Genomic DNA, 144179 nt, shown 5'->3' with positions numbered 1-144179 from the left:
TTTTTAAAAAAACCTCTATCACATCCCCCCTTACTCAGCTTTTCTCCGAGCTATACAACCCCAGTTGTTGCAATTTCCCATCATCGTTGCTCCAGCCCCTTCATCATTTCCTGCACTTTTTCCAACTCTACCCTTCTTTAGGTGTGGTGTTCAACTGATACCTGCCTTCCTGTAACTTAAGCCTGCTATTTTGTGGCCCACAGAGAACAGGTTTCAGCCCTCTTCTGTGTGACGGCCCTTCAGGTACTTGAAATGCTCTATCATCGCCCCCCTCAGTCTTCTCTTCTCAAGGCTAAGAACTCAGGCAATGGGCTTTTCATATCATTACCTCCCTGGTCATTTTGACTGCATGTGCTGGAGGCTGAACCTAACACCTATAGGCAAAGCAGGTGTGCCACCACGGAGCTATGACCTCTCCCATTAGAGCTTGGGGCATCAGAGCTTGGAGGAGGTGATACCCTGCAGCAGAGGGGATTAGGTGGACCGAAGCGGTGTGTGCGTGTGTGAAAAAAGAAGAGATGTCAATTTTGGGCCATGGAGGTACCTTGGGTAGCTTCGTTAGAGTTTTGACTGGTTCTGACTGAAACCTGGAGCAGATTCACCACCTGACTCACATTGGAGCCACCAGTCTCCACTGGTTTTGAAAGAGTGAGACAGATGGAGAGAGAGAGAGAGAGAGAGAGAGAGAGAGAGAGAGAAGAGGGCTTCAGCATTGAAGAGCCTCTGTAGGGATCAGTTCTGCAGCTTTGTATGAATATTTATTTATTTATTTATTTAGCACCATCAGTGTTGGTAGTTTGCCTCCACTTAGGCCCTGCTAGTATATTTGTTCAAAGAGCAAATGTTACAAAATGCCTTAATTCTTCACAACAGATCTACTCCAAAAGACACAATAGTGCTGCCCCAGAACATCTCACTGATCATGGAAGTAGGGAGAATAGCAGCATAATATAATACAATGTCCCTAGGTCCTGACTGTGCACGGCACCAGTCCCTTCGCTAAAAACAAGAGTGACAGGAGGATTGTTGGACCTTAAACCTCGCTGAGGATTTTGTCCTTCCAGCAGTGTTGAAATCTGAAATGTTTCTTGGACACGCAGTGCTACGGGCCCTCAAGGTCTTCTTGCAAAAAACTTTGGGAACCGGTTCTGAGGGGTCCTTGGCAGGGTGGAAGGGCAAAGATAAACGAAATAAATCACACACAAATGTGTAGATCAGTCTTCCCCAAACTGGCACCCTCTAGAAGTGTGGGACCACAACTCCCAAAATCCCCTAGCCATCATAGATGAATGGGAGTTGTAGTCCCACACATATGGCCTTTCAAAATTATTTATTTATTGACATGGTTTATATATCGCTCTTCATCCAACAGTAGGGTGACCATATTTTGGAAACCAAAAAGAAGGATTTCGCCATGTTAAAATTATTTTTAAAAAATAATTTTAAAACCTCAAACTTTAAAAAAAAAATCCTAAAACTCAGTGGATGGACAGTGTTTAAAACTTGGCATAGCTAAAGTCCTTGTTAAGAGCAATCATGGTGCCAAGTTTCATCTTTTTTTAAAAAAAATAACATTTTTTTAAAAAAAATTAAATCCTCAAATTTTAAAAAATTCCTAAAAATCAATGGATGAACAGATCTGTTTCAATTTTGGTATGGCTGAAGCTCTACCTATCATGGTGCCAACTTTCATCTCTTTATCTTTAAAAATGACAATTTAAAAAATAATAATTTTAAAACCTCAATTTTTAAAAAAATCCCTTAAAAATCAATGGATGAATGGATCTGTTTCAAATTTGGTATGACTAAAGCCCTTCCTAAGAGCCACCATTGTATCAAGTTTCATGTCTATATCTTAAAAAATGACAGACTTATAAGCATTTTTGTTAATTCCCATTAGAGCTGCTCTTTGGAAAAATCCGGATTTCCCCTCCCCCTCCCGGATTTGTCATCAAAAACCTGGGCAAATCTGGGCAAATCTGGTCATATGGTCACCCTATCCAAGAGGGTTCCTGAGCAGTAAACAGTAAGAGAAGAAAAAAGAATCAAAATACAAAATGCACATATTTAAAATCAGATTATAACAATAATAATAATAATAATCTGTGGCTGGTCAAGGAGGGAAGGCTTGTTTAAATAAAAATGGCACCGAGGGCAAAGCAATGTCAGTGTCTGCCTGAAATCAACAGGCAGGGTGTTCCACAGGGAGGGAGCCAGGCCACTGAAAGCTTGAGTCTGAGTGGACTCCAAATGGACCGTCAATGACACTTGAAGATGTAGCTTCTTCGAACGTTGTTGAAGGCCACATCTGGCCTACAATAATACATGAACATGGGAGTCTGTGTTCATTCCCATGTGTAGGAGAGGGAATAAATAATAAATAAGTAGGAGAGAAGGAAGGCAGCAGGAGGAGAGAGAATAACCCAGAGTTACGACGACTGGAGCAAAGTTTTGAATGACTTCAGCTTGGCTTAGTCAGAACGTCAAACCATTTTTGCAAAGTATGGGAACATTGCAGGAGTCAATTCACACAGACTGTGGGACAATGCCACTTAGTTGAATTATACCTCTTGCTTACCTCAGTTGTCCTCACTGGAGCCTCTAATATGCCAAAGTTGAAGGCCAGAAAGTCTGGTTATGCATGTGCTTATCATCATTTCTGGAGCCTGGGGAATAATAAATACTGCTGGAGGCTGAGGCAGGGGCAAGGAGGTTCCTCCCTGCTGCCTTGGTGTTCTGACTTACTCAAGAGTTTTTTGTCCCATCCCCCTGGCCTCCATTTCTCTCATCAAGAGGAGGGCCAGGATGTGGCACAGAGAAAGCAGAAGAAGAGAGTGGTCCATTTTATTCTCTGGAGAGAATGGAAGCCATTTTTCAATTTTCCATGGGGTAGTAATAAGAGCAGAACATCTTTTACCTGAAGAACTGACAGAGGACAATTTGAAGATGTCCCCTGGTTGAAGGGCTGCACAGTACATGTCTGGTTTAAAGGTACAGAGCCATAAGTAGCAAGCACCTTAAATTTGCCCATCTACAATTAGCACCTAGCAGAATGAACAGATAAGGCATCACCCTGAACAAGGAGATATATTGCATTTTCTATTTAAATGGTAGTAATTTTATAATTTTCAAATAAAGGACAGTCCTCTGACAGCCCTTTAAGTAGAGCAGGAATAGAGCAGAAGGCGTTTTGGACTTTTATTCCAGATGTTTTGGACTTCAACTCCCAGAAGCTCCTGCTAGCATGGTTAATGGTCAGGAACACGGTGCGTTCAAGTCCAAAACATCTAGAGAACTACATTTTGCCCAGCCCTGCTCTACTTGAAAGCTGCCTATTTGAAGGTGAAGTCTTCTGTTTGAAGTTGCTGTTCAGTCTAAGTCTGGTTTAAAGCCAAAGGCCCATAAGGAGTGAAAGGCAGGGGTCTTGGATGTGCCCATCTATAGTTAGTACCCAGACAGGAGGTTCAACCTGACACATGGGTCCAGTAGTGAGATATATTGTATTTCTATTGAAATCATAGTTACTTCTAAATTTGCACCTATACATATATTTTGTCATATGCAAATGTTATGCAAATTTGTGTCCTCCTTTAGGGTGATTTGTAAGTTAATCCTACTAAGTTACTCCTTCTAAGTGAAGGCGTTTTATTTTCCCATGTCATCTCATTAGCTTGTTGACAAGTTATTGCAATTGCTGGTTTTCATTGCATGTCTCATTTTTTAAAAAAATATTTCTGCAGTTTTTATATTCTTTGTTAGTGTAGGCCTTTTAAGATTACGCATGCGACCCCAGTTGTTTTCAAACTGAAGGAGGGCTCTATAAATATTTTAAATTACTTAAAATAAATATCAGGGAGAACCCTAGAGTAAAACTCTTCTTCCTGAAAAGCTAGGTGTCTACATGCAGAGAGATTATTTTTTATATCTGCAAGATCATTCAATCCTGTGATCACCCACTCCTGCACGCCAAAGTGATACAGTCCAGACACAATTTTACTACCTCACCTCCTGTCAATGTGAACTAGGCCTATTGCTTTTCATTGTTCTTGAACCCGGTGGTAGTTTTCATTGTGTCTATATCCACTCATGTATTTCATGCCATCAGTATGCATGAAATATCATTTTAAAGAATACAATAGAACAGATCCATGCCCCAAGGAACTTACAGTCTAAAATTCGAGATGGGGGGGAAAGCAGGAGAAGGGAAATCACAGGCAGAGATAAACAAGGAAAGAATATTCAGTTCTTTCATATCGGTTGGGTTGTAATCATAGGTCGTAGCTAGACCTAAGGTTTATCCCAGGATCATCCCGGGTTCGTCCCTGCCTGAGCGCTGGATGCCCTATGTGGCATTTAGATGAACAGGAGCAGATCTACACGTCGTACTGAAGGTGCTTGCGTGCGCTTCCAGTGCGCCCCCAAAATGATTGTGTAGATCCTGCAGAAGAGACGGAGGAAGAGGCAGAGGAGGAGGAGGAGGAGGAGGCCCCGCATCGCCCCTCGCGAGGAAGAACGGCTCCGAGTGATTGACATTGTTGGGGCCTAGAGCGCCCTTGCCGCCACCGCCCACCTCCCCGCCGGCCTCCTGCTGCCGACGAAAGAGCCACCCGGGGTGGAGAGCTCGGCGGAAGAAGCTGCCGCCCCGCCTTCTTCCGCCCCGGGTGGCTCTTTCGTCAGCAGCAGGAGGCCGGCGGGGAGGTGGGCGGCGGCGGCAAGGACGCTCTAGGCCCCAACGATGTCAATCACTCGGAGCCATTCCTCCTCGCGAGGGGCGATGCGGGGCCTCCTCCTCCTCCTCCTCCTCCTCCTCCTCCGCCTCTTCTTCCTTCCCTTCTGCAGGATCTACACAATCGTTTTGGGGGCGCACTGGAGGCGCACGCAAGCACCTTCAGGACGACATGTAGATGCCCTCCAGGTTTGACCCCAGGACAATCCTGGGATAAACCTTAGGTCCAGCTACGGCCTTAGTCACTGGGGGATGGGAGCCATTGTAGAGGAAAGGGTTAACACCGGAAGGCGCAAAAGAATACATATCATCACATAAAAAATGTGACCAGCCATGACTGCCAGTGTCTGAGTCCTTCCTTTTAACAAGCACTCCCCGTACTTCCATTAATCCAGGCCGCCTTGAATAGCAGACTGTCTCTCTGAGTTCAGAGTGGTTTTGTAAACCCTGTCCTCGAAGAGGGAGGGGTGAGTGGGAACTATATCAAAAAAGCAAAACAAAAACAATTCCGGGCCACCTACCACGAGCTTCTCTTTCTCTCTGGGACTTGTTTCTTCAGCAGTGCTCAAGCATAAATAAACTTGTTTACCACCATCCGAATGTTAATGATAATGAAGCCTTATTTGTTTTGCCACAATGACAAGTAATTTGTGTCCTGTTGAACGAGAGGAAGGGGGGGGGAGAAAAGAGGGGATGTATTTATGGTTTATAGTTTCCCATAGATGCCCTGTGCCAAGCCTCATGCTTTCACTGGACTCCTTTGCTTTTGCTTTGCTTTCCGTGGAATTTGAGGTTCATCAGACGAGCGTTTTATGGCACGCTCTTTACTGCCCACTTATGGATGTGCGCGTATCCCATATCCTTTAGACGACCACGTCCACCTCCCGCATGCCTCCTGCTCCTTCCGCTCATTTTTCCATTGCAAAATAGACCCCCCCCCCAAAATCCGACTTTTTTTTTTAAACACGGAATGTGCTGCGATCTCCTGCTGTGTGCAGGAAAAGTGGCGCGATAGAAACAGGCCCTGAATGGGCCACGTGGTCTTTGTTTACTTCCTCTTTCCCGTTGGGGAAGAAGAAGAAGTAATGAGGGACAGAAGCAGGGGCGGAGAAGCAACAGTAAGGAAACGTGATTTTCCCCTTGTCTGGTGACGCTCTAAATGTTGCAGCCTCACTCAATCCAGTGATCCAGGAAGAGACGTTGATTAGTATTTTACCACTGGTTCACATGTGCTTGTTCATTGCTTGATGGCTGCTGTAGCATCAGCTCTTGTGTGTGCGGATGGGCCACTGCAGGTATCAATTTACTGAAGGGCCTTAACTGTACCAGCACTGCTATGACAGTAATAATAATGCCACCCCTAAGGTTGTCGCTATGCCTCACACCACTGTTACCATGGAGTGGGTTTGTGGGTTCAGTTGGCAATCATCAAGGGCGGGTTCACACATGAATGTTCGTCTCATCAGTGTGTGAAGAAGCTAGGGAAGTATAGATTTTGTTCAATCCACTCCATCTGCGTTTGGGGGATTGTCAGGCGTCTTTCGTTCCATCTTCTGCTCATGGACAGAATCAGGGTTTTTGTGTGTGTAGGGATGTATGAGGATTTTGTTCCACTTGTGCTCATGCACATTAGTACAAGTGCAAATTGGGGCAAGTCCCCCCTCCCAAAGTAAAAACCTGTCCGTAAGTTCGCGGAATCCACGCGGCTTGGAAAAAGCCGGTCCACTGTACAATCCGCAGTTCAGATGAATAGAAACCTGGACCCATTTGAATCCATTGAGGATTTCTCTAACATGCTTAGAAATGGGATGCTACTCATACAAGAGGTGTAGAACCCCAAGCCTAGGGGACAAAGCTGGCTCTCCAGGGGTCCCGAGATGGTCATGCCCCCTTCCCCAGCCTCACCTCCTTTCTCCTAGCCACCGATGGTTGGTGGTTTCCCACTGTTTATGCAAGTTTTCTCCCCATTCTAAAAGGCCAAAATGCTCAGTTACTGCCAGTGAGAGCTTTAAGCTAAAACACACTGGTATTTTTGTCCCCATTCCTTTTGCCTTTTTTGGCCTCACCCACCACTGGAATGTGGCCTCCAAAAGATTCTTCATAATGGTATTCGGCCCCTAGGCAGAAGAAGTCCTTCTGCACCCCTGTCAAACCATTGGTCCATTGGGCGTAGGCAACCTGGTGCCCTCCAGATGTTTTGAATCAATTCCTATAATCCCTATCCATTGCCCATGTTGGCTGTGGCGGATGGGAGTTGTAATCCAAATATCTGGAGGGCCCTAAGTTGCCTATCCCTTGGCAGTAGATTTCAGAGTAGCAGTGGAATTCTTTTCCATCCCTACCTGGAGATGCCAGGGATTGAACCTGTGACCTTCTGCATGCATAGTTTGTGGTCTACCACCAAGCTGTGGCTCTTCCTAGGTGCAGTATTGCAGGCAAAAGAATTCATATGACCTCAAACACAGTGCTAGTCAATGGCATTCCGATTGCACATTTGGTTGCCATTCATCAAGTATAGAAGTGGCATGCGTGCATGTGTCCACCAGGCCTTAAGTATTGGTAGACATCAAAAGCCTCTCTCACCAAGGCTCAGTCATATCAAAACTCCTCCTTCCTTTGAAATTCCTCAATGACTCCGTTCGAACAACACAATAACCCACAGTCACTGGTTGAGTATGGGTTGAATGTGGTTTGGCGTTGAACCATGGGTTGTTGCTGAAATACGGATTATCATATATGAACCCAACCATGCTAATGAACCATGGCTTGCTAACCACAAACAACCCACAGTTTACAGTTCCCTTCATGGGTTGTTTGAGGATGAACGTATTTAAAAAGCCATTGGATCATTTTTTAAAAAATTGGAAATAGAACACAATCCATTTTTAGAAGGACTTTTTAAAATGGTTTGAGAGCTCTTTAATCCTGCTTCCATGAAGAAGCCTTAAGGAACTAGGAAACATTCCTGTTTACCTGGGCATTTAAAAAAAATTGAAGGAGGGGGGAAATTTCATCCCCCCCCATATTTTAAATTTTAAAATGGTAAATTTAAATTCTGTCTAAATTGATTTTAGACTGGCTTATTGTTTGTCCTTTGCTTGCCAGCTGTATGGTTTTTATGCCTCTTGTTTAATTCTACTGTTGTTCTATAATATTGTTTTGATAATTGCCCTGGGGCACCTTGGTGATAAAGGTGCGGTCTAGAAATTCTTAAAATAAATAAGCGGGCATTTTGCTTGCCGTTTCCCATCATTCTGAAAGGGAACATTTGCAAAATCAACGGGAGAAGGAAAGAAATACCTGCAGTCCAGAACCAAGACACAACGCCTGGAGATTGAAAGAGGAAACCAAGAGGGTCCTGCAACTTGGGGGTCTCCGTGGGGAGAAAAATATGCTGAGTTACCCATTTCTCAGCATTACAGAGGCAAAACAAGGGAAGCCCACAACAGAGGAACACTTCTTCCGCACTGCAGCAATGCGAAGCAATGGGCCAGCTGGCTCCAACAGTGTTTTGAGTGGTTAGCCCAAGACGTTCCAGAAGTGTGCAAGAACATGTACCTTGTAATATTGTAGAGACTTGTCAGACTGTGGTGTTTTTCAGGGAAAGGAACAAAGATTTATCCACTTAAGAATGCAGTGGGCACATCGGGGCAGTAATTTGCATGGAATGCCTTGGATGAAAACAAGCTTTCTCCAGCTAAAAGCAACTGATCAAGATGGTTTCTGGCTAGAAATATTAAATCTGGGCATAAAAAGAAGTGCCCATCTCTTCTGGGTTTAAAAAGAAGTGTTGGAGTGGGACTAACACGACCATCAACCTACAGATGTACCCCTAGTACAACTAATACAGGTATCATGCAGGTATGCTGGTCAGGGAGCCAATACCGATTGAGGCTCCCAGATGAGAGCATACCTGGTGGCAAACCCAGGGTTTCCTTTGGATAATATGTATTCCATAACCTGGACTAGACAGAGACGCTTCTGGTCAGGACATCTGCTGATCTGGGGATTCGGATGTCAGCCTGTTCTGAATAGGGTTGTGCTGCTCTTGAAAGATCAGGTTCGTTGCTTGGGAGGGCTCCTGGACCCATCCTTGTTCCTTGATGCTCATGTAGCAGCTGTGGCCAGATGTATTCTTGTCACATGCATTAGTTACATGTAGGTTAGATTACTGCAATGTGCTCTATGCGGGACTGCCCTTGAAGACCATTTACACATTTCACTTCGTACAGAATGCTGCTGCTAGAATTTTAACTAGGACTATAGCCAGGGGTCATTTTACTCGCTTGATATATCCACAGCACAGGTCTGCAGTTTATTTCCAAGCACTATTCAAGATTCTGGTCATTACTTTCCAAGTCCTAAATGGCCTAGGAGGAAGCACCTCCCTTATTGATCTGCTCACTTTCTGAGATCACCTGTTGGGGCTGTTTTGCACATGCCTCTCCCTTCTGAGGTGTGGCTGGGGATAATGGTTGAGAGAGCCTTTTCTGGAGTGGCATACAACATATGGAACTCTTGGGTTTTTCTATTCTTTGCCATTTGTTCCCTCTGCAAAATCTTTAATTATTTTGCTGTCTTGTTTTTATGTTTTTGTCTGGCTGTCTGTTATTATTTCCCCCCCCCTCCCAATTTTACTGTTGCTTTGATTCTATAGGGATGGGCAAACTCCCCCAAGTCCTGTTCACGCTCTGCCCGCCACACTTCTGCCAGTTGCCCGACCCCAACGTGCATGCGGGGTGAGCCACCAGGCAGTCCACGGGTACCTGGTGAGAGCTTACACCTTTTTTTGTCCATGAACTGTGATTTACGCAAATTCGCACCTGGGAATATTTATGGAAATCATGATTAGCGCGAAATTGGGATCATAAATAGTGCAATAGGACCATTTGCACCTGCAATTTTGTATAAATGATGTTATTTACAGCCATGGTTTTGCACAAGTCGTGAGTTCCGTAATTGGGATTTGCACAAAAAGGAAAAAGCAGGAAATTGCAAATTTCCCCAAATCAGTGCATGTCAAGTTGAGCAAAAATTCAGCAAGCTCCACCCCCAAAATGAATTCCTCCAACATCCTTATGTACACACACACACACACACACACACACACACACACACACACTTATTAGGACGCCTTCTGTCTGTCCCAACAACATCTGAAGTACATCTGGCAAGAATTCAGGAGAGGGCCTTCTCCATGGCTGCTCCCTTACCAAATGAAGCATAGCTAGTTTTGCCTCTAATGTAATTCCACCAACAGGCAAAGGTGCTTTTATTCAGACAAGCTTTTGGCCCATCAGCCGATTTGAATATATAGCATTTGGCTTTAACTGGTTTATCAATGTTACCACCTTTGATTTTATGTTTTCTATTTTATTACTGTTTTAATGCATTTCATTATGTTGTATCTTTTTATTCTTGTCGTTAGTTGCCTTGGGCAGTCTTTGATGGGTTAGCGTTACGTGTGAACCCAGCCAATGCATGGCAATTTGGGGACATAGATAGGCTTAGGATCTCTACAGCCTACAGTGGCTTCTTGCTCTCCCCCCCCCCCTCTCTCTCTGATCTTCCTCCATTGCTGTGAGCACATGGCTGGCTTCTTGCTCCTGCCCGTGTAAAGGAATGCAAAACGGACTGGGCAAAGTCCCTTGAAACCCTATGCAAAATATATGTGAGTGAAGCTGTTTTTTCCCTTCACTAAAGGAAAAATGTGGTCTTCCTTTTTACTAAGATAGCCTTGCGCGCATGTAGGACTGATCAATACTCGTTCTGTTTTGCCTTTTGTTTTGTTTCTCTCTCTCTGCTAACTGCGCTTTTAACATGAGGCAGCAATGCCAAATAATCCCATCATAGGCAACCAGCTCAAGGTTACCCCAAGGAACTTCCTGACTCAGCAGGATTTGAATTCAAATCTGTCAGGGCTAAATGCAATACTCCAACCACTATACCAGACCACACTGTGCTGCTTACGGTGGCATGGGGACAGAGCTCCAGGGATTTAACCACAGTCAATCCTCAAAGCAATGTCAGTAGGCATTGCCAAGGTTGAAACACAGGGTGGTCCGGAGAAGAGCACAGTTATCAGGGGGGAAACAATGCAGGGGCCTCGGAGCTAGTGCATAGTTGAGGTTCCAGAGTTCTGAGCCTGGAAATGAAGGCTTTTAATCCTGAGTCTTCTCAGCCCCACCCAGAGCACAGCTTCAGAACATCAATGCTACCAAGGACTCCTGCTCATCCTCTGAATAGAAGCCCTCAAGAAGAAGCATGGCAACCCCATTTCTTTTCTTTTTTTTTATAATAATTTTATTTTTCTACAATACTTAAACATACACATTACATCCTCTCATAAAGAAAAACAACAATAACATACTACATAATATTGAAACGTTGAATACATAATATCTTATCTAAATACATAATCAAAATTAACATAGAAGTGCACCCCCCACCTTGGGATCTCATTCCTGATTCCAGAATCTCATACTTTCTTCTGCTGGTGGTTCCCCACTTCCTTTAGAAAACACAAATATTAGGAACTGTTTCCAAATTCCTTCAAAATCATTTGATTTAGCTATACCTCTTCTCCATTTAATATTACTTGTCAATTTATCATTGATAGCTATATCCCATACTTCTTTATACCATTCTTCAATAGAATATTCCCCTTGAATCTTCCAGTTCCTAGCTACAATCAATCTTGCTGCAGTCAGCAAATTCGTTATCAGTTCCTTAATTTCCTTTTTACATTTAAAATCTTCTTCAAATAGTGACAGCAATGCAACTTTTGGTGTTCGTTCTATCTTCATTTCCACAATTTTTTCAATCTCCAAAAACACCATCTTCCACAATTTTTGAACATAGTTACATTCCCACCACATATGCAAATACGTTCCTTTAACCCCACAACCTCTCCAACAATTTTCTGATTGCTGATTGTTTATCTTATTCAATCTAACCGGAGTTAGGTACCACCTCCATACAATTTAAAAATAATTCTCTTTTATTCTTACTGACATATTTCTCAACGCTCTTTGTTTCCATAATCCCTCCCAACCCTGTTGTCCTATTTGTACCTTCAAATCTGTCTCCCAAACCATTTTACCCGAATTATCCACCATCCCTTTCTCCACCGGCAACCCCATTTCTAGTGAAGCAACAACTTCAAAACACGCAGAAAAGTAGGTCTTTGGAGCATTAATTTGGGCATTGATTTTGTTTGTTTGTGAAGTTGTTACTTCAAGCCGAAGCTCAGAGCAGAAGCCCCCAAACAGACTCTTTGAACAGTCACTTAACATGACTGGTTATGATGGCCATTGGCTTTAAACAATAAAATCTTGAGTGAGACTTAACATGGCTGGAAGGAAGGGAAATAAAATTTTGAAATGATAAACCCAGCCTTGCATCATAATGAAGGGCTGCCTTTCAATTATGGGACTAGGGCTGGATATTAAGTGCATGAGCAAGGAGATAAACAGAACAGATACATTACTAGCGATGAAGATAAACCACATGTCATGGGCCCTGAATGAAATCGATAGAAACAGCAGCATCATATAATTTAATTGGGGAGGAGGCTTTTGTATAGATTAAGTTATTGGAACTCTGGAATCAGCTGCACTTAATAAAATGAAGACTAAAAGGTAACTGGACTATTTGGGAGACAATCTAGCTGCTGATGGTTTTCTGCTTGATGCTCTGAGCTCACTCATGTCATGTTTCCAAGGCTTCCCGCCAAAGTGCTAGACAATAAAGTGGTCTGCCAAGAAATCCACGAAACTTTATTCAGCAAATAAACATCTCTTTGCACCTAGGCTAACACTTGGCTAAACTAAGTGAGACAATTGTCCTTTCAACAAAAGGGAAAGACTTTTCCCTAAGCCCCCTTTAACTTCAAGGAGGATTCCTCTGGAGAAGCCTTTGGTGAGAAGCTAGTCAAGACGATCGCATCTTGCCTTCTTTTAGCTCTGCCTATTTGAGTCTGTGACAGACTCTAGGATCAGCCCACTCTGATGCTCCTTCCCCCCTCTGAAGATTGCTGTTTTCCCACAGACTGTGAGTTGTTAACATTTTCACTGATAAGATCCAGCGAAGGTTCATCTCAAGATGCTGAAGAGCCTGGGAGAATCATCTCCCCCACTTCCCATGTAGGCTGGAACAGTTCTGGCCTTTCTAACGGAGGACTGGGTAAGGGCCTTGCCAAGGATAGAAAGGTATTAAATAAATAAAATGGCTGAAGGTATCAGATGTTGGTCCATTTAGGCCAGGGTTCTCTACTCTGGACCTATTCACACATCGCAACAAGCCACCATGGATTAATTCATCCATGCAGCTCAGTGACACACGCCAGCTGCCATTTTGCATATGCAAGCAAGGGTGGGTTGTTGGTGCAGTTAACAAACTACCCATAGGCCTAAAACAGCCCATAGGTTGTGAGTGGTTTGTTAATTTTGCATATGCAAGCCCCCACATCTGCTGTGGGTTGCATATGCAAAATGGCACCTGACGCATTGTACAGACCCAATGGGGGAATTAATCTATGTCATGCAAACCAGGTCTCCGACTGGCAGGGACTGTCCGAGGTTTCAGGTGGGGTCTTTGCTCATCCTCCTACCATTTTTAACTGGAGATGACGGAGACCCAATCCACCACCTGCTAAATCCCATGGCGCCTCCTCAAAATATCTAGCAATTTTTATTTTATTTGGATGGACCTATTAATCTGGGACCGAGGATGAGATATGGGTTGGGTGGACAGCCATCATCCGTTGGGTACCACTGGGGTTCTCTTCCACTTTGCATCCTGCCTCGGCAACATTTATACAGGCGCACGATAAGCGTGAGTGTCTGAGAGAAGCTGAAAGATGCTCTTAAGGTCATGTTTGAAAAGTTACTCATCAGTGTCAAGTGCGTGACTAGCAAGAAATCAGGCGTGTTTCTTAGGATTTAAAAATAATTTGGAGGCCTCTTTTCTCCCTCTTTTAGGAAAGAGCAGCAGCTGCTGTGTTTACTGAGCTCTTAACAACTAGTGCCACCTCTTGGTTAAAAACGGAATGGCTCAGACATAAACATAACCTTCTTTTCCTAATTAAAATTTTGCGGGTAAACAGTTCCACTCCTTATGCTTGCACATGGGCAATTTTCTCTGGAATTAACTCCATTTTTACAGACAACCTAGTTGTTACCAAACTGTTGGACTCCAGCATTTTCTCTGACGTCCTCCTGTCTAAAAATGTTTCTGCCATTTTACATGTGAATTGGCAAAGTTTTACTGATACATCTGGTAAGGGGAGTGGTCCGTGGTTGTGACCGGTTGATGAAGCCCTGCTTTTCTGCAGTTCCTGCTATCGTTGCCACCATGGCCTGTTGGATATCCGTGGGGCTCTTTCAATGAAGGCTCAAATTTTGTAGATCAGCTGTGATGTAGAGGGAGCTGGGGACTAAACAGCTCATCCTTGTGATTTTAACTTGTACCACTTGGTTCCTCACGAATACAGTTCATGGAGAAAAATAAAATCTAATGAAAGGTTTAACTTAGCTAAACGTGTACAGAGGCTTTTAAATGTTATTTTGTTAAAATTAACAGCTGGAGACTTCCTTTCTGAGGGACAACTAAACTTTGACTGGGTTACTTTCAACGGTAGGTGTCTCTTAATCCATTCATTTGAATGATAATACCAGCACTTTGAATCAGACCCAGACCTGGACCGGCAGCCAATGAAGCTGGAAAAGGACTGGTGTGATGTGGTCTCGTCGGCCAGTCTGTTTTGTACCAGCTGAAGTTTCTGGACTGTTTTCAAAGGCAGGCCCGCATATACTGCATTGCAGTAATTGTATATATTAGGGCTGTGCACGGACCCCCGATCCATTCTGGATCCCAATCCACAACTTCCTGATTGGGTCCGCTCTGCCCCACATTGATCCACCTATGCTCTACTCCGATCCACTGCAGGGCTCCGGCTCCGGATCAGAGCTCCATGTTCCCCCCCCCCAATAGACTTGCATTGAAAATCAAACGCCTATAACTTTTTTTACTTTTAACGTTAGAAACCTCAAAATCGGCACCATGAGAGCTTATACATGTATCCACATTCATGCCCAGTTTGAAGCAAATCTGAGCATCCAGAGCCAGGTAAAGCCCCCCTCCCCCCATACCTCTTAACTGCCTCCGTCGTGGTCCAGCGATGGCTTCAACTGAAGCCAGCCTGGGCCTCAGTTGAAGCTGCCGCTGGACTGCGATGGAGGCAGCTAAACCCCCCTCCTCTCCTGCTCCTTTACCTGGCTCTGCCGCCGTCACTGCACAAACTGCGGCGGCGCCAGGAAAATCCCCCTCCCGCCACACTTACCTTTTTTTTGGAGCTCCGGATCGAGGCGAAGGATCCGCTTGGTTTCGATCCACAGCTCCCCCGACCTGATCTGTCTCCGCCTTTGTCAGAGGCGAATCAGGCCGCTCCGCTATCAGTTCTAAGAAGCTAAGCGGAGCTTAGCCCTAGTATATATTGTGTTTTGTAAACTGCTGACCTATGTGACTTCATGTACAGTGCTTTGTAACAAAGCACCATATAAATAATAATAATAATAATAATAATAATAATAATAATAATAATAATAAATTCTAATAGGGATGAGGAACCTCTGGCCCACATACCTAAGCCCACCAATAGGAATTGACCATCTGGTCCACAAAGCCTCCTTGAGTTCCTCCAGGGGGAGGGGCTTAACTCCCAGCCCCACAAATTAAGGAATTTGCCCATGAGGAATTCCCAGTCTCATATGTTGGACTAGCGCTCCCATAATCCATGGGAGTTGGATTATTGGAGTTGTAGTCCAACACAAATCTATTCCTACTACTAATAAAACGTGATCATGAAACACTAACAAGGATGTTATGCTGAATAGCCACTGCTGAATTTACCGCTGCGAAAAAGTGGAAGAACTCTGCAAGACGTACAAGAAACAAATGGTTCCAAAAAGAAACAAACGCAAACAAACATTGGAAGTGATTAGTTTAACAAATCTATCATAGTGTATCAAAGGTAATACTAAGATCCTTCCTATCTCTCCTCTCTCATCTCACACTATTGCCCCGCTCATGCTCTTCGCTCCTCTGATGCCATGTTTCTCGCCTGCCCAAGGGGCTCTACTTCCCTTGCTCGGCTTTGTCCATTTTCTTCTGCTGCCCCTTACGCCTGGAACGCTCTTCCAGAACATTTGAGAACTACAAGTTCAATCGCAGCTTTTAAAGCTCAACTAAAAACTTTTCTTTTTCTTTTTCCTAAAGCTTTTAAAACTTGATGTTGTGCAGACTTTATACTGTTAGTTTTACCCTACCCTGTGCCTGCTTACCCTACCCTGTGCCTGTTTGCATTCTCTTCCCCTCCTTATTGTTTTACTATGATTTTATTAGATTGTAAGCCTATGCGGCAGAGTCTTGCTATTTACTGTTTTACTCTGTACAGCACCATGTACATTGATGGTGCTATATAAATAAATAAATAAATAAATAATAATAATAATAATAATAATAATAATAATAATAATAATAAATGGGGGACTATAGAAAAACAGGAGAATGCTGTGAATCAAGTATATAAATAATTTTATTAGGGCTGTTATTAATGATCATGAATATTTATATTCATATAGTATTCACGCTCTCAAACACTCACACATCAGCTTGAATATATTTTCCACACACAAACGAGGGGCGTGTTTCTGATCAGATGTAACTTTTTCCTTATTAAATGGATTTTTTAAAAAAAACAAACGTATTTTGAAACTACACCCTGACTTGTCCCATGTATAAATCTGCCGCTGGGAACATTCCTATGGCCTTTTAAATGCACCTTGATCTTTATGGCTCCCCAGAATTCAAAATCAGCGGTGGGTAGGGGAATACGAGAAAGCTATTTAAAAGCTTTTTGCGACACCTTGAGAAAGCCCACATGAAAGCCTGAGCAGCTGCGTAAGCCTTTCTGTCACGAACCTGGTACAGGAATGTGAAATTTTACACACCGCAGCGAAACATTCCACATGGCACCTGATAGACTTTATTAAGCCGCTCTGTTCAAACAAGCAAGATATTTCAGTTCTACGTAACATGGCTATTTATACCTGGAAGCATTCTATACACCTGGGATTTAAAGACTCCTATCTTTAAATCCCGTCTTGCAAGTGCCTTTTAGTGGAAATTGCCTTCCTTTTTGCAAACGGCTCCTTCTGACTGATGGCTTGGAAGGAAATTGTAAGGGGTTACCCAGTGCTCCAAGAAGACTAAATTGGTTGCACATTTAAAGTCTAGATTTTAAACAGAAAGCATTTGGGTTAGATGTGTAGCCTAGCACATCTGGACGGCACCAGACCGGGGGAGGCTGATTTGGGTTAAACTCCACTGATTTGGGAGCATAGCAAGCACATGACTAACCTGCCCAATTAATTCGGTACTCTCTAGGTCACTTTTCTTGTAATTTTAAATGTTCTGGTTTTATATTGATTGAAGCAAGGATGGATATGAGCCGATAGTGTGATATGGCTGGAAAAAAAGCAAATGCTATTTTGGGCTGTGTTAATAGAAGTATAGCTTCCAAATTGTGTGAGGTACTGGTTCCCCTCTATTTGGCCCTGGTTAGGCCTCGTGTATTGCATCCAGTTCTGAGCACCACAATTCAAGAAGGATGCAGACAAGCTGGAGGGGGTTCAGAGTGGGGCAACCAGGATGATCAGGGGTCTGGAAACAAAGCCCTATGAAGAGAGACTGAAAGAACTGGGCATGTTTAGCCTGGAGAACAGAAGATTGAGGGGAGACATGATAGCACTCTTCGGATACTTGAAAGGCTGTCACACAGATGAAGGCCGTGGTTTTCTTCTCCATCGTCCCAGAGTGCAGGACATAGACTAATGGACTCAAGTTACAGGAAGCCAGATTCCGCCTGGACATCAGGAAAAACTTCCTGACTGTTAGAGCAGTACGACAATGGAACTAGTTACCTAGGGAGGTCGTGGGCTCTCCCACCCTAGAGGCATTCAAGAGACAGCTGGACAACCATATGTCAGGTATGTTTTAAGGTGGATTCCTGCACTGAGCAGGGGGTTGGACTCAATGACCTTATAGGCCCCTTCCAACTCTACTATTCTATGATTCTATGATCTTTTTACTATTATTATTATTATTATTATTATTATTATTATTATTTGCATGATATTAACATTAAGGCCATAGCTAGACCTAAGGTTTATCCCTGGATCGTCCAGGGGTCAAACCTCTTCATCTAGGTGACACACAGGGGATCCAGTGCTCAGGCAGGGGCGAACCCTGGATGATCCCAGGAGAAACCTTAGGTCTAGCAGTGGCCCAAGTCTTTTTTTTGAAAGGTTTTCAAAACTCTGTTTTGGTCACTCCTTACAGCCTCGCTGCCACTTCCAGGCTGCTTCTAGTGCTGTTTAACCTTTCGAAAGGTTATGTAATATAACTCCGTATTGCAAAACTAAGATGAATAAAACACACCATCTAGAGGTGGGCACCGAATATGCAGGCAACTTAAACAAGCAAACAGGGAAAGTTGTGGTGGCACACATGGAAAAAGCCAGGATCAGCAGCTCCAGAACCATCTTGTATTGGAGGGAAGATATGTTTTATTTATTTATTTTATTTATTACATCTATATCCCACTATTTTTCCTCCAAGGAACCCAAGGCAGCATACATAATCCTCATCCTCCTCTCCATTTTACCCTCACAACAACAACCCTGTGAGGTAGGCTGGGCTGAGAGTCTGTGACTGGCCCAAAGTCACCCAGTGGGTTTCCATGGCTGAGTGGGGACTAGAACTCGGATCTCCCAATTCCCAGTCCAACACCTTAGCCACTACACCACACTGGCTCTCGAAAGGCCAACCCATTGGAGTTGGGGAAAAAGGAACACAGATATTAGCTGCCTCTCCTACCTCTGACCATCCACCAACATTTAGGGTGAACACTTTGGCACCATTAAAAAAAAAAAAGAGGAAACGCACCACCCGAAAAAGAGGGCACAAATTTGCATCAAATTTGCTTGTGCTAATTTACGCATATAAACACAAATTTAGAAATAACTAAAATGTAAACATAAATACAATACATCTCCCCATCGTGAGAAACGCAATGGGTGAAATTCAACGGAAATCCTATTTAAACTAGACCCATTGAAAGGAGTGAGATTTACTTAGTCATGACTAACTGAAGTCCCATTTGTTTCAACCAGTCGACCTATGTGCCTGGCTCAGCCTGCTGTCCAGGTGGTCACTGTTGATGGTCACTCTCCCTTTTTAGAGTGTTTTTATCTTTAAACTGGAGTTGTAGTGGACAGCTCTTCAAATAGGCCAGGGGTGGGCAACGTGTAGCCTACCCAATACTGTCAGATTGCAGCTTCTATCATCCCTCACTATTAGCCATGCTGACTTAGGCTGATGGGAACTGGAGTCCAACAACATCTGGGGAACCACATATTGAGCACCCCTAAAACGGAGGATGTCTTCAAAGGAAGGGCTGTCCCTCTTTGAAGGACTGATCTCCAGGGATTTTTAAGCCAATTTTCCAACTGCACAAATGCCTTGTCACACACACACACCACCCCTGCCCAAGCCAAACACATTATTTCTCTTTCACGACTGGACAGATGATCACCAACATTAGCAGCACCTTCAACTTAAAGACAGATTGACAGGGCCATACGGATACCCAGGAAGGACGACAGACCAAGAGAAGTACACCCCTGGTTGTCACCTACGGCCCCCAATTGAAACTACTGCAACGGATCACCAGTGAACTCCAACCCATGATCAGCACAGACACTTCTCTCTCACGAGACTTGGGAGGCAGAGCAGTCCTGGCCTACAGACCACCTCCCAACCTGAAGCGGATGCTAACCAGCAACAGTACACAGGACAGAGGGACCAGACCATGCAATAGACCCAAGTGCCAACTCTGCCCCCACATCTATTCAGGCAACACTGTCACAGGACCCAACAACATCAGTCAAGGGCTCTTTCGCCTGCATCCTTATATAGTTTGTGTAACATGCCATCCCTGACTTTGTCTATTGTTAAGTTCTTAATAAACACGCACACATAACACATAACATGTGTCTTATTTTTTCACCACTTTTTTTCAACTGCACATTATCAGATTTCCCAACTGCACATTTTGTGTCCAACTGCACGCTAAAAACAAACAAACCCTGCTGATCTCTGTAAAATAGGACACATGGCCATCTTATCAAGATGGCAGTCAGAATGAAGAGGATTGGCACAACTTTCTTAGCCTAATAGGGGCTTTTCTACATGAGGCTTTTGACCCATGCCTTTACCGAGCCTTCTGCTTTTGGATTCTTTGCGGAATTAAAATCGGCTTCTTTACATGTTTTTTTTTCTGGGCGGTTTCTTTCTCTGCCTTTCTATATGTTCCATTACACAGCCACTAGGTGGTGCTGTGGCACATGATAAAAGCCTTGTGTAGAAAGACTCTAGATGGCTTCCTTGATAAGAGATAGGTAAACCCATCGTCGGAGGGGCACAACCCAGTGCCAAGAGGCCCAATCCAGGGGCCAATTGGATGATCCTAAGAAATTTGATCATGAGAAGCGTCCACCTCATTGCCTTTCTCCTGCATAAACCCAAACCAACAGAAAGAGCTTTTTTAATCTCATCCCTAAGTTAACAGCAGCAGAGGTGTAGGACACAGGGAAAGCCCTGATGTGTATTCTCTGCACACTTGGTCAGGTGTACCATGCACTTACCGTGTGAATTGGCCAGTGCTCATGGTAATCACATACCGGCAGCACAGCCAACTGCACACCTGAGCATCAATTGCTGGCATGTGGACTTGAACATGCGAAGGAATCGGAGCACGTGGTAAGTGCATTTGAACATGACTGGGGATGCATAGGAAGTTTATATGGGTAAGGTCTTTCCCAGTGATCCTCAGTCTACAAGGAGAGATGCCAGTTTTGAATGCTCCCCCATGTAAAAAGAAATAACCCCCACCCAAAGACTAGTACATCTGTGAAATGTTAATGCAGGTATCCTAAAATATTATTATTATTATTATTATTATTATTATTATTGATTTCTTACCCACCTCCCCGATTGGATTGAGGTGGGGAACAACAGCAAGCATAAAATACATAAAATACTGATTAAAAACATAGTACATACTGTTAAAAACATCCTAAAAACTTCCTAAAAGCATACTAAAAGTATCCTAAAATTACACTGGATAGGCCTGCTGGAAGGGATCAGTCTTGACAGCCTTCTTGAATGCTAAAAGACTGTCACCTCACCTAAACTCTAAGGGGACATAGATGTGCGTAAGGGGTGTGCCGGGTGTGCCCAGGCACACCCTAATGTCTCAAGCAATAAGTGCCAAATAGAGGAGGGGATTGAGTAGGAATCCACAGGGGGGTCCAGACAGAGCAGGAATGGTCCTCCAGCTGCTCTATGGCTGCTCCATTTCCGCCACCCCTGAAAGCACTCCATGCTTCGAAGAGGCAAGGATGAGGGCCCCTGAAAGCTAATATTGCCCTGTAAGCCCCTCCTTCAGCCAGTGTCACCACAAAGCCTGTCTCTTCCGCCAAGACTCTTGTTCATGCACTGGTTATCTCTCGGTTGGACTACTGCAACCTTCTTCTCTCTGGCCTTCCTTCTTCTCACATCAGTCCGTTGGTTTCTGTCCACCACTCTGCCGCAAAGATCATCTTCTTGGCTCGCCGCTCTGACCATGTTACTCCGCTTCTGAAATCTCTTCATTGGCTTCCAATTCACTTCAGAATCCAATATAAACTTCTCCTGTTAACCTTCAAAGCTTTTCACGGTCTAGCTCCTTCCTATCTTTCCTCTCTCATCTCACACTATTGCCCCGCTCGTGCTCTTCGCTCCTCTGATGCCATGTTTCTCGCCTGCCCAAGGGCCTCTACTTCCCTTGCTCGGCTCCGTCCATTTTCTTCTGCTGCCCCTTACGCCTGGAACGCTCTTCCAGAACATTTGAGAACTACAAGTTCAATCGCAGCTTTTAAAGCTCAACTAAAAACTTTTCTTTTTCCTAAAGCTTTTAAAACTTGATGTTGTGCGGACTTTATACTGTTAGTTTTACCCTACCCTGTGCCTGCTTACCCTACCCTGTGCCTGTTTGCATTCTCTTCCCCTCCTTATTGTTTTACTATGATTTTATTAGATTGTAAGCCTATGCAGCAGAGTCTTGCTATTTACTGTTTTACTCTGTACAGCACCATGTACATTGATGGTGCTATATAAAATAATAATAATAATAATAATAATAATAATAATAATAATAATAATAAAGCCGCACCAATGCTGGGGGTTGAGGACAGTCTCCTCATTCCCCCCTTCCCTGCAATGGCCCCCCTGCAACCAAGCAAGCCAAATGTGGAGAAGGGCATCAGTGTCTGCAGTGTTTAATAAATAAATAAACAAATAAAAATAAAGTCCTTTATGATTGAGTATTCAATAAATGATCACCTTTAAAGAAAATATCCCTGGGTGCACACACCTATGCAAAGGGATGCAACTCATATTCTACACACTCAGAACATTGACATTCTGCAGGATATGTAGAGACGTCACAAACGTTCAAGGAGACAAGTAAAGCTGCAACAAAATGTTGCAGTATGCAATGCTTCTCTTCAGTTTTCCACCTGAGCCTCCTTTTAGGGCAGTCTGAGTCCCAACACATTCCTTTGAACACATTTTTCAGCACCAACAGAAACCTACTTCACTGAAAGCAAACTCTGTATGCATGCATGCCTACACTTTGCTTTGAAATAATGCCAGCTGCCAGAAAGAAAATGTGTCTCTGCTGATTCCTACAGGTTGCTCTCAAATCCCATTCTGAAGCCATGGTTTTGGACAGAATGGGTTTTTCTACATGAGGTTTTAACCTGCCACATTATTGCGACTTCTGCTTTTGGATTCTTTGTGGGATTGCGACCAGCTCCTTTAAGAGCTCAATCACATGAGCGTTTTATTCCACACTCATTGCTGGGCACTCATGGATTTTCGCGAGTCCCTTTACAACGTCATCTGTCTCCCGCGTGTCTCCCGCCCCTTCTAGCCTTCTTCGAACCACAGAAAAACTCCATTAAGTCCAACTTATTTTTAAAGATGGAATTTACCTCTGTCTCCTGCAGTGTGCAGGAGAAGCACTGGGATCAAAGCGGCCCACTGAATGGGCTACGTGCAAGTTGTTTACTTACGCTTTCAAAAGAGGAAGTAATGAGGGACAAACACACAGGCGGAGAAGCAACGGTAAGTAGGGTGACCATATGAAAAGGAGGACAGGGTTCCTGTATCTTTAACAGTTGCATAGAAAAGGGAATTTCAGCAGGTGTCATTTGTATATATGGGGAACCTGGTGAAATTCCATCTTCATCACCACAGTTAAAGCTGCAGGAGCTATACTAGAGTGGCCAGATTTAAAAGAGGGCAGGGCTCCTGCAGCTTTAACTGTGGTGATGAAGAGGAAATTTCACCAGGTTCTTCATATATACAAATGACACCTGCTGAAATTTCCTTTTCAATTCTCCTTTTCATATGGCCACCCTATGTAAGCAAACGTGATTTCCCCTATGTGATGATGTTCAATATGTTTCCCCACCCCACCCCACCCCTGGGGATTTTTCTTTCTCTGCCTTTCTATATGTTCCATTACACAACCACTAGGTGGCACTATGGCATAGAGGAATTGTGCAAATACAGTGCCTTATTTTATTTATTTATTATGACATTTGTATCACACCCTGTATCACAAGGATCTCAGGGTCTTGCATAAGTATTCACTCCCCTTTGACTTGTCTACATTTTGTTGTGTTACAACCTGGAATTAAAAGGGAGTTAATTAGGATTCCTTCTCACTGATCTACACAAAATAGTCCATATTGTTGAAGGGGGCAGGGAAAGAATCAGCATATTTTACAAAATGTTTTATAAATACAAAGCTGAGAGGCCTTGACTGCATAAGTATTCGCCCCCTGTGCCGTGACTCCCTTAAATAAGCTCTGGAGCAACCAATTGCCTTCAGAAGTCACGTAATTAGTTGAATGAAGTCCACCTGTGTGCAATTCAAGTGTCACATGATCTCAGAAGAAATACACCTGTTTCTGAAAGGCCCCAGAATTTGTTGGATAGCATATTTAAACAAACAGCATCATGACAACCAAGTTGGATGACCATATGAAAAGGAGGACAGGGCTCCTGACTCTTTAACAGTTGTATTGAATAGGGAATTTCAGCAGGTGTCATTTGTATATATGGAGAACCTGGTGAAATTCCCTCTTCATCACAACAGTTAAAGCTGCAGGTGCCCTGCCCTCTTTTAAATCTGGTCACAGTATAGCTCCTGGAGCTTTAACAGTTGTGATGAAGAGGAAATTTCACCAGGTGTGACATGCATACAAATGACACCTGCTGAAATTCCCTTTTCTATGCAACTGTTAAAGATACAGGAGCTCTGTCCTCCTTTTCATACGGTCACCCTACAACCAAGGAACTGTCAAAATAAGTCCAGTATAAAGTTCTAGAGATGCACCAACCAGAGTTGGGTCATAAAAAAAAATACCCCAAACTATGAACATCTCCTGGAGTGCCGTTAAATCCATTATTGCAAAATGGAAAGAATATGGCACAACCACGACTCTGCCTAGAGAAGGCCATCCACCAAAACTCAGGTAAAGGAGGGTATTAGTCAGAGAAGCAACCAAGAGACCAATGGCATTATTAACTCCATTTTAATTCCAGGTTGTAACACAACAAAATGTGGACAAGTCTTTGTGTGTGAATGCTTACACAAGGCACTCTACACCCGGATTTCAAGCCACCATTCACAGAAATACCAGTCTTTCCTCGTTGTTGGGTGAGGGGAGCTATAAGTTGCAAAGCACAGGAGAGGCCGTGGAGGAGGAGGAGGTTGTGTCAAGGATCCGCAAACTTTCACGAGCACAATAATGCCTCGTGTAGAAAGGTTCAGTTTCTAAGCAGACTTTTGCTGCCTGAAGCAAAAAACAAGACAGCTCCCATCCTCCATTCCGCTCAGAAACCAAAAGAAACTGCAGTTGCATGTTCAACAAAGATAGGGTGACCTTTTGGAAAGGAGGACCAGGCTCCTGTATCTTTAACAGTTGAATTGAAAAGGGAATTTCAGCAGGTGTCATTTGTATGTATACAGCACCTGCTGAAATGCCCTTTAAGGATATAAGAGCCCTGTCCTCCTTTCCATACGGTCACCCTATTTAAAGTACGTTTCATTTTCAGTTTGTCATTCACTATAATCAAATTCAGCAGAACATGGCTTTACTTGGAGGTGACACTATCAGGCACTCTGTATGCTTTCACTACAAATGCTTGTAAATACTATTATTATTATTTATTATTATTTATTTATATAGCACCATCAATGTACATGGTACTATAATGCCAGCTTTTCCCAGTCTGGCGGGGCACAGCCATTGCTGGCTGGGGTTGATGGGAATTGTAGTCTAACTCATCTGGACCTTACCAGGTCGGGAAAGGCTGATATAAGCACTATACATTTCAAATTTATGTGGCTACAATTCGTTTTTCGTTTTCCTTTTGTTGAAATTTCGCAATAACATTTTTTTTTTAAAAAAAAAGCACTATAATTTATTTGAAGAAAAACAAAGCTATAAACAGACGGGACGAGGAGCCCTGGATGTTATTTGGATGTTTTTGCTCCAGCTCCAAAGGCTTCGGGAGAGTAGCGTGGTTCCCCACCCCACCCCTCTTTTCCGTCCTGTTCCAAATAAGTTGAGACTGGAGGCGAAGGCGGCCAGGTGGGGGCGCTGTTTCGCCCCCTCTGGGTCCCCACCCTCCTCCGCGCCCTGCCTCCGCGCCCCGGGCCAAAAAAGCCAAACAGCTGCAGCCGCGCAGAGCCGGCGCGTCTTGGAGAGGCAGAGCACCCCGCGGCCGGGCTGGGAAGAGAAGGGAGCCAGCCAGCCAGCCAGCCAGCCAGCCAGCGTCGACCCGAGGCGGCCATGCAGCAGGCGGAGTGGGACGAGCAGAGCGAGCTGCGTGAGCTCAACTGCCGCCTGTGGCACTACGTGTCGCGGGTGCGGGACTTGGAGCAGGAGAACCGGCGCTTGGCGCAGGAGCTGGCGGCGTTGCGCGGGCAGGAGCGGCGCGTCTGCCGCCTGCAAGAGCAAGAGGACGAGGCGGCCGAGCTGCGCCTGGCGGTGGCCGAGCTGAGCCGGGCCAAAGGCGAGGCGGAGCTGGAGCGCGACGCGCTGCGCCAGGAGCTGGCGCGCTTGGAGAGGCTGGGCGCGCAGTCCGTGGAGCTGCGCCGCCGCCGCCTGGAGCCCGAGCTGGCGCAGCAGCGGCAGCAACTGGAGCGCCTGCGGGCCGACTGCGCCGCCCTGGAGGCGCTGCTGGAGCGGCTGCTGGGGGAGCACGGGCGGCTGCAGGAGGCGCGGCGGCGGCAGCGGCGGCCCGCAAAGCTCCCGGCCTTGCCCGCGCCGCCGCCGCCGCGCGCCAAGACTGCGCGCGTCAACCGGCGGGACCTGGAGGAGAGTTACGCGCTGGTGCTGAGCTGGAGCTGCGACCAGAGCCTGGAGCGCTACGACGCCGAGCTGCGCGCCCTGCAGGAGCTCGAAGGGCGCCTGGGCCGGGAGAACCTGCAGAAGCTGCGCGCCCACAACGAGCACAGCCGGCGGCAACTGGGCGAGCTGCACCGCCGCTGCCGGGAGCTGAGCGCGCTGGCCGAGCGCCTGGAGCGGGAGCGCCTGGCGCAGCAAGAGCACCAGGGCGCCGAGCTGGGCGAGTACCAGGTGGGGCCAAAGGAGGGCGAAGGCATGCCGGGGGGTGGGGTGGGGGGTGCGCTCGCGCGGGTTGTTGGCGCCCACCAGCCCAGGGAGTGGAATGGAACCTCCGCGTGCCGTGGCAGTCTACCTCGCCCCCACGCTGGAGAGGAGCAAAACGGGATACCCTGCCCGCCAGCATGGTGTGGAGAATGTGGACAGAGAGACTTCTCTCTCTCTCTCCCTCAATACTACTCCCAAAATACAGGGTCGTCCGATGAAGCTGATGGGTGGGAGATTCAGGTCAGATAAAAGGAAGTGCAAAGTTAAACTATGGAATTTGTCACCAGTTTGGATGGTTTTAAAAGCTGGGTGGGGATAAATTCCTGGAGGAGAAGGCTATCAATGTCTGCTAGCTCTGACGGCTATGTGCTACCTCCAGTATCCGAGGCAGTAAGCCTATGTGCACCAGTTGCTGGGGAACATGGGTGGGAGAGTGCTGTTGCACCGGTATCCTAGTTGACAGCTGGTTGGCTACTGTGTGAGCTGAGTGCTGGACTAGATGTCTCCTTGGTCTGATCCAGCAGGGCTCCTCAGAAGTAGGATGATGGACTAAGCAGACCTTAGGCCTGATCCGGTGGGGCTCAGCCTCTTCTTATCCTGGTCTGAAGGGGAGAGTTGAATTCCTGCTTCCCGTCTGCTCCAGGAGGGTTGCCAACTCTCTCCTCCCCAACTTGGCAGAGAGCTCCTACGCCTTGAATTGACGTGAGACCATTAGGTACTAAGTCAGAATTCATCTGCTGCTTCAAATGGTCCAAAGCACAAACATTTATATTTGTACTTTTGTAAACCGCCCAGAGAGCTTCGGCTATGTATTATCCTCTGTCAGGTAGATTAATGGCATCCCCAAATGGCACACAGGGAGGCTGAGAGAGAATGCCATGAGTTTTTTTTTTTAATCCCAAAGCCACCTGCTAAGTGAATGTGAATATCAGCATGCCGGGTGTGGCTTTTCTCAGCATCAGGGCTGTGTGATGGGGGAGAATGACACTGGCTGCCCTTTTGCTTGTCGCACAGCTATTAAAGGCGACCAGAGCGCCCGTGCCAAGTTCAGAGATGGCAACTCCCGCTGGGCAGAGTGAAGGAGATGCATTCAGCTGGCCATTCATGCAGGGTGCTGTCGGGCGCTTCCAGAGCGAAGACTCCTCCAGTTATGCGGTCTAAACAGCGTTGCACAGCTATTTGGTCCTTTCCCTCCTTTAACCGATTCTTAATGTGTTAAGGAAAAAGCTGGAAGAAGCAGTGGGAAAATAGGGGAGGGTTACAAATTGAAGACGGCGTTGTCTGCACCCTCTGTAAAATGCCACAGATGAGGCATTTGCTGCCTACATGGCAAAAGCCTCATTTGGAAGCACCCACTGTCTCAAAACTTGACAGTAGCTTAGGGGTGGATAGTCAGCTAAGGCTGTGACCGTGTGCCCACTTACTTGGGAGTAAGGCACACCGCACACTGTCGGACTTTGTTCTCAATAAACACGCGCAGGATCGCACTGCTACGTTTCCAGTAAATTAAATGTTTAGTTAGCACATAAGGGGTTTGGTTTGGTTTGGTTTTTGGAATTCGAGCCACATTATGCATCTTATTTTATTTATTTATTTATTTATTACATTTTTTATACTGCCCAATAGCTGAAGCTCTCTGGGTGGTTCACAAAAGTTAAAACCATAATAAAACAACCAACAGGTTAAAAGCACAATTACAAAATACAGTATAAAAAACACAACCAGGATAAGAACCACGCAGCAAAATTGATATAAGATTAAAATACAGAATTAGAACAGTAAAATTTAAATTTAAGTTAAAATTAAGGGTTAAAATAAAATACCATCTGTTGGTATTCACTTAATTAGTGGCTTCCGTGGTACACTGGTACAGGTCTTACTTTGTCTTCAGCAGGAGGAATTGGGCAAGAAGGTTTTAAAATTATCTTACTCGAATTATCCTCCTCCTCCAATTACATGGCACTCCCTGTGTTGCTGTGTTTATTATTAAGGAGTTGATGGGCTGGGCTGGGCTGGACGTCCCATGAGGCAGGGTGTCCCCTTGCCTCAGTTGGCAGGACATCTTGCACCATGGTCAGGCCTCCACCTCCTTTGCTCCATCAGTGCTGCCATTTCAGATGCCCCCAGACCATTTTCGATGGGAGTCCTGGGTGGGTAGGGAGCGAGGGCAGTTGTAAGGGGACGTTTCCCGCAGGCACTAATTTCACAACTGCAATTTTGGTCTTTCTCGGACTTTGCCACATCCTGGGTGCTTTTGCCTGATGCTCTCTTCTCGCCACGGCACATGCATTCAGATAGTGGTGGGGAAATGGTGCCTCCTTATTCTGTAGAACAGTGTCCCCCAAATCCTGAAGTTTTGGTTTAAAACTCCTATCATTCCCAGGCAGCACCGGGTTGGGGAAAGTTGCTGTAAAACGAAAGGAACTGAGGGTGCAAAGAGGTTCACATTTGGCTTCCAGCGTCCAAGCCTAGGACATGATGTTCCCTCCAGGATGGGAATAAGATGGGCCAAGAGCCACTCCTTTTCACACTCCTCCGCAAGGGTGCTTAGAATAGCGTAGCCAGGTCTAAATTTCACTTAGCGGCAGCCTGCCATGGTGCTCCTGTGGGGCTTTTGGCTCCAATGCAAGTATGGGCAGTGGTGCGCTGCCCCTGCAACGTGGCAAGATGGATACTGCAACATCTCTGCTACTGATCAGGAATGTGGGGTGGCACAGCATGGCAAGAACATCAGAAGAGCCCTGCTGGATCAGACCAGGGATCCATCTAGCCCAGCATTCTGCGCACACGGTGGCCAACTAGAACCAGTGTGGTGTAGCGGCTAAGGTGTTGGACTGGGAGTCGGGAGATCCGGGTTCTAGTCCCCACTCAGCCATGGAAACCCACTGGGTGACTTTGAGCCAGTCTCATAATCTCAGCCCAACCTACCTCACAGGGTTGTTGTTGTGAGAATAACATGGAGAGGAGGAGGATTATGTATGCTGCCTTGGGTTCTTGGAGGAAAAAAGTCGGGATATAAATGTAATAAATAAATAAATAAACTAGCTGGAACCCACAAGCAGAACAGGGGTGCAACAGGGACATGGGAGAGGGCTGGTGGCACCCAGGTTGTGGAACCCTCCCCTTGGAGGCCTGACTGGCTTCATTTGGTGGCTTCATTTTGGTGCCAAGTTAAAACACATGTTTTTATTAAAGCCTTTGAAGGCTAAATTTCTCAAGGTTGCACATCGTTTTAATTGTTTTTATTGCTTTTAAACTTTTCTACTGTTTTTAGTTTGTTAATGACGTAACACATTTTTAGCTGCGTATATTTATTGTTTTACATTGTTCTGATTTCATCTGTACGCCCCCTGAGATCACAGTGATATAGGGCGGGATACAAATGTTTTAATAAATAAATAAACAAACCCCTAACCATGTTCCCCAGCAACTGGTGTACACAGGCTTACTGCCTCAGATACGGGAGGAAGTGTATAGCCATCGGGACTAGTAGCCATCGATAGCTTTCTCCTCCAGGAATTTATCTAATCCCTTTTTAAAGCCGTTCAGATTGATGGCAAAGATGCTCCCGTGATGTTATGGGCAAATGGCTCTCTGCAAAGTACCAATTAAGCTACCTTGTAAGAAACTTATATGCGGTTGCTGCTGCACCTCAGAGGGTCATTCTGATTCATATATGCATTGCTTGATTTCTCTGTGCATGAAGACTGCTAGCCAGTGGTGCAGCTAGGTAATTTTAGACCCTGGGTGTAGTGATCTCATAGGACAGTGGTTCTCAACCTTCCTAATGCCACGACCCTTTAATACAGTTCCTCATGTTGTGGTGACCCCCAACCATAAAATTATTTTCGTTGCTACTTCATAACTGTAATTTTGCTACTGTTATGAATCGTAATGTAACTATCTGATATGCAGCATGTATTTTCATTGTTACAAATTGAAATGTGTGTTTTCCGATGGTCTTAGGCGGCCCCTGTGAAAGGGTCGTTCGACCCCCAAAGGGGTCGCGACCTACAGGTTGAGAACCACTGTCATCGGGGGACCTTTAGACAGCCATGTATCTTCAGTTCTGTGCTTCAGTTGTGACATTTCTCTACCCTCCTTACTGCTTTACAGCTGCTTCTACATTCCTGATAGGCATGGGCAATTTCGCATTTTAAACTCACTGAAACCATAGCACCGTCAATGGCTACTCGTCCTGATAGCTGTGTGCTGCCTCTAGTAGCAGAAGCAGTAAGCCTATATACGCCTGTTGCTGGGGAACATGGGCAGGAGGGTGCTGTGGCACCCGTGTCCTGCTTGTGGGCTTCCCGTGGGCAGCTGGTTGGCCGCTGTGTGAACGGAGTGCTGGACTGGATGGACCCTTGGCTAGAGCCCACCCACTATGTGCAAAAGTACTTCTTTTTATGTGTCCAGAATCTCCTGCCGGCCAACTTCATTGGAGGACTCTGAGTTTTAATATTAGAAAGGGAGGGGGGGAAACCCTCTCTCTATCCACTTTTTCCACATCATGCATAATCTTATAAACCTTTGCCAAATCTTACCTGAGTTGCCTTAGTCCACGGCCTTCCAGGGTTCCACATTGGACACCTCTCCCCTTACACTGGCCTGACCACTTTTCCCTGACCACAGGTCATTTGTTTCCACGCTGGTTGTGCTGTTCCCCCAACCCCAACCTAAGGCTTAGTTACTGGCAGTAAAGAGCTTTCAGCTAAAATTGGGTGGTCTTTTGGCCCCACCCCCTTTTGCCCCGCCCACCACTGGCACGGAGCCTCCAAAAGAGGTTCAACCACCCCTCCCTTAATCACATCATTTATGGTAGCTCATCTTTCCGTGCAAGTTAGAACATCAGAAGGCTCCATCTAGTCTAGCGTTCTGTTCACACAGTGGCCAACCAGCTGTCTAGGGAGGGGCGAAATCGTCGGCGTTGGGCTTGGTGGGCGCCTGCCCTGCTGCTGCTGCTCGGCCCCGTGAGCCCAACCCTGTGAGCTCTGCTGAGTGCTTGGCGGCTGCCTGCTGCTGAAATTGCTCACTGCCACCTTCTGCATCAATGGTGGCCATCATTGGCCGAAAGGGGGAAATGTGCAGGATGAAAAGCGGTCCGTATTCGCTGGCTTGGGGCGCCCGACTGGGTCTGGGCAGAGATGCCAGGGTGGTGGTGGTGGTCCGCTGGTCTCACAGACTTAGTCGGACACTCGCGACAACCCTACAGCTGATGACCAAGAACCCACTGCAGGACACGGGTGCTGCAGCACCTTCCCGCCCATGTTCCCCAGCAACTGGTATACATAGGCTTACTGCCTCTGCTACTGGTTCTTCCCTGTGAATGAAGTGGGGCACATAGCCATCAGGATAAGTGGCCATTGATTAAGTGATGAATGCCATTATATGACTCCAGCTGAAGGACTTCTGAAGCAGGGATGCCTTCACCTTGACCATCCCTGCAGTGACGGGAAGAGAAAGCTACATCTTACAGAATGTTTCCCCGCCACCGCCCTTGAATGTCTTAAAAGAGCAAGGCCCTGCATCCCTTTGGAATACAGCCACCTTTCTCTAGCCCTTTCCTTGGGGATGTTGGAGAAATCCGCAATGGAGTCAAATGAGTTTGGGTTGAAGCCCACCCGCGGATCCTGCAGCAGGCCGGCTTTTTCCAAGTTTTGCGGATTCTGCGGTCTTGCGGAATGGTTTTTCACTTCTGCGGGAGATTAGCGCTAATTTGCACTAGCGCTGAGGCGGGCGCACTTGCGCCACGGTGCGCATCAGCGAATCAACATGAGCGGATTTCGCAAGTGCGCATCGGCGCAACTGCGAATTAGCGCAAGTAGAAGAAAATTCTGGTAAAAACGTTCTGATGCCGTCAATGAACAGGCGGTGGAACCGAGGAGGCCTGACGATCTGTGATGCACAGATGAGATGGGTTTAACAACTTCCGTACATCCCTAATGTCCCTTAGCATGAATATGTTGCTTTTTCTGAATGCTTGTGCAAGGCCAGCTCAGCCGTGCAGGCAGTCTGAGTAGCTGCTTTGGCCAGCATTTCCCAAAGGGGCCTTTGCCATCCCAGGAACAGCCTGTGAGCCTCTATTCTGGTGCTGCTGGAACTCAGCTAAGCTGGCAAATGTGTCCAAAAGTGCTTTGCAGTGTTCAGGTGAGCCACCTTTCCTAGGGTGGCGAAACGCTTTGAGTCAAGCGGTGTCATTGTATTGTGGATATTCTAGAATTGTGGAGTTGGAAGGGACCACAAGGATCATCTAATCCAACCCTCTGCAGTGTGCAGGAAAACCATATTATTTATTTTATTATTTATTTATTTAGAATATTTATATACCGCTCCCCATTGAAAAATTTCGGAGCGGTGTACAAGATAAAATGAAAAAAACAGAATAAAACACTTAAAACAAAATTTAAAAGAAGCCAATGCAGAGATTCAAGGCTGCATATTAAGGAAAGGCTTCCTGGAATAAAGATGTTTTCAGGAGGCGCCGAAAGGAGTACAAGGTTGGCGCCTGCCTGACCTCCAGAGGCAGGGAATTCCACAGGAGGGGAGCCACCACGCTGAAGGCTCTTCCCCTGGTGGATTCCAATCGGAGGATGGATCTGTGTGGAACCACCAGGAGCAGGCCCTCGGATGACCTCAGTGACCGGGCAGGTTAGTAAGGGAGAACACTCTCTCTCAGGTATCCTGGTCCCAAGTTGTTTAGGGCTTTGTACACAAGTACAAGAACCTTCAACCTGGCCCGGTAGTGAATAGGCAGCCAGTGCAGTTCCCTCAGCAGAGGAGTTACGTGCTGGAAAGGGGCAGCTCCAGACCACAGCCGAGCTGCAGCATTCTGCACTAGCTCCAGCTTCCGGAGCAGCTTCAAGGGCAGCCCCACATAGAGCGCGTTGCAGTAATCCAATCTTGAGGTTACCAATGCCTGTACCACCATGGCCAAGCTATCCCTGTCCAGGAGAGGCCGTAGTTGGCGAACCAACCGAAGATGGTAAAAGGCACAATTAAACCATCCATGAGATGTGGCTGTCCAGCCTCTTCTTAAAAACCTCCAGAGATGGAAAACCCCTAACTATGCTTGTGTGTAGCTAGATCCGTATAGGTAGGCATAGTATAAACTGCGAAAGCGATTGAAATTCATTGATCCGGTGTGCGTCTGCCCTCCCCACGCCCCCGTTTCCTGCGGGCAACATTTCTTTTGTTCCTATTGATCCTTTTATTCACACACCGATAGACCTCTTGTCTGGGCTCATCTCGTTAATGCATTGCGTGCAAAGGCCGTTTGGAGATTACGGGGGATGCGACGTGTTGGGATTTTGTGTTCCTGGATTTTCAAAATGCCATTTGTGTGACTGGTCTGCTGAGGTTGTAAACTGTTACAGAACCAGCTGTGAACTTTTTAGAGGTGAAAACCATGGCAGTCTGCCAGATTAATAAATTGCCCAGTAGTTAAGCATAGTGGTTAACCACGGTTAGCATTAACAAGGCTTCTTTGCCGTAACTTTATGAAGTTACAGAGGAACTGTGATTTTGTTTGCTAAATTCTGTATCGCTTGCAGGGGGGAGTGTGTCAGCACGACCTCCTTGTTACCCTGGAAGCATCGGCTGGAGAGGGAGGTAGACCGTGCATATAGACAGCATTAAGTGGTCTGTTTCACAGTTTATTTTTTATTTATTTATTATTATTATTATTATTATTATTATTATTTATTTATATAGCACCATCAATGTACATGGTGCTGTACAGATTACACAGTAAATAGCAAGACCCTGCCGCATAGGCTTACAATCTAATAAAGTTGCAGTAAACAATAAGGAGGGAAAGAGAATGCAAACAGGCACAGGGAAGTGTAAACAGGCACCGGGTAGGGTGATGCTAACAGTATAGAGTTAGAACAAACTCAATATTTAAAAGCTATAGGGAACAGAAAAGTTTTTAGCCGAGTTTTAAAAGCTGTGATTGAGTTTGTAGTTCTCAAGTGTTCTGGAAGAGCGTTCCAGGCGTAAGGGGCAGCAGAAGAAAAAGGACGAAGCCGAGTAAGGGAAGTGGAGGTCCTGGGGCAGGCGAGAAGCATGGCATCAGAGGAGCGGAGAGCACGAGCGGGGCGATAGTGTGAGATGAGAGAGGAGAGATAGGCAGGAGCTAGACCGTGAAGAGCTTTGAAGATCAGCAGGAGAAGTTTTTATTGGATTCTGGAGTGAATTGGAAGCCAATGAAGAGATTTTAGAAGTGGGGTGACATGCTCAGAGCGGCGGGCCAGGAAGATGATCTTAGCGGCAGAGTGGTGGACAGAGACCAGCGGACTGATGTGAGACGAAGGAAGGCCAGAGAGAAGAAGGTTGCAGTAGTCCAACCGAGAGATAACCAGTGCGTGAATGAGAGTCTTGGCAGAAGAGACAGACAAAAATGGTCGAATCCTGGCAATATTATACAGGAAGAAGCGACAGGATTTGGCTACTGCCTCGATATGAGGAGTAAAGGAGAGCGAGGAATCAAATATAAAGCCAAGACTACGAGCTTCCTTGACCGGAGTAAGTGTGACATCGTTGACAGTAAGAGAGAATGAGAGGTGAGGAGAAGGTTTAGGAGGAAAAACAAGCGGTTCAGTTTTTGCCATATTAAGTGTACCATTTATGGTATCATAAGGAACCAGTTGGCTGTAAATGGTGTTTATTGGGAAACTGCGGCGGCTTAGTTCAAAAATACATATTTTTCTGGAAGTTCAAGGAAGCCTGTCTGGCTTTTATTTTTTAGCTGTTCTCCCTTGCATCGGATTTAAGAGTTGTCCTGTGTTGTGTGTGTGTCAGTTTATTATTTTGCCCCCGCTTCCTTACAAAAAGTGTTCTGTGCGGCTTACAAATGGAAAATGAAATGCGTCTCAAAGGTAAATAAAATGTGAATAACTCCCAGGAAAAATTTGTGGTGTCCATATTCCTCCCCCGCTTCCCCTGCCCCTGTGCTTGCGACTGAGGATTGCCATCAATGAAGGTAGATTGAGGGTGAAGTCCTAGCAATTGCAGTTCCAGACCTGCGGGCTTCCAAGCCTCCTATGCCCTGCTAGACTGGAGCCAGCAGGGCAGGAGCAGCAGCAGAGACAATCTTCACCTCCCTGTCTTCAAAGGGGGAAGGGAAGGCGACTGGAGGAGGCTCAGGACAACCCGTATCCTAGCCTCTCCGGTCTCCTCCCCCGCTCCCCATGGGAATGCCCTGTGTCCTCCTCTGAGGTCCATTTTCCAACCTCAGAGGGCAGCCAGTGTGGTTCTTTCCATGCTGGCTGCAAGGGGGAGAGAGATCATCTGAGGTTGGAGTTACATCTCAATTTTGGAAGGGTTCTTCTGAATGTTTCTATGGTCCCTATAGGATTGCTCTCTTATAGTCCCCCTGAATTAGTCGTAAGTACACATGCTGGAGAGAGGGGAAGTAACTTTTATGCTCCCCTGATGTTAGTTATAGAATTAGAAAGTATCTTGGAGGTCATCTAGTCCAACCGCCTTCTCAATGCAGGATCTGTAGTGCTGGATGCAACTTCAGCATTCCTAAGAGGCGGCCGGCCAGCCTCTGCTTAAAGCCCTCCAGTGAAGGAGAGCCCAACACCCTCAAGGCAGTCTGCCCCACTGTCAAAAAGCTCATCCCGTTAGGAAGATTCCTAATGTTTTAGCCCAAATCTGCTTCTTGTAATTTCCACCCATTGATACTACTTCTGCCTTCTGGAGCATGAGAGAAAACAAGGATGCTTCATATTCTGTGTGGCAGTCCTTCGGGTATTTGAAGAGAGTTGTTTTCTTCTCCCAGGCTAAACATACCCAGCTCTTTCAACCATTCTGCATAGGACTTGGTCTCCAGATCCTTCACCATCCTGGTCACCCTACTCTGGACGTACTCCAGTTTGTCAATGTCCTCCTTAAAATGTCAAGCTCAGACCTGGACCCAGGCCAGTGCAGAATGGAGTGAAAGTATTACTTCCTGTATTCTGGACACACGTCTTGTTAATTCCATCAACTTTTTTAGTAGCTGCGTCACACTGCTGGCTCGTGTTCATCTTGTGCTCCACTAAGAGGAAGTCCTTCTTCACACAGCGCATAGTTAAATGATGGAACTCATTAACAGAAGATGTAGTGATGGCCACCAATTTGGATAGCTTTAAAAGGGGGTTGGATAAATTCTTGGAGGCAAAGGCTATCAATGGCTACTAGCCCTGATGGTTGTGTGCTATCACCACTATTCGAGGCAGTAAGCCTGTGTGCACCAGTAGCTGGGGAACATGGGTGGGAGGGTGCTGTTGCATCATGTCCTGCTTGTTCATCCAATCCACCCCTTGGATGCTTTAGGGTGGATTGGATGCTTTAGGGTGGATTCCTGCATTGAGCAGGGGGTTGGACTTGATGGCCTTGTAGGCCCCTTCCAACTCTGCTATTCTATGATTCTATCATCCCTGGCCAACGACTGGTTGGCCACTGTATGAGTGCTGACTAGATGGACCCTTGGTCTGATCCAGCAGGGCACTTTTTATGTTCTTAAGAGAGCTAGATTTGCCAAGCAAAATCTCATCCATCTTGTGCTTGTCCCTTTAGTTAATTTTGTACTTAAATGCAGGACTTTACATTGTTCAAAGATGGATGAACAATGTTTATGATGCTACTGGCATGTCACAGGGGCAACATAAGGAAAAGTTAAGAAGAGCCATACTGGATAAGATCAAGGGTCCATCTAGTCCAGCATTCTGTTCACACAGTGGCCAACATTTCTATGGCTAGAAACAAGCAAGAGTTTTAGGACCGCTGACTGTGGTTGGAGAGAGGTGTTACTTCCTAATTCCATGTTCCATGGCATTTCTTTTGTCCTAATGTTGTCTCTAGTTAAATAGGGATTACAGAGATTTTGAAATAACAATATCTGTTTACCAGAGATAAAAGTGGGATGAATGTATCCACCGTAAGTGGTGATCCAACTTTCAAACTATTTTCAGCTCTGCGTGGGGGTGGGGTGGGGGAAGCGGGAATAGAGGCTTGGTTCAAACAACACGCTAAACCATGCTGCAGCATGGTTTAGCGTGTTGTCTGAACCAGGCCAGTGTCTCCAGCCTACAGTTCAGATTCAGTGATAGCTTCATACACAGAAAGACCTGTAAGAAGGGTGTCTTGGATTATTTGGATATAAAAACAAATACCCCAAGCTGCTGTACTTTGAACATTAGTATATTTTCTCCCCTGGAGTCAACTGGGGACTTACTTTTTCTTCTTCTGTGAGCTTAGATCTGATTCCCACATCTATTCAGTAGTGTTCCGTAGGAGGTGTGTACAACATCTTGTAAAATTTGCATTTTAACACATACCTATCACAGTGAATTACAGCGTGGATTCCCATCAAGCCAGCCAGCAGGAGACAAGCATTTTCCTCTCACTAAGCGTTGTGTGGGTTTTACTTCTGAGCGACTGCAGAATTAATTAAGTGAACTAGCGGGAGATCTCTGAAGTCTGAAGGCCTTTGTAAAGAGCAGAGGAAGATAATGTGAGGAGTAGACATGGCTCCTGATACAGTTGTATGTCCTAGAACATAGAATAGTAGAGTTGGAAGGGGCCTACAAGGCCATCAAGTCCAGCCCCCTGCTCATTGCAGGAATCTACCTTAAAGCATACCTGACAGATGGCTGTCTAGCGGCCTCTTGAATGCCTCTAGGGTGGGAGAGCCCACGACCTCCCTAGGTCATTGGTTCCATTGTCGTACTGCTCTAACAGTCAGGAAGTTTTTCCTGATGTCCAGCCGTAATCTGGCTTCCTGTCACTTGAGCCCGTTATTCCGTGTCCTGCACTCTGGGAGGATCGAGAAGAGATCCTGGCCCTCATCTGTGTGATAACCTTTCAAGTATTTGTCCTGCATGTGTCTGCCTTGTTCAGGATGCACATATTGCTGTAATTGGTGTGAGGTACCATAGATCAATGGGTGGAGAGCATTTATTGCTGTTGCGTGTACAAAGCGTATGGTACTAATCTGTCAGTTTCACTTTCTCTTGCTTTCAAAATATTTAAATGTTTCTTCTGTCCATTTTCTGAAGAAATTTCTGAATGTTGGTAAATTCTTACCAAAACAGAATGAAAATGACATTCTCGTCCATCTGCACTGGCCAAATTCTATAGGTACAGCTATTCCTAGCATGGAGGGGACCATATAGGATCTGTGTACCATGTAGCTCTTAAAGATAAGGAGTCTGTTGGAGAAAAAGAGGTGGCAACCTGAATTCAGCACCACAAACCCAGACTTTTAAGAGCTAAACACTCAAAGATCTAGATGGACAAAAAAAGAAGACAGAATAAAGTTGCATCTAATAGAGTATTCTGTCCAAAGTGCTAGACATACCTAGAACCCAGATAAAAGCTGGGTTCCTGATTGGGAATTGTGGGGACAAGGATTTTGGGAGCAGGGCTTGCCTGGATCTCCACATTCCTTCCCCACTTTTAACCCTCATGCAGTCAGGCTGAACTCGTGGATAGGTGGCTACCAGGAGGAGGGCCTTCTCTGCTGTGGCACCCCAGCTGTGGAATGAGCTCCCTAGAGAAGTTCGCCTGGCATCTATGTTATACTCCTTTCAATGCATTTTTATTTTCTCAGTGTTTTTAACAGTTTACCTTCTTAGTCATTTAACTTTGCTGTTTTAAATCTGTATAAATCTCTGCATTGCTGATCAGTTTTATCTCGGTTGTGTTTATATATTGTGGTTGTTTTATACCTTAAATTGTACTTGATGGTTTTAATTTTTGTGAACTGTCCAGAGAGCTTTGGCTGTTGGGTGGCATAGTAATGTAATAAATAAATTGTTCCTAATGGTACTACTCAAGAGATGGGGAGTCTCCTTCCCTGGAGATCTGAAACGGGACCAAATACCCAATCATCTTTTAGGATCAGTCTTTGAGCCGTAAAAGTCTGGCCATTGCAAGAGATTTAGCTAGCCGGCCCACGAGCTCACCTGTCTTACAGTTTATATGACAGTCTTTGTGTTTTGGTTTAGATGATAATCGAAGCCCTTGAAGAAGAAAAGCGATACCTAACTATGTCCATCGCAGAGTACCTAAAGGACTACCATGAACTCCTGCAGGTGAAAGCGAGTCTCAGCCTAGAAATCGAAACTTACAGGTAAGGATTATAAATGGGGCAGGCAGTACCCTTAAGAAGGACTTCTCACTGTTTTTATTTTATTTTATTTTACTTTAAAATGACTTTTAGGCCACATTTAAGGGTAGAACTTTCTCAAGGCGGAATACAAGATAAAGGACAGTATCCAACTGTATCATTATGCAAGTGCAAATGATGTTGTACTAGCGGGGGCTGGGTTCCGAATGATGTGCAAGAGAGGAATCCAACTAAAATTAGATTCATAGAATCATAGAATAGTATGGCCTGGGCCATACAACTTCGTTGCAAGAGTAGAATAATAGAATAATAGAATTGGAAGGGGGCCTATAAGGCCATCAAGTCCAACCCCCCGCTCATTGGAGGAATCCACCCTAAAGCATACTTGCCCAGCTGCCTCCTGAATGCCTCCAGTGTGGGAGAGCCCACAACCTCCCTAGGTAACTGGTTCCATTGTCATACTGCTCTAAGAGTCAGGAGGTTTTTCCTGGTGTCCAGCCAGAATCTAGCTTCCTGTAACTTGAGCCCGTTATTCCGTGCCTAGATTCTGGGATGATCGAGAAGAGATCCTGGCCCTCCTCTGTGTGACAACCTTTTAAGTATTTGAAGAGTGCGATCATTTCTCCCCTCAATCTTACCTTCTCCAGGCCAAACATGCCCAGTTCTTTCAGTCTCTCCTCCTAAGGCTTTGTTTCCAGACCCCTGATCATCCTGGTTGCCCTCCTCTGAACATGCTCCAGCTTATCTGCATCCTTCTTGAAGTGTGGTGCCCAGAACTGGACAGATTTGTGCAGGCATGGTTGTGCAAGGGGTTGTGCATTACGCTTGTGCAATCTATTGTGTGACCAGTTGCGCATTTGATTGTTCAACTGGTTACACAAATCAGTTGCCTAAGTGTAATGCGCAGCTGCTTCCACAATGGAAAGATTTGGCTGAGCTCCTTCAGCACTATTTGAATTTGCGGAATGACTCCATTGGATACTACCCAATAATACCAGAATAGACAAACTGAGATGGAAAGCGATAAATATTCGCTACAGTGCTATTAAAACAGTATGAAAACAGATAACACCAATAAAGCCTTCAGCTCACAGATTATGCAAAGGACGGGGGAAGGTCTCTAGAGCCTTCCTGAAGATCTGCAAAGAAGGGGCCTGACAACCTCCTGATGGACACCAATTCCAGAAGTGTGGGGCCACTACTGAGAAGGCACTATTCTTTGTACTTACCAGCCTAACTGCCCTTAGAGGCAGGCAGGTGAGAAGGGCTCTGTGGACGACTTCAAAATGCAGACAGACTGTTATGGGAGAAGGCGGTCCTTGGGCCCAAACCATTTAAGGCATTAAAAGTTAAAACTGGCACTTTAAAACAGGCTCATGAAGGCACTGATGACCAACGGAGCTCTTACGCTGCAGGGGATGCGTAAGGAGAGTTTCAGCCTAATTTCGCATAAAGCAGAAATTCAGGGCAAGTTTGGAGGTTTTTACTTGGGGGAAAGAGCTTAGAAATTTAGAAGAAAACAGATTTTAAAAACGTCAAGGAGGAGGAGCAAAATGACTTACCTTGGGTTTGTGTGTGTGTCAGCAGTTTCTTAAGTTGGAGGTGGCAAACTGATGCTTGAAATCAGTTCAGGAAAAGATGGGTGTGTGTGAACAAACTGAAACTTAATAAGGTGGGAGGGACGGTTGTGCAGAGACTCCGGGAAATTGGGCGAGGATATTCAATCTGTTTGGGGCATAGTTGCGCTCCCACTGAAACAGCAGGTGTGCAGGTTGGGGGTATTCTTGGACCTGTCACTTTCCATGGATGTGTGATTGGAGTGGCAAGGAAGGCCCATTGCCAGCTTCACCCTTTCCCGAAGAGAAGAACCTGGTGTCAGTTATTATTATTATTATTATTATTATTATTTATTTATATAGCACCATCAATGTACATGGTGCTGTACAGATTACACAGTAAATAGCAAGACCCTGCCGCATAGGCTTACAATCTAATAAAGTTGTACTAAACAATAAGGAGGGAAAGAGAATGCAAACAGGCACAGGGAAGTGTAAACAGGCACCGGGTAGGGTGAAGCTAAACAGTATAGAGTCAGAACAAACTCAATATTTAAAAGCTATAGGGAAAAGAAAAGTTTTTAGCTGAGTTTTGCATCCAGATTGGATTGCTGCACTGCTCCCTGCATGGGGCTGCCTTTGAAAACAGCCCGGAAACTTGAATGCTATTGTCCAATTGTTATTTGGTGCTCAAAGACTGGAGCATATGACTCTGAACATATTCCATCTGGTATCAACTTTTAAAGCCCTAAATAGCTTAGTACTGGGTTCTCTTAGGAACCTTGTGTTCCCATATAAACCCTTAAGATAAAATGTGGAGGCCCTAGACCCTGTGCCATTTGTCCATGAGATCAGGCAAGTGTGTATAAGAGACAGGGTCTTCTCAGTGGTGGTGTCATGATTTTGGAAATCCCTCCTGGTTGAGATTTGCTGGGTGCCCTCTCCAGCCATCTTTTGATGGTTGATAAAGAGCCTTTTATTCTAACTGGCCTTTACCCCATGATCCACTGCTTTCTCATTTTAAATTCGTTAAGTGTTGGAAGTTTAAGCACTGTTGCCTTTTTGATATTGAAATGCACTGGTTTTAGTGTTTTAAGGGAGAGGGCCTTTTCTGTTGTGCCCCCCCCCCCAATTATGGAACAATCTCCCCAAAGAGGCTCGCCTGGTGCAACGTTGTTATCTTTTTGGCACCGGGTCAAGACTTGTCTCCCAGGCAGTTAACAGCACATGTTGAGTTTTAACTGACCCAGAATAGTTGTTTTAAATGGATGCTATCTAATATTTTATGCTTTTTATGGTTTTGAATTATATATATTGGCTTTAATGTTCCATGTTTTAATCTTTGTACGCCCAGAGAGCTCCAGCTATGGGGCGGTATATAAATGTAAATAATAATAATAATAATAATAATAATAATAATAATAATAATGATGTCTTGTTTTTGAATGGTTGTGTTCGATTTTGCTTCTTTTTTTTACCTTTATTGTTAGCTGCTTTGAGTGTTGTGTTTAATCGAAAAGTGGAATATAACTAAACTAAACTGAACAAATTAAACTGAAGTGCCTGCCGAGGTGTGCCTATGTTAAAAATCTCAAACGTGGAGGTCCCTACTCACAGGAAACTTCAGTAAGTCTAGTGAAATTTCAGTAAGTCTAGTGAAATTTCTTGGACAGGTTCTGCACATCTGCAGTCATGAGTGACTTTTCCTCTGCTCCAGCACAGCAGGACAAGAGGGCAAAGTTTCCAGCAAGGGAACATTTTCCATCCCTGATGTGATATATATGGAAGTATAAAATTAGTTCATTAAGCACTTTTGCGTCTGACCTAATAGGTTATTTCATTTGGTTGAATAAATAATTGCAATTAGATACCTAGCAAAGTTGCACGGTAACAAAGGTTGTATCAGGAAGAATGCTTGAAGCAATTTACAGATTTGCTGATATTCAACAAAGTAATCTCATTGATTGGAAATAACAAACCTCTTCTATGATGTGGGTTCCATGTCAAGTTGACTGAGTGGGTTCAGATAACACAATAACCCATCGTGGTTTAAATAGTCGACGGTTGGTTATTTAACACATCATGAGTTATCGTGTTGTGTGGAGTGAGTTTTTTAACCAATGGTTGGTTATTTGGCCGTAATACCCAATGCAAATAACCAACACTGTGCAGAGATGGCTATTTGAACCATCATTGGTTATCATGTTGTATGGAAGGCACCGTTGGTTATTTTGTCAGTCACAGAGTTGCAAGGCAAGAGTGGTCAAAGCAGTGGCTGCCGCTCTAGTCCAGCCGGCAGGATAGATTTTCTGCAGCAATGGCTGATGGGATACTAGTGGGAAGACTGAGGGCAGAGAGGAAGTGGGGGATGTGTGTGTCAACTTAGCGTGGACTAATAGTCATCTCCGCACTGATCCTAATCCATACCACGGTTGATTATTAAGTTGTATGGGGAGTACCTCCTAGATAAACAACTGTCAAGTTGATTATTACCCCACTGTTGACTATTGTGTTGTCTGAATGCAGCCATGAACTTCGTTTTTGGACAAGACACTCTGCCTGAGACGGAAAAATTAATCTGTACAAAAACAACAACAATAATAATATATTTATTTGTTACCCGCCTCTCCCTCTGGATCGAGGCAGGGTACAACACAAATAAAAACACCACAAAATACATAAAACTAATTCAAATGTTAAACATGGATATTAAACCATGGTTTGATGTTGGTTTAATATCCTGGCTTGTTCCACAGCTGGAAATCAGTTTCCCACAATTCAAATGGAATGGAAACTATGGATAATTGAAGACTTCCTGGGTTTAATCGGGGCTTGGGCAAAAGGAGACGCATACAAGGGGAAAGGCATATCTTGGCTTAATAAGTAAAATTGACCAAATTGGGCCTCTGTCTCCATGCCAAAAGCAGACCCTCAGAAGGGAGGAGTTGCAGTCCTAAATTTTGACACGTAAAGCTTGCGCCCCAGCAAAGCGGGCGGCCCCAATGTCTCCTTCTCAGAGAATAGTTTGCTATTTATTCCTCTTTCTGATCAGGGTAGTTTAAGGGGCTGCCCACATTTCGGCCTGTTTTATATATTATGGGTAATGGAGCAACAGGACCTGCTGTAACTTGATTTTTTTATGAACGCCAGAAGAATTTTCAAACAACGAGGTTTCCAATCAGGGTTGAAGTTGCCAGTTTGGAACGGCTGTTTGTGTGTGAAGTTTTTCTGCTTTCCCTAATGAGGAAGACGGAGAGAGAAGTTTCCAGAGGTTCTTTCATCATCTAGTTAGGATGCCATCCGCCTCCGTAAATTTTTCAGAGTTATAATTGATTGCAATTTTATCCCTTATCCCCCCCCCCGCCCCCCTGTGCTGGCATCCGCCATGATCTCTATGAACACGGATGAAAATAGAAAGTTCTAGCAGAGAGGCCTCCAGTCTCTTTGAATAAGAAAATCCTTCCGTGACTTAATACAGTGTGTTTGCCGATGTTTTGTTTTTCAGCAATCATGAGGACTAGAGAGTTGGTTCGTTTTAGCAGTAAAATATCCTGCTGCACTAAAAAGACCGTGCAGCTGTCTGTTTTCATCCAAAGGCCCTATTCACACAGTCTTACACAATTTCTTTCTCCACGTGGGTTTGCGGGGCCTCCCTTGTGTGAATCTACAACACGCAGGTGCACTTTGCAGCAATTTCCGCACCTCCGCAAAGTTCTGCCACGGTTAAGGAAATTTCTTCAAAACCTGCTCGAGTACAGCTGGTTTATCTGGCACTGGATGGTGGGCAGGCGAGTTAGCAGTGAAGGCTGTGAGAAGGAAAAACTGGTGGCAAAAATGACACCTCAATTAGAAACAATGAGCCACTGTCCCTTCCTTTTTCCTTCCTTTTTAACCCCCCCACCCTGACATAACCTTTAAATAGGTTTTGCCTTTATTTAATGCGCTTCTTGTCTTCAGCAGACCGGCTTTGGTACTCTGCTTGCTGCTGAGAGCTCCTGCCCTTTGCCATATACAGTGCATCGCTTGGGACTTATTTTTAGTGACTTCATTCGTTGCTCCAGCAACCAAGCAAACTGTTGTTTTATCGGCAGCCAAAAATCCTTAGTCAAACTTCCCGCATTCCTGCTTTCCATCATCACCATTAACGCTTTCAGGGACATCATCTATGGAAATGATAATTTAATCTTTTCCGGAGTACCGTAGACGCAGGTCTTGTATGCTGTCGGGGGTGGGTGGGTTTGTTCCGGAGGTACAAGCGTCCCAAGAGAACAGGATGCTTTAAACTTAAAGAAATGAAACAAATCCACATTGAAAAAAATCTTTCAATGTGGATTTTTAAAATGGGCTTGGTTCAAAAGCTTGCAGATGACCGGGAACTGCTATCGCTGCTCTTGTGTGTATTTTGGAGAAAAATCTCCAAAGATGCTTGTGTGGTGTAGTGGTGAGAGTGTTGGACTAGGACTCAGCTGGTCTGGGTTCTACTCCCCACTTGGCCATGAAGCTCACTGTGGCCCCGTTCAGAAGACACCTTAAACCACGGCTTTAACCATGGTGAATAAAACAATGGTTAAGCCATGGTTTAAGCTCTCTTGTTCATGCACTGGTTATTTCACGGTTGGACTACTGCAACCTTCTTCTCTCTGGCCTTCCTTCCTCTCACATCAGTCCGTTGGTTTCTGTTCACCACTCTGCCGCAAAGATCATCTTCTTGGCTCGCCATGTTACTCCGCTTCTGAAATCTCTTCATTGGTTTCCAATTCACTTCAGAATCCACTATAAACTTCTCCTGTTAACCTTCAAAGCTTTTCACGGTCTAGCTCCTTCCTATCTCTCCTCTCTCATCTCACACTATTGCCCCGCTCGTGCTCTTCGCTCCTCTGATGCCATGTTTCTCGCCTGCCCAAGGGCCTCTACTTCCCTTGCTCGGCTCCGTCCATTTTCTTCTGCTGCCCCTTACGCCTGGAACGCTCTTCCAGAACATTTGAGAACTACAAGTTCAATCGCAGCTTTTAAAGCTCAACTAAAAACTTTTCTTTTTCCTAAAGCTTTTAAAACTTGATGTTGTGCAGACTTTATACTGTTAGTTTTACCCTACCCTGTGCCTGCTTACCCTACCCTGTGCCTGTTTGCATTCTCTTCCCCTCCTTATTGTTTTACTATGATTTTATTAGATTGTAAGCCTATGCGGCAGAGTCTTGCTATTTACTGTTTTACTCTGTACAGCACCATGTACATTGATGGTGCTATATAAATAAATAAATAAATAAATAAATAAATAATAATAATAATAATAATAATAATAATAATAATATCTTGTGAATGGGCCCTGAGTGACTTTGGGCCAGTCATTGCCTCTAGTCCTGATCTCTGGAGCAAGAGAAAACCGGCCTTCTTCATGACAGCTCTTGATTCCCATGTCCCTCAACAGTTCTTCATAGGATTTGGTTTCCAAACCCCTCATCATCCTAGTCTGTCTCTTCTGGATGTGCTTCCGTTTGTTAATGTCCTTCCTAAAATGTGGTGCCCAGAACTTTGTCAGCCAAGGCACCTGAGGGTAGTCTAGGCACTGTGCTTCTACGAATGCATTCTTAGATGTAATATATTTTAGTAGTTTTCTTTTTTTAAAAGGAAAATAACAAATATGTGAATTCGTGCGTATATACAACAGCTTCAAAGCAGACATGGGATTATTTATTTATTTATTAAATTTATATACCGCCCCATAGCCAAAGCTCTCTGGGTGAGCATTAAAAAGTATACAAATTTAAAACCATCAAAAATATAAAAACAGTGTAAAACAGTATCCATTTTAAACGACGACAGTTCTGGGGTCCATTGAAAAACAAGCAAACTTTGCATATGTTGTTAAATGCTGTTAAATGCCTGGAAGAAGAGAAAGGTCTTGACCTGGCGCCGAAAAGATAACAATGTTGGCACCAGGCGAGCCTCATCGGGGAGTTCATTCCATAATTGGGGGGCCACCACTGAAAAGGCCTTCTCCCTTGTTGCCATCCTCCGAGCTACCCTCGGAGTAGGCACTCGGAGGAGGACCTTAGATGTAGAGTGCAGTGTATAGGTAGGTTCATGTCGGGAGAGGCATTCCATCAGGTATTGTGGTCCCAAGCCATGTAAGGCTTTATAGGTTAAAACCAGCACCTTGAATTGGGCTCAGGAACGTATAGGCAGCCAATGCAAGCGGGCCAGAATCATTATATAATTTTATTTATCTGCCTCCTATATCTTGCAAAACTTAAAGAAACATTTTGTATGAAGCATGTATTCCAAAAGACAACAAACTGATTCCACCAAGAAAATATTTTACTCTTTCCCTTCTTACTCAATACCTTACCAGACGTGTCCATTTCATCATAAACAGAACTTTCCATTCATTATTTACTCTGTCAGGTATGTTTTCTCTTTCTACTACCACTTTCTAACCACATCAGTTTTTGCAACTGGCCAGTATTACATGTATTACAAGTTCATGAAGCTCTGCAGCTACGATACCTCTTTATGCAACCTAAAAAATAAACTGAATTAGTGGGCTGGCAATTGATGATGTTTCAGAGTTTCTTTCTTTCTTTCTTTCTTTCTTTCTTTCTTTCTTTCTTTCTTTCTCAAAAGGTAAATGGCTTGGAATTTCATATTGCTTTCCAGGAATTAGAAGTTCCAGCTATCAGATGCTTACAGATGAACCACTAATGGATCTTAAGTAGCCACCCCTGTGTTATCTGTTCAAAACATTTGGCAGAGTGAAACTGAAAACAGCAGAGTAGTAGAAACAGGACAGCATATAGCTCTTGTTGACTTTAATGAACTCTGCATTTAAAATTAGCTGTTGGAGAATTCCCCCATTGCTGCCGTTTTTAGTTTTAGCTTGTGAGAGAATGACCCTGTTCAGACAACATGCTCAGCTATGGTGGTTAAGCATTTTGAGCTAAAGATTATGGCTTAGTGTGGCATGTGAGCCATTTTTAACCATGGTGGCTACATAACTACGGTTTAAACAAAGGTATAACAAATGTAAATGAATTTGAGGGAATTTGGAAACAGTTCCTAGAATATGTATTATCTAAGGGGAGTGGAAAACCACCACCAGAAGAAATAACGAGATTCTGGAAGCAGGAATAGATCCCGAAGGGTGGAGGGGTACACTTATGTTATGTGATCATGTTAAAATGATAAATTATAAATGTTAAAATGTAAGCAATTTATGTAATGATTTATTTGTTTTAATTTAGTATTATGTTGTATTTTAAGTTGTGAAATCAATAAAAAATTATATATATATATATATATATATATATATATATATATATATATAAAACACTTTCACTAACCGTTTGCTGCAAAAGGGTTAGTGGCTTAACCATGGCTTAGCATGTTGTCTGAACAGGCCCAATATCTTTTGAAGCAATTCCCACGATCACTTTTGGGCAGATTTACTGCCCCTTAACCTTATTCAACCACCCCCTTTGAGTCACCATTAGGGCAGTGTAAATATAGCACAGACTTTCTCCGTTGTTCCAGAGCATAAGTCCAGTACATGTTGGCAAACAAGAGAACACTGTCTGGAAAAAAACAACTGTAATATCCTGACAGTAGCAGCAGTGACAATCTTTTATATATAGGGGAAATTTCAGTACACCCCAGTTAGTAAAGATTCATGCAGGCTCCTAAAAATGGATGTATTGGACTCTCCTGCGTTTTTGTTCTTATTAACAGTTTATTAAAGACTGAATGTGAAAGAATGTAAATGCAATACATAGCTGAAATTCAAGCATCCGTACAAGTAACATTAGAAATGAAACCTCTGTTCTCCCTTAGGATTTTTAAGACATTTCCGGTTACCTAACCATGGTTAGCTTTAAATCAAAGTTTGAAGCCATGGTTAGAGAAGGGCCTGGTCAAAGGTCAACAAGGTATGTGTTAATATACGCAGATATGCAGATATAATGCTTAATTCCGACAAGGGAAGAGAAGTGGGAAAACTGTATTTTGGGGAAGGAATGTGAGTCCACAAGACTCTTCTGATCTTGTGACGATGATTAGAAGAACAGGAACATAATGTGTCTGGACTGGACCATAATCCACGTGAAATATGAACTCTCTTTCTCTTTCTTACAAAATGTTGCTTTCATATATTACAGGGCTTTACTAGAAGGAGAGAACAGTCAGTGGATTCTTATGTGGGATGAAGAGCATGGAAGGAAATTACCGCAAGGTATGAGTTGCTGGCCTGCACTTGTGCATTTAACAGCAGCGACAGAGAGCACCATGTCAGCACCACGGCTAGCCTTGTTTCAGATTATATTATATACAATTAACATATGGTATAGAGAAAGGGGGTGTAGATCCCTCCCCTCTTTCATAGCACTAGAACAGTCTTCCCCAACTTGGAGGCCTCCAGATGTGTTGGATTACAACTCCCATCATCCCCGAGCCAGCACACTCTTTCAGTTTCCTTTTTTAAAATATATATATATATATATATGTTACTGTCTTATAAATCTTTATGCTGCTGCTAGGTTTTATCTTAGGGTGACCATATGGAAAGGAAGACAGGGCTCCTGTATCTTTAACTGTTGTATAGAAAATGGAATTTCACATTTGTATGCATGCAGCGCCTGGTGAAATTCCCTGTTCATCACAACAGTTAAAGTTGCAGGAGCTATACTAGAGTGACCAGATTTAAAAGAGGGCAGGGCTCCTGCAGCTTTAACTGTTGTGATGAAGAGGGAATTTCACCAGGTGCTGCATCCATGCAAATGACCCCTGCTGAAATTCCCTTTTCTGTGCAACTGTTAAAGATACAGGAGCCCTGTCCTCCTTTCCATATGGTCACCCTAACTTCTTTGCACAGTGCCTAACTCATTTAATGGCATTTGGTGCTGTGACACACGGCTTAGAGGGCTTTTAAAGGAAAGTAGACAAATTCATGGAAGATGGATCAATCAGTGGGCACCGACCATGAGTGCTAAATGGAACTTCTGTGCTTAAAGGTCACTAAAATCCCAGTTACTGGCAATCAACAGCAGGAAAGTGCTTTTGCTTTCAAGCCCTGCTTGTAATGCCAGCATCAAGCTTAGGCATAGTCAGATACCTAGGGATCACACCCTTGGAGGGTCTCACTGGAGTTCTTCTTCCTTTCTACCATTGCCACCTGCTTGTTCATCTTCCTCTTGCCCCAGACATCAGTGGCAGAGGGGGCTCTGTACTGGGGGCAGAGGGGGCTGTGACCCCCTGCCTGTCCCCCCACCCCCTTGTGGCAGAAAGATCCCTCTGCAATCTGGTACATTTGCTCCAAGTGCCACACGTGGTCTTCCCCTGTCCTCCTCCAGCAATTGCCACCCTGACTTCCTCTCCACCAGCCCCAATGGGCACCAGCCGCCACTGATCAGTCACTGATGCCACCGCCTGCTTGCGCACTGGCTCTCTGCCTGCCAAGGAAACAAGTGGTAGCAATGGCAAGAAAGACGAAGAGCATTAGGAACTGGTAGCAATGCTGGTGAGAAGGGAGGGGGGCATTGAGGGTGTCTTGCCCAAAGGCCCCCGAAGACCCAGAGCTGCCGCCTCCGGCTTGACTGTTTCCTGACTGCATCTGGCTGGCCATCGCTAGGAGCAGGATGCTGAATAGGCCTCGCCCTTGTTTTGATCTATTTTTACAATTCTGCCAATGGGGCGAAATGGAAATTCTAGGGGCCATGTCCTGTTTGTTTCTTAAATGGCTTTGCTGCCGTCTCTTTGAGTTGCGCCTAATTGCCGTAATGTCTGAACAAAAGATTCCTGAATCCCTAAGGGCTGTGTGCATTCCTTGGACTGCGTGACGCAGATCTCAGAGGATGATGAGGGTCGTGATCAGTTCCCTCAGGCGGGATGTGTGTATGTCAGGGGCTCAGAATCTGAGGCTGGACACGGCCCTGGTGAGTTGCTGGGGATGTTTTGTGATCAAAACATGGAGCCCTCTTCAGGTGCAGAAGGGAATGGGTGCAACATCAGTGCTTGCTATTGGATGGTAGTATGAAGCCGCTGGGTTGGGCTAGGCTGGTGCTAAATGCAAGGGGTCTGGTCTTCTGGATTTGTCTGGTCAGCAAAACAGTACTTTCTGCCTGCTGCAGTTCAGGTTCTTGATGCCCCAGATTTTCCAGCTCTAGAAATGGATTTTGGGGAGCTGGACTTGAGAAAACAGCCTCCAAGACAGGGCTAGGAAGCTCTCTTCAGCCTGAGGGCCAGATTTCATTTTGAAGGGCTTCTCGGGGGCTGCTTTCCAGTGGTGGGTGGGCCCAAAAACGTTAAAAAGCCCTAAAATCCAATTGTTAGAAGCTTGTAGAAGGAAGCATGTTTACTCAGAAGTAAGCATGCGGAGCACATCTACTCACATGTAAGTCAGGCAAGCCTTTGCAGGACATGGCTCAGGAAATAAAAGCAAGGCTGCATCACTCAGTAGCATTTTCAAATAGCGTTTCTAATCAGAAGTAAGGATGAGCATTATGACTACGCAGAAGTAAGCAGGACAAGCCTCCACAGGACAAGGCTCAGAAGGAAGGAGGACTGAATCATTCGGCAGCTCTCTTCCCTGGCTCTGCTTTCTCTGTCCCGCAAAGAAAAGCTCTTGTCTCCAACCTTTGTTGCTGGAACTCCACCCTTAACCTCTCCTCTCTCTCTTCCTCAGAACCTCTTCTCAAAACCCAAGTTTCCCATTAAGTGCTTGCTATTGAGTGATAAGTGCTTTCCCCTGCTAAGGGAGCCTTTTTCAGTGCTAAGCAAGGAAACACACTTGTCTCTGATCAGATGCTGACTAGAGTTAAGAGCTTCTCCCTCTGTGGCAGAGAAGGTGGGACCAGGGGAATTGTGTATGGTCTCAATTGGGTTATGTTAGGGTGACCATATGAAAAGGAGGACAGGGCTCCTGTATCTTTAACAGTTGTATTGAAAAGGAAATTTCAGCAGGTGTCATTTGTATATATGGGGAACCTGGTGAAATTTCCTCTTCATCACAACAGTTAAAGCTGCAGGTGCCCTGCCCTCTTTTAAATCTGGTCACTCTAGTATAGCTCCTGCAGCTTTAACTGCTGTGATGAAGAGGGAATTTCACCAGGTGTTGTGTGCATACAAATGACACCTGCTGAAATTCCCTTTTCAATACAACTGTTAAAGATACAGGAGCCCTGTCCTCCTTTTCATATAGTCACCCTACAGTATGTGCTACCTCTACTTGACAACAGCAGCAGTTTAAAATACCTCATCATTGCCATCATTTGTTCATGCATGCCCTAAACACCAAAATGTTGGGAATTAGAGCAATCATTGAACAGTACATGGTTGCACCTATTCCCATCCCTGAGAATCCCTACTTTCAATCTGTAAAAAGCTCAAGTTACTAGTTCTTATGTTTGTGAAGATATGTTTAATGTGTGTAGGCAATGCTTGGTGAAGTCTCAGAAGAAGAAGAAAAAGGAGTTGCCTGTATAACATTTACCGTGGTCAGAGGGCGGGGCTTAGTGCCTTCAGTACAGCTCCATGCCCATATATGTAGATTGGCGAACTACAACGTAACATCAAAATGATAGATCCCTGCCCTGAGGAGCTTACAATCTCCATTTTGATAGAGAGGGAAACAGCAGTTGGAGGGGAGGATGATAAGGGTACGGACAGCCTTTAAAGGATATTCACAAATGCAGCCACAAGGAATCCTTTGTCAGCCAAGGAATTCATGGAAAAGTTGTGTTTTGAGGAGAGGTTCTGAGGAAGAGGGCCCTGGTTTTCCCTGATGGACTTCACAGCCTCAGCTGACTCTGAAAGGAATGGGAATTAGAATTAGCACTTGGTAGCACATAATACCATGGCTTCATAGCAAATTGCTATTGATAATTATGAACTGGGTATTTGTCATGGAATTCCATTACCCTGCACGTGTACAAATATTGTTTGCTTGTGTCTCTGCAGGTGCAAATCTCGTTTACTTTGGGAGTCAATGAATGAAGGGCCTTTTAACAAAGTGTATAGAAATTGAACCTCCCAAGATTATACAGTTGTTCATATTTGTCATCTGTGTTCTGTGGAGACACACAAGAATGAATGAGTTTGACTGCAAAACAGCATCTATTTTTCATAGATATGTTAATACTACGATTAGATTTAAGCCTATTGTGTGTTGCTGTATTTGAACATTACTTAAGTATATTATGGTAAGAGCCCTGATTTTCATTTGTTTTATCTTCTGGCAGGTGTCCGGAACATGCTTTATGAGTACAGCAACCGCCACTCGGCTTATCAACAGGAGAAAGGAAAGAGAACTTTTCCTGCAATCCAAAATGTTGACACAAGATATAAATCCCCTGTAACAAATATTAGAAGCTCTGCCGCTTATTTATCAAGGACAAAAACTGCCGGGATGCAGGCAGCTGCTCCTGGGAAAACATTAAGGAGGGATGCTTTTAGGCCTTCTGCAGCGACCAAAAAAGACGGGACTTGTGAGAGAACCCTGACGAAACAGAGGGAGATTCGAACCCTGTCTCCACCTTATCTTATTAGTCGAGGCAGTGAAGTTCTACAAAGAACATTTCCTGAACGAAAGAGAGGTGAAACTGTGTATTTTTCGAAAGAATCAACAACTGGCCAGAAACGCACGGCAAGTCCAAGTATTTCTGAAAATGTGAGAACAAAAGTGGGTATTTCTACATTTCCATCTTACAGCCGGATCTCCAGTTCTAAAGAAACTAAACATGAGACAACCACGGAAGGTACTCATACTAGAGTGAATGAACAAATCAAAGACAGTAAGCCAAGGAAAGAGGGGAACACTACTTTCCTAGAAACCTCTGCTGTTGAGAAGATTAGTGAGAAATTGGCCGGAGCAGACAGAAATGTTAACTTTCAAAAGAAGACTGAAATTAAAGGCATGGATGGAAAAAAGCACATGATGGAAGAATTTAAAGATAACAGAAAGGAAGACAGGTTTATGAGTGATAAAACACCCAAGGAAGGAAGTTATGTAAGATTGGAAGAACGGATTAGAATGGATACACCAGGAAAAAATCTTCCAGCAGATGTAAAGTTCGGGGAAAGTCATTCTTTTCAAAGAGGGGTAAATGTGAGCATGGCAAGACAGAGCAAAGAATCATCTGAGATCCCCGCCCGTTCAGAAGTGCATACTCATGGCCAAGTATCGAAGAACAATAATGTAGAAATAACATTACAAGACTTGAAACCTTTTGCTGGAAAACAGAAGAATGAAACTGCATCTAAACTCACCAGAGAACCTAATCAAGATGAAGTAAATGAAGAAGAAAGTGCTAAAGTGGGTAGTTTTCTTACAGAAAGTATAGCAGAAAACATAGTTTCTGACATTCTTAAAGGTTTTGTGCAGAAATCGTCTGATGCAAAACCTCCCCCTGATACCAAAGCCTCCATCTTTGAAAAGAAAGACATTTCTGAGGATGGAAAATTGAAGACGGAGATCATTATACAGTCCACAATGGAAGATGAATTGAATGTTTCTGATGAGTTTGATCTTGGAAGTGTCTTAAAGAAAGACGTTAAAAAGGTGCTGGAAGAGAGCAAAGGAGCCGTAGCTAAAGATGTAATAGAAGATATCATTAAAGCTGGGGTGAAAGGAATGGAAGGCAAAGGAAAAAGGACAGTTCAAGTTGAGATAGTTGAGGAGCCTCTAGGAACTACAGCTGATGAAAGAATGGAATTTTCAACGCCGTTTGAAGTAGAGGAAGCAGAAGATACATTGCCCGGTATGTCAGGACATCGATACTATGGTGATGAAGAGAAAGCTACCACAAGTGCTGCCGTTGACCTTAAACAAAAACAACCTAGTGTGATTGTGTCTCATGTGGAAGAAGTACCTGAGGGGGATGATGTAGTAGATGAAGAAAAGTACTTTGTGTCTACTCCAGATGAATACCCCTTGGGTCATGAGCAAGATGAAGGCTCCCTCTATGGTCAAATCCACATTGAAGAAGAATCAACAGTAAAGTATTCCTGGCAAGATGAATTTCTGCAGGGATCTCAAACACGGATAAATGAAAGTATGGGTTCACCAGAGCTGATTTATGATGTAATGGGGGGTGAGGCAAGTGCTTTTACTTCAAAGGAGGATGCACCACAGGAACAGGTGGCACATGCTGAATCCATTGTTATTGAGAAAGAGATAAAAATCCCACCTGAATTTCATGAGTCAATAAAGGGTCTCTTTTCTCAGGAGTCAAAGGATCCTAAACATCAGTTGAAGGAAGCATTAGAAAAGCTGGAAGACACTCTCCCAGAAAGTGTAAAACAGGAACTCTCTGCATTAACAAAAGAGAGCCAGGGTGATTCAAGTAGCTTGGAAGTGGATATTAAAAAGGTGGAGAACACCAAAAAAGGTGGTTTGGTTACTATAGTGGCAGAACTCAACCTGTCCCAGACCCTTGACTCTGACCAGTTCAGCACGGAATTTCTTGGCAAAGGTGTGGCTGACGAGATAAAGTTGCCCACACAGTCACAGAGTGAAGGTGGTTTTGTTGAATACTGGAAGCAAGAGTCAGAAAGCAGTGGTGACGGTAGAAATAAAATTGGAATAGATGTTTCTTCCACACCTTGGACTATAGAAGAGGTTTCTAGCTCAGGCAAACTGAGCAGCAGCGATGGGATGGAATATCTCTCCAATGAACAAGTTAGCCATCAAGGCCCAGGTTTCAAAAGTGTGGAAGCTAATAGCAGAGAATATGAATACCCTTTACAAGGGTCGTTCGATAGTAACAGACATATACGGCAAATTGTAGTCGGGCCAACAGAAATTCGCAGAACCGAGCACGTCCTTTATGAAGGTCCTATCTCTGAAACTCTGGACTTCGGGTCAGGAGCATCAGCAGACATTAGTCAATCCATAAAGGAATTCAATCTCGGGCCTGAAGAAATTCAGACCACGGAAAAAATAATTTATAGAGGGCCTGTTCATAAAACTGTGGAACTGAGTGGTTCTGAAAGTCCTGTTCAGGCACAGTTGTCAACTGATATTAGGTCCTCTAAACACATCACACTGGGTTCAAACCAAATTGTTGAAGAATTTGTTTTTGAGGGGCCAGCTTCGGACTTATCCTCAATTAATAACCGTGAGGGTCTTTTGCAGATGAAAGGGCCAGCAGAAACCAGCAGATCGATAAGGCACATTCAAATAGATCCAAAAGAAATCCACACTGAACAAGTTGTATATGAAGGGCCCATTTCTGGATTTATGGAGTCCAGCAGCGCTGGAGACCATATTCTGACTGAAGAGTCTTTAAGCCATATTAGGCTAGGACAGAAAGACACCCAACTATCTGACCGAGTTGTATATGAAGAATCTTCTCACAAGACAATCGGACCTGATCTTTGCATGGAAGGGTTGCCAGATACTAATACTACTATCAGGCACATTAAGTTAAGTCCAAAGGAATTTGTAACTGAGCAGATTGTTTTTACAGGGCCCACTTCAAAACAGCACCTGGAGTTTGGTGAACCAGGACAGATTTTCTCTTCTGAAGGGTCAATAAGGCACATTAAATTAGGGCAGAAGGACGTTCGGAGTAGCGAGCAGGTCGTGTACCAAGGTTCTGTTTCGGAATCTTCAGGAGTCAGTTCCTCAGGGGAAGACGTTTTGGAAGAAGGCGGTCTCACAGAGATCAGTAGATCAATGCGGCACGTCCGGCTGAGCCCCAGTGAAACTGCTACCGAGGAGATTGTATTCCATGGCCCTGTTTCCGAAACGTTCAGTTTGGGCACTGCAGATCTTTCTCCGACAGATGGGCCCTCGGAAAACAGCAAATCTGTTGGCCATATAAAGATAGGAGCTAAGGAAGCATCCTTTACCTTTCAGATGGATGTAACCAACGTGGCAGGGGGAGCACAAGAAGCTACCATTTTCGTACCGAACAGAAAAGGAGCAGATAACTATCAGTTGGAGGGCACCGTGAAGGAAGGCCAGAAAGACATTGGGAGTGAACAAAGATCAGAGACGTCGACGTTTAATAAAACTGTTCAACTGCAGAGGATGGTAGACCAAAGATCGGTGATTTCGGACGAGAAGAAAATTGCCCTTCTGTACTTGAATGAGAATGAAGGGGAAGAGGAAGATGATGGACCTTGGTTCTAAAAAAAATAAGATTTTCAAGTTTTTTTCTTCTTTTTAATTTAAGCGCTTAAATGCCATTTATATAAAGTTGTCTTTAAAAAAAAAGCAGGGTCACTATTACACTTTAGCCATTAACAATGAACTCATGGCTTTGAATTAAAAAAAAAACTTATACAGCAGTATTATTATTTTTAAGCAGAACATCTTCAGTGCACATGTGTTCACTGGTTAAACTATGACATTAGTTTACTTTTAGCTAATGCGGTGGAGTCTGAAAGGTTGTCCTTTTAAAAAAAAATGTTTCCCTTTCTTGGTTTGAGAGAGCATTTGAGCATGCCATTTAAGTTTAGAAATATCAGTCGCCATAGCAGATTGAAGAAGCCGGTTATGAGAATACCATCAAAAACCTACTAACTTACTTGGGACTGGTTTGGATTAAATGTGTTGCAGCCTACGGCACGCTGACGGGCTGTTTTAATTTTCAGGTACTCTAATAGAACAGATTGTACTTATTTTTGAGATAACTCATGATTGCAAGTTATGCAGAGATAGTTCTAAAAGATAGGTGGCACAAATAAGTTAACAGTGTTGTCAGGTGCTCCAAGCAACATCCCTGTGTCAAGGCCCTGTGTTCAGAAGGCAATGACCCCAAGGAACGCAGGAGGCTGCCTTGAATAGAGTCAGACCGTGGGGACAGCTAGCTCAGCGTGGTCTGCACTGACTGGCAGTGGATCTCCAGGGTTTCAAGACAGCTGCCTTTCCCAGCCATATTGCAGGGATTGAACCTGAAATCTTTTGCACGCAAAGCAAAAGTTCCACTGCTAAGCTACAGCCAGTGGCGGCTGGTACCCATTGGGGCGGGTGAGGAAGAGAACAAGGCAGATGCTAAATTCTCTACTGCCAGAGGAGGATAGGAAATGATGCATGGTGCTCAGAAGCTGACCGCCGTTCATCGGAGCAAATGTACCTGGCTGGGGGCTGGGATCTCTCTGCCCAAAGTGGGTGGGGGACGGACACCACCAAATATAGAGTTGCCTCTGGCTACAGCCCTTCAAACAAAATGAATGCCAGATAAGCGAGAGGGAGAGAAAGCTTGGTGAGTTGATAGATGTGAAATACCTTATTTTACACACACACACACACACACACACACACACACACACACACACACACACCACTAAAATGGGAAGTATATTAGGACCTTTATGCACTTCCACAGAAATAGAGTTAAAGTACACACACAAATGGAACCCATAAGAGCAGCAAATAAACATGAATGGTTACAGAAACTGCACCCCCAAATGTGAATGTTTTCTTATAAATTTCTCATTGCATTAATACGTAAGGAAGTTGTAAGAGGCATTCACAATTTAAGCATGCTCAGCTACGTGGCTTAGAATTTGTTTGGGGAGAAAAGAGAAAATCCAGCACAAAACTATAGCATTGCTTGTAAATGAAGAACAAGTCCTGTTGGATCAGACTAACAGACCATCCTCTTTCTAATCAGACGCTTCTAGGAATCCCACAGGTATGGGATGAAGGCAATAGTGCTTTCCCCCATTGCCTGCAGAAGCTGGTTATCAGTGGCATGCTGATTCTGACCTAGTCTCTGAATTTGTCTGCCTTGCTTTTTAAATTCTTCTAAGCAAGTGAAGAGGTGACTGTTTAGGAGATATTGAACACACCAAGGAAGGAGCCAGGCTCACAAAACAAGGCTGACTTATAGAATGCAAGGTCAAACAAAACTGGAGAACATCCAAAATAACTTGGGGGGAATCCACACGTCGTACTGAGGCCACTTCCATGCGGCCCCAGTGCACCCTGAAAACAACTGTGTAGCTTGCCTGTAAAAGAGATGAGGAAGAGGCGTCCTTGCTGGCGCCGCTGGTGCCACCCACCTTGCCGGTCGGCGAGGAGAGCTCAGCGGAAGAAGGCGGGGTGGAGAGCGGAAGAAGCTCTCCACCCCGCCTTCTGCCGAGCTCTCCGAGCCAGCCGGCGAGGAGGGAGGTGGGTGGCGGCGGCAAGGACGCCTCTTCCTCGTCTCTTTTACAGGCAAGCTACACAGTTGTTTTCGGGGTGCACTGGGACCGCATGGAAGCGGCCTCAGTACGATGTGTGGATTCCCCCTTGGTTGGAAAAAAGAGGCAAAGCCACAAGATATAAAAAATACATTGTTTTATTTATAGCTCTAGGGCTACTTGGAGGCATAAAACATCTATATGGTTGCCTTATAGGGTGGTATGCTGTCCTACTTTACAGAAGACGGCCCTCTATTTGAAAGGCTGTCAGAAGACAGTCCTCTGTTTGAAGGCATCTTTTTAGATGGGCTGTCCAGTTCAAATCCGTCTTAAAGATAAAGAATGCGCTCACACAGGGGAAAATAGCATTTGCTTACCGTTGCTTCTCTACACGTTTGCCCCTCATTACTTCCTCTTTTGAAAGAAGAAGTAAGCAACGTGCACATGCCCCATTCAGTGGGCCGTTTTGTTCCCGTTGCTTCTCCTGCACACAGCAAAAGATTGCAGCAAGTTCCATCTTTAAAAATAAGTCAGACTTGGGTGTGTTTTTGCTGCGCGAAGAAGGCTAGAAAGAGTGGGAGGCAGATGTCGTGAGAGGGACCCACGGAATTCTGTGAGTGCCCAGTAACAAGTGTGCAATAGAACACTCATCTGATGGAGCTAAAAGAACATTGCCCATCCAGAGTTAACACCTGGACAGCAGGCACACAGCCTACCTTATCACCGTCCTCCCCACAGAGTTGAGGTGTACGAAATTACAGCCGTTATTTCTAAATTTGCATCTACACATAGGAATTCGCACATGCAAATTGTACGCAGATCTGTCTCATTTTGTTTTTACTTTATAGATGAAATAATACCATTGGTCTTTCTAGCTGGACATGCACTTTCTTACGGATTGAAACTTCTAATGGAGGCAGTGGAGGCTGGTGACTCTGGTTTTGGTGGGGCTGTGCATCCATTCTGGGTTTCAGTTAGAACCAGCCAGAACTCTAAAGGAGCTATCCAAGGTGCTGGACCCCAGCCCAAAATAGGTTGAACACCTTGCATAGCTCCTTTAGAGTTTTGGCTGGTTCTGAGTAAAACCCAGAAAGGATGCACAGCTCCACGAAAGTTGGAGTCACCAGCCTCAACTGGATGTAGGCATATTTCATTATAGATTTTCTACACCTATAGCTGAAAATGCTTTCATATAGCTCTATTACTACAAGCTGGCATTTACTTGATGTGCAGGTTTGGTTTTGTTGGGAGAGAATACAACTCACTAGGGACTAGCCCGTCTTTATATGTATAAGAATATATGCTAATCTGTTTTATTTAAAAATTGTGTTTTAATAGCACGGTGCTAGAAAGATTAATAACATTGCTTCAGGCAATGGCACTAACAGGCAGAGTTTATTCAAACATATTTTTTTCTTTAATTGAAGATGAACAGTGTGGCGTTTTGGCGGGAAATATTTTATTCAATATATATGCCTGAGGTAATTTACCTCAAACATGGGGCACTTCTTAGTAAATAGAATATTCTATTCTTAGTGCTGCAACCCTAAGCACATTTTGAAAGCAAATTCCATTTCAAGTGAGGCTTTCTTCCAAGGAAATACTTTTAGTATGTGTAGTATAATTAGTTTAATAAGAAAGGCCCTGATCCAGCTGAGATTAGGCAGCACTACTTGGCAACGGGAGCTGAGTCAACTGCAACTACTGGATTGGGGCCATAGTCTTGAAGTATGCAATATCCATGCAAGCAGAATGGAGGGAATTCATTCGAATTCCAGGGTGAAAGCTGCAAATCTACAAACTAGAGATTGCTACAGTAGGTGTTTTCAAAGGCTGTAGACATGTTGAAACTGGGTGGATTAAGGCCAGGTAGGATTCTGTAGACTGTTTTTGTCCTGGTTAGATATAGTGCAGTGTGTGTTTCTGTAATGGTTTTTTTAAAAAAGCTGTTGTGACTTTGCACTTCTGTTAACTATTAAAACATTGAAAATGAATGCCTCTGTCTCTCTCTCTTGTTAGAAATGTCATCATTTCTCTCTTTTTAAAAAGAAAATTTCATAAAAGGATCAATTACGGAACAAGGTTTATTCCCAGGTTTATCAGTGGAAACTGGCTTCAATTTCGGGGCTGTGAATCATAGAATCATAGAATAGCAGAGTTGGAAGGGGCCTACAAGGCCATCGAGTCCAACCCCCTGCTCAATGCAGGAATCTGTTCTGGGTGTTGGTCAGAACCCTAAAGGATCCATCCAAAGTGCTGAGCCTATTTTGGAGGTAGTGTTCAGGACCATGGATAGCTCCTATAGAGTTCTGGCTAAAACCCATAATGGATTCACAGCCCTACCAGCCTCTGCTAGTTTTATATCTCTTAGCATTTTTGTTTGGATAAGTGGGGAGCAGTTCTGCAAGCACTTAAATGCCACAATTCAGCATACAGGTGTGCTTATTCTTGTTGAACCTCTTTCAGCCTCGGGGCCAAATTCAATTCCAGAGAAGCGTTTGGGAGCTATATTCCAGTGGCGGGTGGACCCAAAGGCAAAAAGAGGGTGGGCCAAAATACCAGTATATTTAACTTAAAAGCTCTTCCAGTAACGAAGTCTTAGGAGAGGCATTCCAACCTTTTAGAATGGGGGAAAAATACACAAAGCTTGGGAAGCTACCAAAAAATTAGTGGGTGGAGCTTAGGGGAAGGGGCGTGGCTATTTCAGGAACCCTGGAAGGCCAGAGTGGCATCCCAGGCTGGCTAAATTTGGCTAATGGGCCTAAGGTTCAACACCTCTGTTCTATCCAATCCATCACTGACAACCTTCCTTTGGTGCTCAGAATATATAGAAAAGAGAAGCATTTTCCTGAAAAGAGAAGCATATACTGTTTTGAGATTCTTATAGTTGTTCATACTTTTTCATTTGGGTTGTATCCAGACATATGTTCCCCCTAAAGAGGAAAGCTAGTGGATGGCAAAATACTTTTATGCAGAGGATTTGGAGCTCTTGATGTCATCGCAAGTAATGACAGAGGAAGCACCAGTGGGTTGTGTCTTTCCTTGTTTTCCTCCTTGTTTTCATAGAATCATAGAATAGCAGAATTGGAAGGGGCCTATAAGGTCATCGAGTCCAACCCCCTGCTCAATGCAGGAATCTGCCTTAAAGCATCCCTGACCGATGGCTGTCCAGCTGCATCTTGAATACCTCTGATGTGGGAGAGCCCACTCCCTCCCTAGATTATTGGTTCCATTGTCATACTGCTGTAACAGGCAGGAAGTTTTTCCTGATGTCCATCCGGAATCTGGCTTCCTGTAACTTGAGCCCGTTATTCTGTGTCCTGGGGAAATAGAGGAGAAATCCTAGCCCTCCTCTGTAATGTTTGCAAAGTGAAGTGTTCCCATCCCCCCCAGTGGGAGATCTGCACTCCGTATCCGTAGTAGAAACATAAGACATGCATCTTCCATAGGATTATGTGCATGACCATGTAGAACTGGGAAAATGGGGAGCATGGCTCTTTTGTTCCACCTTGTCCAACAATATCTACATCAGCCTGGCTGGGAGATGCTGGGAATTGTAGTCTAGCACGTCTGAGGGGCACCAAGTTTGGGGAGGGATGTTTTTCCTTGACTAGCAGTGATTCTCAGGACCATTTTTGCAGCCAGGCTGCCTGAGATGTTGTGACTGCAGCTGCTGGAGACTGAACTCCAACCTTTATCCGTGTAAGACATTGCAATCTACTCCTGAGCTATTGCTTTGGTCCTACCCTTGTAGTGGTTTAAAACTGCCCATGTGAAGTCTGATGTAGCGCAAGAGGAGATAACAGAAGGCCACAGTTCTATTCATCTTGCCTTCCTTTCCCTTTTAAGGAAACTTGGGTTTTGTTGAGTGTGGTGTTTGCCTCTGGCAGCTTCTTGTTTGGTAAAGCCAACCAAGTCCTGTTTCATCGTGTTGCAAATTTCTGCAAGATGGAAGAAACTCCTTTTTGGGTAACAGTAACGCAAGGCAAATCTAATGCTGTGCATGGTGTGTCTTAAGCGTCAACTGGTAGAAGTTAGATGAGAGAGGTGCAAGGATCACAGCTGGAGACGGACAAAACTCCTCGTACTCATAAGAACATAAGTGCTATACTCCTATAGACTCCTGTATAGACTAATGACCTTGGGATCTCTGTTCAACGTTATGACTCATCTGTATTTCACAGAAGGCATTTTTGTGACACGCTGCCTATGAAACTTGGTAGGGGACAGGCATATTAAAATAACAAGGTCAGCTGTAGAGAGAGGTCTGGATGAAAGGGCACATTAGTGGTCTCTGCTGTTAATTATGTTTCATGCAGTACAGGACAGAAGTAACTGATCTGCACACGGTTGCCTACCCAATGAAGTTAACAGAATACCTATTTATGTATTGATTTATTAAAACATTTGTATCCTGTCCTATGTCACTGGGATCTCAGGGTGGCGTACAGATAAAATCAACCCATATATAAAACTATTAATAATAGAACACTGAGGCAACAAAACCAGTCTATAGTGCAGATGAACTGGTGGGAATGGGATGGTTCAGATAGGAGTATGCTCAACTCTTGGGGGCTTCCCTTAAATCTGATGGGACAAAGTAAACGGACTGCAATTTATTTATTTATTTATTTCATATTTATACTGCCCAACAGCCAAGGCTGTCTGGGCAGTTCACAAAACCATAATATACAAAGCAAAGGTAAATTTAAAACTATATATATATATATATATATATATATATATATATATATATATGAAAAAAGTAATACTCCAGGGAAAGCGTGTCTAAAAAGATGTGTTTTCAGGAGGTGTTTGAAAGCTGTTATATTCTCCGCAATGGCCAAGTGTATTAGGGGAGAGGTAAACATTGGTTCGACCAACTCAAGGATAGCTTTAGCTGTGTACCCCTATGGAGTACAAGGCTAAATATACTCAATATACTACCTTTACATTTCCCTGATGTAAGTGAGGAGTTGCCATTCATTTTCTGGAGAGAAAATGAAGCAATGCTATAGCTGGGGGTGGCTGGGCCCGCTTAGCCAGCCCTGGGTATACTGTACAAGCCCCTCACCCAATGGTGCAGTAGAACTTGTCCTTGGGACCAAAGTTCAAGGCCCGACAGCCCAACTCCCCACTACCAGTGACTACCCAGAGAGCAGCAGGTGATGAGGTTCAGCAGCAAAACGCCCTGAAGTAATTTTATTTTAAAATAATGTTAATTAATTAATTAATTAATTACATATTTATATGCCCAACAGCCAAGGCTCTCTGGGCAGTCTACAATTAAAACTATGGTATACAAACATCAAGATTTAACACTTAATTTTTTTTTTAAGATGTCATATAAAACCAGAATAAGTTGTAGTCCAGGGAACGCTTGTCTAAAAAGATACGTTTTCAGGAGGCGTTTAAAGGATGTTACATTTTTTGCCTCCCGAACCGCACGAGGGAGGGTTCTCCAGAGGGTGGGTGCCGCTACAGAGAAGGCCCGCCATCAAGGTCCTTCATGACGACATTCTCTTCGTCTCAGAATGACGAGCGGGGCCTCCTCTGAAGATCGTAAATGTCGCCTGGGTGTATATAAGGGAAGGCGGTCTGCTAGTTATCCTGGTCCCAAGTTGTTTAGGGCTTTATAGGATAATAACATAACCTTGTACGTGGCTTGTTAAATCTGAGCATATCACCTTTCCAATGTAATACAGAAAGAACGTCCCTTCCTCCAGTAATGGCACTTAAAATGCCCAAAAGCCAAACTTTTCAGAGCTGAAAATTCTGAGACATCCGACAGGAGTGGGTGATCCTCCTGCTGTTTTACCTAATCAAAGTTATCTTCAGAAATGTTCTAGCAGCTTCATCTGTAATGAAGATAAGGTAGAATGGCTTTTAAAAATAGGGCTGCTAGTAAATTCCTTCAAGTAATGTCCGACGGTACTCAAAGGGATGCCAGTACATTCTTTTTAAGCCTTCTATTTTAGCATCAGGCCTTACTGAGGTGCTGAAAAGGAGTACCTTTGATGTCATTAAAATCCATGAAGTGTTGGTGCCACAGAAAGGGACTTCAAAAGAGGCTGTCAACACTGCTGTTGGGTTATGGTCTTCTATTGTTTTGTTTTGATTAAGTGGAGGCAAAGAGGCAACTCTACCAGACGACAGATTTGCTATGTTCATATCACAGGGATAGGGAACCGCCAACCTGTGTGAAATTTGGTCCACTGGCCACCTTATCCATCCCATGGGGAGGTCCCTCCCCAAAGCCCTGCCCCCTCAAAGGGGAGAAAGGGAGGGGGGCAACTAAGGCCCTTTCTACACCTAAGGGTTATCCCAGGAAAATGGAAGGGTCATCCCTGCCTGCTCCCGGGATCCCGTGTGGCATTTGGATGTACAGGAACGATCCTGGGATATAGGGCTGGTGTAGACATGCCCTAAGTTCTCAGTCACTTTGCACCCAGGGAGTAGGCTGAGTTGGGACTCAGCAGCCTCCAGGGGGCTGTCTTCACGGTGCCACCTCCCTCTCAAACCCTGCACTTTTCCTCTCCCAGGGCGGCAGCAGGTAATCCCAACACTGAGGAGGGAGCGTGGGATTTTTGGGCAGCCATCTGGGTCCTGGAGCCACCCCTGCCCTCTTCCTGGTGGAAGGCGACCAATCTGCAGTTGCCTTCCACCAGGCACCATCCCTGGGTTGACCCTGGATTGGCCCCGGAGTGACATCAGATGGCTGAAGTGCCATATTGTCATTGCTTTGTTTGAAAAAGTGCAAATCCCCAACTTTTTCAAACCGTAGCATCGCGGGGAAGCCCCGCACTGGTTGCGAAGCTGTGCTTGCGTCTTCTAACCGACACAGCGCAGATCCACAGTCACCGCAGGGCTTTCTCCGCGTATACACAGCCTCCAGGAAGTGCTGGCCAAGTGTGCTTCACTCCTTTATCTTCTCCACGAAGGTAAGGCAAAAGAGGAAGGAAGCCCGCTGAGCTGAGCGCTCAGCCGGTGCTAACAGGAGCCAACTGTGTTCTGAGCTCATAGATCAGATTCTGCCTCTGCCTCTGCCTTTCTCTTCCAAACTGCAAACTGCTGTTTTTCAACTCAGTGCCCTTAGCTGTGTATGTGTGTGACCTTCCCCATGTTCTGATCGGAATCTCATTTGGAATCACAGATGCCCAACTACCTCCCAAAGTCATGATAAACCAATCCCTTTACCTTCCTCTCAAGTTTCCTTTGAATAAAGTGAGGTGAAGGAAGCAGGAGGCTGAGACACTTTGTAAAATCACGACAGGCGTGCATGTTGTTTTTAACAAGTTCATCTACTCTTCTTTGCTGTGCACAAGGTTCTTATCGTGAAAATGAAAATGCCACTAATAATCCCCATGGGCTTCAGGGTTTTCAGTATGTGAGCCCAGGAGGAGAATATAAAAATAGGCACGCTAGCTGCAGAACAACAAACTTTGACAGGGAGTTATAGGGACAGCTGTAATACTTAAAAAGGCTTCATGAGCAAGAGAGTTTACTCTGCTTTGGGCAAATTGCCGTGTGAGCTCCACGCTCTCTTTTGTCCTGAGAAGTAATTTAGAGAGCAATGCAGCATATAATTTCTGATTTACTGAATAGTTGTAAGGCCAATTTCCAGAAAACACCAACGGAATGGTATCCCTCTTGGAGTGATATCACTCATAGTTAATTCACGGGTGTGGGAAATGATGTTGTGGGGGAAAAAACACCAGGGGTCTATTTACACCAAGCTGTATACTGCACTATGAAAGCTGTATATGGCATGTGCCAATAGGCCCCAACAGTTGTGAGTGCACTTCAACACCGCTATAAAGCAGTCGTGTGGCTCCTGCCTTTTATATACCACTTTCATAGTGTAATATCCTGCTTGGTGTAGATTAGGCCAAGGATTTCTTTTTGGTAAAGACTGCTAGCTCTAATTGAGGGATGAACAAACTTGAGTTTTAGTTTTAATTGGAGCCAATGTTAATGAGTTAAGGATCCACTTTTTGGAGGGGTGATTTTGGTTCTGAATCTATGGCCATAGCTAGACAGGGCAATATCCTGGGGTGATCCTTGGGATCATCCCAGTGCGTCCACATGACGCACAGGGAATCCTGGGAGCAGGGAGGGATGATCCCTCCCTTTACCCGGGATCTCGCCCTACCCTTTGAGCCCACTTTTTCCATGGTCTTGGGCCGATCACAAGATTGCAGAATGTGTGTGTGCGGGCATTGCGGTTTGTCCCGGCTCCTCACAGTTACTCGCGAAGAGCTGGGACCTACGCATGGGGCCATCGGGGGTGGGGGGGGGTGGGAGCAGGGAAAAATATTTTTTTAAAAAAATACCTTTGAGCGCATGAGCGTTCGTGCACTCTTCTCCTTTAACAAAAAAAACCGCAAAATGGCGGGCATGACGTTCTCTCCCTCCAAGGTCGTCGTACGCCGTGTGTAAACAGAGAGGGAGATCTCGTGATAAAAATATCACGAGATCCTCACCCCTCCATCACGCTAGACTCGGTAGGTCTAGCTGAGGCCTTTAATAATAAAAGAGGGTGTGTGTTTGTCTGCCAGTGTCGTAGTGCCAAGACCATGAAATCTAGACACCTCAAACATGGCATGCGTACTAAGAGCTGTGCACCTTGGGGTTACTTGGTTGTTAAAATGCATTAATTCATTTTGATGCCTGTATTGGAAACCTGCAGTACCATCTTCAGTCAAAGGGCCCAATTTTAGGTTGCAATTCTATGCACAGTTACCTGGGAGTAAGTCCTGTTGAGCTCAGCGGGTCTTAATTCTGAGTAGTCATGTGTGGGACTCTTCTGTTAAAGAGGTAATAATGTTCATATGAAGAAACCTGGAACGAGATGCCTAACCAGACACCGAATTGGGTTTGAGATGCAGCAGATTAAGTGAGCTAGTTATGGTTGGTTCAGGAACCAAAGTCAAAATAAAACTGCTGGTACATAGACTTCCCGATTTCAAATGAGTCAAGTGATAAATACAGTGATAGGGGGAACAGAAGGGAATTTCAGTAGTGTTTAAATGTTCTCATATCACCTTAGCTTCTGCCTAGCTCTGTTGTTAGGTTATGGCGCATTTAACTTCTTAAATGTCTTGAATGCTAAATATGTGTCTCTCTGCCAGGTTCCTCTCCTCCTGCCTGGAGCCAGTATGTCTCTGCTACTTCAGGGCTGAAGTCCCTAAACACCAAAAGTTTTGTGGCCAGTGACTCCTTCAGCTTTTATATAACTCTCTGTGAAGAGTGCTGGATCCAAAAAGGGTAGAAACGGGGGCTTAAAACTCCCAGCTGTTTAAGGCATTTATAATAGACTCAGTTTGTTTTTAAGCAGTAGACTGGAAACAATTCCTCCTTAGGGAACAGCCAGTATTCATCCCGAAATGTGCCAAGATCCTGGCTCAACAACTCAGCCAACTGTGCAGCACCATGGCTCTATTCTAGCACTATATTTTACCCTAACCTTTCTCCAGAGAACTCAGGGTGGCACAACTGAACCCCCTTTATCCTCACAGCTCTGTGAAGTAGGTTAGTTCTTGTCATGACTAGGCCTGTTCCCCTTATGCTGGGGGAAGGAGTTTCAGGCAATCAATCAGAATCAGGTTCTGAAGCAGAAGAGATGGCGTCAGAAACATACCAGCCTACATGGAGAGTGAAGGAGGTGACTCTCATGGGCTCTTCACCAGCTGGGGATGAACCTTCGCCAGACCTTATCTATGAAAACAGTAACAACACACAGTCTGTGAGAAATCAGTATTGTTCCGGGGGAGGGCACTTTTAGGCTAGCTGATCCTAGAGTACACCACAGACTAAAACGGGCGTAGCTAAAGGAAGGCGAGAGAAGGTTGGCCCAGCTAGCCTCTCAGCAACAGCTTCTTCAGAACCAGTCTCCCTGAAGTTAAAGCATTCTGGGGAAAGGCTTTCTGTCCTTCTTGAAAGGACAACTGTCTTGCTTAGTTTGCACAGTTTTGCCTAGAGGAAAGTTCCTAGAGGTTGGACTCTCTTCAGGTGGGAAGAGATGTTTATTGCCTGAATAAAGCTTTGTGGATTACATGGCAGACCTCTTTATCGTCTCCCAATAAGGTAGGAGGTTTTGGGGAAACATGACAGCTACTGGTGCAGGGATATCCAGGAAACATAGGGGGTGTCTACACTTGGGAAAAACCCTGCAATGTAGACAGCCCGTGTAGACCCCGTCAGCTAGACAACGCAGGTGCAGGTTTGCAGCCACTGCAGGGCTTTCCCGCAATGCTGCAATTTGAAAAAGTCGGGGATTTAGCCCAACTTTTCAAAGGAAGTGATGTCAACATGGGGCTTCTGCCATGTAATGTCGCTCCACATCAAATCTGGGGCCAACCCAGAGGTGGAGCCTGGTGGAAGGCAACCAGCAATTGGTCGCCTTCCACCAGGAAGAGGGTAGGGTGGTTCTGGGACCTGGTTTGCCACCTAGAAACCCCACGCTTCCTCATTATTGGATGGATGCCCCCACCCCCAGGAGAGGGAAAGCATGGGGTTGAGGAGGGAGGTGGTGCCAACCTAGCGCCATGAAGACAGCCCCCAAGGTATTTACTGCCCCGAGTGAGAATTTGAATTTGGATATTCCCAATTAAAGACCAACATTCTAAACTGGGAATCTCCAACCTGGGCATCAGTCTTAGTGCTCACCAGGCTCCCTGCCTCTCCTGATTTTAATTTTATTTCTTAAGAATTATTTAGGTTTAGTGGTAGTCGTAGTAATCTGGGAGGTTGCGCTCAAGCACCATCTTTATTGGGGTTAAAAAGAGCGATTTTCTGTTTTGGAGCTCTGCCCCCACCTTGTACGTGGGTAGGTTCTTGGGAGAAGGTTTTTTTTTTTTAGGCTCACCTGTTTGCCTACTGGGAATGAATATTTTGTGACCACACTTATAAATGGGCAACTCTCCCACAACCTGCCATGGGAGCCATTTCGTGAGAGCACCTTCAGCCCTCTCAACATTCCAAATAGGCCACCATCCCAGAAAGGTTGGGGAACCATTATTATTATTATTATTTACAATATTTATATACCGCTCAATTATCTAACACAGATTCCAGAGCAGTGAACATAGGCATACACAGTAAAATGAAGATTTAAAAAGGACATTAAAATTGTTCAATTTAAAAACAAAGGAACCAGAAAAACAGTGGCTGGTCAGTTGAGGAAAGCTTCTCAAAACAGAGTTGTTTTCAGGAGGCGCCAGAAGTAGCCTAATGTTGGCGCCTGCCTGACGTCCCGGGGCAGGGAGTTCCTCAGAGAAGGGGCCACTACACTAAAGGCTCTTCTCCTGGTGGATTCCAATCAGGCCACAGGTCGAGGTAGCAAATAGCAAATGCTATTTTGGGCTGCATTAATAGAAGTATAGCTTCCAAATCACGTGAGGTACTGGTTCCTCTCTATTCGGCCCTGGTTAGGCCTCATCTAGAGTATTGTGTCCAGTTCTGGGCTCCACAATTCAAGAAGGACGCAGACAAGCTGGAGCGGGTTCAGAAGAGGGCAACCAGGATGATCAGAGGTCTAGAAACAAAGCCCTATGAAGAGAGACTGAAAGAACTGGGCATGTTTAGCCTGGAGAAGAGAAGATTGAGGGGAGACATGATAGCACTCTTCAAATACTTAAAAGGTTGTCACACAGAGGAGGGCCAGGATCTCTTCTTGGTCATCCCAGAGTGCAGGACACGGAATAACGGGCTCAAGTTAAAGGAAGCCAGATTCCGGCTGGACATCAGGAAAAACTTCCTAACTGTTAGAGCAGTGCGACGGTGGAATCAGTTACCTAGGGAGGTTGTGGGCTCTCCCACACTAGAGGCCTTCAAGAGGCAGCTGGACAACCATCTGTCAGGTATGCTTTAGGGTGGATTCCTGCATTGAGCAGGGGGTTGGACTCGATGGCCTTATAGGCCCCTTCCAACTCTGCTATTCTATGATTCTATGATTCTATGAGGTGGAACCACCAGGAGCATGACCTCCAACGACCTCAGTGGTAAGGGAGAAGGCGCTCTCTTACATATCCTTGTCCCAAGTTGTTTAAGGCTTTGTACACTAGTACCAAAACCTTAAACCTGGCCTAGCGGCCAATAGGTAGCCAGTGCAATTCGCCACACGGTTTCGCAATACACCAATACTAGAGAATGTGTGCAGGAACAGGGATGATAGTTTCAGAACCTGCAGTTCATCAAGACTGCCTTCATTCTGCACAGCACAACTTAATGCTGATTTAAATTAGTCCAGCTTGTGGATCAGTGTGAAATGAGCACTTTGCTTGGTCCTGGCCCTTGAGGCTGTTTCATTTAAGGACCCTGCATCTGTTGTCGCAGAGGTTCTCTAAAGGTCACAGGTTAATTTAGTATCTGAAAGATCCAGGCAAGGACAATTAACACATTAAATAAAGCACAGGAGGAGCATCCCATTTAATAGCAAATGGACAGTTCAGTTCTCAAAATAGGATTGGGCTGGTACAGCCATACATGTTGCACCACCTGCCATGGTCCAGAAGTCAGCACAAAGACACAGAGCTTCTTTACATATTGAAAAAAATCCCACAAACTTACTGGGGCTTCCGTCCTCCGCAATCTTTCCATGTTCACAATGCACTCCTTTACATATGACCATGTGAAAGCTTCCTTTCTTGGCAAGGCTCCATTGTGTTTAATGAAACAGTACTATGTAGTGGTGGAATTATAGCACAACATCGACTTTACACACTGGGGAAATCCCACAATATCCCAGTGATAGCTTTCAATACCACATTATCTCTGATCTTTTTAAAAGCGGGATTCCTCGGAGATAGCATCCTGAACATTGATGACATCATGTAATGGACCCGCAAAATGCTGTGAGTGGCCAATCACAAACATGCAATAAATCGCTCATTTAGAGAAGCTCACAGGCTTCTGTACATGGATTCTGTGGATCAGGCCAGGAACAAATTATATGTAGAAGGCCATCCAGACATGAATCATGCAGTGTAATCTCCATCTGAACTACATCATATCGTGGGGAAAGGCATCCACATTCCGTCTCGAAATGTAAATGGGAAAGCACCTCTCCATCTGTTGTGTCAGACTGTTATTAATTGCACACAACCTTCTAGCACATGACTTTCTGGATTAGGGCCATTGAAAATGAAATGGCCACTTCAGTACTTTCTGTGCCAGGATCTTACATAAGGATTTAGGCTGGACTGAGTCGGAGCTACAGTGCAGTCCAATCAACGTGTCTCCGAGTTCGCTCTTAAGGGTTTCCATCAGGTATATTTAGGGTGACCATATGAAAAGGAGGACAGGGCTCCTGTATCTTTAACAGTTGTATTGAAAGGGGAATTTCAGCAGGTGTCATTTGTATATATGGAAAACCTGGTGAAATTCCCTCTTCATCACAACAGTTAAAGCTGCAGGTGCCCTGCCCTCTTTTAAATCTGGTCACAGTATAGCTCCTGCAGCTTTAGCTGTTGTGATGAAGAGGGAATTTCACCAGGTACTGCATGCATACAAATGACACCTATGCAACTGTTAAAGACACAGGAGCCCTGTCCTCCTTTTCATATGGTCACCCTATACAAATGACACCTGCTGAAATTCCCTTTTCAAACAACTGTTAAAGACACAGGAGCCCTGTCCTCCTTTTCATATGGTCACTCTAGGCCTGGATACTTCCAAGAGCTGGGACCTCATACAACCAAACCAGGTCCCCCTACAGAGCTGTTCAACCCCCCTCCCAATTAATTAAGTATGGTCTTAATTATCTATTTTATACCTGGATGACCATTTTGTAGGTAAATAATATTAGAATGCAGAATATACCAGCGTTTTGCTTCACAAGAATGAAGCAGAAAACTTGGGTGGGGTGGGATGATCCACAAATTCTTCAATTAAGTTTTACAAAGGTGGGGTTTTTTTTGTTTTTGTTTTAGACCGTTGGTTTCAACTAGTATACAAGGGCCTACAAGTGGGTCATTTCCTGATCTTACCGGAGTAACATTAATGGCACCACCTCCTTTTTTGTTGTATAGCTTAAAAAAAAAAGACAGAGAAAATTACCAGGTGCAAAGTAGGACGATTTCTGAGTGTCTAATAAATGACATTTTAAAAAGTATTGCCTTTCCCCTAAGCTCTGTTGTAGCTGCTGCTAACTGTGGTAGGAACAGGTAGCTAAATAAAGGCCTTTCCGATGTCTGCTGTGCGACACGAGCTCACATCTGAATACTTTTAAAAGAACACAACCTTGAAAAGGCACAGCGGTGGACTGCAGTGAGTGAAACAATTCCTAACAAGGCTGCTCATCCCCTCCTCCGTTTTACATGTTGGCCTTTAAAGGTTTAAAGAGATTCTGTCTGAATATCATTTATGTAAAATCCGTAAACAAAAGTGAAATGTCTTGAGTGCTTTTTCTTTACTGGCGAGAAGTGTTTGCATAAAGTCTGACAGTGGTTGTCCTTTCAGGCTTGCCAAGCTCGGATTATTTTTATACTCCCAACGAAGTTTAGTTGGAAGTAATTGGAGATGGACCCCTGCAGGGCAATCCTATGCAAGTTTATTCAGAAATATATTTCACTGAGGCTGGGAAAGACTATACAGGATGGCAGCCTTAGCACCCTTCATAGAATCGCAGAATAGTGGAAGGGGCCTATAAGACCATTGAGTCCAACCCCCTGCTCAGTGCAGGAATCCACCTTAAAGCATCCCTGACAGATGGCTGGCCAGCTGCCTCTTGGGTGGGAGAGCCCACAAACTCCCTAGGTCATTGGTTCCATTGTCGTACTGCTCTAACAATCAGGAAGTTTTTCCTGATGTCCAGCTGGAATCTGGCTTCCTGTAACTTGGCCCCATTAGTCCATGTCCTGCACTCTGAGATGATCAGGAAGAGATCCTGGCCCTCATCTATGCGACAACCTTCCAAGTATTTGAAGAGTGCTATCATGTCTCCCCTCAATCTTCTCTTCTCCAAGCTAAACATGCCCAGTTCTTTCAGACTCTCCTCATAAGGCTTTGCTTCCAGACCGCTGATCATCCTCGTTGCCCTCCTCTGAACCCGCTCCAGCTAGTCTGCATCCTTCTTGAAGTGTGGTGCTCAGAACTTGATGCAGTAGTCAAGATGAGGCCTAACCAAGTGCCGAATAGAGAGGAACCAGTACCTAGCATGATTCGGAAGCTATACTTCTATTAATGCAGCCCAAAATAGCATTTGCCTTTTTTGCAGCCACATCACACTTCTTTAAAGAGGCAAATACATACATGCATAATAAGACCAGCCAGACTTCCCTAACTTGGTGCCCTCCAGATATGTTGGACTGCAACACCCAGCATACCCCTGCAGCATGACCATTGGCTGGAAAGAAAATCTTGTCTAGAAATGATGACAGTTGCCATCCAACACACATCTGGAGGACACCAGTTTGGGAAAAGCTGATATAGATAGAAAAGTTATAATTAAATTGATGTTATGTAGCTTTCTCTGTCATAGGTTTGTACGCAATTGGCATAGCTTTTTTTTTTTAAAAAAAAAAACATTGTCATGTAGTTCTGAGAGTAATAATTATCAGCAAAGGAATGGTGAAAAATCCAGATGTTTGGGTACGTTTTCAACTGTACATCTTTAAGAACCTTGAAATTGCAGAACAAAACATGACAAGCACTGTAGTTGGAAATCTAGGTATGTAACCATAAAAGTGTATCAACTATGGCACATTAAACTACAGAGAGATCCATATTTCTCTTTGGAAATATTATCAGACCCATGTTTCATACTCTAGGAAATTGATCTGCTTGTAAAAGACAATCAGGGTTTGGAGCCATTGCACTGTTAGCAATAAACACTCCTGTAGAAGATTAACATTATTTTTTAAATTTGTATTTACAGTCTTGTGGTTTGACCTTGGACGATTTTTAAAACTTGGTTCACCAACACACATGTACATAAACACACACACACTTCAATTTTGTTCTTTCTTCTCGTGTTCGAGAATGAGCAACTCTTCTATTGCCATTCTATTCTTCAGATACTAGCCTTCGATAAGAACTGTCTACTTCCTTCATGGGTGGTCAGGCTCTTTAATAAAGTTGGCATTACCTGGCAGTAAGGATTTTAGACATACGGGTCACATAAATAGTATGAAATCAATTGGCAGCGGGACTGGTTTTGCCACACCTTGCTTAAAATTTCAGAAGGCCCTGGAAGCTGGATAAAGTTGCTCCACGGGCCACTAGCTGGCCACCCCAATATTCTCTGCAGTGCTGAGCGAATACAATAGGCCTTTTACACCATTCCTTCCTTCCCTTGATATTTATACACATCACAAAAAATCAGATTAGCTACATGTGGGTTTGGAACCATGGTCATGAAATACTAAATCTGTAGGGCACCCAGTTGGGTAAGACTGAGCTATGATGTTCCTTATCTTCAGCCTGCAACTCCTGAGTACTGTCCATTGGATATGCAAGAGCGCCACCTGCATTTCAATGTAGAGTACCATTCAAAGCATAGATACTAACTTAAAAACCAATGTGTTTATTCACTGTATTATTTAACGCTCGCTGCTGCATCAACAGAATTTATTAACAAGATTATTTGAACAGCATGAAGACAAATAAAAAAGCACTTTTGTCTACCTGCAAAAATGTAGTAATATTACGTGTCATTGTACAAAAATGTGTTAGGAAAAGGAATTGGGCATCTTAACTCCAGTACAAAGAATGAAATGGAAACCAATTGTTCCGTGAGGTTTGAACCATTGTATTTTATTGACCAATAATTTATTGCAGGTAGGTGGGAGAGAACACATGCAAAAAGAGGATTATTATTATATTATTATGAACAATGTTAACTGGATTTAAGAAAGCTTGGCGACGAAAATTAAACAAGAGTTGAGAAGTTAAAATTTCCTAATTATAAACATCTTGAACTGCAGAATAGCATCAAAGAGAAGTTAGGGAAACAATTACTACATTCATTTTAAGCTCATACTGGATGAGGTAATGGAAAACACCACATGCTACTGCAGAAAAGTATTTGGCCTTAGCCCCTTTCTGTATTTTAAATTTTATCAACCGTTTGAAAAAGATGAAAGCACAATAATATATTAAGAAATAAGATAGTGAATCTAATTTCCTGCCCACTTTCTCTTTACACTGTTTCTAAAACAGCAACTATTTTTAATATAATAGTATGCAGTGTTATAAAACCAAATTTTGGAACCAATCCTACACAGATTGATTAAGTAATGACATGCTGTAACCATGTGCTCAACTTTTAGTAAGTCCTTTTAAAACACAGATGCTTCCTAAATACAGATCAAGAAACTTATGTAAGGGGCAATCAGGTGTTTCCATAATGAAACCATGTCTTAAGAGCAAGGAAGATTGGCTAAGGAGAAACATTAATTTTCCCGCTACTAATCTAAAATGGTCTTCTTCTTCCTTCCTTCCTTCCTTCGCTTCACAACTGCAACATTCATTACTAATGGAAAAGTAATGATGGAAAAGTAGCATGTATTTGGCATTATATATGATGAGATGGACTAAATAGATGAAGGAAGCTGTTTGAAGACTACAGCTGATTGAAAAAGAGTAACATTCAGCATTTGCTGGCCAGGTTATTATTATTATTATTATTATTTATTTATATAGCGCCATCAATGTACATGGTGCTGTACAGAGTAAAACAATAAAATAGCAAGACCCTGCCGCATAGGCTTACATTCTAATAAAATCATAATAAAACAATAAGGAGGGGAAGAGAATGCACCAAACAGGCGCAGGGTAGAGTAAAACTAACAGTATAAAAGTCAGAACAAAATCAAGTTTTAAAAGCTTTAGGAAAAAGAAAAGTTTTTAGCTGAGCTTTAAAAGCTGCGATTGAACTTGTAGTTCTCAAATGTTCTGGAAGAGCGTTCCAGGCGTAAGGGGCAGCCGAAGAAAATGGACGAAGCCGAGCAAGGGAAGTAGAGACCCTTGGGCAGGTGAGAAACATGGCATCAGAGGAGCGAAGAGCATGAGCAGGGCAATAGTGTGAGATGAGAGAGGAAAGATAGGAAGGAGCTAGACAGTGAAAAGCTTTGTAGGTCAACAGGAGAAGTTTATATTGGATTCTGAAGTGAATTGGAAGCCAATGAAGAGATTTCAGAAGTGGAGTAACATGGTCAGAGCGGCGAGCCAAGAAGATGATCTTAGCAGCAGAGTGGTGAACAGAAACCAATGGACTGATGTGAGCAGGTTTTCTGCTTGCATATATTGCACTGATTATTTAGTTCAACAGTTTTCAAACTTTCTACTTCTAGTGAACCCGTTAAAATTTCAAACAAACTGCCAAGGATTTTGAGGTATATTTAGGGTACACTCAGCTCACAGAAAGTACTGGTTGAATCCATTGTACATTGCATATTCCATTCCACATTGTAAACACACAGCATTGAAAACCACTGGTTTAGTTATATGTTAGTAAATGAGAGAGACTAAGGGTGCAATCTTATGCATATTTTTAGGCAGAAAAAAAGTCTTATAACTCCCAACATTGTAAGCCTATGCGGCAGGGTCTTGCTATTTACTGTTTTACTCTGTACAGCACCATGTACATTGATGGTGCTATATAAATAAATAATAATAATAATAATAATAATAATAACATGCTGGGAGTTGTGATACTTTTTTCTTACTAAATATGCATAGGATTGCACCCTATGGGTGCTTCCGAACAAAGCTTTTACTGTGCAATCACACTGAATTTTATAGGGGGCCCAGATGACATCTTCCAGTCATAACCCTTTGTATTTTCCCACTGCTTCTGTCTTTTTCCTTACTGCAGAAAATCCATTACAGAGAAAAAGACTGAATAGCTCCACAATGCCTTCTGAGAGGTAGAACTAAGAGGGCTCTCTCTTGGTAGGACCCAAGTGTTATAATTCCAAGCATACTTATTAGGAAGTGTACCCCATTGAACGTGATGGGACACACTTCTGAATAAACATGTTTAGGATTGCATTGTGATTCTTACATTTTCTTTTATATTTTAGTCAAGTTTTGATCAAACACAATTTCACTATCTTTGGTGAACATTTCAAAATATAAAAAGCAAATTTAAAGAATCCAACCCATCAAACCTAGTTATGTAACATAATATTGGGGAAAGAGAAACTCCAGCATGGAAGAAAAATGTTGTGCCATCACCTGGAAACCATTTAAAATATGTAGGTGATATTATTGTTCCTATGATCAAAAATCATATACATTTTGGTGCCTCTCAGTGCCAGCATTAATTTTCTAGTCACCTGGGATGTCCAGACACGTTATTCTTTCTGAAAGATCTGATATATTAGGATTGAATTCTAAACCTAGCTACATGTTTAGGAGATACGTTTTTAATCACTTGCATCTGTAGAACTGAAGATGTAATACCAGGCATTATGGACTTCTCAGCATTTCGCTTCCATTTGTTACTATTCGCAAGACAGTAAATAATGACATTAAAATACAGCTTATTATAAACATGTTAGCCTCGTGTGGCGCAGAGCGGTAAAGCAGCAGTTTCTGCAGCTGAAACTCTCCCCACGACCTGAGTTCGATCCCAGCGGAAGCTGGTTTCAGGCAGCTGGCTCGGGTCGACTCAGCCTTCCATCCTTCCGAGGTCGGTAAAATGAGTACCCAGCTAGCTGGGGGAAAGGTAATCACAGCCGGGGAAGGCAACGGCAAACCACCCCGCTATAAGGCCTGCCAAGAAAACATCAGCGAAAGCTGGCGTTCCTCCAAGAGTCAGTAATGACTCAGTGCTTGCACGAGAGGTTCCTTTCCTTTCCTATTATAAACATGGTAGAGCACATGTTTTGCATGCAGAAGGCCCGATATTTGATCCCTGGCATCTCCAGGTAGGGCAAGAAATATTGAAGAGAGCTGCTGCCAGTCTGTGTCAACAATACTGGGCTAAATGGACAGTATAAGGCAGCTTTTTATGTTTCTAAATATTTCAAGTTTTCTTGGGATTTCTTAATTACAGGCCTACAGTCGGTAAATAGGTGCAGTTCCAATTAAACAAATGAATGTCCGTCGCTCCAAATGACAGCCCAGATGGATGCGATGGCCAGGAGTGCCTACTATCAGCTTCGGCTGATACGCCAGTTGCGCCCCTTCCTAGAGTCGGAAGACCTAAAGACGGTAGTGCACGCGCTGGTAACCTCAAGTCTTGACTTCTGCAATACACTCTACATAGGGCTACCATTGTATCTAGTTCAGAAACTTCAACTAGTTCAAAATATGGCAGCCAGGTTGGTCACCAGTACATCTAGGGGTGAGCATATTACCCCAACATTAAAATCACTCCACTGGCTGCCAATTAGTTTCCGGCCAAAGTACAAAGTGTTGGTCATTACTTTTAAAGCCCTAAATGGTTTGGGTCCAGGTTACCTGCGGGATCGCCTTCTCCCATATAGTCCGCCCCGCACACTCAGGTCCTCTGGGGTGAACTTTCTTCAGTCAGCTAAAACTAGGCTGACATCAGTTTCCCAGAGGACCTTTTCTTCTGTCGCCCCCAGATTGTGGAATGGCCTGCCGGAGGAGATTCATAAAATTAACTCTCTGTGTGATTTTAAGGCAGCTTTAAAGACTAGCCTTTTCCGGCAGGCTTATCCAGATCAATGTTAAATCATGATTTTTTAAGATGTATTGATTCCTGTTCTAATGTTGTTCCCCGCCTCGATCCAAAGAGAGAGGCGGGTAAGAAATAAATTTATTATTATTATTATTCATGTCATTTATACCACTGGTTTAATGTTACCTTCTTGAACTAAAGAAGCACACCTTGAATTTTGACTGGCAGAGATTAAAAATATAATTCGTTTCATCATTCAAAACTGTTGAATTTTGTTGCAGGTATTAACTGGTTGTGATATGGGGCCATAAGTAAGTATGAAAACAGTAACGTCTGAATGAGAAGGCTCAAGCTCCCCTAGTTCTCCTTAAGAGCTCAAAATAAACAGAGTTTCTGTGGAGGAGATGATGGCATACTTAGCATGAGGTCTGCCTATGGCTTCACTCCAGCTGCTAGACAGAAATAACCCCTCATCCAGTTCGTACTTGCAAGATCAGATTTCCCACTACTCAGTCTTACATGTAGTTTATGTACCAGTATATAAAGCAAAGCAGAATCAAGTTCTCTGCTGGTTTAGAGACTGCTTGGTGAGACGGTCCCTAGAGCAAATGATCTCAAAGAGCATCATCACATGGGGAGGAATCACATTTCTTTACCATGGCTTCTCCGCAGCACATTTGTCCCACATTACTTCCTCATTCTCAAGGGAGAGGAAAGAGGAAGTAAACAACGTGCACAAGGCCCATTCAGTGGGCTGTTTTGATTGCGCTGTTTCTCCTGCACACAGCAGGAGACAGCAGCAAGTTCTGTCTCAAAAAATAAGTTGGACTTATTGGGGTGGTTTTTTATCAAGCGAAGAAGGCTAGAAGGGGTGAGGTAGACCACGTCGTGAGAGGGACCCACGAAAATCCATGAGTGCCCAGTGAGAAGCGTACAATGAAACGCTCGTCTGATGGAGTTCTAAATAAGAAAGAAAACGTTAATACCAGCTTTTAGCAATGTAACTACTCTGACCAAAAGAACAGATGGGGAAGAATTTAGAATGAAAGAAAATTAAGGGTGCGTTTGAGAACCTTCTGTCCTAAAGTTATATTTCTGGCTGTATATTCTTCACCTATCATAGCGTGACCATATGAAAAGGAGGACAGGGCTCCTGTATCTTTAACAGTTGTACTGAAAAGGCAATTTCAGCAGGTGTCATTTGTATATATGGGGAACCTGGGGAAATTTCCTCTTCATCACAACAGTTAAAGCTGCAGGTGCCCTGCCCTCTTTTAAATCTGGTCACTGTAGTATAGCTCCTGCAGCTTTAACTGTGGTGCTGAAGAGGGAATTTCACCAGGATCTCCATATATACAAATGACCCCTCTAAAATTCCCTTTTCTATGCAACTGTTAAAGATGCAAGAGCCCTGTCCTCCTTTTCATATGGTCACCCTACCTATCCCAAACTAATGTCTTGAAGAAAGAATAACCACCTTTTAAAAGGATGAATTCCTTAGTTGCAATTTGAAGTTCTTTATTCAGTTCAGGTATGCAAATTACAGTCTGGTTGAAGAACTGAGATTTGAACTAGAGTTGGGATGAAATTTCTCAGAAAATAATTCTCTGATCATTTTGTTTTTCAGGCTCCCTCTAAACTATTGGTTAACCAACTTCACCCTCTCCCAAATATGCCTCTTCCCCCTAATTTCAAGAATATGTTGGGTATTTCGTGTGCAACTGTTTAATATCGTTCAATATTATTTTAGGGCACAATCCCCTGTATGTTCAGACAGAAAGAAGTCCTATGCTGGCTGTAGGAACGCTTGGAGTTGTTAGGACTTCTGTCTGTTTTATACATGCATAGGGATTGCGCTCTTACTATGCTTGCAGAAAGCAGTCTACTAGTTCCCTGAGGGAAACGGGCTGCTTATTTGAAATGGCGGATATGGGCGTGGCCTCAGCGCACGCCCCCCTCCGCAAGTGTGGGCGAGGCAGCCTATCCAACGACATTCGAGTGGAGAAGGAGGCGGGGCTTAGCCTGGCCCTCCCCTCTCCCACGCGCCGGGGTTGTTTATCCGTTGAGGAGCGGCGTTTATAAATCTCGGGGAGGGGGATTAGCGCATGCGCCGGGGAGGGTTTTTTTTAAAACAACAACACTGAACTCTCGCGTGACTTCTTGCGTCCAATCAGCGCTCTCTGTTCCATTTCTCCGGCCCGCCTACCCGGATGTTGACGTTTCTTGGTGCTGTTTCTCACCTGGCGCTGAGTGAGACTTATTCAAGCGTCGGCCCCTTCGCGGCCTCCTCAGCGTAGGGACGCAGGTGAGTGCGGCGCCCCCCTACACACAACAACGCCCCTCGGGTGGGGGAATTCGTGGCCGGGGGTTGGAAAAACAAAGAAGCGGGCCTTGCTTCCCCGCTCCCTTTCTCCCTGTTGCTATAGAGACGTGGGAAGGGAATTATGGGCTTCCTCTCCCTTCCCCGCCCCCTCCCTCCCTCCCTCACGGCAATTGTTAAAAGTAAAACCACACCTTCTTCTTTCTCTCTACTCTCCCCCTCCCCCCGCCATACCATAATATTCATTGTTTTCCATGCTGTTTCAGGGGGGTCCTTCTCAGGGTTGCACTGAAACGGTGGAGGAAGATTTATTTATTTATTTAAGCATAATTATTATTATTATTAATATAGCACCATCAATGCACATGGTGTTGTACAGAGTATAACAGTAAATAGCAAGGCCCTGCCGCATAGGCTTACATTCTAATAAAATCATAATAAAACAATAAGGAGGGGAAGAGAATGCACCAAACAGGCACAGGGTAACAAACACAACAGGGTAACACAACTTAACAAACAAATTCTCAAAGCTTGGGAGAAACTGAACTTAAGATTAGAAAAATGAGAAACTAAGAGAAACTGAAATTGACAGATATGTCTATCCCTAATTAATGACTGGTGATAATGGTTATTTATAACCTGCAGGTTGAGAGTTTATAAATGAGCCACTGAATATCTTTTGTTGGAGAGCACTAAAGGAGAAGACTATTGCCTCCATGCTCTGGTTAGGCTTCCCATAGCTATCTAGTTTGCCACTGTAAGAAGCAAGATCCAGAACTAGATGTTCCTTTGGCCTAGTCTTCTGGAGCATCTTTATGCCGCCATTCAGCCATAAAAAGGCTCTTACAAAAGTATTTCTTGACAGCCCCTGCCCACAGGCTTACAACCTAAAAGACATGACACAAAATCAGAAAATGATCAGAACTGACACAAAATCAAAAAATGATCAGAACTGACCAGCCGATCAGAACTGACCAGCTTATTTAGTGTGATGGCATGAGATGCTGCAAACTTGAGGAAGCGAACGAGGTGTAGGCCTGGTCAGTTTCTGGAAGGGTGACTACTAGGGAACCCCAAGTACATTGATTCCTGCATTGAGTAGGGGGTTGGACTCGATGGCCTTGTTAGGACCCTTCCAACTCTATGATTCTATGAAATCTATGAAAAGGAAAGGGGATTGGGAGGGAGAAGGGGGGAAGGAAAGGAAATTCAGGCACTTAAATCTTAGTTGCAAAGTTCAGCAGTGACAGTTGGTAGCAGGAGGGAGGGGCTCTCAGCTGGAGCTGGACCCAGGCACGATGGAGAGGTGCTTGGCTGCTGCTTCCTCCCTCACTGGTGGCCTTTGGAGAGACAGTTGGTAGCAGGAGGAAGGGAGGCTCTCAGCTGGAGCTGGACCCAGGCAGGATGGAGAGGTGCCTGGCTGCTGCTTCCTCCCTCACTGGTGGCCTTTGCAGAGACAGTTGGTAGCAGGAGGAAGGGAGGCTCTCAGCTGGAGCTGGACCCAGGCACGATGGAGAGGTGCCTGGCTGCTGCTTCCTCCCTCACTGGTGGATCTGCAGAGACAGTTGGTAGCAGGAGGAAGGGGGGCTCTCAGCTGGAGCTGGACGCAGGCACTATGGAGAGTTGCCTGGCTGCTGCTTCCTCCCTATCCTGGGATATCCTGGGATTGCCACCAATGTGGAAAGCCCAGCTGAAATGGTAGAGGGGCTGGAGCATCTCCCCTAGGAGGAAAGGTTACATCAACTGGGATTGTTTAGCTCGGAAAAAAAGGAGGCTGAGGGGAGACATGATAGAGGGGTACAAAATTATACACAATGTGGAGAATTTGAATAAGGAGACATTTTTCTTCCTCTCTCAAAATACTAGAACCCAATGGGGTCATCCTATGAAGCTGATAGGTGGGAGAGTTGGGACAGAAAAAAAGGAAGGACTTCTTCACACAAGGCACAGTGAAATTATGGAACTCACTGCCACAAGATGTAGTGATGGCCACCAGTTTGGATGGCTTTAAAAGGGGGTTGGATAAATTCCTGGAGGCGAAGGCTATCAATGGCTACTAGCCCTGATGGTTGGGTGCTGTCTTCAGTATTCAAGGTAGTAAGCCTGTGTGCACCAGGTGCTGGGGAACATGGGTGGGAGGGTGCTGTTGCACCATGTCCTGCTTGTTCATCCCTGGCTGATGAGTGGTTGGCCACTGTGTGAACAGAGTGCTGGACTAGATTGACCCTTGGTCTGATTCAGCATGGCACTTCTTATGTTCTAATATCAAGTGTAACAGATGCTTTTTTTACGCCGGGCCTGGTTATTTGTCTCTCTAGCTCAGTATTATAAACTTCAGCCTTCCCCAAAACTGGGGCCCTCCAGATGTTTTCGACTACAACTTCCATCATCCCTGACTATTGGTCATGCTGGGTGGGGCTGATGGGGATTGTACGCCCAAGCATGTGGATGGCGCTGGGTTGGAGAAGACTGGTGTACGCGGTCTGGCAGTGACTCTCCGGGGACTTAGGTGGAGAGTTTTCCCATCACCTGTTACCTGGAGGTTTTTGGGATTGAACCTGTAGCCTTGCAAAGGAAATATGCTTCCAGTTAGCAAATGTCCCTCCTTTGGCATGTGCATTTCCTATGTTGCATATAGGTTGGGTAAGAAACTGTGACAAAGTGGTAGTGTCCTACGATATATGCAAAGTCTGAAAAAGATGTATGTACATTTGGGATGTAACTCATGTAAACCTTGCTTTGGCCTAGAGTGACCCTAATTTAGCCAGTAACCAGGTCAGGTCAGCTATGAAAGCAGACAGGTAATTTCTTATGGTGAGAGTGTTCAGAGAATGCCTGCTGGGCCAGGGGCAAGATGCACATATCTATTCTTGATCTGCTTTAGGCATAGTTTGTTAGGAACACAAGAAGAGCCAGGCTGGATCAGAAAGTCCATCTATTCCCGTATTCTGTTCACACAGTGGCCAAGCAGCTGCCCATGGAAACGCACAAGTAGGACGTGTGTGCAACAGCACCCTCCTGCCAGTGTTTCCTAGGAACTGGTCTACATAGGCATTGTTATCTACAGAAAGTGAAATGCCCCAGAATCCTCGACATTAAGAGGAGTCACATTGTAATAAGACTGGTAAAAGGTCTTGAGCCAACCTTAACTAATATGCATGCTTTGCCACTTTTTCTATTACTCGTTTCTTGTTCTGCAGAATTCTTCAATACCCCCCACAGCTTTCCTTATCCCTATATCTGTTCTAGAAAGAAGCACCTTATGTTGAGTTTCTTTTGCCTAACTTAAATTTCTAATATTCCTGAAATGCACAACTTTGTTTAAATGAATACATCTTGAAGTCTTTACTGTGTTGTAGTTCTACTTATATTTATTTGTTATTGTTAACATGTATATATCGCCTTATCTGCTAAAAAGCCTTGATGGCTTTTTAGTTGTTAGGTACAACAATATTTGTATTTAACAATAAAAATAGATGTTAAATACAACAATTCAAAACAACACCAATTCAAAACAATAACACCTTGCAGCAATAAAAACAAGGACTTTACAAACAGCAAAAACATTAAAAACTACACATTTTAAAGGTTATGTTGAAAAGATGTTTCTTTACACCCTTTCTAAAACCCAAAGAGTGGGGCCCATCTTGAGGAAGTACATTCCATAGTTTGGGGGCAACACAGGAGAAAGCCCTTTCACATATACCTAATAAACAGCCGTCTCCAAGTAATGGTACCCTCAAAAGTCCTCTGCTGCAGATCTTAGTACTTGGACAAGTTCATAGTGGGTCTGTTCAGAAAACACGCTAAGCCATAGTTAAGCCAAGAACCCTTTTGCAGCAAGTGTTTTGTGAGTATTTAAACTGTGGTTATGTAGCCACTTTGATTAGGAATGGTTCACACAACGCACTAAGTCATGGTTCATGTGACATGCTATAAACCATCATGTTTAGCTCAACATGCTTAACCACTGTGGCTTAGCATGTCATCTGAACAGGGTCAGTGAGACAAGTTGCCCCTTAGATAACCATGTCCTCAGCTATTCAAGGCCTTAAAAGTTAAGACTAACACATTGAATTGAGCCTGAAAAGCAATTGGCAACTTGTGCAGGTCTATCAAGGCAGGTGTAATATGGAACTGATACTGTGCACCAATTAACAGCCTTATAATAGCTATATTTGTTTGTTTGAGCAGTGTAATATATTGTGGAGCTGGCCTATTTTTCTCAGAGAGTTGTGGTAGTTTGAAAGAGGAATTGCTTCACATGGTGTGTACATTTATCTCATTTTTTGCTTCTTGTAAACAGCCTTTTGCATTGTCTTGAAAGTCTGCACAACTTGTTTGTTCAGAGGCACCAGGGGGATAAAATAAGTGTGTGTTCGTTTGTGTGCATGTACATTCCATAGAAATGAAGCTTCTCTTCCAATAACTCTATCTCTATCCCAAGCCTAGCATTACTTTCCTAGACACAAGAGCCACGTTACTGTTGGATGCTAGAAGGTCATAAATTGGAAAGTTCTACTTCCTTACTGGTCAGATATCCAGCTGCCTTTCCTAATGCTAAATTTACATGTAACCACTTGACAAAATCAGATGAATTGGCCAGAATTGGATGTGTCTTGGTGTGTGTGTGTGTGTGTGTGTGTGTTGGTTTTACCGTATTTCTTCGATTGTAAGACGCCATCAATTGTAAGACGCACACTAATTTCAGTACCACCAACAGAAAAAAACACCCAAAGACACACCCACGATTCTAAGACACACCCCATTTTTAGAGGTGTTTATATGGGGGAAAAGTGTGTCTTAGAATTGAAGAAATACAGTATATTTATGATCTTGTGATGTATTAGTTTTATTAGTTTTTTGTGGTGTTTGTCTCTGTCTCTTGGATTTCATCTGTATTTGGTTTTCACTTTTGTTAGCTTCTTGAATGTTTTTGTAAAATAGGCAGTGTAACCCATGTATATAAAATATGCTCCGTAACCCATATGTATAAACAAACAAGCATGTTGCAGAAAAATAATGCTTCTGGAAAACAGCCAATTGAGAGCCTTGTTAAAACACGGTTTTTCTTTTACTTTCCATTTTAGAAATGATCAACTTCTGCAATGTGTAGAGTTCTAATATGGTGGCTGGGCCTGTATTTACCATGGCGTCAGAACTCTGTAAAACAATATTGGAGGCAAAGCTAGAAAGACACAAGAACTTATTTTTAAACTACCGAAATCTGCATCACTTTCCTTTAGAGCTGCTGAAGGATGAAGGTCTGCGATACTTGGAGAGACTCTATATGAAAAGAAATTCATTAACCACCTTGGTATGACTTTTCATTGTATAACTAGCAAAATGCTTGCCATTGTGATGGATAGGGTTTGTGCAAAAGACACGGTCCTTGAGAGTAGAATTCCACTTTTTCGCATAGAAGTGAATGGCAGCTATTCAGTTATATGGGAGACAGGGGGCACTCGGCGTTTGCAGTTATGGTAGTGGCTAATTCTCTTCCTTCCCCTTCATTTATTACGATTCTCTACCACCCAGTAGTCAAAGTTCTCTCGTGACACCAGTCCTATTATCTGAATAGTCCTTTCCTAAGTTCTGTTTCTTGGTCACACCAGATTGTAACAAAGTTGGGAGACAGGGGCAGAAAATTGAGAGCTGGCTTTTTAAATCATGGTTGAGAGTTCATATTGATTTGGATACCTAACTTTAGAAAGCATGATCTTGCAAAATGCTCTTCTGCTGATCAAAACCTGTTGCTGTGAAGGAAATTGTGGCTAATACAGATTGAATGGGAAGAAAAAAACTTCCAAATTGTAAAATTTAAGATGTGGCAGTTGCTTTTTACAGCTATGCATCTGTAGAAGCCATTTCCTTTGCCAGTCCTGAAATGAGCTAAGAACATGTTTTCATCAAAGGGCTAGTTTTCACTAAGATATTAGGCCCATGTCTGGGCTGTACCACTTCAGACTGTAGGCAGAAACTCAAATGAGTAAAGGTTCCCTCATGGGGGATGGAGGGAGAATCCTGCACATAAAAAACTAGCATGCCAGGGCTAGACTAAAAGCCTTTTCTTTTGCATCCTAGTTTTCTTTGTGGAAGGAATTCTTTTATAAGGAAGAACATTTGATTGTGTGAGTCCCATTCAGAACTGTTACAGCCCAGACATGTTTACCACCTTGGTGTGAACCAGGTCAAAGAGGGCCCAATGAAGAAAGAGGACATAGTTCTGACTCCAAGCCTTGTGGAAGCTTCTTGTCAAACGTGAAGGAAATATTTCAGGTTTATTTACTTGTATGTGTGCCACTTCAAGCAACAGTAATCCTGGATAAGGCTTATAGCTTCCTGGCCACAAGTACATTGTGTTACATCTCCAAGGCACGCTCTTCAAATTGATGTTTCAACATGACATCCTCTGAAGAATCTTGACAGGCTATATTTGAGTGTTCAGCAGCTTTCAGTAGCTACTTTCAGATGATCATATCTTGCCCTAATAAGATGAGATATGTACAAACCATTTGCTTGCACATGCAGCCCCTTCACACTTTGCACAAGCAGCAGTTAAACCAAGAAGTTCATAATTGGAACAAGCTGGGATGTGAATCCATGGCTTGAGCTTAGTTTAAGATCCTGGCTTGTTCTAAAGCTGAGTAAACATGGATTCCTGGTTCAGACAAAACAGGAAACAGTAGTTAATTGGAAACTTGCAGGTTTAATTGAAGTACATGCAAAGGGAGGCGCGAAAGGGCTTCATACTGGGGATTGGGGGTGGAAGAGGCTTGTGCATATCTGAACCAGCCAGTGGAGGCAAGGTTACATTGCCTCTTTGCTGCATTTTTTTTGCCACCTAGTTGTACCACCTCTTCCATACATGTCATCAGATTGTGGGGTTAGGTAAGTGTCATTGTCAGGAAGGCATCTTGTGCTAGGTGTACCAGCAGGAAAGTTCCCTTCTTGAAGCCCCTATTGGGGGGGAAAAGAGAGTGGGCTTTTCTTGGACTTTCTACTGGTCTTCTACTTCTTATGATGTACTTTTACCCAAGATAACAGGGGGACAGAGATGAGCTACCATTTCCTCCTTCTCTTCCCACCAACGTGAAATGTATATGCAGTGCTGTTAGTTGAAATGACACACAGGGGCTTCCTAGTCCAGGCCCCCCCAATGCAGTGCCCATAAAGAACTCTTAATGGCACCGACAAAAGCTCTTCACTCCCAACCCCCTTAAAACATGTATTTTTAATTAAAAAATAATAAACTCAGAGTGAGTTGAGTCAGTTGGTTGCTTAAAATTAAGCTAAACCAGCTAACGAGTACAATGAACAACTTTCATTTTAAATATTGGGCTGGTTTGTATATTCAAAATAAGCCATGGTGGCTTATTTGTATCGCCACACATGCTGGGCGTAATTTCCATAAATTTACTGCCCAGGCACAGCTGGTTGTGTTGTCTGGACCTGAGTACGCTGGCTTGTTGGGGCAGGGGCAGTTCTCCAACAACCCAATCTAGGGTTATAAGCCACCGTGGCTTATCTTGATCATGTGAACCAGATCATTGACTATTATATGTAGACTTACTCTTTCCCCTTTCCCAAACAATGGGACATTAACAAATTCTTAACATATTGCACTACAAAATCATCTTGGGTGAGAACCATCAAGTTATTGATTAAGCTCAGTTCGCAGTGTTGTAAGGAGATGCCAGAAGAGTTAATTAGCAGATTACTAAAGTCTGACCCAGTAAATCTAAGACCGCTACTTTGCTTTGTTTTCATTATTTCTTCCAATCTGGTCTTGATGCTTAGTATCTGTATATCACTTCAGAATGTTCAAAGTTTTTCACATTAATTTTGTTACCTTACAGGGTTGGTGTAATATGTCAGTAGTATTATGGCTATTCGTGCATATCATGAGAACTTATTCAGACTTGTTTACAAGGCAGTTTAAGGATATTAGATGCTTCTAATACTACAAAAATGAACTGGGGGAAAATGTATTTAGCAAGAACTCTCCAGTAGGTGGCAACCAAAACTAAAGATTCCTGCCTCATGGCATAGAAAATAAACAGAAGAATTATGATCGTGCTTCTAGCTATGAACAGTGCTGTCTGTCCTCTAAGTAGTACAGTTTGAAAACACCAAGGAAATAATGGTTTAAAAGGACTATCCAGTGAAGGACTGCAGGCTCTTGAGTATTGAAATGGTCTGCCAATATCTGTCTTACCCTAGCCAAGTTAAACATCCAAACTAAATTTGGTGTAACGTAGAGCCACTTTATGCATGAGCTTTTTCCAACATGGAAACTATGTAGGAAGAAACTGCACACTCATGAATGAAAGTGGGCAGGAGAAGCACACAGGTTGGACTTGTGTCTTTCCCCAGCAAATATTATCTTCAAGGCTTTCAGGATCTATCCTGGAGTCAAGCTCCAGCATTGCAACAGAGGGGGGTGTCTCTGGGTGCCAGTAATAATGTGGCAATTAATCAGTTTGTGAAATAGGAGCCATCAGAATGTTGCAAGATGAAATTAACACCAGGGGCTTCACACTGTAACATGATCTCTTGTAAAACCTTGCTTTAGAAGATCTCCATGTTTAGAAGAGTTCTGGCTGTGTGGGGAATGTATTACAGTTAGTGTTTCCAAAGAGGTAGCCATGTTAGTCTGGTGCAGCAAAAAGTAGAACATTTATTATGTCATAAACTCTGGTCCATGATAGCTTATGTCATAATAAATGTTAGTCTCTTAAGGTTTCACAAGTCTCTTACAGTAGTTAAAAAATGTTAGTAAACTGGCTTATCGTTAAAGTAGCCAATATGGTTAAATTCTGTAGACCAGAGGCATTAATTTGCTGTAGGTTATTGACCTAGTTCACATGACAAGACCAGCCACCACAGGTGAGTTGTCATGACATTTGACCTTGGCACCGTGTCTGCAGTGTGGCTCGTATTTTCATGAACAAGCTACCCTGAGAACCCACGATTTGTGGGGTGTTCAGGGTGACTTCTTGTGACATCTGAACCCAGCAGAGGAACGGCTAGAGAGCTGCCTGGCAAGACTAGCAAAAATCCCTACCGCACCTCATGATTTCGCCAGTGCTGCCACCTCCCTCATCCTTTCTCCCCAAAACAAGAAGAAAAATCACCAAAAAGTGTCCCAAACGTGTTCACATATCTTGCACAAATGTGCACATTTGAAAGTTCACTGCTATGAAATTTGCATAATCTCCCCCCTTGTTTGCTGCTCTTCCATGGAATGTATGCATATTTACTGATTCCACTCACTGTTCCGCCTTGAAATTTGCATATATTTACCTTGAAATTTGCATATATTTACTCCGTTCTGCCTTGAAATTTGTGTATGTTTACCAATTCCCATCAGTGCTCTGCCTTGAATCTGCATATGTCTACTTCACTGCTCCATAACCCATATGTATAACTGACAGCTAACAATGGAACCAATTGAGAGAAATAGCAAGCATTATGGTTGGGGGGGGGGGGGGGGAATGGGAGAGCAGAAAATGCCCAGCAGTTGCACGATATAATTATTTTTGTGGCAGGTATAATTTTGAGAGTAGGTGAAACAGCTTTAGAAAAAAATTGTTCGCTGTTAAGGGAAGCACTGATGTGGAGAATGGAATTTAAAAGGACTGTGCAAAGGTGGGGTTATCAGTATGCTGGGCTAAGTAGCTGTCAGGCAAATGCGCAAGACCCTGAAAGAAAAGCTTGTGAACCCGTTGCTGTGTTCCTACGGGCTCAGAAAGTTATTTCTATTATCTGATGTGGGAGCTAGGGGAGTGGAAGCACCATAGGAGAGGTTATTTTATTTATTTATTTATTTATTACATTTATATACCGCCCCCCAGCCGAAGCTCTCTGGGCGGTTTGAGAAGGAGGTTGATAAAAGAGTGGTAACTGTATGCTGGGCTACATAGTGGACAGGTGGTCTTGTGCAAGACCCCACCCCCCAAAAGTTTGCAAACATGTTAGTGTATTCAGAAGGCCTCAGAAAATTAATTCCATTTAGCGATCTGTTGGGCAAGGCACAATGGGGGGAGTTTTCTTTGGTAGCCAACAAGCCCAGCAGACCAGTTGCTGAAAGGATGTTGATGTACGGACCGAGGACACTAACAGTTCTGCCAGAAAGATGCCTGGGAGACCTCCTGGGAGCTAGCAGGAGGAAACAAGGCACGGAAACCCACAGAGTGCCCAGTCATTTGTCAAGTTAGCAAACAGCCAACCAAGGGTGCCTTATTCTCAGGTTCGCGTAGCGTAATATGCAAACTTGCAGGAAGCCTTTCTATTCTATTATGTTCTAAAGAATATCATAAGCTATATGAGTTATCAGTGTATGTTGAACTTCTGAGTCATCGCTCTTCTTCATGTTTTTGGCACCTTGATTTATTAAGGTGGATTGTGCCACTATTCTAGAGTTCTCTGCTCCAAACTGGGAGTTAGTTCTGCCCTCTCATACTTTCAGGCCTTCTTGGCACATTGACATTCTTGCAACTCTCTAGCGCAACAATGGTTGTCACCCATTCTAGGCCGAGTTATGTGACCAATGCCAGATTCGGTGGTAGGACATGTAAAACAGTTTTGTGCCCTGCTTTTAGCTTCTGACATACAGACCTGCATCTCAGTTCCATCTTAAATCTGGCAAAATGGTTGGCTGATTTGATGTTGAATGTTTGTCTTTTAGAGGCTAAATTAAAACTTTGTCATTTTTCTTTTTTAGCCAGAGAACCTTGCCCAGAAGCTCCCAAACCTTGTGGAACTGTGAGTGTCTGATACCTTGTTGCTTATAGTAATATGTTTAACTAAGCAGAAAATACGTCTTGAAAGTGCTGAGTTTTTATAAGTGAACACCTTAAAATGTTCAGAAAAATGTGAAATTGTCCCCTCCATTTTTTCTAAAAAGTTGATCTGCTTTCGCCAAGTCCATATTGGTTTGTCTTTTCATGACCTAATTTCATTCATATGTTGTCTCAGTGGTTCTTAAGCTAAATGACAGTGTGGAGGAACTACCATGTCACACATTTACTGTATGACTATATCTGTAGCAACTAGGTTATTTGCTCATAGAAATTGCAAAAATACTTTATTGCAAATAACTGAAATGTTTATCTTCATATAATTTATATTTCATTTTTCTACAACAGCCTGGAGTGGCATTTTGCATTTAAATAGTGTGCATTAATATTTAAAGATCCCTCTTGTAAAAGCTGTTGTAATATAATGTTCTAAGTATGCAGTTTGTTTCCAGCAGTGGCTGATGCATCTAGGAAGTTCACAAGAGGGCTTGAAGATGAGAACCATCCCCTGCTGTCTGTTACTCATATCTGGTGCTCAGAGGTCTACTGCCTTTAGATATAGAACTTCCACTTAGCTATTAAGGCTGATAGCCATTAATCAACTTGTAGCACATACTGTAAGAACTATGAATGCCTTTCACTGCAAGGCAAGAACACTCTGCAGCTCATTGGAAGGACTTCTGTATGCCAAGCCTTGCATCAATTTGTAGAATCTTTTGCCTCTTCTTTCTGAAGGGAAGAGCCTGGAATCCGGGCTATGACATCAACTTCCAGTAATTGAAGATACTGCAATAAACACCTGCATGTTTCCCTAATATAGTGTACTCGATTGCACTTTTCAACTGTAAACTACTTTGGGAGCTAATCTTGGTTGAAAAGCAGGATATAAATATCTTGAATTGTATTTATTTATATGTCTTCTGATATTTCCACAGCAGTTTATAAATAAATGTAACATAAGAACATAATAATATGGCGTTAGTAGGTGAAGATTTACTTCAGCTGTAGCATCCTGGCAGCAATGTAAACATAGCAAATAGAGAATGTGCCTCTGCAAGTGTGTCAGTAGCCAACTGGGAGTTGTGCCTGTAGCTGCTGCATCTTTGTGTCACATTTTGTGTCCTCCATGCAATCACAGGCACGTGAACAGCTAACATTGTATGGAGGCTCTTTGGGCCATATGAGTGAATTTCAGGTAACTAAGAAGTGTAAACATATTTTTCTTTATCTTCTCACTTGAAGAGCTGCACCTTACCGGTTTGTGTACCTGTAGTGCAGTTAATAACTTTTACAGGTCCCTGCAGCCTGTAGCTTGCTCAAGAAACAATCTTGCCTCATCTTATCTGATGTGAGTTCTATTTTATAATGAAGCTGAAGAATAGTCTTTTCATGATGCATTTTATGTTTTGCCACCAGGCACTTTAAAATAATAATAATTTGATGAAGCCACAAGAAAACTGACTGAAATCAATGTTTGGAGGGATTGTCATTTTTAGAAACTCTGATAAGCAGAGATAGCTTGTTTAATACATATTACGTGTTCTTGTCTTAATTATGGCAGGCCTTCCAACCCTTCCTCCTGTCTCTTCCCCTGGATTGTAGATGGTTGGGATCTAAGTGCAGATTGAATTGTAATAGTAGTAATCTTGTTAAAATTTATCAGATAGTAAAACCTAATTGAGGCGTAGTGAGGAAAAATTAAACAAGTTGTCAGTATGATGACACTCCTCTTGCTGTATCTCTGCATTACTTTACAATTGGCTCATAAATTTTGCACCATTAGCCAGAGGTCTAATTTCCCTAATAGGCCTTTTGGGAAACATTATTCCATTTATATTTGTCCAGATTTTAAAGTATTGGTACATTTTTTAACATGGGAAACATTAGTATAGATCTCGAAATTTGGGTTGGTTTTCTTTGTTGCTACTTTGTAATGAACTGGGTAGCAATATTGGCATTTTATATGGCACATTTCAAGTTTAAATAGAGCTATAGTCATGGTAATAGTTATTGATGGACACCTTGAGTATATCAGATGTTGAAATGGGTGGGCTGGAAAACTCAAGGTGTCAGATCATCTGGATACCTTAAAAACCACCAAAAACTAATGCTGGAATGTAATATATTTTTCTTCAGAGAAGCTAACTCTAGAAATAAGTAGAAGCACTTAACACAATGGAGCCTTTTATACTAATGTACATACATCTTTGATTTGTGGCTATTATTCTGTCCTAGTATCTAGGAATGTCCAAAGTTGACATTCAGAGGCCAAATCCAAATAACTGCATGCCCAGTTGGTCTCTCAGCTGGTGCTTCTCAAACAGCAGCATCCTCATACTACATGGTAATCTGCTTTTGAAATCCATTGGAATTTCACAGTTTGATATAGTTTGGGGATATTATTTTCCAAAGAGGGACACAACCCCCACCCACTGGGCATGTGCAAGACCTTTGCCTTGCCTAGTTCTTTGGATCTTGGCCAAGAGCATCGCTTGTCCTAATCTAACTAGGCACATGGCTATTAGTTTGTAAATTCTAAATTTAATTTCAGTAGGATGTTGTATCTACAGAAAAAGATCTCCCTTATTTTTAAACTCCATAGCTTTTTCTGGAATATACAACATAGATCCAGAAAATTCCTGTTTTGAAGAATTTTGACTTGGTAATCCTGACTGTAGCTCTATTCTCTGCCATCATAATGCTTTTCAAGTTTGACTTAAGCTAAAGCAAGAACTCACCTGTAAATCAAAGAATTAATGTCCTGTATCTCTTTAGATTGAGGAAAATAATTTTCAGGCTTTTCTTACCAGCCCTGAGACTTCTAGCAAAGCTCTGTTTGAAGGGAATTCTCACTGATTTTCCTAAACAGCAGTAATTACAGGTGTTCCCCACCAGAGAGCACTAGATAAAATTTTATCGTCCCTATGATGATAAATATAGGTATTTGCAATAACTACACTACTAAACTTTGGGTTTCTGTTTCTCAAAGGCCAACCTCTCATGGCAAAACTATTTTAAAAGTAAAAGGGACATTCAAAAGCAGATTGTATGATGGAATGGGACATACGCGAATCCTTAGACACACCTAGAGTAGCTCTTTGTATCTTGTTCTTAATTTGTCTGGGCTTGTCAGTAAGCTTATGCTTGAAGATCCTCTTTGTGAAATAATATTAAAGTCTTGTTTTTTATTTAAACAAAAGCACAATTTGCACGTATAGCAATGAATTCGAACATTAGCATTTGCTGAATATTGAAATAAGCTCGAGATTACTTTTCTTGTAAAAGCAATTAAGTATTGGTTGCAGAATATTGACACTTCTGTCTTGGGTGATTATATTTTAAAAGTTTGTCTAAAGTATTTTATGAGGAGACTGTTGGGACTGATTCCGTGATTATTTTTTTAAGCAACCTCCTCTTTGTGAATGCTCTTGCTATGAGCTCCTCCATCATATTCACAGCAAGCCTAATTCTGAATCCATCACAAAGTTCCTCACTGATCCTTGCCATGAGGTGACTTCCCAAAAGCTTCTGTGTACACTGCACACTGACCTTGATTTGGTGTAGAGCAGAGTTTAGGCATAAACTTGTTCACTGAAGGCTACTTTATTTTAACCATATGCGACAACTATTTGGCATGGCTTATTTAATATTGTTATTGTTGACAGTGGGAATATTGGGGAAACAAGTAGGGTGCACGTTGAAACTCTCCTATTTTGAAAGTGCATGTTTAGTAAATTACTATCCTGATTTCTCAAATTTATGAACTGCCCTAAATCCATAAAGGATCACAGGCTGGTGTACATGACGTTAAAACAAAGTAGGTCTATGTGATGTTGTCTTTGCCTCCCTCCCTCCTGGGTGCTTTTCTACAGGGCAGTATCTAAAATACAATAAAGATTGTTAGTTACATACAGAACATCCTGTTAACAAATGTGAAATTATTGATCTAATCTCTATACGACGGAAGAGGAAGTCTGATTCAGGAAAGAGTTCGAAAGTGCAAGTCTTGTCTTAGGCATGGTGATAAAACACTCATGGCAATATTTGAGTCAGTTTGCCATATGAACATTGCCTTTGAAGAAATTAAGGGAAAAGTTCTTTGCTACTTTCTCTCAAGTTTCATATACTATAGAGTGTGCGTTTTGCTAGCTGGTTTTACTAGCTGTTACTCCCTTGAGTAACAGCTGGTATGTTCTGTTTTTTTCTCCCTTCCAGGTATCTCCATTCAAACAATATTGTTGTTGTACCTGAAGGTAAGTGCCCTTCTAGGTTCAAAATAATATTTTTAGTTTCTGACATTAAGTTTAAAAGATGAATTCTGATTGAGTTCCCATGAAACACACCTTCAGACTATGCATAAATGAAAATGTCTAAACTCAGATATGCCGATATGCTGTGTGCTTTGCTTCTAATGAAAGGGTTGAAAAACAAAAGTGTCATTTATCAGTAAAACAATACTCCTGAGTGAGACACTGGCTTATATCCATTGTGTTTAGCTTCAACTTGATGGATGATTTTAAACCTTATTAATCATTTATAAGGCACATATGCAACCATTTCATTTATTTTCGCAACCAATCCTTGGCTGTATAAATTGATTTCCCCCTTGCCTTGAGCTTAATACAATGTATAAACAAACATGGACCCTGTGAGGTAGACTTTTGCTCTTCCCCTTTTAGAGAAGGGTAACTTGCCTAGTGCTACTTAGTGAATCCTGTGGCTGACCTGAAAGATTCTAGGTGTCTCAGCATTGAGCTTGATTTGCTGTTGATGGGTCTTCACTGTTCTAACACGTTTCTTCTTCAAAGTGGAATGATATGTGATATGTGGATTGAGTATACGCAGAACAATTATGAGAATTATGATTGGAAAATGTTGTATTTTTTTAATCTGCCAAAGCACTAAGTCAAAACCCAAGCTCCTGTAATATTCAGTTGTGACATTATTTTGCTACCTCATAATTTCTTAAACATCTAGAGATGAGACAATTTTAGAAGTCTGTTTCATTCTCCTATTAAGGTTTTAATACTCAAGTCAAATTTCCCTTTTCCCCCCTGAAGCAATTGGCTCCTTGGTTAAACTGCAGTTTCTGGACTTGAGTGACAATGCTCTGGAAATCATATGCCCAGAGATTGGCCGCCTGAGATCTTTACGCCACCTTCGATTGGCTAATAATCAGCTGAAATACTTGCCAGCAGGTAAGGTTGGGGAAGCCGTACAACTCGTGGAAATGGAGATTATTTCACTCAGTCTGCTTGATGTATTTCAGTTCTGATCATAGATCAATGTTTGTTTATTTATTTAGACTATTTATATACCGCTCCCCATTGAAAAATTTCAGAGCAGTGTACAAGATAAAATGAAAATAAAAACCGAATAAAACACTTAAAACAAATTTTAAATTTTATGGTATGTTAGAGAATTTGGTATACTAGAGAATTTGGTCAACTTCATTCAGCGCCCTCTAATCTGAAAGGTAAATACTGGGTTACAATTAAATGCCCGACTTACTAAAAACTTTGTTCTGTTCCTCACAGCAAAATGTGCATCATGATAATTCATGAGCATGTCAAGACTTCATTCCGGTCTGAAGCAAACTTCCCGTGTGCTTGTATCACATGGGCACACATTAAATGTATTTTAAGATGGTAATTTTAGGGAGATTTATTTGGGCAACACACACTAAAATTGTCTTCTTGATTTATTTCCATCCAAAGGGTTAAAAATATACAGTGCAATCCTAAGCATGTTTTACTTGGAAGTAAGTTTCATTAAACTCAGTGGGTTTTATCCTGCAGTTTGCCTAAGACTGCACTATCTTTTTTCTTTTTTGGCAAAGGAAGGTATTGTGCATTCTTTGTAAAGATGCAACTGCTCTATTTAGCTCAGAAACAGAATTGGCCATTTCTATTAATTTTTCATTGTAAGAGAGAAAATTGTGTGGTAGCAGTAATTAAAGTAGATGAAACTGTTTACATTCCATAAAGCCAGACATGTTTTCTGTCTGAAAGCTGCCAAAACAATTAATTGTTTCAGAAGCAGCTAATTCTAAAGAGAATGCCTGGATATTGTTGAAGTTCTTAAAATTTATGCTGTGTTCTCACACTGTAAAGGCAAGGTTTATTCAAAGAAAAGGTGGCATTTTTAAAAGAATTTAACACATGGCTTTAACAGATTCCCAAAAAGGGAGCTTCAAAAAGTATAATTTGCACTAGAGAATGATTGACTGCATGTCCACTAAATTTTGCTTAGGAAATGGCCTTTACAGTACAAGGAAGCTGCATTTATTTCCTCCTCCATTTATATGAAATATGGGGCATTAAACTTCTTCCTCCTGTGAGTTCAAAGCTTTGGTTATTTGAACATTTCTTATAGCTAAAAATACCACCAGTTATTAACCATCAGAGGGTGTAGCAAAAGGCCCGGTGTATATTGAAGTGCTGATGCAGAGTCAGCTTGTCTAAGGGCATCTAACCAGTTCTTTACTTTCCCCCCAAATGCTGTCAGTATTGCATTTGCACAATTTGTATTAATCTTCCCCAGCCTATAATAATCTTCCATTTCTACTAGGAAATTGGCTCTGCTAATCTATTTCATTGATTTTAAAAAATATATATGTAGCATATTCTGTCATTACTTTGCAAACTGGTTTCAAGCAGGTTTCCTTTCATGTCTGGAAAGCCTGTGAGCATGTGGCTAGTAATCCCTCTTAAGGAGTGTCTCTTTTTGTTTTTATCAAGATCGTGAGTAGAATGGTATTGAGGCAGCTTTTCTAAATAGCTTGAAATGTTGTATTCATTCCATTCTAGCAAGGGGCATGTAGTGGACTTTACAGTACAGTATTCCGACAGTATTAATGATAAAACTAAGCTTATTACTGCAGTGTTGGCTACACCTCTTTGAGCAAGAATACTGATTTTGTGAAATGATAGCTGCTGTAGGATTTAGGTTGTATCGGTTTTAATACCTTGGTGAGATATAGTGTCCAGCACAGAGAACTGTTTAAATTATGACTGTTGCCAGTGGTTTCCCCTACATTAGCTCTGCACACTAGTCCTGGGTTATTCTGGGAGACAGCTGCAGGAACATTATGTAGCACTTTCAATACTGTTTGCTGGAGACCTTCCGCCTTCATCAGTGATGGAATTTCTTTCTGGTGGCATTGGAGGAGGAGATGTCTATGGGGCATGGATTTGTGGTGGTGTGTACAGTCCTAAATAGAATGTTTACTGGATGAACTATGGCCCCTTGTCGCAATAACCCCCACTTCCGCAGCTGAATGCCCCTTATACCAGTGGTTCCCAATAGCTAAGTACTGCGGACCCCTTGTTTTTCAAATGCCAAGCCATGGACCTACTTTTGAAAAATTTATCTCTATGGTAGTTACCTGTGCGAAGCCATTTTTTGGAGAAAATAAGGGGTAGTCCCTAATAAGCAAAGGATTTTAGGTATACTAAGAAACAGACTATAAAATTTGTGATATTACCATGCAAAAATGACAATGATTTAGTTAGGAATATAAAGACGAATTTAATTTTACTAATGTCTAGTTTACAATTGAACAAATTATGACTTGTCTAGCAGCTAATAAACCTAAATGTGACAGGAGAAATCTTGCCTCTTTTTGTCCCGAGCAAACCCTTCCACATCCGGTTCAATATTTCCTATTTTTAATCTCAAATCTGGATCAACATCGAGCCGATTTCTATGCTTGTAATTCATATAACAAAATGTCAAAAATGTTGTTCACAAAGATTTGTGGAACAAAAGGGAACTAGATATTTCAAAGCTTTTTCACCTAACTTCTTATAATCCGGAAAAACCTTCACCCAGAATTGGTCCAGTCTATATTCTTTGAAAAATGATTTCAATGAACCATCACAAGTCACGTCAACAAGTGCATCTTGCTCTTCTGCAGATAGAGTTGTTAGCTATACATCACCACATTAAAAAGGATTCCTTATCCATGAGTTTTCAGGATTAGGTGCAGGGAAGTAATCTCTGAAGCTAGTCGCTAAATCATGCAGGTGCTCAGTGATGTTATATTTTACTTCTGGTAGGAATTCGTCATCAGTGGACTCCAGAAATGAATGGTGAACATGTGAATGGTGCCACGGACGCCCTGGGTGGGTTACGTGGACCCCCTGGGGTCTGCAGACCACCAATTGGGAACCAATGCCTTATACAATTGGAAACACTTCAGTAGCTTGGGATCAGGCATTAATTTGTTCCCCTTTGTTAGGGCTGGAATATATATATAATTGTTTCACATATATTGAATTAGGTTAGGAGAACCATAGGCAAATAGAAAGCTGCCAGTAGCACTTTTCTGCAAACGCTTGTGCAAGAAGGTGTGCTATAGGTAGATTCTGTAATAATTCTCATGCTTCTGCAAGAGATAATACAACTCTTGTATAAGCAGAAAATCATATGAATTTTATTTTGTGTTTCTTGCTCACTATAGTGCATAGGTGGAGGTGTCCCCCCCACCAAAGCCCAAGGGCTGAATTGCAATGTGTGAAAGGTCTTTAGAGCTGAATTCTAATGGTGGGTGAAGCCAAAGGCAAAGCAGGAGGACAACACATGTTAGACTCCATCTGAAAATCAACTTGCATCATAATCCTATTCCATGTCTACTTAGAAGTAAGTCCTGTTGAATTCAGTGGACCATTCTCCCAGGCAAGTGTGTAAAGGGTTGCTGTCTTCGAGCTCCCTTGTATTGGCATACATGAAAAACTGAGCCTACCAAAGTGCATAAATAGCATCCCAACATTAGATACAGCAAATCATAATTGAAGTTGCATATTGTGGTCTCTGCAGCAACCCCATCCCCATCCTTAGCTATCAGAAATAATGGAGGCCAACTTCAGAGACTACAGAGGCATCGCTAGAAAGGTAAGCATGAAGACTGGAAGAAGCCAGAATGCTAAGGAAGACTACAAAGTGCGTTCTGCCAATGTGCAGATCAAAAAAACCCAAAGGCCTTTTGGCATCAAAGTAAAAAAATTTAAAAAAATGAAAGGGTATGCAGTGGAGGACAGGGTGTGTCCTGTTGCAAGTCCTTACAGGCTGAATCTAGCTTGTGGGCAAGAGGTTCCTCATCCATGCTTCAATATGAGGTGTAAAAACAGGTTATCTGTCAGGAAAAGGACACCTTTTGATCTAACTCAATATCTTGTGAACACTATAAGAGTCCTGTAAAAAAACACCATATTATTTCCCCCATATTGGAGATAACAGGTCTGAGACTGAGATATTAGCGGCTTGTATAAGGCCTCCTAATGAGCTCTTGGCGCACCTAAAAAAGGATAAAGAACTGGAAAAAGTGCAGAGAAAGGCAACTAAAATGATTAAGGGGATGCAGCATCTCCCCTACGAGGGAAGGTTACATCAACTGGGATTGTTTAGCTTGGAAGAAAGGAGACTAAGGGGAGACATGATAGAGGTGTACAAAATTATGCATGGTATGGAGAATGTGGACAGGGAGACATTTTTCTCCCTCTCTCAAAATACTAGAACCCAGGGTCGTCTCATGAAACTGGTGGGAGATCCAGGACAAATAAAAGGAAGCACTTCTTCACACAGCGCGTAGTTAAATGATGGAACTCACTACCACAAGATGTAGTGATGGCCACCAATCTGGATGGCTTCAAAAGGGGGTTGGATAAATTCCTGGAGGCGAAGGCTATCAGTGGCTACTAGCCCTGATGGTTGTGTGCTATCTCCAGTATTCGAGGCAATAAGCCTGTGTGCACCAATGTGAACAGAGTGCTGGACTAGATGGACCCTTGGTCTGATCCAGCATCAGGGCACTTCTTATGTTCTTGTGTTCTAACCAGGGACTTCCTGATTCATAGCTTGGTCGCTTAGGGCACAATCCAATACATATTTAGACAGAAAGAAGTCCTAAAACTCCCAGCATTTGCCCTAAACCAGTATACTACACCATGCTATATTATATCATAATGGAGTTGTAATACATGGGTGATGCTTGTAGGTATTAAAGTAACTTCCACATTTTTAGCAATGTTTTCTCTTCACCACCACACCTTTAGTATCAGATTTGGAAGTTTAACAAATACTGAGCTGTAGATAAAAAAACAACCCATTGGCTTACTGCTGTTCTAGTTACCCTGTATTTATAGACTCTAAATACAACCACAATCAACAGTAAATTTGGGATGGATAATAAATGAATAAATAAATTAAGCAAACACTTTACTGATGTAACAACTTTTTTTCACTACAAAAATTAAAAGCAAACAACTTAATGGACCTCTAAAGTAAATAAACGTGAAAATGGTCATAACGGACACCAAATGAATTCTGACAATAAATTAGTCATCCGCAGTGGTCTCGTAAATCATAATTTCTTACATACGCATCTGGGGGGAAACAGAACCCTGGCTCTCAGGCCAATCTGCCAAATAAAGCAAAGTATTAGTTCATTGACATACAGAAGTTTTAATTAAAAGGCTATTAAAGAGATGAAATGCTCTATTTAGGAGATGGACCATGGCTTTCTTTAGAAAGCTTGTACCACATTTTGGCACACTTGCTACATAACTCTTCCCATTGATAAATATGAAGACAGCCAGTGATTAGATCATATGATTTGGCATCAGGTATACTAAGTGAATTCTGGGTCATGCTATTCAATCAGTGTGGCCTCTCTTTACCCATCTTTAAAATGCTACATGAACTTTATGCTGCAAACTAAACCTTTAAGAATTCCAAACCATTTAGTTCAGTAGTTGGAAGGGGAAAGAAAATAAAGCTGGCCAAAATTGAAACACACTGATTAAATGCCTCTGTATACTTGAAGGGAAAAGAATTTGGAGGGGAGGTTATTACACAACGTTTCCCCCCTGTTTTTGAATGTACTGCTTGTAGAGATGGTAATTACATTGGCCCGTTAAAATCAACCAGAAAACTTTTGGACACTCTCTCCACACACAAACTATTACTTAGAAACCATGGTGTATTCATAGTGAGGGAGTTGATCATGCTAAGCAGTTTTTTTAAAAAAAAACCCCAATATATTGCAGGAATATTTGTGAATCACCCTGGCTATGAATTGGTATGTAGGGTCAAATGACTCTAAATATGCTGAAAATTATCTACCATAAGGAATTAATTTTTTGCCAGACTTTCTCCATATTTTGTTAGGCATTATGGATTGTGCTTCATTTCCTTCTCCCAAATTTTCGGAGTGCTGCAGAAGCACCTTAGCAGCATACAGTGGATTATTTGTTAGTTTTTAAATTAATTTAGGTGGAATAACCCAACTCTTATTAAAAGTGCCACTGTAGATGATGATGATGATGATGATGATGATGATAATTACATTTGTATCCCGCCCCATGGCCAAAGCTCTTTGGGCTGTTTACATAGGATAAAAACACTTAAAAACAATATACAAAAATTTAAAAACATAAAAACATACAATTTAAAACCACAAAAACAAACAGGCATTATGCTACTACTGCTTTTGTATTTTGGGTGAACAGCTACATACAACTCTTGTACATTCATAAATAATGGCTCTGCTGTTCTTGGATGCTTTGCCTATTATTTATTTATTTATTTATTTATTTATTTATTTATTTAGCACCATCAATGTACATGGTGCTGTACAGAGTAAAACAGTAAATAGCAAGACCCTGCCGCATAGGCTTACATTCTAATAAAATCATAATAAAACAATAAGGAGGGGAAGAGAATGGACCAAACAGGCAGTATAAAAGTCAGAACAAATCAAGTTTTAAAAGCTTTAGAAAAAAGAAAAGTTTTTAGCTGCCCTTCATGGACAGGCGGGTAAGAAATAAATTATTATTATTATTATTATTATTATTATTATTATTATTATTATTATTCACCTGTTTACAACATATTCTTAACAAATTGCTTTATTTTTATATCACTTTTAAAGTTGTATTCCTAGAGGAGTGCAAAGATGTTAAAATCTCAATTTTGAAAAACATAGAAACTTGAAATTCTTTTGTGCATTCAACTATATCTATATATTGAGTTCTAGAGTCTCCAGCATGGTACCCATTGGGACCAATATGCCTTCAGATTCCTGTCTTGGTGCCTGCCAGGGGCCCTGCCCCTCCTGATTTCTATTTTATTAAGATATTTTTCATATATTTTACTGGGGGGCTGGCATGTTGCAAGTGAAGTGCTGCCTTCCAGTGTCACTGTATTTGAGTTCGAAAGTGGTTTTGTGTGTTTGTGCTCAGACCTTCATCTCTGCCTTGCACTTAAGTTCTCGAACAAGTTCCTTTAGTCTCAAAAACTTGACTTCTGCAAAATGGGTGTTGGGACTGGCGACCCCCCTCCATGGCAGCCATTTTATGAATGGTCAAGCCTCTCCTCCATGGCAGCCATTGTGTGAGAGGGCTCCTAGCACTCTCAAAATTGATCTAGATATTTAATTGATTGATTAAAATATTTCTTCACACAGCACATAAGTTAAGTTAATTTTCACTGATTTCCCCTTTTCGTCCTCGTACATTCCTCCAGAGCAGATTTTTGTAAGGTGGAGGGGCTGCAGTAAGACAGAGGAATTGCCAATAACTGCCTCTTTCCTGCCTCTGGCAGGAGTGACCCATGAGTGGAGTTCCACCCATGGAAAAGTCTGGATCTAGTCCAGTGTGTTTACAATTAATATTTATTTCCCTTGTAGTAAGGATCATACCTTTACAACTCACATTTTAATCTGTACAAAGCTTAAATGTATGAAAGTCATAGTTGCTTCAACCATAATTTTGCGTTGGCATTTTTATGCTCCATTGTTGCAGACAATGCTTCTGTCAAGATTTCATCTTTTACAAGTGCAAAATTCCTTAGTCTCAAAGTTCTTTATCTTGATTTTTATCTTTGGAATAAAGATAAAAGTCCTGGCTTCTAGGTCTTATTAGCACATCCCTTATACACACAATAAAGTTAGTTAATTTTTTAATATGGAGTTCTTATTATTTTTTTGTATTAGGTGCATGTCGCTTATAAAACTTTCAGGTTGTAGCATCTTGCTGCAGGATTTAATTAAAAACAAGGTTATGTTTACTCAGCAAACATTACCATTTAATTACAGATTTACTAAGTGAAAAGCTTCATGTTTTGCCAACTTTCCTGGTAAGTGAATTAATTAAACAGAGTTGGCAATGACTTGTGCTCCCAACCCATTCTGTGGTAAATCTCCCTTTCAAAATACTATTTGTATTGCTACCTTAAGAAAATAGGACTTGGGAAAACAATCCTGATGTTGCACGCATCGGATTTCAGCTAGGCTGCTTCGGAGTAAATGCCTTTGGCGTGATTGGTTACAGTTAGATGCAGTGAATTTGAACTGAGCTGTCCATGGTGGTATCCCCAAAGATGTTATGCCTACAGTGAACAGTGTGTATGCCAAGAGCTAATTTGCATATAACCTTGTGTACGTTTTATCCATGGTGTGGGGCAGAACAACACACGTTTGGGCCTTGTGCCCATTCCTACACATACAGGCCACCTGCCTCCGCCAAAGAGGTGGACAGATTTGTGTGGGCAGAGCCTATTCAAGGACAAAACTATTCATATAAGCCCTGGCTCACAGTTCAGCATTCCAGCTACTTAAATAAGTTACGTGGCTCTACTTTCACTTTCTTCTTCCTGCAAAAACCTTTTAAGCATTTAGCATTTAAATACTAATTTCCCCCCTCTGCCAACTTTATTATAGTTTCCCCATGCCTTTTCTTAGTGCCAAAGCAATCTATATCGGTCTTTACATTTGCCAGTAACTGAGCTAGTCTTAATACAAATGTTTAGTTGAATATTTATGTATATAAGGATATGCCTTATTTACGTGCTCAGGTTAACAAGGAATTAAGACAAAATGCCCAGGTTAGCAAAGTCTACTGGGTTAGCTTGAGTTCGACATGCTCATTTCTGGTTGCTTATTTTTCTCTGGGTCAAGAAAGTAACAAACTTTTTTAGCCCACTGCCCTTTAAATACTGAATTGTCTTTATTTTTTTAAACTTTATTTAATTATTGTGCATTGTACAACAAGCTTATAGTCAACAAATACAATAACAATCAACTATCCAAACAAACATTATAAAAAGAAACTGTTCCCATTCTTAATTTAATTTCATAAACAGTAGAATGTCCTTACAACACCGCTCATTTAACTAGATCCCTCCAGAATGATGTTTAGGAAGTTGGAGGCTTATAGGCCACCATCCCTTTGTTGATAAATGCAAGGAAGGGAAACCAGATTTCCATGAAGTGGTTGTGTTTGGCCACCCTTCTCAGAACTCTGCTATGGTGGGTTAGTCTCTCTGAAAGTGTGATTTTCCAGATATTGGTGAACCACCTCTGCATCATGGAACCGGCACCTGTTTTCCAATGTTGTACTATTTCTTCTACTCTGTACAGCACCATGTACACTGATGGTGCTATATAAATAAATAATAATAATAATTCTAGGTGCGCTGCTAGCAACGAAAACAGGATTGCTTCACAGGGTGGCAAATTGCCTCTTACATTATCCATTAGAGATAACAGTGCTAAGAGGGGTTCTTTGATCATGCTAGCTATTGTGCGTTTAACAACCGTTGAAATACATAGCTTGAAGGAGTGAGGGAGACGGACTGACTGAGGGAACATCAGGGCCTACTGCATTTGGACTCGCTCTCCACCTCCCCAGGTTAACGGACATCAGCTGGCCTGCAGGAAAGGAGGAGGACCAAGGAAGTCAGGCGCAGGCTGAGGGAACATCAGGGCTTGCTTCAGTTGGACTGCCCCATCCCAGGAAGATAAGAGACAATGCAGGGCCATTCCACCAGCCGTGCTAAAAAAAATACTTAACTTTTACTGTTTCCCTTCCCATCCCTTTTCCCATGTGTTTTGTATCTTTTTAGATTGTAATCCTACTGGAAGAGATTTTCTTATTTTACTAATTGATTGTAAGCTACTCTGGGAACCTTTTTTTGACTGAGGAGTGGGATAAAAATCCTGTAAACAAGTCCACGTGGGAAGGATATGTTTTGCCCAGTTTGTCTTCAGAACTAAGAAGGATCACCAAACCGGCTGCTTATCCCCATCAAGTAACTTCCCCAGTTCTTGTCATGTTTTTAGGTTGGGGAAAATTATGCTGCAGCCAAATTTAATATTGGATAGGATCGAAAGAACTGTTCTAGGTACATCCAAAGGCTTGAGTGTGCCCAATGGGGTTTTTGAGTTGGTTTCTTTAGAGCAGTAGAACGTTATATTAATGTTAAACACATGAGGCCGTAGTGAACATGTTGTGAGTTATTAAAAGGCAGGGTGCTTCACACAGGTTTTTTTAAAAAATAAATCTTTGCATATGCTATAGTGACTTGGTCTTCTACTTTACTCTGAAATGAAGTCTAAATTGTCTTAAAAGCCATCCATAGGAAGCCTGTACGTTGAGTGTGGCTGTGAAGGTGAATTATTCTTTTTCCAATTTGCCAATACTTTACTTATCCGGTTGGCTAAATGAGTAGATTATTCTTAATTTCAGAACAGCATATTTTATAGACCTAAGAATTGGAGGACTTCTAAATATAGTCTCAAGTAGTTAAATATGTTCATCCCTCCTCCTACCATTAACCATATAAATCATGTTGTAGCCTTTTCATCACTGTGAGCATTTATAAAATAACCTAGGATTTAAAATTGATTAACACCAAATTTGTTTTTCTTAGCGATTTGCATTGCTACTTTGGGTTCATTAATGCATTGGGACTGAAAAGTTGTATTATTTCTCCCTCCCCTCCCCCATCAGACCTCCCCCCCTCTTAGTTGCCAAGAAATACAACATATGTGTTTAGTATTCATCCAGACGAATATCCTTCCAAAATGCTTCACAGATTTTTTTTTCTGTTCTAAAATTCCTCAATGCCCTACTTATTTCTGGAGAGAGCTAAGTATTAAGTATTGCAGCAATGTTGTCATGTAGGTGTGGTGGAGCTTAAAATTGTTTTCCCTTTTCTTGGCTAAGCTAAAAACACACACACACATTCCATTTCTTTTTAAAGATTATAGTATAACAGTTTTTAAATTCCAATTCTGGCATTGGACAGATAAATAGTGCAGTAATCTCGAATTCAAATACGTGTTTTCATTAGTGTGATTTAGTTTGTCCCTGGGGAAGGAGATATCTACATTGTACCCTTTAACTTCGTTCTTTTGTGCGTATCACTGTATTTCAATATAGGTGCTTGGACCAATAAAGATTATCGATCTTCGGAGGAGTCTGCCTAAAAGAGAAGATGTAAACCAGTGGTGTTACCCTTTTCTGTTTCACAGTTGGCACAGTCCATTCTACTTTCCTAATTTAGTAACTGGAATAGAAATATGTGGAACAGGGCAGGCTTGGTATATCAGGCAAACTTCCAGGAGTATGGTGTTTCTAAGGAGGGACTTCTGGGGATAACAGTCAGCTACTTGAGCAGTTACCTTTTGCCAGTTCCTTGCAGAGTTTAAGGGAACACCGCAGTCTAAATAAAGCAGGTTGTTTTAAACACAACTGCTTGCTTTCGCAGAACAGCATCTAATCCCCCACCCGCCACCGTGCAGAACAGCATCTACATTAATTTTTTACAAATTAATGCAGCTTGGAAAACACTTGAATGAAAGAATGTTTCTGTGATATTTGTTTCCAACTACCCCAGAAACCAGGGGAAATTGCTGCTTATCTTTCTGATATAGAAACATTATACAATTTGATTAACAAACTGAGATCTCAAATATATTTTCAGTATGAAAAAATGTGAGTTGGCATGGCTAATTTCCCCCTTTTTTTACTTTCACTAATGTAAGGAAATTCTGAAACTGCTACATGCAATACATTAAGTATAGTTTATGGTGTTCAGTATATTTTGTAAAACAAAACAATTTCAACAGTTTGCGTGTTTTGATTGCAAGTGTCTGCTTTTCTTCAGAGAAGCCCGTGAAAACATTTTTACTCTAAAATGTTCTTGTTTCTCTTGTCAGCTGACATGTTTGTTCATGTAACCACAATTATTTAGCATTCTGCAGCATGATCCTAACCATGGTTTTTCTCTGGCAAATGTCCAATAGTAATGCAGCCTTACAATGCAATCCTACACATCTTTACAGAAATAGGTCCCATTGAGTTCAATGCAGCTTTTATCCTCAAAAAGTGCATTTAGGGTTGTAGCCTTCGAGTAATGGCATGAAGGGCAGGTTCTTGAAATCATGTTTGAGATGGATGCATATGAATATCAAAGATCAGTGGTAAAGTATGATTATACGTCAATGTAATTCCATCCTGATCACTCTGTAGAGAGAATAGATCTAAGGAAAATTTATTTATTTTTTACATTTCTATACGGCTCAATAGCCGGAGCTCTCTGGGCGGTTCACAAAAATTAAAACCATTCAAAGTATAAAACAACAGTATAAAACCATAATATAAAATACAATATAAACGCTCAACCAGATAAAAACAGCAGCAATGCAAAATTACAAATTTAAAAACCAAGTTAACATTTATTTATAGACTGTTAAAATGCTGGGAGAATAAAAAGGTCTTCACCTGGCGTCTAAAAGCATATAATGTAGGTGCCAAGCGAACCTCCTTAGGGAGCTCATTCCACAGCTGGGGTGCCACAGCAGAGAAGGCCCTCCTCCTGGTAGCCTAATGCGCAGTGCTGGTACTTCTAAAACTTGGCACGTAACATATGTATCCCACTATGTTGCCTATCAGTTGCAGTCACAGTGTACAAGTCTGGTACCAAATATCCAAAATGTTTGGGTTGTGCTGACGTGGCTGTTTATGAGGTCTGAAATGTCATTTGGCTGCTGTGTAAGGGATTTATGTATAACATTTCCCCCCTCCCCTTTTAATCTAAAAGGCTCCCATGGTAGCTTACAAAGATAAGAAACAGGACAGTTCCTACCCAAAGGTTTACAATCTAAAAGACACAACACAAAGGAAAGGGGAGAGAGGAGGGGAAAAGCAAATTCGGGTACTAGGTTCTTAGTTGCAAAGTTCAGCAGATCACAGGCACAGTGGAAGGGGTGCAGGTTACTCTCCCTTTGGTGCCCTTAGCATCCATTTGCTGCACCCTTTTTCTGCCCAGTTCTGTGTCTCACATCAGTTTGGGTGGTTCTGTCCTTTTGCATCTCAAGATAGTGCCAGTTCAGGAATTTTGCCAGTTTAGGAATTCCAACCAACCTTATTGCAAGCATCTATCATGTTTGGTTTATGAGATTAATATAACATGGCAGATGTTGCTAGTGTTTCTCATGTAAATTATGTTGTGCTAGCACAGCAGTTCTCAACCTGTGGGTCGGGACCCCTTTGGGGGTCGAATGACCCTTTCACAGGGGTCGCCTAAGACCATCGGAAAACACATATTTCCGATGGTCTTAGGAAACTGTATTATTATTATTATTATTATTATTATTATTATTATTATTTATTTATTTATATAGCACCATCAATGTACATGGTGCTGTACAGAGTAAAACAGTAAATAGCAAGACCCTGCCGCATAGGCTTACAATCTAATAAAATCATAGTAAAACAATAAGGAGGGGAAGAGAATGCCAACAGGTACAGGGTAGGGTAAGCAGGCACATGGTAGGGTAATGTCATGTATCATCTTTTGTATTATTAAAGCCATTGTTATGTATTATTTTCATTAGCAAACCATCCCATGACAATGAATTGTGTAGAGAAGAATGAAAATAATTTTATGGTTGGGGGTCACCACAACATGAGGAACTGTATTAAAGGGTCGCGGCATTAGGAAGGTTGAGAACCACTGTGCTAGCATAAGCAAACTCTAGTTCAACACCAGTGGCATTTGCTAGCACTATGGATTTTCCCAGACCTGCAGATTTACTGCCTATAAGTGCACCAATAGAAGCAATTTCTATTATTATTATTTATTTATTTATTTATATAGCACCATCAATGTACATGGTGCTGTACAGAGTAAAACAGTAAATAGCAAGACCCTGCCGCATAGGCTTACATTCTAATAAAATCATAATAAAACAATAAGGAGGGGAAGAGAATGCAAACAGGCACTGGGTAGGGTAAACAGGCACTGGGTAGGGTAAAACTAACAGTATAAAGTCAGAACAAAATCAAGTTTTAAAAGCTTTAGGAAAAAGAAAAGTTTTTAGCTGAGCTTTAAAAGCTGCGGTTGAACTTGTAGTTCGCAAATGTTCTGGAAGAGCGTTCCAGGCATAAGGGGCAGCCGAAGAAAATGGACGAAGCCGAGCAAGGGAAGTAGAGACCCTTCTGTTGTAGTCAATGAGTTGTCTAAATAAAAGTACTTGGAACTCTGTTGTAAAATCAGTCACTTTGGTTTTGGGTTTCAGCTTTATCTGCCTTTAAAGGAATACTGCTAACAAAACTGACTATACTGTTAATTTGGGCAGTATATAGAAATAATGAAGAAAGGAGAAATACAAATGCTAGTTGGTTTCTCCAAACTAGAAGACTTTTTCTATCACGATCCTGAGCAGATGTCTGTTTCAGAAGTCATGTGTACGGAGCCGTCCTGTTCTGTTTGCTTGATGATACCGCTTGTTTTCTTTCCATAGCACTGTTATTTCTTGCTTTTGAGGAGCTTTTGAAAACCTCTTTTGTTCATGTCACATTTCTTAGCATGCAATAAAATATTCATAATTCCCCTATATACTGGCTGCAGTAGCTAATACTTTTTTGTGGGTTGCTATAAAGTCTGAAATGGTTTAATGTTCCATTTTGGTGTTTGTAGAAAGGATTTTTGTGCTGACTCTGGTTTTTTTTTTGGGGGGGGGTGCTAAATGGAGCTGCATCTATCTTCAATATGTGTGGCAGAAATTACATACAAAACCAAAGCGATTTTATTTCTGTTTCAGTAGAGAAATTTCATACAATTTTTTCTTCCCCATTCTGCCCCCCAGATTTTTTGGACTTCAACTTCCATGAGCCACAACCACATCCCAATCAGGAATGCTTGGAGTTGTAGTTCTCTAAATCTGAAAACCCCCACATCGGGCAGAGAATTGCTAAAATTCCTGTGCAAAATTCTGGAATATATTACATAATCCACCAGAAGAATTTACTAATGTGCTTATGATTAAGCGTCAAGGCCTCCATATACAAAGCTCATTTGTATATAGAGAGTAATTCATAATTCTGAATATGGAAGAAGCTCTGCTGAAATTTTGGATGCAACAAGTCTCTTCTTTCCATTGATTCTTCTGTTTTATTTTATATGCGCCATTGCATGTTGAAATTAAAAGTGGTGAGAATTTAATTGATGATTCCAGAATACAGTGAGGATCATTTTGATTTTACTTGGATTTAGGACTTGTAGCAGCTGGTTATCAAGACAAGGACATCAACTATGTTCCTTTGCAAGTAGTGGTAAACATTAAAAACATTTATCTTAAAAGAACACCACGTTTCTCTGTTGCACTTTATAAAGTTACATGGTTTAACCCCGCCCCCCTTCAGACATTACTTTACTCTTCTTTGTATCTGTCTTTCTGGGGTGGGGTAGAGGATTTTGAGTCTCCTGACCTCTGATGTTTCCAATGGTAAATCGAGCCAAAGGACCAGAGGGAAAGTAATGTAGCGATACTTAACTCTAAAGAAAATTTAGTTGTCATGGCTGCTTTGATCATTTTCTGAGATCACTGTGATAAAATCCAAATAAAGAGCTCCAGGCTGCAGCATGGGGGGAAAAAGTACAAGTGGGGTTCTTTTGGTGTTTTTTGTTTTAATAGAAATGTATGCACTTCAACTGGGTCCTTCAGTAAATGAATTTGCTAGTGAGAATTGATTAGGCATGGCATGTGTGCCTAAAAGTGAAGGTCAAATATAGTGGCTTTATACAGTGATGGTAAATAATAATAATAATAATAATAATAATAATAATAATAATAATAATAATAATCCCGCTCCATCAGGCTTTTCCTCTTATCTGTTCACCCAGCAGTAGCCATCAAACTGGGCTTCTGCATCAGACTGTGCAGCCATGTGGGTCACTTGACAAGCCTCTCCCAATGAAGGGAACCTTCCAAAGCAGCCTTCCAAAGCACCAAACAACTCCACATTCAGTGGGGCTTCCCCGGGAGTTTTTGTAAACCTGAGGAACTTGAAAAACCTCAGCCACTGTTCACGTCTGCGGCTGGATTAATTGGGAATAATCTCTACTGTTTCCTCTTCTTCCATATTATTATTATTTTTATTTATTTATTTATTTATTTATTTATTTATTTATTTATTTATTACCCGCCTCTCCCTCTGGATCAAAGCAGGTTACAACACAAATGCAAAACATCGTAAAATACATATAATTGATTAAAACATACAAAACTAATACATTATTAAAAAGCAGCGCATTATTAAAAGGCACCTTAAAATTCAGCTTAGGGCATTCAGAGTAATGAATTACTCTCTCTTAAAACCAGTATTTAAGTTCCATTTTCCCCTGTTCATTTCATTTCACTTGCTCTTCCACTCTTTGAATCCGCTTACTTTACAGGTTTCTCTTGAGCCCTTTGTGAAGTATGGACTCACTTATCCATACTATCTTGTTAACCCTGCTGAATTCTCCTTATAGGTCAGATGTATGAAATGTCTCATCTTTGGATAACAGGCCGTGGGGAGTATCTCCAGTACAAACCTCATTCAACTGAATAAAAGGCAGGAACACAGGTTTGTCAAAGAGATTTCCAGTGATGAAACGCCTTGCTGCTAAACAAGATCCCACAACTCAGTAGGATCCCCAAATCACCTTGCGATTCAAGTGAATGGTCTTGCCATTTCAGCCTTAGAACACTAGTAAGTAACATTCCTCCAGGTTTACTAAGTCTCAAGGGTGGAATGTAGCTGAGATTGAAACTCTGTATTTAATCTGGCAGATCTGAGCTTTCTTCTGTGAGTGCAAAGATAGCTTCTTTTGCAGAAGCATGGGACGGAGAATGTCTAGTTGGCAAAAGAATCACTGTCCAGTTGGCAAAATATTCCCCTTATCTCCCTTATTAAAGCTTGCCCACAGAGCGGAAGAAAAACCTCCTACCAGTTGCTGCTTTAGAATGAGAAGACTGTGCCATAAGTCATAGTTAACATAACTTGATAGTTCATTTAAATTGAATCCTTACCCCCCTCTTTTTGTTAAGATCTTGCAAAATGCCAAAGGAATTACAAGGAAACATTCATATTAGCGACAAGGGCCTTTCTTCTAAGTTCCCTGCACTCTCCTCAATGGGGTGTGTGTGTGCATTATCCTATGGTGACTCTTTGGGTGCAGCCTGGAGATTGTTCCAATGATCCCTGGTTCTTCTTCGTGGTCTCTGTGCATCACACATATGGGCTCTGCACCTGCGCGGAGCTACTATCGGGAAAACCTCCAAAGCTGAGATTTGGGCGGGAGCCCTCCCCCACTCTCCAGTGCGCATGATAGGCTGATCTTGATAGGCTGGAGTGCTGGGCTGAAAACAACAGAATGAAATTTAATAGGGATAAATGCCAAGTTCTACATTTAGGGAATAGAAACCAAATGCACAGTTACAAGATGGGGGACACTTGGCTCAGCAATACTACAAACGAGAAGGATCTTGGAATTGTTGTAGATCACAAGCTGAATATGAGCCAACAGTGCGATTGGCTGCAAGAAAGGCAAATGCTATTTTGGGCTGCATTAATAGAAGTATAGCTTCCAAATCACGTGAGGTACTGGTTCCTCTCTATTCGGCCCTGGTTAGGCATCTAGAGTATTGTGTCCAGTTCTGGGCTCCAAAATTCAAGAAGGACGCAGACAAGCTGGAGCGTGTTCAGAAGAGGGCAACCAGGATGATCAGAGGTCTAGAAACAAAGCCCTATGAAGAGAGACTGAAAGAACTGGGCATGTTTAGCCTGGAGAAGAGAAGATTGAGGGGAGACATGATAGCAGTCTTCAAATACTTAAAAGGTTTTCACACAGAGGAGGGCCAGGATCTCTTCTCGATCCTCCCAGAGTGCAGGACACAGAATAACGGGCTCAAGTTAAAGGAAGCCAGATTCCGGCTGGACATCAGGAAAAACTTCCTAACTGTTAGAGCAGTGCGACGGTGGAATCAGTTACCTAGGGAGGTTGTGGGCTCTCCCACACTAGAGGCCTTCAAGAGGCAGCTGGACAGCCCTCTGTCAGGGATGCTTTAGGGTGGATTCCTGCACTGAGCAGGGGGTTGGACTTGATGGCCTTGTAGGCCCCTTCCAACTCTGCTATTCTATGATTCTATGTCTAGGAGGGTTCCCTCCCATTTCCCAGTTCTCCTTCGACCACCTCACGGCTACATCGTGAGGCATTAAATCGTAGAGCTGAGCTTCTTTCTTCTTTCCTAAACACCTATACTTACTGTTCTTCTTTCTTCTTCGTATTTTTTCTTTTTTTAAAAAAAATTGTTTGGTAAACAGTTAGACTGTTAGCGATTGCTGGTCGTGTTCTTCCCGCCAGATTGTATGGCCTTGAGGGGGCCCCCTTCTGAAAGTGTACCCGTTGTGGTAGTGAATTGCCACCATTGGACGGCCATAACCTCTGTTACAATTGAGAGAAGAAAAGGATCTGCCTCTGGAACTGATGCCAACGTCATGTGGGAATTGGTGGTAGTTGGCTTCACGGTTACATTCCTTAGAGGGGAATACACATTATCTTCCAAGTTTTGCACAAAGCAAAAAGATAACGTAATCTCCCAGGGAGTGGTGTTTGGCTGCTATTTCGTATTTCAGCTTAAAAATTAGTGCCCCAGTCCAGCTTCACACTGAATACAAGTGCCAGAGTTGAGTGTGCTTCGCTCCAGTCGGATGATCTTTTGTAGCAGATGACTGGAAAGCAGCCAATGTAATGCCAGTTTTTAAAAAAAGGGATCCAGGAAATTACGGTCCTGCTAGCTTAATGTCTGTGCCGGATAAAACATGCTACCGTCTCTCCCATTCTCAAAAAACCCACTCTTGATCGACTTTCTCTGTCTAACTACCGACCTGTCTCTCTGTTGCCCCTTGTCTCAAAGATTCTGGAACGTGTGGTCTACTCTCGCTGTCTTGACTTTCTCTCTAGTAACTCTGCTCTGGATCCCTTTCAATCTGGATTCCGTCCTTTGCATTCCACTGAAACAGCCCTTACCAAGATCACCAACGATCTTCTCACTGCCAAGTCTAAGGGCCATTATTCCGTCCTTATTCTCCTTGATCTAACTGCAGCCTTTGACACGGTTGATCACGATCTTCTCTTAGATTCCCTCCATGACCTTGGACTCTGTGGCTCTGTCTATAACTGGTTCGCCTCCTATCTAGAGGGTCGCTCTTTCAGCGTGTCGGCTAACGGCAGCTCGTCCTCCTCCTTTCCCCTTTCAGTAGGGGTTCCGCAAGGCTCGGTGCTTGGCCCGCTGCTGTTTTCTCTATACATGCTGCCCTTGGGTAAACTTATTCAATCTCATGGCCTCCAATATCACCTGTATGCCGATGACACACAACTATACCTCTCATCTCCGGAACTTTCTCCTGATGTCCACGATCGTATCTCAGCATGTCTTTCAGATATCTCAGCCTGGCTGCTTCATCGCCGTTTGAAACTCAATATGGCAAAAACTGAACTGCTTGTTTTTCCTCCTAAACCTTCTCCTCATCTCTCATTCTCTCTTACTGTCAACGATGTCACGCTTACTCCAGTCAAGGAAACTCGTAGCCTTGGCTTTATATTTGATTCCTCGCTCTCCTTTATTCCTCATATCGAGGCAGTAGCTAAATCTTGTCGTTTCTTCCTGTATAATATTGCCAGGATTCGACCATTTTTGTCTGTCTCTTCTGCCAAGACTCTCGTTCACGCACTGGTTATCTCTCGGTTGGACTACTGCAACCTCCTCCTTTCTGGCCTCCCCTCATCTCACATCAGTCCGCTGGTCTCTGTCCACCACTCTGCCGCTAAGATCATCTTCCTGTCCCGCCGCTCTGACCATGTCACTCCGCTTCTGAAATCTCTTCATTGGCTCCCAATTCATTCCAGAATCCAATATAAACTTCTCCTGTTGACCTTCAAAGCTTTTCACGGTCTAGCTCCTGCCTATCTCTCCTCTCTCATCTCACACTATTGCCCCGCTCGTGCTCTTCGCTCCTCTGATGCCATGCTTCTTGCCTGCCCAAGGGTCTCTACTTCCCTTTCTCGGCTTCGCCCATTTTCCTCTGCTGCCCCTCATGCCTGGAATGCTCTTCCAGAACACCTGAGAACTACCAACTCAATCACAGCTTTTAAAACACAGCTAAAAACTTTTCTTTTCCCTATAGCTTTTAAACTTTGAGTTTGTTCTGACTCTATACTGTTAGCTTCACCCTTCCCGGTGCCTGTTTACACTTCCCTGTGCCTGTTTGCATTCTCTTTCCCTCCTTATTGTTTACTACAACTTTATTAGATTGTAAGCCTATGCGGCAGGGTCTTGCTATTTACTGTGTTATCTGTACAGCACCATGTACATCGATGGTGCTATATAAATAAATAAATAATAATAATAATAATAATAAATTGAAAAGAAAGCGTTATTAAAGTAAAAATGGTCAAGCGTATAGAAATTGCATACAAAAGGGCCTGTTTTGCCTGACTCCATTTCTTGAGTTGACCACCTGTGCTTTGACCCTGTGCCTGTTACCTTGATTTCTTCTGCCTTTGCCTGAACTCCCTTGAATTAAAACCTATATCCTGGAACGTTGGCCTGGTTTATTACTTTGCCTTGTGGTTAGCCCTATCACTGAGACTGCTTACAACCAGCACAGGACAGAGAGTGAGCCAGGGTTCCTTTCTCTTCAGTTGGCACACATCCAGCATTGTGGATGGGCTTACTGGGTGCTGAACATACGGTAAACAGCCTGTGATGATGGGAAATCCCTTCCTTGGTGCACTTCAATGGAAAACAGAAACGTGGGGAACCCAGCCAGCTCTACCCAAGGGTAGAGGCAAGCTGCAATCTATTTAGAAATAGACTTTTGAGACTGTTCCAATCTGCACTAGCACAACGTGATTCAAATGCCTGTGGCGTAAATACACCTTAGTGCTGTTTAGTTCAATGTTGTTTGTTGATTTCACAATCAAATGTTTTAATCGCCCCAGACAGCCCAACTACCGGGCCAAACCTCTCAAGAGAGCCAAAGGAGCCATGACAGCTAAGGAGGCTGCACCAGGCAGTCGGATAACACAGCGGACATGTCTAGAGCTGGGCAGGTGATTCACTGGTGAAAGTAAGGTCTGCTGTAATGTCAGAACAGTTGGCCAGTAATGCAAGGCAGATGGATGATGGATGATGGAAATGTGAGACAAAAATGAGATGAGATAATCCTCATCTTGCTATATGAAGAGGTCTTACCTAATTCCTTGTAGAAAGGTGAACCCAGGAAACCTGGTTTTGTGTCTGCACACTTCACCGGTTCCTAGGAATTGCCAAGCAATTGTTTGTTTAAAACTCTTTAGTCTCTAGCTGATACATGAGGCTAGATAGGTTTCTTCAGTTTTTCCTTCCAAGCATATTGTATGATCATTAGCTTTATCAATGGGCTGTTGGCTTTTATGACTGGATTAGGTAAATGCAATTTACCAGTGGCCATAACTGTTTTGAAAACTGGACTGTTGTCGCATTGAGACATGAATGCTGTTTGCTGTGCTACATAATGTAGTGAATAGTTTCTTCTTCTCCTCATCCCGCATTATTAGCCATATTGGAAAATCACATCCATTTTCAGTTGCTTTATTGGTACAATAACTGGTGTGAATAAAAGCAATATATTCTTCCACACCTCATCCAATCAGATGTAAGCAAAGTGAATAATTGTAAGAAGCTTTTGTGAGGTGTGTTGTATATGTCTGCTGAATGCACTATCCGAGGATGGAATTGGACAACCAGTACTGTTTTTGGAAAGATTAAATTAATGGTCATATTTTGCCAGACAGAGTTTGTTAAGCCTAACTTGAAAGAGTTTAATACATAACAAATCTAAAAAGTGTTTTCCAGTTGTTTAGTTGTGTCTCGGGTCTTGTTAATTAAGACAAATTATATTCGTTAAGGTACTTGCTATCAGTGCTTTACTGTCTTCTACGTAGGATGAACAGGCCGCTACATGGACACAAATCTGACATCAGGAATGGTGGTGTTTGGAAGCCAGAATGGGTGACATTTCAATCTCCCCACCCCGCCCACAATCCTGGGCAGCATGTGTATATAAATCTGCCAATTTGAGGTTAACACTTCATGTATCTGATTAAATGGATGGTGTTCACAAAAGCTTATACCTGAATAAATCTGTTAATCTTTAAGGTGCTACAAGACTTGTTTTTCCTTCACAGGTTGAAACTGCTCCTCCTTTGGAAATTGTTATTAAAATGATGTAAGCCTAGTGACCACAGCAGCAATTTCTGTTAATTTTAATGTATGCTGTGATAACTTAATTTTCAGGAGAGCTAAACCGTTGCCACCTTATGTAAGTTATTTACAGCCAGAATCTCGCTTAAATTTTCTTCATGATTAATCACAGTTTCCTAGGGCAATATGGAATATATAATATACTCTATGCACTTTAAACCATATTGTATGTGGACTTAAGTACCAAACTCTAGCGTCAATGTGTTGGGTTTATTCTTGATTTCCCTCACATTTATTAAACATATTGGTTGCTAATTTATTGAATGTGTTGGTTGATAACATCATTCAGTAAATGCATATTTGGTATGATTATAAAAACATTCTGACAATAGAATAAAAAGCAGTTGCTTCTTTTTATTGTTCAAACGTTTCTGGTTATGGCTATAATACTTTTACTATGTACAGCACCATGTACATTGATGGTGCTATATAAATAAATAAATAAATAAATAAATAAATAATAATAACAACAGTCCATACTCTCAGTTGCCGTTATGTGTACACCAGGTCACAGCCTGTGAATTGTGCACCCATTGAGAGTGAGTTTCTGAGAGAGGGTGTCTTCATCTGCTGCTCTTTCATTTTGCTTGTCACAGTCAGGCTCCCCATTCTTCCAAAGGACGTGCACTGACCTGGTAGACCTCCTGTTGCACCAGGGGAATTGAGGTTCCTAATGGGTGCTTATATATGAACAGTGTAAGTATATGACATCAGAGAGTGCTGTACATTTGCCCTTGGTATATGCCTTGGTGTCTGTGTTTGAGGGTGCTTCTCTGGGAGGAGTTGGTGTTGAAATTAAGAGTTGTACTGGAACCTTTATCAACTGTTAATGTTCTACCACTGTGTGCCCTGGCTCTGTGCAAGGAAGCATATATTCTGAGTTTTGCCAGTACTAACAATGGGTAATGTTCATCAACTGGTCACTGTGATTGCGCCACTGATATCTTTCCCCAGTGCAGGGTACAAGCACACATATATTTTGGAGGGTTAAGTCCTACAGCGTCACCTTTCATGCTTACTTTGTGTCTTATAAAAAGAAACATGCAACAGCCTGTTAAGGGATGTTAACCCAATACATAGTTCCTCGATATTGCAGGGAAGAGGAGGACGCTCCGTCACCATGGGTGTCTGAAATCCTTCAAGGGTTTAGATGGGGGCGTAGGGAGATGGAGGATCTTGAGGAGGCCTGCTTTGAGGCATGAGCTCTGCCTTCCTGTGAGTTAACCTCCTTCATTCCTTTGTCTTTACAATTCCTGTTGCAGCAGGGCAATTGAGGTTCCTGATGAGTGCTTATATATAAACAGAGTATCTATATGGCATTAGAGAGTGCTGTTAATTTGCCCTTTCTATATTTTTAGCCTTGGTTCCTTCTTGTGCAAAATGTTCAATATAGGGTACTTCGCACAAAGCCCTGACTTGTGTGCTCGTAGTTTGTAAATGCTAGGGCAGAGTGACATAGCCCCTTGCTATGAACTTTTGCTCACTCTGTTCACTTGCTGGAGTTTATATTCCTTTTACAGTGCCGACATTATTTGGTTTTGGAACTAGTCAGAATCTTGGCTGTAGAGTGGATATCTTCCGGGACTCTCTGTTGACTTCTGCAGAAATGTTTTTACTTACACTACTTATTTTGTAGGTGTAACATTATGATGTTGGGTGCAGGGCCAGCGTCTGAGCATGAGATTATGACTAAGCCCTACTGCTTGAGCTCTGCCAATGCAATGCTCTATCACTGTAAATCCACTGTGTTGTTGTAACGTTTTTTTCCACCACCAGCATGAGTAGATTTAGTAGCGATCCAGTCCTCATCTAGCTGATGAAATGAGATGTAGGGCTATTCTTGCTATATATGCCTCTAACATATGGTGTTTGAAGAATAAGAAGAAGATGGGATATTTGGACGGATGCTTCTCTGGATAGACAACAAGAAAGAGAAAAAGATTTATCTCACTCTAAGATTTGCGGGGGGGGGGGAATACTTTGGCCTGTGCTATGTCGGGATTCTTGCCCATTTGCCAAGTGTAGCTTTGAAGGTTGGGCAGTTTTGCATGACTATTTTTAGTGGCAATTGAGAGGCTGTGGTTGAAAATAGCTGGGCCTTTTCCTTGCCAATCAGTGGTTTTGGCATTGTATAGGAAGCTTTCTTTATACTATTCACTACACTTTGCACTTAAACAAGGCTGTTATGCTACTGTTTGTGCCACAGTCCTGCTGTGTGGTTCAGAGGGCAGAATTTTCACCCACCCCTTCCTTGTAAGTATAACATCAGCTAATGTGGTTGTGCCTGCCTCCTGTTTCCCCACTTCTCTTCTCTTTGTACTGGTTTCTTTTTCTTCCTTCAAAACCTATCCATGCTTAGCTAACTGGCCCCATTCCCCCTTCTCCTTTCATACTCTTACAGCTGTAGAAGGACAAGAGTAATTGCCTACCCATCTTCGTTTTGTCTTAGTTACTCTTTGCAAAGCTCAAACATTTTCCTATCCCAATTGCCAAGTCCTGACAACCTTAAACATAATCTTTTCCCCATGGCATCTCCTCATACTGAATGTAGTGTTTTGCAAAGGGATCTTGTGAAATAGCTGAGATCAGTTGCCTGTATTGTTCATCAGTTTCTTCTGGGTTTAATGGATATCACATTAGAACTCTCTCCTTCTGATGTATTTTTTAAGCTCAAAAACCTATTTTGCCTTTCTACTCCTTTTCTGGTAAATTTGAAAAGAAGGGTCATTAAGGTCCTGTTCCCTCCCTCCCTCCCTCCTCTAGTTCCCATACTGCTCCATGTCTTGGAATAACTAAGCCTGCGTTCAGGCTGATATAAGAATGAGTGAGAGACGAGAGACAGAAGACTGTCTCAACTGGGGATCCAGGCTTTGGCTAGAGTGTTGGGAGATACAGGTTCTAGTCCCCACTCAGCCATAGAAGCTCACTGGGTGAATTTGGGCTGGTCCCAGACTCTCAGCCCAACCTACCTCACAGGGTTGTTGTGAGGATAGAAATGGAAAGGAGGATTATGTACTCCACCTTGTTCCTTGGAGGAAAAACGTTGAGATATAAACGCAATCAACCAATCAATCAATTTAGAGTGCCTTTGATATCCCAACCTCTGTTGTTAAACAACTTGGAGGGTCTACTCATCAGCCTCTTTTCCTTTCTCCAAGTTCTTCCAACCCTCATTATATATCTGCTAATGTGCACAGTCTCTATACCTGCCCAATCTTCCCAACTGGTTCCTTTCAGTTCTCTGTAAGTTAGAATCTAGCCAAAGTCTGCCAATTACCCAACATTTCATCCCTTGGTTCCTTCTTCCCTTACATTTTCAGACAGCCCAGTGGTGATGTCTCTGTTGGGGAATATTGCATTACAACTTCTGTGGGTTTTTTTTTTTAATGTCTCAGTGCCTTGAAAGAGGTGCAAAATATGAGTCCTACCTTTTCTAAGGATTTTCTTTTTTAGTTCTGTGTGTGTTTTGGAGTCTCACTTTCTATCCTACCATGACCACTAGAAACAATCTTATTTTAATTAACATGTGATGGTTGTGATTTTTATTGCAAGGCTTTCAGAAAACTCATGAGAATTGGCAAGAGCATTTTCATATTGGTTCACGAGTCCTTTTCCCATTTAGGGATATATAGCTTCTCCTTACACCTATCTCTTTCTCCATTGTGTCTAATGGAGCTTCAAATTAACATAGCTGTTTGTTTATTTGTTAGGGGAAAACCATCATAAAAGAAGTTGGCACCGCTTTGGGAACAGAGTCTTTAGGTGCTAAGTGCAAAGAAAGTATCTAAGTTGCAAGGGAATCTAAGTTGCAAGGGAATTTCTGTTAAGTTTAATATTCTTGTGCTTGGCCTCCTAAAGCATCTCAACTAGCCTGTTGGAGTGTACTCCGTAAATAATAAAGGTTACCAGAGTCTTTGAAATAATTCAGAACCTGCCATATTTATGATCATGTAGGTCAGTCCTGCACAAGTTGTGACCCACCTAACCAAACACAGTATATTGCCCCTGTATGGCAACCATTTTTATCTTGATTGACCTCCTGAGTGTCAGAATGGTACTGGGTGACAAATACAGCGGATGCTGCAATAAGACAAATATGTAAGAGTTTTCCTCCTTGAGTTGCTTTCCATTAAGCTTTAAATAGTGTGGAATACAATGTGGAATGTAATTTGCTGTTTTGTTTGTAGAGGTTGGGGATCTTAGAGAGCTACAGACACTGGACATCTCAACCAATCATTTGATCACTTTGCCTGAACGGCTGCACAAGTGCCTCTCCCTTCAGTACCTAACTGCTGACCGGAACCATCTATGGTATGTCCCTCGCCATCTCTGTCAGCTTCCCAGTCTCAATGAATTGTCCATGGCTGGAAACTGCCTTGCCTTCCTGCCACTTGGTGAGTGATTCATTCTCTCTCTCTCTCTCTCTCTCTCTGTCAACCACTCCCCCTCGGTCACACAAATAATTTTTAATTAAATCCTTACGTTAACCATACATAATTGGGGGAAAGTAGAAAGGAGGGGGGAGGAAAAGTAGAATGGGGGAGGCAATCTCAATTACCTAATTTATCTAAAGTTATTTCTGTTATTGATCATGCCAGATCCAAATACCCATCCTTTTGTATTAGAAACCAAAGAGGCATCGGGTATACCATTAAATACAGCCACCCAGTTTTCGGACTTTGATTAATACTGATTAGCTGAGCTTTGATGAAATATCAGTTAAGCCAAACGTTATAATTCCAGATGTAACCGAACCATTCTAATTAGCAGGCATTGGTAACCTCAAGATTGGATTACTGCAACGCGCTCTATGTGGGGCTGCCCTTGAAGCTGCTCCGGAAGCTGGAGCTAGTGCAGAATGCTGCAGCTCGGCTGTTGTCTGGAGCTGCCCCTTTCCGGCATGTAACTCCTCTGCTGAGGGAACTGCACTGGCTGCCTATTCGCTATCGGGCCAGGTTTAAGGTTCTTGTACTTGTGTACAAAGCCCTAAACAACTTGGGACCAGGATACCTGAGAGAGCGCCTTCTCCCCTACCAACCTGCCCGGTCACTGAGGTCATCCGAGGGCCTGCTCCTGGTGGTTCCACACAGATCCATCCTCCGATTGGAATCCACCAGGGGAAGAGCCTTCAGCGTGGTGGCCCCCCTCCTGTGGAATTCCCTGCCTCTGGAGGTCAGGCAGGCGCCAACCTTGTACTCCTTTCGGCGCCTCCTGAAAACATCTTTATTCTAAGAAGCCTTTCTCTAACATGCAGCCTTGGATTACTGTTATTGCTTCTTTAAAATTTTGTTTTAACTGTCTTTATTCTGTTTTCATTTTCATTTTACATTGTACACTGCTCCGAAATTTTTCAATGGGGAGTGGTATATAAATATTCTAAATAATAAATAAATAAATAAATAAAATAAGGGGAGACACGACAGAGGTGTACAAAGTCATGTATGATATGAAACTTTTCTCTCTCTCTCATAATACTAGAACCCAATGGGGTCATTAACTGAAGCTGATTGGTGGGAAATTCAGGACAGATAAAAGGAAGGACTTCTTCACATGATCCATAGTCAAACTACGGAATTAGTTACTACAATATGTAGTGATGGCCATGAATTTGGACAGCTTTAAAAGGGGATTAGACAAATTCCTGGATGACAAGGCTACCAATGGCTGCTAGACCTGATGGCTGTGTGCTACCTCTAATAGCAGAGGCAGTAAGCCTGTATACACCAGTTGCTGGGGAACATGGGTGGGAGGGTGCTGTGGCACCTTTGTCCTACTTGTGGGTTCCTGCTCGACAGCTGCTTGGCCACTGTGTGAACAGAGTGCTGGACTAGGTAGATCCTTGGTGTGATCCAGCATGGATGTTCTTACATAATGTTCTTCAATAATCATAAAAAATATATATAGTGATCATCTGATTTAATCAATAGGTCAAGGAGGATTTGGATTTTTTTGTCCCAATATTATTCCAAGGTTTACTTTCTTTTGAATAATCAACATTTCTAAATCCCTGTTAGCAATGATATTCCTGGCTTATAATGTTCTTATTTGAACCATCTTTTGTTTAATTGAGGTGACTGAAGCTAAATTGTTGGGACTATTGGAACTGTCATTAAATGCAAAGAAATTAAGATGATTTTGTGCCTGTTATAGGGGCCGCTTTACCTTCTTTCAGGTTGCCCTGACAGAGACATAACTGTAATGTCCTAAAAATTGCTATCCTGGAAACAATCTGGCAAACCCATTTTTTGAATTTTGGAATAAGTACTTAATCCTCAAGGTGAGCTTTCTGTGAAGCGGCTAGTTATGTCTCAGAAAATAAATTCAGACTGTGGGCTTGGGTTTAAGAGCTATACATACATGAAAAGGTTTCTAGTCTAATGACTGGTGTCCATGAAAGCCTCCCTTTCTTGCCTCTGTGTAGGAGAGACTTCTTCACAGAGGGCTTTAACCGTAGTTTGGTTTAAATGGCCACAGATACATACAGAAGTTGTCTTTCCACATGTTTGCAGTTCTAGCTTATAAGTTCCACAGGCTGGTTGCAATTATGTCCACTGAATGCATTAAAAAATAACCCATATGCCAAAAGGGGGAAATGCTTTAAAATTAGGTTTGGTGGTTTTTAGATGTGTAATAATGTCCTGATTGAGTTGACTAAATGAATTCATATATTTAGACTGGCAAAATTATATATGTTACAGCCACACCATTTATTAGTTTGACTGTTCACAGCATCTCTTGTTGTAGAAAAGGTTTTAGAAATCTCATTATAATTTCCCTTGCATTTGACAAACTTATTCTTATAATACTAGAACATGGGGTTCATTAACTGAAGCTGATTAGTGGGAGATTCAGGACAGATAAAAGGAAGTACTTTTTTCACACAGAGCCTAGTTAAACTATAGAATTCCTACCACGAGATCATGGAATCATAGAATAGTAGAGTTGGAAGGGGGCTAAAAGGCCATCAAGCCCAACCCCCTGCTCAGTGCAGGAATCCACCTTAAAGCATCCCTGACGGATGGTTGTCCAGCTGCCTCTTGAAGGCCTCTAGTGTGGGAGAGTCCACGACCTCCATGGGTAACTGGTTTCAATGTTGTACTACTCTAACAGTCAGGAAGTTTTTCCTGATGTCCGGCCGGAATCTGGCTTCCTGTAACTTAAGCCCATTATTATTATTATTATTATTATTATTATTATTATTATTATTATTATTATTATTATTTATATAGCACCATCAATGTACATGGTGCTGTACAGAGTAAAACAGTAAATAGCAAGACCCTGCCGCATAGGCTTACATTCTAATAAAATCATAATAAAACAATAAGGAGGGAAAGAGAATGCAAACAGGCACAGGGTAGGGTAAACAGGCACTGGGTAGGGTAAAACTAACAGTATAAAGTCAGAACAAAATCAGGTTTTAAAAGCTTTAAATTATTATTCCATGTCCGGCACTCTGGGATAATCGAGAAGACATCCTGGCCCTCCTCTGTGTTACAACCTTTCAAGTACTTGAAGTGTGCTATCATGTCCATCCTCAGTGTTTGCCTGATGCCTTCTGTGTTGTCCTTTAGATGCCATCCTGTTGTTTTGCACCATTGATGGCTTTTAATGGTAGTTGGAGAAGATCCTAATGGCTTTTTATAGTGGATTTTACTTAGGAGCGCTTAATGGCATGCCAAGTGGAATTTTTGAGGCCTGACAAGTGTCATGCCACCTTCAATTGAATGTGAGGAGCAACCCACCTTCCTCCCAACTTTTAAGCTGCAGAGGTGGGTGGAGAGAGTCTCAGCAATTGCACAGCAATCCTTGCTGGCTCTGGAGTTGGGAGGGATGCCTGGGGTTATTTGGTAGCTATGTGACCAAGGCCTCTCAAGATCCTTGGCCACGCAGGGCTAAACTGGCTGAAAATACCACAAACCATTTGTCTTTGCCTGTTCCAAAGCAGGAACAGTGAGGAGGGTAGGGTTGAATGTCCCTCCCTAAAAGGGCTTTGTGGGCCTTCAAGCAGCATCACCCAACCTGCCCCTCTCTGATGGGTACTGATGGGCACTACGGATTGAAGATGCTTGTATGCGTCAAGCAGCGGTGCCCAGCCTAGCATGCTCCTCACCGGACCTTCCCTTGGGAAAGCCCATGAAAGGGGGAGGCTTGCAGGGAGAGAAGTGGGGCAGATAGCCACAATTTTTGCCTTGACCAGCAAAGACAACCAAGAATTGTAGACCCTGTTGGATGTGATGGCTTATCTGCTGTTTTCATTTGCTTATCTATATTGACTTGTTTTCTGTTTTGTACTGTTTTTCATATTTCCATCCACCTTGAAGCTGGCTTTGTTGAAAGGTGGGATATGTTGAAAATAAATTAAATGCTTAGTACAGTGAAAGCGCACCAGGCTATTGTGTGGCATGACACTTTGAGTATGGTGTTGATTATTTTTTATAGTCGAGACCTTTTTATATTGCTCCTTTATTCAGGGTTGATAGGCCCCTAGTGGTGTTAAAGTGTGCTTAGTACCCAGAAAGTGTGATAAGCAGAGGGCTTTCTTGAACTACAGTTTATAGTTCTTCTGTGTGCCTGCTTTCACAATAGGGTTAAAGAACATCAGTACGGATACATAGGACCTTTTGTTCCATCTTCAGCCATGTGGAATGCATATGCCAGTGCCTTGAGGTTAAAAAGGGGGAAAAATAACTTGAATTGGGGTTTGTTCAGACCTCATACCATTTGGTCAGTTCTAGTAGAAAGGCTTTGATCTCTTACTCTGGTAGAGGAAAGTGGAAATGTTTTAGACAAACTACAGTGCTTTAAAAAACCATGTGAAAACGTCCTTTGTAGCTTCCTTACGCCACGAAGCCCAGAAGGAATGCGTTCGGCAAAGAGCATTTTGCAATGTTCATTACATGTTCAGATGCTTAAAACTTAATGGCATCAGAGGGTGGTAAGAGCCACTTACAGCAGCAACTGCTAAACATTTAGGAAACCTTTTGTGGTTTGACTTGGCATTGCTTTTCATCTTTTTGAGAAGTTTGGATGGGAAAGTAGCAAGTACTAATGCAACAAGTGCGGTTCTTTTGTGTGCATGTGTGCACAAGTTTTTTGGCTGCACTGTGATGTAGGCTAGGATGAGAGAAAGTGACTGGCCCAAGGTCAGTCACTGGCCTTCATGGCAGAGTAGGGGTTTGAATCTGCGTCTCCCCAGTCCTAGTTGAATACTCTAACCATTATACCACATTTAAATTGGGGAAATACTGCACATCTGAATCATTCCATGGTTCCCTATTCCACTGCTGTTTTCTCGCCTAGGTCAGAATACCTGATCTAGTCTGCAGACTGAACAGGAATGGCTCCTCTTTGGCTCAAGTTCAGACAACATGTCAGACAACAGGGCCAGTGTGGTGTAGTGGCTAAAGTGTTGGTCTGGGAGTTGGGAGATCTGGGTTCTAGTCCCCACTCGGCCATGGAAACCCACTGGGTGACTTTGGGCCAGTCACAGACTCTCAGCCCAAACTACCTCACAGGGTTGTTGTTGTGAGGATAAAATAGAGAGGAGGAGGAGGAGGCGGAGGATTATGTATGCTTCCTTGGGTGCCTTGGAGGAAAAAAGGCAATAATAAAATAAATCAATGCAGTGTGAAAACTCCTCTCATCGGTTGAGTTTGTAGGGTATACTCCCCACACAACATGTTCTAACCACACCGTTGTGTAACTGTGAGATACCATGGAGTTAGTAAAATCCATCGCACCATTTGATTGACAGTTCCTTAGCCCTCTCTCCTTCCCCGGTCCTCCCAATGGTATCCCATCAGCCATTGCTGGGGAAAAAAACAAGCCCGGCAGCTCTCCTAGAGCGGCACTCCTTCCTTATGTTGCTCTTGCCAGGGAACTCTGTAGCCAGTGGGAAAAATCAACTCAACGGAAAACTCAACGGAGCCTGCCACACAACACAACCATTGCTCAGGAACTCTCCTCTGCACAGTGTGGATATTCTGCATGGGGTGTTTTAAAAAAACAAAACTCCACTGTTGCATGGAGTTTTCCCACCAGACAACACATTTCTCAATGGTGGTGTAAAAACCCCACTGTAGAGTTCTAAAACCACCGTTGGGAAACGTCTGAACTGAGCCTTTGTCTTGGAATCAAATATTCTTACTTTGCGGAAAAAGCATGGCAATTTCCTTAAAAGAATCACTTAAGGCAACTGGAATTGCTTTGCATCCTTCTTTTTTCCACCATTTTATATGATTCCTATAATGTATCAAGATCAAGAGAATATATATGTCATAGCTTTCCAGGATATTAACTTGAGGTCTAATTTTCATTGGATAACTCTTATCTTATCTTGCACAACTTTCACCTATTTTGCTAATAAGAGGTTTTTAGTCAAGCACCATTCATGATATGAGTGTTCACTGACAAAGAGCCCAGTAAAGGTTGTTAATTATTTCAAATATTTCTGCCAGGAATGTTGATTCCTTCTTTTTTGTGTGTGTGTCTCTTAAATCCAGATTTAGGTCGCTCTCGAGAACTACAGTACGTTTATGTGGATAACAATGTTCATCTGAAAGGGCTCCCCTCTTACCTATATAATAAAGTCATTGGTTGTAGTGGGTAAGTATATGAATTAAGTTGCTGTATACCTTATCTTCTAATACTTTTCACAAATACTGTCTGGCTTTTTCAAGTGAAACTTTACTTTGGATGATTTTTATTCATCGTTACATTGCTTTGAAGAGATTATTTTGACTGCCAGCTCCTTCCAATTGTGTTAAATCTCCTGCATTAATTTTCTGAGTATCAAATACTTCTAGTGCTAAAGCCCTTTCCTGGCTGTCTGTTTGCTGATGTTCTAGGACATTTCAGGTGATGAACGTTCAAGTTGAAGCTTGGCGCCAGTGGAATAAAAGTCTTGACTGAAAATGTGGATTTTATAAATATTTTATGATAATGCTCGATCAGTGTGTGTTGACGCATACTGTTATGTGGATTTTTCAAGACCAAATACCTCAAAGTATAATGTAGACCAACTTTCCTTCTACCTGTATTTTGCTAAACTATTCATGCTCTATGGGACAGTGTGTTGGATCTTATTTACTTACTTTTCATATTAAGACAGTAATTTTGTGGCGAAGCCTATTCCCTTAGCAAACAGAATAGCATGCCTCTGTTTAATTTGGATGAATTCATACTCTAAAAAGTATCTCTCTATGTGCTTTAGGCACCGTTGGCAACACTTGAAAGAATGCACATTAAAGAAAATGGCAATTGCAGGTATAACCCCTGTAGGTCTGTGTTGCCTCCTGTCAGATGGTTATGTAAATAGATCTATGGGTAATGTACACTCTTCTTATGTTGGACAAAAAGAGATTTTATCTGATAAAAGGGGTGGGTATTTGTAAGTAGCAGCAGCCACAGAAGTGAACTCCATTGGAACCATAGTGCAGTAAACACGCAAAAGGTGAACTTATGCTAGGTGTAGTTCACCGAAGCACTCAAGTTCTCTGATATAACAACTGCCGAAAGACATTTACTGTTCATGTAATGGAAATAACACAAGTGCTTGCTTCTTTTCCTTTGTCTTTGTGGATCATGAAGACAAATGCATGGTGTTCTTTCCTAACGCAATCATTTTTGTCTGTCTCTTCTGCCAAGACTCTTGTTCATGCATTGGTTATTTCTCGGTGGGACTACTGCAACCTTCTTCTCACTGGCCTTCCTTCTTCTTCCGTTGGTTTCTGTTCACCACTCTGCTGCTAAGATCATCTTCTTGGCTCGCCGCTCTGACCATGTTACTCCACTTCTGAAATCTCTTCATTGGCTTCCAATTCACTTCAGAATCCAATATAAACTTCTCCTGTTGACCTACAAAGCTTTTCACTGTCTAGCTCTTTCCTATCTTTCCTCTCTCATCTCACACTATTGCCCCGCTCGTGCTCTTCGCTCCTCTGATGCCATGTTTCTCACCTGCCCAAGGCTCTCCACTTCCCTTGCTCGGCTTCGTCCATTTTCTTCTGCTGCCCCTTACGCCTGGAACGCTCTTCCAGAACATTTGAGAACTACAAGTTCAATCGCAGCTTTTAAAGCTCAGCTAAAAACTTTTCTTTTTCCTAAAGCTTTTAAAACTTGAATTGTTCTGACTTTTATACTGCCTGTTTGGTGCATTCTCTTCCCCTCCTTATTGCTTTATTATGATTTAATTAGAATGTAAGCCTATGCGGCAGGGTCTTGCTATTTATTGTTTTACTCTGTACAGCACCATGTACATTAATGGTGCTATATAAACAAATAATAATAATAATAATAATAATAATAATAATAATAAATCTTGTGGCCAGCTTACTGGAAGTTTCTGACTTTGTAACCGGTGTCAACCTAGGGCAGGGGTTCAAGCTTTCTACCCATCCCCTGACCCCAGGCTCATCTGAGACGGCTGATAGGGACTGAGATCCACCATTAAAATGAAGGCATGTGGGTGAAACCAGTCACAAACTGGCAATGCTACAGGGTGGAACTTGTCATAAATGGCAGCAGACACAGGCCGAGCGCGTCACAAAATGGTGGTGGGAAGGAACTCATCACACCCTTTCCAAGTGGCATTGTTGAGCAGAAAATGGTGACCTGCATGGCATCACTGATGATCACAGCCCTGCAGGGTCACTGGATGATGTCCAACTATTCACTGTCTCTCAGGTTTTTTTTTTTAATTTCAGTTTATTTATTTATTTATTTATTTATTACGTTTTTATACCGTCCAATAGCCGAAGCTCTCTGAGCGGTTGACAAAAATTAAAACCATCATAAAACAACCAACAAGTTAAAAGCACAAATACAAAATACAATATAAAAAGCACAACCAGGATAAAAACCACGCAGCAAAATTGATATAAGATTAAAATACAGAGTTAGAACAGTAAAATGTAAGTTAAAATTAAGTGTTAAAATACTGAGTGAATAAAAAGGCCTTCAGCTGGCGATGAAAGGAGTACAGTGTAGGCGCCAGGTGGACCTCTCTGGGGAGCTCATTCCACAACTGGGGTGCCACAACGGAGAAAGCCCTCCTCCTAGTAGCCACCTGCCTCACTTCCTTTGGCTGGGGTTCACGGAGAAGGTCCCCTGTAGATGATCTTAAGGTCCGGGCAGGCATATATGGGAGGAGGCGTTCCTTCAAATAACCTGGCCCCAAACCGTTTAGGGCTTTAAATGTCAATACCAGCACTTTGAATCGGGCCCGGACCTGGACTGGCAGCCAATGAAGCTGGAAAAGGACTGGCGTAATGTGATCTCGCCAGCCAGTCCCTGTTAGTAAACGGGCTGCCCTGTTTTGTACCAGCTGAAGCTTCCGGACCGTTTTCAAAGGCAGCCCCACGTATAACGCATTGCAGTAATCCAAACTAGAGGTTCTCAGAGCCTGGATAACTGTAGCTAGGTTATCTCTGTCCAGATAAGGGCGTAGTTGGTATATCAACCTAAGCTGATAAAAGGTGCTCTTGACTATGGAGTGAATATTTACCCCCTCCCCTACAGCTGACTGCTCTGCCTCCTCACTGCCTCTGGTGCAACAGTGCTGTTATTGCCAGCATTGCAGCCAGGCATGGTTCAACCCTGTATGTTTGGCCATGGTGGTGCAAGAGCTGAGCCAAAAAGAATCTGGTGGACAAACTGCCTCCCCCCAAACCCATACTTGCTGCTCTTGGGGTGTATATCTCCTTCCTCTTGGTGGCTGTATGCTGTGTGTCTCCCTACTGCTTCTGCCAGGGAGGTGGACCCCCTCCACACCATTAGCTTTTGACCTCTGCTAGTTAGGGGGATGGTGCTAGTGGAGACTTCATCAGATGCATATTAAGCCTTCAAGGTGCCACCAATCTTTGCTGTGTTGTCTACAACAAACTACCTTTCTAGAAAATAAATAATCGAACTATCCTACATTTAAAAGTCAGCTGCACAACCTTTTTTTATTTATTAAATGATGCATGCAATTTCTCTATGCGTTTTACAGTAATAAAACAATAATATTATATCTTTAGTGGTCAGTAATAATAGGGCACCACTACTTTCCCAAATCTTGGGAAATTTTCACCTAGAACACACTGCAGGATTGTGTTCCTAGAACATGAGTGTTGCTTCTTCAGTTCTGCCTCACTTGATGCCTGATGCACAATTGACACCCGTGGCTTCTCCCTTGGCTGAGGGGGAGGGAGGCCGCTGGGGGCGTTGGGGCCCACGTGCAGAGAAAACCGACCTAGAGGATTTAGATTTCTTTCATGCTCCATCCTTTGGCCGCAGGATAACTTAAACCATATAATTTATCTTTGCCCAAGACACAGTGGCTTGCCCAAGGTTATTTAATGAGCTTCATGACTGTACCTCAGTCTCCCATACCAAGCTGAACGCTTTATTTTCAGGAACACAGAGCCCCAGCGCTCAGCTTCTCTTCTTATATGTGCCACTGAATTCTTTGAATTTGGAATTCTTCTTTATAGTCATTTGGTGAAGTACATCAACCTCTAGAAAATTCTCATTTGTGCATGTCATTCTCAATTTCCCGCTCAGTTACTGTCTAGCTCTTTCAACTATGATCTCTTTGAATAAATTTCCTCTTCTACATCGCCACTTTTGCTTAAATCATTTGTGGCCCTGGAGTTGATAGTGTTCATCCTAGCCTTCTGGATAAGCTATCATGCTAGTAGACTTTGAAGAAAGCTTTGTGTGTAGCTGTCTGACATCTTGTGAGGCTAATGAAAGTTGATAAACTCAAGTTGGGAGTGTCATGCTGGAAAGTCTTAGTATGCTTCTGTGTGGACACAGAAAATGTAGCTTGTCCTTAGGAATTCTTTAGCCTATTACTAACCGCCTCCCATTCTTGATACATAGTGCTGGGCAGTTTTTGTGCATCTGAGATGCCTACAAACTGAGTGTTCTTCTCAACCTGGCTGTTCTAATCCAACAGAGTTTTATCTTTCCTGAATTACATTGGCAGAGATATTTGATTCTAGGGTTTCCTTTTTCATGGAGCCCAGGAAAGTCTTGCTTAAGGAAAGCATTCTATGAAGAAGAACGTGTACTGCACAACTAGATAGCAAGTCAGCAGTGCTTAATAGCTCCAAAGCAATTATTTATTTTACCTGACATGTTGTTGGGTGGGAAATCTGTGATCGCTCTAAGCTGTTTGATTTTAGGAACATAACGGTAAGAAACATGCCTATCTTGGAATTGCCTTGTAACAATAAATCTTCATAGAACTGAGCAAGGCAGGGCCACTTTGTGCATTATGTTTTTAAGGTGTAAACTTTTAACTGTCCTCATAAAAATGCCAATTATAAATGCAACAGACACATCTTTGAAAACAGCATTGTATCAAAGAAGTAAAACAGCCCTTGAACAAGAAGGCAAAAGTGTATAATTTGTGTGCCTTTGATTCTCTCTTTTCCTTAAACAAATTTGAAGCCGTGTTTGGCCCATAAAAAAACAATGTGCAGCCTAGATTTTTCGATCAGGGGTCTGCAATCCAATGTCCTGTTTAAAGACTCATTAAAACAATAGTTTCTTGTGCGAGAAAAGAAGATTGTGGTCATGAACAACCTGTATTCATGGTCTAATGCAGGTGGATTTTGTATGTGGTGTTGAGCACATAAGGCCTACTTTTTTCACTGATGTAGTAAACCTGCTCTACTACAGATTGCAGGTGGGGAAACGCACGACTAAATGCTCCTCCATATATAAAAAAAGATAGTCTGTGCATGTAAAAAGCTTAGCATGTCAGGGAGGAAGCTGCATCTTGCCTTGTGTATGGGAGGGAACCCATTTTTATAGAGGAGCACTAAGCATAGAGTGAGGGAGGAAGCAGCAGCCAGGCACCTCTCCATAGTGCCTGGGTCCAGCTCCAGCTGAGAGCCCCCCTTCCTCCTGCTACCAACTGTCTCTGCAGAGGCCACCAGTGAGGGAGGAAGCAGCAGCCAGGCACCTCTCCATCGTGCCTGGGTCCAGCTCCAACTGAGAGCCGCCCTTCCTCCTGCTACCAACTGTCTCTGCAGAGGCCACCAGTGAGGGAGGAAGCAGCAGCCAGGCACCTCTCCATCGTGCCTGGGTCCAGCTCCAGCTGAGAGCCCCCTGCCTCCTGCTACCAACTGTCTCTGCAGAGGCCCCAGTGAGGGAGGAAGCAGCAGCCATGCACCTCTCCATCGTGCCTGGGTCCAGCTCCAGCTGAGAGCCCCCTCCCTCCTGCTGCCAACTGCCAACTTTAACTGCTGAACTTTGCAACTAAGATTGTAGTGCCTGAATTTGCTTTCCTTTCCCCCCTCCTTCTCCCTCCCAATCCCCTTTCCTTTTGTGTCATGTCTTTTAGATTGTAAGCCTGTGGGCAGGGACTGTCAAGAAATACTTTTGTAAGCCACTGTGAGAGCTGTTTTTGGCTGAATGGTGGCATAGATATACTTAAAAAAAATTAAAAATAAGCACCCAACTACAGTCTAAAGTGTTAAAATCAAGGCTCAGGATTCCCACCTCAGTGATATGAAGCCTAACAGAGAGCTTCTGATTTTTGGAAAGCATGGTATGACAGAAGGCAGTAACACATTCTTTAGGTGGCTTGGATATTGACTTTCCGTGATATTTCACTCCTCTTAAACAAATGTTCACCTTTCCCAAATGTCTCTCCAGCTGTGGTTCTCCTGTTCCCAAGTCAGAGGTGAAGCTTCTCTCCTTTTCATCAGGACAATTGACAGTTTGCCTCCCAGCAGAGGTGAAATCCATAGGGACGGAATTGGACCATGTGCTGCCCTTGCAAGAGATGGCCATGCGGACGCTGTTTAACACATACAGCAGGCTTTTAAAAGGTAGCGGAACTGTGGCTGCGATATTCAGATTGATCAGGCGTCTAAATAACTAGACTCTCTAAAGAAACAAATGTTATGGATATGATCTCGGTCTGCACCCTCTCAGTCTAAGAAGATAGGACACATAAGAAAAGTGGGGACCGAGGGAAAGAAAAGAGAGAGCGAGGAAAAAAACAGGCAATGAGCTGCCAAGTCCAAAAGATTGTAGAAAAGAGATGAATTGGAGAAAGCATTAGAAAGAAGCTGCAGTTTGGTCAGCTTGGTTTTGAAAGTGGGTCGATAGGAAAAAAATAAAATGAATAGTATGGTGGTGGGGGGGAATAGAGATGGCAAAAGGGTGAAAACTAAAATATGAAGTTTAACAAGCATATTGGATGTGATGGAAATAAGGAGGAGCATAGAGATATGAAGATCTGGGACACCCAAAAGGTAAGCAAAGAAGCTTATATTGAAGAGAGGGAGCTTATGGCACGTGCTCAAAGGCCAGCAGGGTCCTTGAGTGTGCGGCACAATTTGTCAGAGTTTTCAAAACTCCAGTCAAATGGCACTCCAAGCTACCTTTACAATAGACGTGCAGAGGCCAAAAAGACAGCCAAGTTTTATGCTTCAGAGGCAAAAGGCATTTAGGAGCCTTTTCTAGCACGCAGTGTGGGAAAAGCTGGAGCCTTTTCACAGTCCACAGCAAAGAAGCAGCAGCCTTCTAATGGTGGGGAGTGGAGAAGCAGAAATAATCCCGTTCCTGAGGCAAAAGGCAATGCATCATCCAACAATGCAGCTCCTTCCCAGGCAGCCGGCTCCAAAGCCAGCGAGCTCGTTAAGCATGAGGCAGACGAACCGCTTGCAGCCCGTTGGCCATTGTGGTGCAACGTGACAGCTGAGCTGCTTTAGTTCTGCCCCAGTTCAGGCTTTCTGTTGAAAACTGGCCCGTGGCTTCTCTGCGTTTTGCATCGTGCTGCCGCATGGGGCCTCCGCTTCTGAGAGAGCCTTGAATCTTGAGCTATCTCAAAGACCTTAGGAGTTCAGGGGCTCTCCTATCAGGCAGGGTAGGGGAGATTGGATAAGAATAATTGGGGTGAATGAGAATTGGCAAAGGAATCCCTTTGCCAAAAAAATTACGAAATAAAAGCCTGCATGCTGGTACTCCGTATCCCTTTGCAGCAGTTATTTTTGTTTAGGCCGGTGCTGGAACATTGGCCCAGAACCATGCACCATATTGTAGGGAATTTGGCACTAATCTTTGAGAAGAGACCGTGTGATTAGTAATCTCATGCGCTTGTGATTTTGGTCATTTAAGGGAAAGATCTCAGGTTGGCTAATTAGTTATTTCCTGATATTCTCTTAGAAACAATGCAAGTTTTATCTCTGCAGTTTGCTAGCGTTGCAAAGAGTTCTTGGGATGTGAGGCTAGAAACCTAGTGTTAAAACGGTGGGCTACTAAGCCCTGAGAAACTGTTTATTTTAAAGAAGATTTTCATCTTGGTCAAGACGACTATGAATATATTTTGCTGAAGTCATGCTCTGTTTCTCCCCCCCCCCCTTTCTAGGTTTGAAGTTCCTGACTCCGATCGCGTTACCCAGAAGTCTCTTGGAATTGCTGCACTGCCCTCTGGGACATTGCCACCGTTGCAGCCAGCCCATGTTTACTATTGTCTATCCAAAGCTCTTTCCCTTAAGAGAGACACCAATGGCTGGATTGCATCAGGGGTAATTACAGGAAAAAATTACACTGGGGCTTCAGACCTTACACAAGGGCTTCAGTTAGAATGGAAAGGCATTTACGTAGGGCAACCACTGTCCTTTTCCAATGCTTTTCTAGTCTGTTGATATCTAAAAGGTTCCTTTCAAAAAAAAAGGGAGAAGTAATATCTTTTACTTTATTCATAAGACTCAAATATCTGTTGCTTGCACACCACAGTTGTACCGCTCATTGTACGTCCTCCCTCCCTTTCAAAGTGAGAGCTGTACACCCTTCCTCTCTTTCTAAATGAGAGCTGTACACTCTCCCACTTTTTCAAAACAATACATTTCTATCTTGGTCTATAGTAACTTAATTTGCATGCAAGTTTCTAGCAATTATTTTTCACTTTTATAGGCTTATTTGGTCTTGGCTAGGAAGGGGAGGAGCAGTGCAATTTAGGATTCAGATGTTCCCCTCCTCCACCTCCCACCCCCATTTAGGAGCAACGGGCAGGGAAGCAAAATTTTAAGGTCTGGGAAAGGGAGATATGCAGGATTCAGGCATCCTTGTCATCTGTATTTCCTCTGCTTTTAACACAGTGCCCACACAATTGCAATTATTATTTCCCCCCTTCTAAGTCATGGGCGCTAGACGTTCCTCGGTCTTCTTAAGAAAGTGCTGATACTTTTGAAAACCAAACAAAGCCATCGGTGTCTGAAGAGCCGTGTCATGTAATTTTGTTCCCTGATAATCAAACTCCATTCTGCCTTTTCTGTACTAAAAGGTAGCCTCTATTTATTGGTGCTCTTAGGTGAACAGGAAAATATTGACTATGTATTTGATTCATCTTTACAAGTCAGACCTGAGTAGTAGTACCTTGGGTAGCCATTTGGAACTCTGACATCATGACACTCCAAGCCCAACGGTAATTAGCAAAGCTTTGTGGCAATTGGTGGCTGCCTTTTAAGGCTGGAGATTTGATGAAGCAGCAGCCCTTTCTACGAGGAGACTTTCATCTTCGCATGAAAAGGAAGTATGCCCACTTATATTCATGAGTCCTTTGTGTGAAACTCCAAAGAGAGAGAGACAGAGAGAGAGGAAAAGAAGCCTGGCTTTCTGCAACTTGCCTCTTAATCTTGCCTACTCTAGTTTTGCCAAGAGAAAAGTGCAAACTTATTTTGTTGTTGTTGAGTGTCTGAGCTCCAGAGCCAAGCTCTCCTCCTTCTGAAGGGAACTGTTTGAAACTTTTCTTCAGAAATTATATTTTTAAATGTGAGCAGGAAAAGCTGCTGCTAAGCGACAGCCGCTTCAGCAATGATACTCTGTCCTCACATCCTCTGTCCCCAGTCAGACTAAACTAGAGTCACCTGCCCATTAATACAAGTGACGGTGGTAATAACAAAAATATATAAGCATTGGGTGTGAAGCCTGCAGAGCTGGCTTCCTACTGAAGTTTCTAAAATTTAATAATCCCTGTGTGCTAGCGGAGTCTCCAAAGGAGAATGATCAAGGAGGCAATGTTGATTGGTAAACTGGAACCAGACCGTGTAAGGAAGGAAAGGAACCTCTCGTGCAAGCACTGAGTCATTACTGACTTTTGGAGGGACGCCAGCTTTCGCTGACGTTTTCTTGGCAGGCCTTACAGTGGGGTGGTTTGCCGTTGCCTTCCCCGGCCGTGATTACCTTCCCCCCAGCTAACTGGGTACTCATTTTACCGACCTCGGAAGGATGGAAGGATGAGTCGACCCAAGCCAGCTGCCTGAAACCAGCTTCCGCTGGGATCGAACTCAGGCCGTGAGGAGAGTTTCAGCTGCAGAAACTGCTGCTTTACCGCTTTGCACCATGAGATTAAAAAAAAAAGACATTGTGTTTATTAATGCGACTTGATTTATTTATTATTTGTTTATTGCATTTTTATGCTGAAACTCTCTGGGCGGTTTACAAAAATTAAAGCATTCAAAATATAAAGCAAACAGTATTAAAAGCATAGTATAAAATGAAATATAAAAACGCAACCAGGATAAAACCAAACGGCAGTGCAGAAATTAATACAGATTTAAAATACAAATTTAAAACAGCAAAGTTAAAATTAAGTTGGTAGACTTTTAAAATGCTGAGAAGGGAAAAAGGTCTTCACCTGTTGAATACAAGTGTTGGTTGTTAATCCATGTCCTCTCACTGCGGTTTGATCTGTTCCTGATTGGTTCTGGCTCAGCTTACAAATGGTAGTGCAAACCACAAAATGGTTTGTGGCTGAAACTGACGTTTTATACTGAGATGGTTCACATTTTAAAATCTGTTTATATAAGTAGATGTTTAAAAAAATCTTAAAAGCTATACAAATTTAAATTTTTTAGATTTTTTAAAAAACCTATAAAAATGTATAAACTAGAAATGCTACTAGTGGTCATTTCTTTTTTGGAGTAAAATTATTTATTCGGTTTACTTGTTGGCCTAGAACAAGAATCACAGAATCTCCAGGCCCAGGGCTAAATCCAGCCTACCTGGGGCCCAGTCTAGTCCTCCAGAGTTGCCCAGATGGCCGCGCAAATTCGGCAAAGCTCTTGGTGTGACCACTGTGGACTTTGTAGTTCCGAATATCAGCAACTTGTTGGGAAATCTACTCGAAATACATGTTACAGTTATTACCTGTGCTTTTATGTCTATAAAGTAGATATGTGCTGGAGAGAAAAGTGGGGGGCAGGAATCCTTGAGACAGAATAATCAAGGAGTTGTGTTTGAGTGGCCTGAGATGCCCACTGTAATTACTCCTTTAAAGGAACATTAGAAAGTTTCAGCTATTGGGTGGTATAGAAATGTAATAAATATGTAAGGTGTCTTAAATACAGGAGCACATGGGTACATTTGTTGGTACGGACTCACCAGTATTGGGGAGGAAGAGTCATCTGGTACTAAAGGAGGAATTGGTAGCACCGTGGCTGGGGAAAGCAACCATAACTCGTCTTCTTTTTACACCAGCAACAGAGTTGTGCCTCCTATAAAGAGGTATGAACTTTCCCATGAAGGAAGTGGAAACCCTAAATAGAACAGCTGACATGTCCTGGAGTTCAGTGCAGCCTGAGCCACTTCATGCAATTTAATCAGCAGGATCACGTAGAAGATTTCAGTTCCCCAAAGAACCCGGGGCGGTGGGGGGAATGGGATGACATGATTATTTGGGAAATGTGTCTTCCCCCTTCCCAGAAAGGAATCTAGAAATTCTCCAGATGTTTTCTTCATAGCCACGAAACCTATGCTAGCATTTAGCTGAACTTTTTTTGTATGTTGACAGAGGAAAAACCTCTTGCTATTTTTACAAACTCAAATATTTTGTGTACTTAGTTCACCAGGGCTTAATCTTCCCTCCTGGTTTGTTTGCTTTTTAAGTATCAAGAAAAAGTTGTGTATTGTGGACAAGAGCCAGTGTTTTAATCTTGAGCTGACAACTGCTGTCTCTCTCTCCCCCCCCCTTTTTTTAAAAAATTTTCTATTCCAGGAGGACAACTGTTAGTTTTGTGGCGTACTGCTGCTCCACCCAGTGTCTGCAGACTTTTGACCTATTGAGTTGATAAATACTTAAAGCTGTTCAGGAGCAGAGCCAGCTTAAAGCTGCATTAGACGGTGTCTCCTGATGGCACTGGAATACTGCGAGTGTGTGCGCATATGTGCCAAAGCAGCAGGAAGGGTGCCCGGCTGGGAACACAACAGAGAACCCCTTGAATCCTGCACCGCTATCAAGTTTGGATGAAAGACAGAAACGCACTTGGAAGCATTTTCATGCTTTAGAAAACCTTAACACCTTCCTGTTTTCCCCCAGGCTGAATGTAAACCAAGCAAACATGGAAGCAAGTGAATGTCCGGGACACTCTCATGTCTTGCACGTATGATTCTAGTTGCATTCGTACGCAACTTCATTCAAAGAGGTTTCAGCCACTTGGATGACATAAACTCATGTTGTTGTTTTAACAATGTATTTGCGATACTTGTAACTTTACTCCTTCCCTTCACGACCGTGGGCTATCTGCCCTTTTAAGAGTAGCCATTTAAGGTAACATGTTTATTTGTGCCGGTGAAAATTCTCCCCTCCCACCCACGCACCCACCCCACTTCTGTTTTTCCATTCAGGATCAAATAGGTTCTTCTTCCCCCACTGACACTTAGACAATTAGTGAGACTAATAAATCTACTTGTGAAAAAAAAATCTCCTTCTGAATACCGCATGCTGCTTACAACTGGGTGCATAGGGAAAAGTGTCACCCTGCTTGTGACGTTGAGCCTTTTAAGGGACGACCACAGGAAGCCACAGAAAATGGATATCTCACTTGTTGGTGACTCATTTCAAACAACTTTTCATCCTGTGTTGTTGCAGTCTTTTTTTAAAAAACCTCTTTTTTAATGTTTTATTATAATTTTTTATTATTATTATAAAAGAGTTTAAAAATGATAATTTGGTAGACTGAGTAAAAAGATTGCCTATTTCTCTTGCTGTGCACTTTTAGAACTTTTAGAAGTAATAATGTGAACGCCAACAGAGTTTGCTGTAAGGTGTTAATATGGTCTGGTCTACCTAGCAGTAGTTTCAATACTTTAGCTTCAGTTGGTCTGACATCAGGAGAGGCCGCAAAAGGGAGAGTGAAACTTGCTCACTTTTTCCTAACGTTACGTTTAAAGGGCCATGATAGCGTTTTAACATGCTTGTGCTGAAGACGTGCCTCGCAAATATTATTACTGCCCTGAGGATTCTTTCTTGGCCTCTCTGATGGTGCTTTCAGCACGAAAGCCAGCAAGAAGCAGAGAATGTGGGCGTAACTTACAATTTAATTTTTGAAACAAAAAGAGAAGCAGCCCAGAGTCCTACTTCGATGGTTTACAAATATTTGTTTTCATTCATGCATTGTTCTTAACGTTACTAGCTACGAATTGGTTGCAAGTTTTGACATGAGTAGGGGTTTTTTTAAGCTGTTAGCAGTGTGACAGGTCAGAGTAATCTTTAAAGGAGTATGATGGAAGACGTTGGGAACACTTCCGTTCGTTATTAGGGAGGCAAATATGATATAGGTATAGGGGCAGGAGCAGATATATGAACAAAATGGTCTCCATTTCCGGCAACTACTGAGCTTTTGTGGGTTAGAAAGATGCTATAAGTGGAACACTAGGGTGACC

General features: G+C 42.8%; 2 protein-coding genes across 4 annotated transcripts; both read left to right on the top strand.

Moving 5' to 3' along the window:
- The first annotated feature begins 25733 nt into the window (after nt 1-25733).
- SYNM (synemin) lies at nt 25734-57534 on the top strand. Its single transcript, XM_063142158.1, has 4 exons — nt 25734-26547; nt 39576-39700; nt 49404-49477; nt 53481-57534. Exons 1-4 carry the CDS (start codon nt 25759-25761, stop codon nt 57374-57376), a joined length of 4884 nt encoding a protein of 1627 aa, XP_062998228.1. The 5' UTR covers nt 25734-25758; the 3' UTR covers nt 57377-57534.
- A 24648-nt stretch (nt 57535-82182) lies between these two features.
- On the top strand, nt 82183-143217 carry LRRC28 (leucine rich repeat containing 28). Of its 3 annotated transcripts, none has more exons than XM_063142166.1 (10): nt 82183-82271; nt 87377-87603; nt 93013-93053; nt 97304-97341; nt 98149-98291; nt 124699-124903; nt 131015-131117; nt 137163-137338; nt 138883-139042; nt 142513-143217. In XM_063142166.1, exons 2-10 carry the CDS (start codon nt 87412-87414, stop codon nt 142583-142585), a joined length of 1131 nt encoding a protein of 376 aa, XP_062998236.1. In that variant the 5' UTR covers nt 82183-82271; nt 87377-87411; the 3' UTR covers nt 142586-143217. The 3 variants fall into 3 exon arrangements, with proteins under 3 accessions (XP_062998236.1, XP_062998238.1, XP_062998237.1); XM_063142167.1 differs by having other exon boundaries at nt 82184-82271; nt 98149-98286; nt 124697-124903; XM_063142168.1 differs by lacking the exon at nt 124699-124903 and having other exon boundaries at nt 98149-98286.
- The last annotated feature ends 962 nt before the right edge of the window (nt 143218-144179 follow it).

The sequence above is a fragment of the Elgaria multicarinata genome, chromosome 16 (assembly GCF_023053635.1).
Source record: "Elgaria multicarinata webbii isolate HBS135686 ecotype San Diego chromosome 16, rElgMul1.1.pri, whole genome shotgun sequence".
Taxonomy (NCBI): Eukaryota; Metazoa; Chordata; class Lepidosauria; order Squamata; family Anguidae; genus Elgaria; species Elgaria multicarinata.
This window is presented reverse-complemented; position numbering and strand designations above follow the sequence as displayed.

Bases quoted from the DNA above. Each gene is read 5' to 3' on its own strand.
- SYNM (XM_063142158.1), top strand. From the start codon at position 25,759: ATGCAGCAGGCGGAGTGGGACGAGCAGAGCGAGCTGCGTGAGCTCAAC. The intron at 39,701-49,403 runs GTAAGGATTATA...CATATATTACAG, and splicing joins CTAGAAATCGAAACTTACAG to GGCTTTACTAGAAGGAGAGA. The intron at 49,478-53,480 runs GTATGAGTTGCT...ATCTTCTGGCAG, and splicing joins TGGAAGGAAATTACCGCAAG to GTGTCCGGAACATGCTTTAT.
- LRRC28 (XM_063142166.1), top strand. From the start codon at position 87,412: ATGGTGGCTGGGCCTGTATTTACCATGGCGTCAGAACTCTGTAAAACA. The intron at 87,604-93,012 runs GTATGACTTTTC...TTTCTTTTTTAG, and splicing joins GAAATTCATTAACCACCTTG to CCAGAGAACCTTGCCCAGAA. The intron at 139,043-142,512 runs GTAATTACAGGA...TTTCTATTCCAG, and splicing joins ATGGCTGGATTGCATCAGGG to GAGGACAACTGTTAGTTTTG.